General features: G+C 44.9%; 1 protein-coding gene across 1 annotated transcript; it reads left to right on the top strand.

The window, feature by feature from the left end:
- Positions 1-87414: 87414 nt before the first annotated feature.
- On the top strand, positions 87415-143786 carry LOC138664190 (urotensin-2 receptor-like). Its single transcript, XM_069750671.1, has 2 exons — positions 87415-88586; positions 140708-143786. The coding sequence occupies exon 1, from the start codon at positions 87448-87450 to the stop codon at positions 88531-88533; it is 1086 nt and encodes a 361-aa protein (XP_069606772.1). The 5' UTR covers positions 87415-87447; the 3' UTR covers positions 88534-88586; positions 140708-143786.
- The last annotated feature ends 393 nt before the right edge of the window (positions 143787-144179 follow it).

The raw sequence follows: 144179 nt of genomic DNA, 5'->3' as shown, positions 1-144179 counted from the left end.
TGGTAACCAGGGTAAACATCGGGTTACTAAGCGCGGCCCTGCGCTTAGTTACCCGATGTTTACCCTGGTTACCGGAGACCTCGGGATCGTTGGTCGCTGGAGAGCTGTCTGTGTGACAGCTCTCCAGCGACCAAACAGCGACGCTGCAGCGATCCGGATCGTTGTCGGTATCGCTGCAGCGTCGCTATGTGTGACGGTACCTTTAGAGTGAAGATGAGAAATTTTATAATACTTTGTTTACCCTGTGACTCACGTGTCCAAACAATCAGATGAGGACTGGAAATTCCTGTTGAGACACCTCAGAAGAACATTTTCTAACCACAAGATAGAAACTGCATTCCTTCATCTCCAAGTTCTGTTCCACAAATTAGCTCTAATGGCAAAAACATCCCATCTATGAAATCCGTCTTTGCCAGTAACCAGTGACTTCAAGACTTGGAGAGCTGGAAACAAAGGATACAACGCACTGGATAACATTTCAAAATCAACCAAAAATGTACCTGGAATGTCAACCATGGTGAAAGCCCAGGATCACATTTACTGCTTCATCCAGAATCAGATACTATGGATTGCAATGAGATGTGCCACTGCCAAACAAGAACTTCAATTCCAGTAACATAAAGCCTAATAAATCCAAACTAAAGACTAAGAGACAGTATACTAGCAATAATAATCCAGTATATAGGGAGCAGTATTATAGTATATTCTTGCACATAGGAGCAGTATTATAGTAGTTATATTCTTGTACATAGGGAGCAGTATTATAGCAGTTATATTCTTGTATATAGGAACAGTATTATAGTAGTTATATTCATGTACATAGGAGCATTATTATAGTAGTTATATTCTTGTACATAAGAGGCAGTATTATAGTAGTTATATTCTTGTACATAGGGGCAGTATTATAGTAGTTATATTCTTGTACATAGGGGCAGTATTATAGTAGTTATATTCTTGTATATAGGGGCAGTATTATAGTAGTTATATTCTTGTACATAGGGGCAGTATTATAGTTGTTATATTCTTGCACATAGGGGCAGTATTATAGTAGTTATATTCTTGTATATAGGGGCAGTATTATAGTAGTTATATTCTTGTACATAGGGGCAGTATTATAGTTGTTATATTCTTGCACATAGGGGCAGTATTATAGTAGTTATATTCTTGTACATAAGGAGCAGCATTATAATAGTTATATTCTTGTACACAGTGGTAGTATTATAGTAGTTATATTCTTGTACATAGGAGCAGTATTATAGTAGTTATATTCTTGTACATAGTGGTAGTATTATAGTAGTTATATTCTTGTACATAGGGGAAGTATTATAGTAGTTATATTCTTGTACATAGGAACAGTATTATAGTAGTTATATTCTTGTACATAGGGGCAGTATTATAGTAGTTATATTCTTGTACATAGGAGCAGTATTATAGTAGTTATATTCTTGTATATAAGAGGCAGTATTATAGTAGTTATATTCTTGTACATAGGGGCAGTATTATAGTAGTTATATTCTTATACATAGGAGCAGTATTATAGTAGTTATATTCTTGTACATAGGGGCAATTTTTATTATAAAACCAAACATAAATACAATTATAATAAAAACAAAAATCACCCAGCATTACAAAAACACAAATCACTTAGGTTACATATACACAAGTACTAAAAAAAAAAAATCAGATCATATTCATATATAAATTAAAGTGTCCACACCTGGAGAGAGAAGAAAATTAAACAAAACAAAACAAAATATATATATCATCATATTTCCTAACTGAAATTTATGCTCCTCCATAACTTAATGTTTCTCTGACTCCTTCCAACTTCTAGTGATTTTATCCACTGGAGTTCTGACATAACCTGAGCAGCCGCAGCGGTGTGATCGAACAGCTCATTGTGCAGTGCCAATGATAGTATTTGACAACGCTTATTATAATGTACATTGTCTCTCTGTCGATGTTACTAACAGTGGAGGGGACACCATAGATAATGTCAGAATACTTTAGAGTCCGCAGTCTGGGGATTTTTAGATTATCTAACACTTCCTCCCAGATCTTCCTCCCTCCCCAGCAATCACATATAAAGTGCTCCATAGTCTCCTCCTGCTGACAACCAAAGGGACAATTCCGATCAGAGACACTCAGATGTTTCAGGGTCCCCCTGACAAAGAGACGACTATGCAATGAAAGCCAAGTGACATCAAACAGTTTAGGAGGAAGTCGTTTCCCGTTTAGGAACCCAAGGCTTTCCTGCAGGGTGGTGGTGGCACAATCTCTCAGGGCCAGTGGAGAGTAAAAGAAAGTCCTACATACATGAGCATACAGGTCTCTTCTCGTACTGCTCTCAATGTAAGACTTCTCCAGTCCCCACCTCCTAACACACTTCAGACCGTAGTCCAGATACTGGGGAAGGTGGTCACCTGTCCATCTCCTCTTCTTGAGACTGCCGCCTCGCACCCAAGATTCTGCAAAAGGCAATATCCAGTACCTGATACTATTTACCCACAGGGAGCTACTGTTTGAGTCCATGTTCCCAAAATTTACTTTTAGAAACAAGGAGTCGAAGAAAACCCTTGGATTCAACATATCCAGCCCACCCTCTCTCCGCCGTAGGTACGTTATTCCCCTCTTTATTAGGTTCAACCTATTCCCCCACAAGAGCTGGAAGAACAGGCTAAAGAGCCTCGCTGAGAAAGATTCTGGCAAAGGGAAAATGACAGAGACAACCAAGAAAACAGGGACCAGATAAGTTTTCAACATTGCGACCCTTTTTTCTGTAGGTCAGCCTCCAGTTCTTCCATCGCTGAACCTTTGCATATCCGGCTTCCAATTTCTCCTCCCAATTTAGGGTGGCATTATCATCCCTACCAAATTTAACCCCGAGGATCTTAATATGGGTGGAGGCTTTGGCAAACTGCCGCAGATCATAGCTGGGATCAGTATCTAATGTCCACAGAGCTTGACTCTTCTCAAGGTTGACCAGAGACCCGGAGGCCTCTGAGTAACTTCAGATAGACGTAGATAACATCTGCACCTCTCGAGGATTAGAGATCACCAACGTCACATCATCCGCATAGGCAACAACATTCAGAGGCAGGCAATGGGGGGCCGGCACCCCCTGAAAATCGCACTCCTGCAGTGACCTCAGAAACCCGTAGAAGCGCTTGGATCAGCGCGAAACGGCCGTCGTCATTCACCTGCTCACCTCCCGTCCATCTGCACTCCCTCGGACCGCAAGGCTGTATTTTTTCATGTTTTGAATAAAGAATTGGACCACAGATGGGTGAGTGCTGCCGCATTTTCTGTTCTTATCTAAATGTTATTAAATTGCCGCAGTTTCACCACAGCTTTCCACCCCATTGTCCAGATACCATCCTCATCTCTGACCTTGGAGAATCCAGAGGAGAGGTCACAGTGTCTCCGGAGCCACACCTCGATGTCCTGTGGGGGAACGGCCTCATTCCAGAAGGTGATGTTTACTGTGACTGTGTCTGGCCTGGAGATAGGAACCAATATAAATTTATTCCAGCCTTCAGCATCTCTGAACCTGGGGTAATTGGACCAGAACCTGTCCAGGTCACACTGTAGCTTGAAGCTGACCTCGTAGCCCTGTCTGTCCTGAAGATTAGACATCGCCAGTATCTCATTTGCCACAAACCCCATCTGGCCGCATAGCAGCTCTCTCACCACATACCTGCGCTGTGGCAGATCCTCCTTGGCACCTATGTATTTAAACCGCACCACATTAATACGCTTAAATGTCTGGCCGGTATATCTGGCGCTGGAAGTGAAGGATGGGGCGCCGCGGCTCCAGGCATTCCTGGGGGGAACCTGCCGGGTCACACTGGGCCGACTGACAGGGAGAGGGCCTGCAGCAGGGGGGGCTGCCACACCTTGTGGACTGGATAGTAAGGGGGGATAGTCACACATATCATGCACATTATCATTAGCAGCATCATTATCTTTAGACAGTGCCACGTCCATGACAGAAAGTGAAACCCCTCCAACCCCCGACCCCATGGGCACAACATCACCAGCCCCAGTCTGTGCCTCAGCCTCAGCCTCGGCCTCATCAGCACAAACAGTCTTACATATAATGTCCTGCTCCTGCATGGAGCATTCTGGGACCTGTGGTACCTTTGTTGGAGTCTGAAGTGTACGCTCCTGTTCACACTCAGCTGCATCAGCAGCACAAACAGTCTCACAATTACTGTCCTGCTCCTGCATGGGGCATTCTGGGACCTGTGGTGCCTCTGTTGGAGTCTGAAGTGCAAGCTCCTGTTCACACTCAGCTGCTCGCTGCTGCAGTTTTTTTCCTTCCTGGAAGCAGAAGCGAGCAGCCTGTAACACTGGCCGTGCCCGCTGCTGGGGGGTCCCAGTCTCTACAGCACAGTCCTGCTTTTGGGAGGCGAACCGCTCCCGGTTCCTGTAGGCCCCATGCCCTCCAGCACAGATTCAATGTCCTGCACAACACTTGCCAGCTGCACCCCCAGTGTGTTCAGTCTCAGGTCATACACATCATTACTGGCTGGATTAGTGGTCTTTAAGCTATAGATGAAGTCTACCTCCATTTGCAGCGCTTTTTTTTGCTGCTGTAACTCACCCAGTTTTCTGACAAGTCCTGGTATCTCGTCCGCTAGCTGCAGCTCGGGTGCACGCGCCGGCTGCACAGGTTTTGTCTTCACCACGGGTACAGGGGTTTTGAATACAGTCTTGTGCGGTTCCACCACAGATGGCTTTGTAGCTCCTCGGCTGGATGCCGGCTCCGCAGCAGGTTTATCGCTGCCTGTTCTGTCTCCGCCATCTAATATTGTTACCCTGATTATCTCTTTGCATAATTGCAGGTTTTTCAGTATGGATATTCAATCTTGTTTTTATATTATCCATGTCTGATTCTCCTCCTCCTTTGCAATGCATTACGGTAGCTCAGCCTCCATTTCCCTCCATTTTTCCTTTCACTTTCTTCGGTTTGCCTTCAAGGAAAGACGCTTCACTTCATCCCCCTTGCGATTGCATTGCCGGTATGTCTTTATGCTTCCTATAGATATTTCTGCTCTATATTAGCTTAGTTTAACCAGTTGTACTCCTAGTTTAGTCACGAGCTTTCTAAATGTTATGCATAATGTATATCATGTGTATTATGTATCTGTTCTATGCCATGCACTGATTCTATGTATATCATTGTTCACAGTTTCACCGCATCAATATACCACTACGTTTAATAAAGCACATACTCAACCACAGTCTCCTTATTGGACCCCGGTATAGCGGTTTAGCTGACTGTATAGCTACGTATGAGCCTGCCTCAGCTAGTGAGGACAGAACAGTGAAACGGCAGCCATCCAACTAGTGGGATTCAAGTCACCGGCTACTCAGAGACTAAATACAGCTACAGCAATCTCTGCACAGCCAAGCACTTTCCCAAGACACCATGTCTCACAAATCGCATAGGACAAGATCTGTTACTTTCGTCTCCTCAAAGACAACATCCATCAGCAGCGCTGTCGCCATTGCCCGCGCAAATGCTGAAGCCGCCAAAATACGAGCGAGCTTTGCTGACCAAGAGATGCAACTTAAATTAGAAAAAGCACGCCTAGGTGACGAAGAGAGAAGGTCGCGCTTAGAGAGAGCCAATCAAGAGAGAAGGTTGCAGTTAGAAAAAGCACGCATAGATGATGAGAGAGCCGATCAAGAGAGAAGGTCGCAGTTAGAGAAGGCACGTGTGGATGCCGCCTTAGAAAGCCTAGCAGCAAAAAGGGAAGCTGCAGCAGCCCTCGCCGAAGCAGAATCGCTAGAAGCCGCGCAAAATCCCAAGCTGCATAGCCAAAGCAGTACGTCGAGTCTGGAGTTTCCACTGCAAGACTCACCACAACGCACATCTCAGTATGTTAATGAACTTCCTGATCTAAACTATAACCCTGAACCTGTACCAAAACCAGAATACGACACCTCCAGCGAAGTGAGCGAGAGTCGTCACGAGGCTCAGAACAGAAACAAACTTGAAAATGTGAGGCAAAACAACTCTGCTAATGACTACCTTGCCCCTCATCAGGTAACCAACATGGATCACCCTGCTGACACACCGTACATCAGGTCGAAGCAATACGACACCGGCTGGCGCCACCATGAGGACACTAACAGGTACGAACGCACCTCACATCACTATCAGGGCGACCCATCACCAGTATACTCTGCTGACAACCGGTTCACGACAGAATTTGCCAAGTTCTTCACACAACGTGAACTGGTTGCCAAGGGACTCATGAAATTCACTGACCGAGCTGAAGGTTACAGAGCTTGGAAAGCTTCCTTCCAAAATGTCATTAGAGACTTGGGGCTACAACACAGGGAAGAGATAGACCTGTTAGTCAAATACCTGGGAGAAGAGTCAGTCAAACACGCAATAAGGATCAGAGACATTAATATAAACCGCCCTGAGACTGGCCTCAAAGAGATCTGGAAAAGGCTGGATGAGTGTTTCGGCTCAGCAGAAGTAATAGAAAGAACCTTGTTCAAAAGAATCGATGACTTCCCTAAAATATCTAACAAAGGTCTCCAGAAACTTAGAGAGCTAAGCGACCTGCTAAAGGAAGTCCAAGTTGCCAAATACGAGGACGACCTACAGGGACTTGCATTTCTCGACACAGCCAGAGGTGTTAACCCTATAGTCCAGAAGTTGCCCTACAATCTACAGGAGAGGTGGCTCACACATGGTTCCACGTACAAATACAAACACAGCGTTCCATTCCCTCTCTTCTCCGTTTTTGTAGACTTCATACACCAACAAGCGAGAATTAGAAACGATCCCAGCTTTGACTTTGCAATACCATATGCCACACCATCACCACCTGCAAATCCACGCAGAACATCTGTGGCAGTACACAAGACTTATGTTTCTCCTCCAGATTCTAATTACAGGTCTGCTGGCTGCTCCCAATCAGAGACAAAGGTGCAGGACCCTGACAAGCAGTGCCCACTTCATCAGAAGCCTCATCCTCTCCTGAAATGCAGAGCCTTCAGAGGAAAATCTATGCCAGATCGCAGAAGCTTCCTGAAAGAAAACGGTATCTGCTACAAGTGCTGCTCGTCAACAACTCATCTCGCCAAGGATTGCAAGGTCAGTGTAAAATGCACAGAATGTGGCACCACAGACCATAACACCGCTCTACACCCTGGCCCAGCTCCATGGAGTACACAAAACACGCCAGCTGACAGTGAGCATGGCGGGGAGGAAAGGAACACTGATACAGCTACGCCAGAGATCACTTCACAATGCACCGAGGTCTGCAAAGGGAAAATAGACAGTAGGTCCTGTTCAAAAATATGCCTCGTCAAAGTATACCCGAAGGGCCATAGAGACCAAGCTGTAAGACTGTATGCTATCTTGGATGATCAAAGTAATCGATCCTTGGCTAGATCAACGTTCTTTGACCTATTCAACATCAAAGGGCCAAGCACTCCCTGCTCCTTAACCCCTTCCCGACCCATGACGCCACATAGGCGTCATGAAAGTCGGTGCCATTCCGACCCATGACGCCTATGTGGCGTCATGGAAAGATCGCGTCCCTGCAGGCCGGGTGAAAGGGTTAACTCCCATTTCACCCGATCTGCAGGGACAGGGGGAGTGGTAGTTTAGCCCAGGGGGGGTGGCTTCACCCCCTCGTGGCTACGATCGCTCTGATTGGCTGTTGAAAGTGAAACTGCCAATCAGAGCGATTTGTAATATTTCACCTATTATAACGGGTGAAATATTACAATCCAGCCATGGCCGATGCTGAAATATCATCGGCCATGGCTGGAATTACTAATGTGCCCCCACCCCACCGATCGCCCCCCCCAGCCCCCCGATCTGGCCGGTACACTGCTCCGGCTCCCCTCCGTCCAGTGCTCCGCTCCCCCCCCGTGCTCTTGTCCACTCCCCCCGTGCTCCAATCACCCCCCCGTGCTCCGATCACCCCCCCTGCACTCCGATCCACCCCCCCCCCGGTGCTCCGTTCCACCCCCCGGTGCTCCGTTCCAGCCCCCCCCCCGTGCTCCGTTCCACGCCCCCGTTCTCCGTTCCACCCCTCCCGCGCTCCGATTCCCCCCCCCGTGGTCCCCCCCACCCCATCATACTTACCGATCCAGCCGGGGTCCCGAAAGTCTTCTCCCTGGGCGCCGCCATCTTCCAAAATGGCGGGCGCATGCGCAGTGCGCCCGCCGAATCTGCCAGCCGGCAGATTCGTTCCAAAGTGCATTTTGATCACTGAGATAGATTATATCTCAGTGATCAAAATAAAAAAAATAATAAATGACCCCCCCCCCCCCTTTGTCACCCCCATAGGTAGGGACAATAAAAAAATAAAGAAATTTTTTTTTTCCACTAATGTTAGAATAGGGTTAGGGCTAGGGTTAGGGTTAGGGCTAGGGGTAGGGTTAGGGGTAGGGTTAGGGCTAGGGTTAGGGCTAGGGGTAGGGTTAGGGTTAGGGGTAGGGGTAGGGTTAGGGCTAGGGGTAGGGTTAAGGTTAGGGGTAGGGCTAGGGTTAGGGCTAGGGTTAGGGTTTCGGTATGTGCACACGTATTCTGTTCCTCTGCGGATTTTTCCGCTGCGGATTTGATAAATCCGCAGTGCTAAACCGCTGCGGATTTATGGCGGATTTACCGCGTTTTTTTCTGCGCATTTCACTGCGGTTTTACAACTGCGATTTTCTATTGGAGCAGTTGTAAAACCACTGCGGAATCCGCACAAAGAAGTGACATGCTGCGGAATGTAAACCGCTGCGTTTCCGTGCAGTTTTTCCGCAGCATGTGTACAGCGATTTTTGTTTCCCGTAGGTTTACATTGAACTGTAAACTCATGGGAAACTGCTGCGGATCCGCAGCGTTTTCCGCAGCGTGTGCACATACCTTTAGAATTAGGCCATGTGCACACGGTGCGGATTTGGCTGCGGATCCGCAGCAGTGTTCCATCAGGTTTACAGTACCATGTAAACATATGAAAAACCAAATCCGCTGTGCCCATGGTGCGGAAAATACCGCGCGGAAACGCTGCGTTGTATTTTCCGCAGCATGTCAATTCTTTGTGCGGATTCCGCAGCGTTTTACACCTGTTCCTCAATAGGAATCCGCAGGTGAAATCCGCACAAAAAACACTGGAAATCCGTGGAAAATCCGCAGGTAAAACGCAGTGCCTTTTACCCGTGGATTTTTCAAAAATGGTGCGGAAATATCTCACACGAATCCGCAACGTGGGCACATAGCCTTAGGGTTAGGGTTGGAATTAGGGTTGTGGTTAGGGTTAGGGGTGTGTTGGGGTTAGGGTTGTGGTTATGGGTGTGTTGCGGTTAGGGTTGTGATTAGGGTTATGGCTACAGTTGGGATTAGAGTTAGGGGTGTGTTGGGGTTAGTGTTGGAGGTAGAATTGAGGGGTTACCACTGTTTAGGCACATCAGGGGTCTCCAAACGCAACATGGCGCCCCCATTGATTCCAGCCAATCTCGTATTCAAAAAGTCAAATGGTGCTCCCTCACTTCCGAGCCCTGACGTGTGCCCAAACAGTGGTTTACCCCCACATATGGGGTACCAGCATACTCAGGACAAACTGCGCAACAATTACTGGGGTCCAATTTCTCCTGTTACCCTTGTGAATCTAAAAAAATGCTTGCTAAAACATAATTTTTGAGGAAAGAAAAATGATTTTTTATTTTCACGGCTCTGCGTTATAAACGTCTGTGAAGCACTTGGGGGTTCAAAGTGCTCACCACATATCTAGATAAGTTCCTTGGGGGGTCTAGTTTCTAAAATGGGGTCACTTGTGGGGGTTTCTACTGTTCAGGCACACCAGGGGCTCTGCAAACGCAACGTGACACCCGCAGACCATTCCATCAAAGTCTGCATTTCAAAAGTCACTACTTCCCTTCTGAGCCCCGACGTGTGCCCAAACAGTGGTTTACCCCCACACATGGGGTATCAGCGTACTCAGGAGAAACTGGACAACAACTTTTGGGGTCCAATTTCTCCTGTAACCCTTAGGAAAATAAAAAATTCTGGGCTAAATAATTATTTTTGAGGAAAGAAAACGTATTTATTATTTTCACGGCTCTGCATTATAAACTTCTATGAAGCACTTGGGGGTTCAAAGTGCTCACCACACATCTAGATAAGTTCCTTTCGGGGTCTAGTTTCCAAAATGGGGTCACTTGTGGGGGGTTTCTACTGTTTAGGCACATCAGGGGCTCTGCAAACGCAACGTGACGCCCGCAGAGCATTCCATCAAAGTCTGCATTTCAAAACGTCACTACTTCAATTCCAAGCCCCGGCATGTGCCCAAACAGTAGTTTACCCCCACATATGGGGTATCACCGTACTCAGGAGAAACTGGACAACAAATATTGGGGTCAAATTTCTCCTGTTACCCTTGGGAAAATAAAAAATTCTGGGCTAAATAATTATTTTTGAGGAAAGAAAACGTATTTATTATTTTCACGGCTCTGGATTATAAACTTCTATGAAGCGCTTGGGGGTTCAAAGTGCTCACCACACATCTAGATAAGTTCCTTTCGGGGTCTAGTTTCCAAAATGGGGTCACTTGTGGGGTTTTCTACTGTTAAGCCACATCAGGGGCTCTGCAAACGCAATGTGACGCCCACAGAGCATTCCATCAAAGTCTGCATTTCAAAACGTCACTACTTCACTTCCGAGCCCCGGCATGTGCCCAAACAGTGATTTACCCCCACATATGGGGTATCAGCGTACTCAGGAGAAACTGGACAACAACTTTTGGGGTCAAATTTCTCCTGTTACCCTTGGGAAAATAAAAAATTGCAGGCTAAAAGATCATTTTTGAGAAAATATTTTTTTTTTTATTTTCATGGCTCTGCGTTATAAACTTCTGTGAAACACTTGGGGGTTCAAAGTCCTCACCACACATCTAGATTAGTTCCTTTGGGGGTCTAGTTTCCAAAATGGTGTCATTTCTGGGGGATCTCCAATGTTTAAGCACACAGGGGCTCTCCAAACGTGACATGGTGTCCGCTAATGATTGGAGCTAATTTTCCATTTAAAAAGCCAAATGGCGTGCCATCCCTTCCGAGCCCTGCCGTGCGCCCAAACAGTGGTTTACACCCACATATGGGGTATCAGCGTACTCAAGACAAACTGGACAACAATATTTGGGGTCCAATTTCTCCCATTATCCTTGGCAAAATAGGAAATTCCAGGCTAAAAAATCATTTTTGAGGAAAGAAAAATTATTTTTTATTTTCATGGCTCTGCGTTATAAACTTCTGTGAAGCACCTGGGGGTTTAAAGTGCTCAATATGCATCTAGATAAGTTCCTTGGGGGGTCCAGTTTCCATAATGGGGTCACTTGTGGGGGAGCTCCAATGTTTAGGCACACAGGGGCTCTCCAAACGCGACATGGTGTCCGCTAACAATTGGAGCTAATTTTCCATTCAAAAAGTCAAATGGCGCGCCTTCCCTTCCGAGCCCTGCCGTGTGCCCAAACAGTGGTTTACCCCCACATATGAGGTATCGGCGTACTCGGGAGAAATTGCCCAACAAATTTTAGGATCCATTTTATCCTACTGCCCATGTGAAAATGAAAAAATTGAGGCGAAAAGAATTTTTTTGTGAAAAAAAAGTACTTTTTCATTTTTACAGATCAATTTGTGAAGCACCTGAGGGTTTAAAGTGCTCACTAGGCATCTAAATAAGTTCCTTGGGGGGTCTAGTTTCCAAAATGGGGTCACTTGTGGGGGAGCGCCAATGTTTAGGCACACAGGGGCTATCCAAACGCGACATGGTGTCCGCTAACGATGGAAATAATTTTTCATTCAAAAAGTCAAATGGCGCTCCTTCCCTTCCGAGCCTTACCATGTGCCCAAACAGTGGTTTACCCCCACATGTGAGGTATTGGTGTACTCAGGAGAAATTGCCCAACACATTTTAGGATCCATTTTATCCTGTTGCCCATGTGAAAATGAAAAAATTGAGGCTAAAAGAATTTTTTTGTGAAAAAAAAGTACTTTTTCATTTTTACGGATCAATTTGTGAAGCACCTGGGGGTTCAAAGTGCTCACTATGCATCTAGATAAGTTCCTTGGGGCGTCTAGTTTCCAAAATGGGGTCACTTGTGGGGGAGCTCCAATTTTTAGGCACACGGGGGCTCTCCAAACGTGACATGGTGTCCGCTAAAGAGTGGAGCCAATTTTTGATTCAAAAAGTCAAATGGCGCTCCTTCCCTTCCAAGCCCTGCCGTGCGCCCAAACAGTGGTTTACCCCCACATATGAGGTATCAGCGTACTCAGGACAAATTGGACAACAACTTTCGTGGTTCAGTTTCTCCTTTTACCATTGGGAAAATAAAAAAATTGTTGCTAAAAGATAATTTTTGTGACTAAAAAGTTAAATGTTAATTTTTTCCTTCCATGTTGCTTCTGCTGCTGTGAAGCACCTGAAGGGTTAATAAACTTCTTGAATGTGGTTTTGAGTACCTTGAGGGGTGCAGTTTTTAGAATGGTGTCACTTTTGGGTATTTTCAGCCATATAGACCCCTCAAACTGACTTCAACTGTGAGGTGGTCCCTAAAAAAAATGGTTTTGTAAATTTCGTTGTAAAAATGACAAATCGCTGGTCAAATTTTAACCCTTATAACTTCCTAACAAAAAAAAATTTTGTTTCCAAAATTGTGCTGATGTAAAGTAAACATGTGGGAAATGTTATTTATTAACTATTTTGTGTCACATATCTCTCTGGTTTAACAGAATAAAAATTCAAAATGTGAAAATTGCGAAATTTTCAAAATTTTCGCCAAATTTCCGTTTTTATCACAAATAAACGCAGAATTTATTGACCTAAATTTACCACTAACATGAAGCCCAATATGTCACGAAAAAACAGTCTCAGAACCGCTAGGATACGTTGAAGCGTTCCTGAGTTATTACCTCATAAAGGGACACTGGTCAGAATTGCAAAAAACGGCAAGGTCTTTAAGGTCAAAATAGGCTGGGTCATGAAGGGGTTAAAGACGTGTTCAGGTACTGTGACAACAGCAGGCAGGAAAGCTACTGACTACCAGATCGAGTCTTTAGATGGACAATTCTGCCTACCGCTACCTACGATCATCGAATGTAACCAGATCCCAGACAACAGATCTGAAATCCCTACGCCAGATGTAGCAATCCATCACGCTCACTAGCCTTTGGGCATAGGGAGCATTGTGAAGTCCATTGATATGACGTCTCACTTTATGCCTATGCGGCATCAATAGTACAAAAAATAATGTTAAAAATAGTAAAAAAAAAAACAAAAAACCTGCTATACTCACCCTCCGTTGTCCGCTCGCGCCTACCGCCATCTTCCTTTCCCAGCGATGCTTTGCGAAATTACCCAGAAGACCTAGCGGTCTCGCGAGACCGCTGAGTCCTCTAGGTAATTTCGCAATGCATCCTGGGAACAGAAGATGGCGGCAGCCGCGCACCCATCGACACAGCGCCGTTGGATCCCAGGAGGCGGAGAGACGGGACGCTGAGGAGCAGCGACAAGAATGGTGAGTATGTTAAACTACAAGGGGCCCTCGGATCGTTAGGTGAGTATATGTTTATTTTTTATTTTTTAACCTGTGACATACGTGGCTGGGCAATATACTACATCACTGGGCAATATACTACGTGGCTCTGTGCTGTATACTACGTCACTGGGCAATATACTACGTGACTGGGCAATATACTACGTGGCTCTGTGATGTATACTATGTCGCTGTGCAATATACTACGTGACTGGGCAATATACTACGTGGCTGGACAATATACTACGTGGATCTGTGCTGTATACTACGTAACTGGGCAATATACTACGTCACTGGGCAATATACTACGTGGCTGGGCAATATACTACGTGGCTCTGTGCTGTATACTACATAACTGGGTAATATACTACGTCACTGGGCAATATACTACGTGGCTCTGTGCTGAATAGTGCATAACTGGGCAATATACTATGTGGCCGGGCAATATACTACGTGGCTCTGTGCTGAATAGTACATAACTGGGCAATATACTACGTAACTCGGCAATATACTACGTGGCTGGGCAATATACTACATGGCTCTGTGCTGTATACTACGTAACTAGGCAATATACTACGTAACTGGGCAATATACTATGTGGCTGGGCAATATACTACATGGCTCTGTGCTGTATACTACGTCACTGGGCAATATACTACGTGGCTGGGCAATATACTACGTGGCTGGCCAATACACTACGTCACTGGGCAATATACTATGTGGCTCTGTGCTGAATACTACATCGCTGTGCAATATACTACGTGGCTCTGCTGTATACTACGTTGCTGTGCAATATATTACGTGGCACTGTGCTGTATACTATGTGGGCTGTGCAATATACTACGTCACTGGGCAATATACTACTTGGCTGGGCAATATACTACGTGGCTGGGCTATATACTATGTCACTGGGCAATATACTACGTTTCTGGGCAATATACTACGTGGCTGGGCAATATAATACGTGGGCTGGGCAAAATACTACGTCGCTGGCCAATATACTACGTGGCTGGGCAATATATTACGTGGGCTGGGCAATATACTATGTCGCTGGGCAATATACTATGTCGCTGGGCAATATACTACGTCGCTGGGCAATATATTACGTGGACATGCATATTCTAGAATACCCGATGCGCTAGAATCGGGCCACTATCTAGTATATATATATACTTACCTTGTAATGTCTTCGCATCCTGTTCCGTCCAGATGTATCCGGATCCCAGAATTCCAAGTGGCGGAAGTTCACCTACCTCCATATTGGGACACCCAAGTGATGGGTATCTCAATATGGAAACTTCTGGTGGTACCAGCCTCTTGTGCGGTACCACCAGTGGAACACCGTCGCACCACACACACACGCACACACTGTATACGCCGTACACACCACACACACACTGTATACGCCATACGCAGCCCCTTGCACAGTACCACCAGCGGAACACAGTCGCAAACACGCCACCGCCGGGATCAGCCGAATGATTCACTGACCGCCGCCATCTTTGTACAGGAGGAGCGCATAGCACATAGGGCAGATAGGTCAAAGAAGAGAGCACAGATGGGAGAAGTCAGCACATGGGAAAAGAGAAAGTGGATAGGTGGGTGATCACATGGGGGGGGGGAGAGATTCTCAACGCTGCAATGCCTGCCCCCATAGTGACATTACCGCCCTCCAAATGCGATGGCATCGGGCCTCCATCTAGTCATAGTAGCATAGTTAGTAAGGCCGAAAAAAGACATTTGTCCATCCAGAGCCTATATTCCATCATAATAAATCCCCAGATGTACGTCCTTCTACAGAACCTAATAATTGTATGTTACAATATTGTTCTGCTCCAGGAAAACATCCAGGCCTCTCTTGAACCCCTCGATTGAGTTCGCCATCACCACCTCCTCAGGCAAGCAATTCCAGATTCTCACTGCCCTAACAGTAAAGAAACCTTCTCTCCTCCAGACGCAAAGAATGCCCCCTTGTGCCCGTCACCTTCCTTGGTATAAACAGATCCTCAGCGAGATATTTGTATTGTCCCCTTATATACTTATATACTTATACATGGTTATTAGATCGCCCCTCAGTCGTCTTTTTTCTAGACTAAATAATCCTAATTTCGCTAATCTATCTGGGTATTGTAGTTCTCCCATCCCCTTTATTAATTTTGTTGCCCTCCTTTGTACTCTCTCTAGTTCCATTATATCCTTCCTGAGCACCGGTGCCCAAAACTGGACACAGTACTCCATGTGCGGTCTAACTAGGGATTTGTACAGAGGCAGTATAATGCTCTCATCATGTGTATCCAGACCTCTTTTAATGCACCCCATGATCCTGTTTGCCTTGGCAGCTGCTGCTGTATATTCTTAATATATACTTACCTTGTAATGTCTTCACATCCTGTTCGATCCAGATGTGTCTGGATCCCAGAATTCCAAGCGGCGGAAGTTCACCGACCTCCATATTGGCACACCCAAGTGGTGGGTGTCTCAATATGGAAACTGCTGGTGGTATCAGCCTCTTGCCGCGGTACCACCAGGGAAACACTGTCCCACCACACACACACACATTGTATACACCGTACGCACCACACACACTGTATACGCATACGCACCACACAAACACATACGCACACTGTATACGCCGTACACAGCCTCTTGCGCGGTACCACCAGTGGAACACCATCATGAACACGCCACCGCCGGGATCAGCCGAATTATTCACTGACCGCCGCCATCTTTGTACAGGAGGAGCGCATGCGCAGCTTTAATGTGACCGCCACTTTCTGTCTGCACAATGATGGCGGCGGTCTGATTTACTGTGCCTGCGCGAATTCCACGCAGGCGCAGTGAATCATTCGGCTGATCCCGACAGATGCGGCAGATGCGCGACGTGTCTATAGGCAGAGGTCACATTAAAGGGGTTTCCCCAAGAACGAAAGTTCATTTAAAAAATTGTCTGTGTCTGACCTTGTACGGAGCATACCACATCTCCTGGTCAGGGGAGGAAACAAAAGACAGTACTGACATTACAGCAGGGGATCACAGAGGATTTCTTTTGTCAGATAAAATATTTCACTGACTGTTTTTAAACAATATTTTACCTCACAAAATGTATCCTCTGTGATCAAAGTGCATAGGGGTGAGAGAGACAAAGCACAGGGGGAAGACAGCTCAAACGGGACAGCACATGAGGGGAGAACACAGCACAGGAAAGAGAGAGACAGCAGACAAGGAGGATAGCACATGGGGTAGACAGGTCAAAGAAGAGAGCACAGACGGGAGAAGTCAGCACATGGGGAAAGAGAGAGTGGATAGGTGGGTGAGCACATGGGGGAGAGATTCTCAACGCTGCAAAGCCAGCCTCCATCGTGACATTGCCGCCCTCCCGATGTAATTATTATTATTTATTTATTTATTTATATAGCACCATTGGTTCCATGGTGCTGTACATGAGGACGGGCTACATACAAATTACAGATATCACTTACAGTAAGCAAACTAACAATTACAGACTGATACAGAGGGGCGAGGACCCTGCCCTTGCGGGCTTGCATTCTACAATAGCATCGGGCCTCCATCTAGTAGTAGTTGCATTCTTGTACATGGTGAACAGTATTATAGTAGTTATATTCTTATACATAGGGGCAGTATTATAGTAGTTATATTCTTGTACATAGGTGCAGTATTATAGTAGTTATATTTCTGTACATATGGGGCAGTATTATAGTAGTTATATTATTGTACATAGGAGCAGTATTATAGTAGTTATATTCTTGTACATATGGGGCAGTATTATAGTAGTTATATTCCTGTACATATGGGGCAGTATTATCGTAGCTATACAGTTGTGGCCAAAAGTATTGACACCCCTGCAATTCTGTCAGATAATACTCAGTTTCTTCCTGAAAATGATTGCAAACACAAATTCTTTGTTATTATTATCTTCATTTAATTTGTCTTAAAAAAACACAAAAAGAATTGTCCTAAAGCCAAATTGGATACAATTCCACGCCAAACATAAAAATGGGGTGGACAAAAGTAATGGCACTGTTCGAAAAATCATGTGATGCTTCTCTAATTTGTGTAATTAACAGCACCTGTAACTTACCTGTGGCACCTAACAGGTGTTGGCAATAACTAAATCACACTTGCAGCCAGTTGACATGGATTAAAGTGGACTCAACCTCTGTCCTGTGTCCTTGTGTGTACCACATTGAGCATGGAGAAAAGAAAGAAGACCAAAGAACTGTCTGAGGACTTGAGAAACCAAATTGTGAGGAAGCATGAGCAATCTCAAGGCTACAAGTCCATCTCCAAAGACCTGAATGTTCCTGTGTCTACCGTGCGCAGTGTCATCAAGAAGTTTAAAGCCCATGGCACTGTGGCTAACCTCCCTAGATGTGGACGGAAAAGAAAGATTGACAAGTAATTTCAACGCAAGATTGTGCGGATGTTGGATAAAGAACCTCGACTAACATCCAAACAAGTTCAAGCTAAACTGCAGTCCGAGGGTACAACAGTGTCAACCCGTACTATCCGTCGGCGTCTGAATGAAAAGGGAGTGTATGGTAGGTGTTATGAATAGGTAATTCAGAACCACAATGGACCTTGAAGTTCAGAGCACACAAAGTGACCTGACAATAACCATAAAACATAGGACGAGCTCTGAGACGTGGGAACTCTGCTGACCGCAATCCCTAATCCTATCACACCACACTAGAGGTAGCCGTGGATTGCGCCTAACGCTCCCTATGCAACTCGGCACAGCCTGAGAAACTAGCTAGGCCTGAAGATAGAAAAATAAGCCTACCTTGCCTCAGAGAAATTCCCCAAAGGAAAAGGCAGCCCCCCACATATAATGACTGTGAGTTAAGATGAAAATACAAACACAGAGATGAAATAGATTTAGCAAAGCGAGGCCCGACTTACTGAATAGACTGAGGATAGGAAAGATAGCTATGCGGTCAACACAAAAACCTACAAACAACCACGCAGAGGGGCAAAAAGACCCTCCGCACCGACTAACGGTACGGAGGTGCTCCCTCTGCGTCTCAGAGCTTCCAGCAAGCAAGAAAGCTTATGCTGAGCTGACAGGCCACAGGAACGATCCAGGAGGAAGCAAGACCAATACTAGAACATTGACTGGAGGCCAGGATCAAAGCACTAGTTGGAGTTAAATAGAGCAGCACCTAACGACTTAACCTCATCACCTGAGGAAGGAAACTCAGAAGCCGCAGTACCACTCACATCCACCAACGGAAGCCCATAGACAGAATCAGCCAAAGTACCACTTGTGACCACAGGAGGGAGCTCGACCACAGAATTCACAACAGTACCCCCCCTTGAGGAGGGGTCACCGAACCCTCACCAGAGCCCCCAGGCCGACCAGGATGAGCCATATGAAAGGCACGAACAAGATCGGCAGCATGGACATCAGAGGCAAAGACTTAACCAGATACTGGAGTTTCCGTCTCGAAACACGAGAATCCAAAATCTTCTCCACTATATACTCCAACTCCCCCTCCACCAAAACCGGGGCAGGAGGATCAACAGATGGAACCATAGGTGCCACGTATCTCCGCAACAATGACCTATGGAATACATTATGGATGGAAAAAGAATCTGGAAGGGTCAAACGAAAAGACACAGGATTAAGAACCTCAGAAATCCTATACGGACCAATGAAACGAGGCTTAAACTTAGGAGAGGAAACCTTCATAGGAATATAACGAGATGACAACCAAACCAAATCCCCGACACGAAGTCGAGGACCCACACAGCATCTGCGATTAGCAAAACGTTGAGCCTTCTCCTGGGACAAGGTCAAATTGTCCACTACATGAGTCCAAATCCGCTGCAACCTGTCCACCACAGTATCCACACCAGGACAGTCCGAAGACTCAACCTGCCCTGAAGAGAAACGAGGATGGAACCCAGAATTGCAGAAAAACGGCGAAACCAAGGTAGCCGAGCTGGCCCGATTATTAAGGGCGAACTCAGCCAACGGCAAAAAGGACACCCAATCATCCTGATCAGCAGAAACAAAACATCTCAGATATGTTTCCAAGGTCTGATTGGTTCGTTCAGTTTGGCCATTTGTCTGAGGATGGAAAGCCGAGGAAAAAGACAAATCAATGCCCATCCTAGCACAAAAGGCTCGCCAAAACCTCGAAACAAACTGGGAACCTCTGTCAGAAACGATGTTCTCTGGAATGCCATGTAAACGAACCACATGCTGGAAGAACAAAGGCACCAAATCAGAGGAGGAAGGCAATTTAGACAAGGGTACCAAATGGACCATCTTAGAGAAGCTAAACAAACTACCCAAATGACCGACATTTTTTGAGAGACGGGGAGATCCGAAATAAAATCCATAGAGATATGTGTCCAAGGCCTCTTCGGGACCGGCAAGGGCAAAAGCAACCCACTGGCACAAGAACAGCAGGGCTTAGCCCGAGCACAAATCCCACAGGACTGCACAAAAGAACGCACATCCCGCGACAGAGACGGCCATCAAAAGGATCTAGCCACTAAATCTCTGGTACCAAAGATTCCAGGATGACCAGCCAACACCGAACAATGAACCTCAGAGATAACTTTATTCGTCCACCTATCAGGGACAAACAGTTTCTCCGCTGGGCAACGATCAGGTTTATTAGCCTGAAATTTTTGCAGCACCCGCCGCAAATCAGGGGAGATGGCAGACACAATTACTCCCTCTTTGAGAATACCCGCCGGCTCAGGCAAACCCGGAGAGTCGGGCACAAAACTCCTAGACAGGGCATCCGCCTTCACATTTTTAGAGCCCGGAAGGTACGAAACCACAAAGTCAAAACGGGAGAAAAACAGCGACCAACGAGCCTGTCTAGGATTCAACCGTTTGGCAGACTCGAGATAAGTCAAGTTCTTGTGATCAGTCAAGACCACCACGCGATGCTTAGCTCCTTCAAGCCAATGACGCCACTCCTCGAATGCCCACTTTATGGCCAGCAACTCTCGATTGCCAACATCATAATTTCGCTCAGCAGGCGAAAACTTCCTGGAAAAGAAGGCGCATGGCTTCATCACTGAGCAATCAGAACCTCTTTGCGACAAAACAGCCCCTGCTCCAATTTCAGAAGCATCAACCTCGACCTGGAACGGAAGCGAAACATCTGGTTGACACAACACAGGAGCAGAAGAAAAACGACGCTTTAACTCTTGAAAAGCTTCCACAGCAGCAGAAGACCAATTGACCACATCAGCACCCTTCTTGGTCAAATCGGTCAATGGTTTAGCAATACTAGAGAAATTACAGATGAAGCGACGATAAAAATTAGCAAAGCCAAGGAACTTTTGCAGACTCTTCAGAGATGTCGGCTGAGTCCAATCATAAATGGCCTGGACCTTAACAGGGTCCATCTCGATAGTAGAAGGGGAAAAAATGAACCCCAAAAATGAAACCTTCTGAACACCAAAGAGACACTTTGATCCCTTCACAAACAAAGAATTAGCACGCAGGACCTGGAACACCATTCTAACCTGCTTCACATGAGACTCCCAATCATCCGAGAAGACCAAAATATCCAAGTATACAATCAGGAATTTATCCAGGTACTCTCGGAAGATGTCATGCATAAAGGACTGAAACACCGATGGAGCATTGGCAAGTCCGAAAGGCATAACTAGGTACTCAAAATGGCCTTTGGGCGTATTAAATGAAGTTTTCCATTCATCGCCCCGCTTAATACGCACAAGATTATATGCACCACGAAGATCTATCTTGGTGAACCAACTAGCCCCCTTAATCCGAGCAAACAAATCAGATAGCAGCGGCAAGGGGTACTGAAATTTGACTGTGATTTTATTTAGAAGGCGGTAATCTATACAAGGTCTCAGCAAACCATCCTTCTTGGCCACAAAAAAGAACCCTGCTCCCAATGGCGATGACGACGGGCGAATATGACCCTTCTCCAAAGATTATTTTACGTAACTCCGCATAGCGGCGTGCTCAGGTACAGATAAATTAAACAGTCGACCCTTAGGAAACTTACTACCAGGAATCAACTCGATAGCACAATCACAATCCCTATGCGGAGGTAGGGCATTGGACTTGGGCTCATCGAATGCATCCCGGTAATCAGACAAGAACTCTGGGACCTCAGAAGGAGTGGATGATGAGATAGACAGAAATGGAACATCACCATGCACCCCCTGACAACCCCAGCTGGACACAGACATTGATTTCCAATCTAATACTGGGTTATGGACTTGTAGCCATGGCAACCCCAACACGACCACATCATGCAGATTATGCAACACCAGAAAGCGAATAGCCTCCTGGTGCGCAGGAGCCATGCACATGGTCAGCTGGGTCCAATACTGAGGCTTATTCTTGACCAAAGGCGTAGCATCAATTCCTCTCAATGGAATAAGACACTGCAAGGGCTCCAGGACAAACCCACAGCGCCTAGCAAACTCCAAGTCCATCAAATTCAGGGCAGCGCCTGAATCCACAAATGCCATGACAGAATAGGAAGACAAAGAGCAGATCAAAGTAACGGACAAAAGAAATTTCGACTGTACCGTACCAATGGTGGCAGACTTAGCGAACCGCTTAGTGCGCTTAGGACAATCGGAGATAGCATGAGTGGAATCACCACAGTAGAAACACAGCCCATTCTGACGTCTGTGTTCTTGCCTTTCAGCTCTGGTCAAAGTCCTATCGCACTGCATAGGCTCAGGTTTATGCTCAGATAATACCGCCAAATGGTGCACAGATTTACGCTCACGTAAGCGTCGACCGATCTGAATGGCCAAAGACATAGACTCATTCAGACCAGCAGGCATAGGAAATCCCACCATGACATCCTTAAGGACTTCAGAGAGACCCTTTCTGAAAATAGCTGCCAGCGCACATTCATTCCATTGAGTGAGCACGGACCACTTTCTAAACTTCTGACAATAAATCTCTATCTCATCCTGACCCTGACACAGAGCCAGCAAATTTTTCTCTGCCTGATCCACTGAATTAGGTTCATCGTACAGTAATCCGAGTGCCAGAAAAAACGCATCAATATTACATAATGCAGGATCTCCTGGCGCAAGGGAAAATGCCCAGTCTTGAGGGTCGCCACGTAATAAAGAAATAATGATCTTAACTTGTTGAACTGGGTCACCAGAGGAGCGAGGTTTCAACGCCAGAAACAGTTTGCAATTATTTTTGAAACTCAGAAATTTAGCTCTATCTCCAGAAAACAAATCAGGAATAGGAATTTTAGGTTCTAACATAGGATTCTGAACCACTAAATCTTTAATGTTCTGTGCACTTATAGTGAGATTATCCATCAAAGAGGACAGACCCTGAATGTCCATGTCCACACCTGTGTCCTGAACCACCCAAATGTCTAGGGGGAAAAAAAGGCAAAACACAGTGCAAAGAAAAAAAAATGGTCTCAGAACTTCTTTTTTCCCTCTATTGAGAAGCATTAGTACTTTAGGCCTCCAGTACTGTTATGAATAGGTAATTCAGAACCACAATGGACCTTGAAGTTCAGAGCACACAAAGTGACCTGACAATAACCATAAAACATAGGACGAGCTCTGAGACGTGGGAACTCTGCTGACCGCAATCCCTAATCCTATCACACCACACTAGAGGTAGCCGTGGATTGCGCCTAACGCTCCCTATGCAACTCGGCACAGCCTGAGAAACTAGCTAGGCCTGAAGATAGAAAAATAAGCCTACCTTGCCTCAGAGAAATTCCCCAAAGGAAAAGGCAGCCCCCCACATATAATGACTGTGAGTTAAGATGAAAATACAAACACAGAGATGAAATAGATTTAGCAAAGCGAGGCCCGACTTACTGAATAGACCGAGGATAGGAAAGATAGCTATGCAGTCAACACAAAAACCTACAAACAACCACGCAGAGGGGCAAAAAGACCCTCCGCACCGACTAACGGTACGGAGGTGCTCCCTCTGCGTCTCAGAGCTTCCAGCAAGCAAGAAAAACCAATATAGCAAGCTGGACAGAAAATAAAGCAAACAAAAGTAACACAAGCAGAACTTAGCTTATGCTGAGCTGACAGGCCACAGGAACGATCCAGGAGGAAGCAAGAACAATACTAGAACATTGACTGGAGGCCAGGATCAAAGCACTAGGTGGAGTTAAATAGAGCAGCACCTAACGACTTAACCTCATCACCTGAGGATGGAAACTCAGAAGCCGCAGTACCACTCACATCCACCAACGGAAGCCCATAGACAGAATCAGCCGAAGTACCACTTGTGACCACAGGAGGGAGCTCGACCACAGAATTCACAACAGGTAGGAGACCCAGGAAGACCCCACTTCTTACCCCAAGACATAAAAAAGCCAGGCTGGAGTTTGCCAAAACTTACTTGAAAAGACCTAAAACGTTTTGGAAGAATGTTCTCTGGTCAGATGAGTCAAAAGTAGAGCTTTTTGGGCATCAACATAGAGTTTACAGGAGAAAAAAAGGCATTCAAAGAAAAGAACACGGTCCCTACAGTCAAACATGGCGGAGGTTCCCTGATGTTTTGGGGTTGCTTTGCTGCCTCTGGCACTGGACTGCTTGACCATGTGCATGGCATTATGAAGTCTGAAGACTACCAACAAATTTTGCAGCATAATGTAGGGCCCAGTGTGAGAAAGCTGGGTCTCCCTCAGAGGTCATGGGTCTTCCAGCAGGACAATGACCCAAAACACACTTCAAAAAGCACTAGAAAATGGTTTGAGAGAAAGCACTAGAGACTTCTAAGTTGGCCAGCAATGAGTCCAGACCTGAATCCCATAGAACACCTGTGGAGAGATCTAAAAATGGCAGTTTGGAGAAGGCACCCTTCAAATATCAGGGACCTGGAGCAGTTTGCCAAAGAAGAATGGTCTAAAATTCCAGCAGAGCATTGTAAGAAACTCATTGATGGTTACCGGAAGCGGTTGGTCGCAGTTATTTTGGCTAAAGGTTGTGCAACCAAGTATTAGGCTGAGGGTGCCAATACTTTTGTCTGGCCTATTTTTGAAGTTTTGTGTGAAATGATCAATATTTTGCTTTTTGCTTCATTCTCTTTTGTGTTTTTTCATTTAAGACAAATTAAATGAAGATAATAATACCAAAGAATTTGTGATTGCAATCATTTTTAGGAAGAAACTGAGTATTATCTGACAGAATTGCAGGGGTGTCAATACTTTTGGCCACAACTGTATTCTTCTACGTAGTAAGCAGTATTATAGTAGTTATATTCTTGTGCATAGGGTTAGTATTATAATAGTTATATTCTTGTATATTTCACTATCTTGTCACTGTTAGTAGCTTTTTCCACGTGGTATTGCTGTAGTGAAATCACTCGCAGTTATTATTGTGTATTAGTACTGAGGTCATGGATTCATGGCTAATAGATTGGTTATGCTTTACTATTGAATCTAGTTCAGAAAGTAACAAATGGACATCTTTGGTTGTCACATGGACAGGGATCCTGGAAGATGCCGAAAATCTCCCTGGGATGAGTTTAATGTAATGCTATGATTTACATACTTTAGGCTGGCATTAGTACTTGAACCTCTGGTCCATCCATGCTCTTAGTCCACCACGCCTTTCATCTTCTGCTCCTTGGTCTATATTCACATTGTTTTATGTCTTTCAATCCATCAATCATCTTCTAATTATCTGTTCATCAAAGGGGGGGGGGGGCAAGAACATCAATGGCGGCCCCTGATTTGCAGAGTAGATATAGATATAGATATAGAATTTCTCATTTCAAAGGATTTCTTCTGTATTATTTCATGCCTGCCGAGGTGACATAAAATATGGTGAAGGTGACATATCCACCAATGAGAAGTCACCAGTTGAGGATGGGATGAGAGATGAAGAGGAAGCTAAAAACACACAGCATCACTTCACACGATTTCCGAAAAAGCTTTGATTTTCTTTGACGGTTGCAGGAAAGACAAATAATTTGGATCATTTATTCCTTCACTGATGATTAAGATCCGCTGCTGGCAGCTCTTGTGCAATTGCCGCTCAATGACATCCCAGATGTGCTCAATGGAATACAAGTCCGGAAATTCTGCAGTCATAGGAGGCCATGTTTAGGCCTTGCAGGCTGCTCACAGTAGCTTGAGCAACACTGCCTGGTGATGTTGAGTTTAAAAACTGCTCCTGGGACAGTTTGGAGAAATGGCGATACCACTGGTTCCACAACCAAATCAATGTAATGCCGAGCTTTAAGTGCACCAGGAAGAAAGACTAGAAAGGTTTCGCTACCATACATTATACCACCCCACAACATCAGCCCTGGAGTAGGACTGGTGTGACATTCCCTCACAAAGGCCTCTTCATAGTGTTGCCAGCTTTTCCTCCAGATAAAGACTGTGGGCTATAACGAAGCAATGGAGGATGGAATGGAGGTCTACCCTCTTCAGTCCTTATTTTTTCTTGGATGCAATGATAGCCAGAAATTGAACTGTAGATAAAATAATAGAATCCCGGCACTCACATGCATTGAAGTTCATTTAATGCACATATGAAAAGCCAAATCACAGAGGTTTCAGCCCATCCCAGGCTTTCATCAAAAATGGTGCAGGGTTATACTGATACATTTACATCTGATAATGCACAGGAAATGACATCAATATGTTAACCCCTTAGCGACCGCCGATACGCTTTTTAACGGCGGCCGCTAAGGGTACTTAAACCACAGCGCCGTTAATTAACGGCGCTGTGGAAAAAGTGAATAGCGCCCCCCAGAGTCGGATTTTCTCTGGGGTCTCGGCTGCCGGGGGTAGCCAAGACCCCAGAGAACATGATTTGGGGGGTTTTTAACCCACCCCGCATTTGCGATCGCCGGTAATTAACCGTTTACTGGCGATCGCAAAAAAAAAAAACGCGATCTCTTTTTAATTTCTCTGTCCTCTGATGTGATCGCACATCAGAGGACAGAGAAATAGGGGGATTCGGGGACCCTACAATACTCACCTGTGCTCCTGGATCCTCTTGCTGCTCCTCCTGGCCGCCGGCAGAAGAAAATGGCGGGCGCATGCGCAGTGCGCCCGCCATCTGTCTCCATCTGCCGGCCGGCAGGAGAACAGCAGTTGGGGCTAAAATTAGGGTTAGGGTTAGGGGTAGGGTTAGGGGTAGGGTTAGGGGTAGGGTTAGGGGTAGGGTTAGGGGTAGGGTTAGGGGTAGGGCTAGGGTTAGGGTTAGGGCTAGGGCTAGGGTTAGGGCTAGGGTTAGGGTTAGGGCTGGGGCTAAATTTAGGGTTGGGGCTAAATTTAGGGTTAGGGTTGGGGCTAAATTTAGGGTTAGGCTTCTTTCACACTTACGTCAGTACGGGGCCGTCGCAATGCGTCGGCCCGACATACCGACGCACGTTGTGAAAATTGTGCACAACGTGGGCAGCAGCTGTAGTTTTTCAACGCATCCGCTGCCCAATCTATGTCCTGGGGAGGAGGGGGCGGAGTTACGGCCACGCATGCGCGGTCAGAAATGGCGGATGCGACGTACAAAAAAAGTTTCATTCAACTTTTTTTGTGCCGATGGACCGCCAAAACACAACTGATCCAGTGCACGACGGACGCGACGTGTGGCCATCCGTCACGATCCATCGGCAATACAAGTCTATGGGCAAAAAACGCATCCTGCGGGCACATTTGCAGGATCCGTTTCTTGTCCAAAATGACGGATTGCGACGGAATGCCAAACAACGCAAGTGTGAAAGTAGCCTTAGGGCTAGGGTTAGGGTTGGGGCTAAAGTTAGGGCTAGGGTTGGGACTAAAGTTAGGGTTAGAGCTGGGATTAGGGTTAGGGTTTGGATTAGGGTTGGTATTAGGGTTAGGGTTGGCATTAGGGTTACGCTTGGGATTAGGGTTAGTTTTGGGATTAGGGTTAAGGTTAGGGTTGTGATTAGGGGTGTATTGGGATTAGGGTTAGGTTTGAGGTTAGTGTTGAGATTAGGATTAGGGGTGTGTTGGATTTAGGGTTTTGATTAAGGTTATGGTTAGGGTTGACATTAGGGTTGTTTTGGGGTAAGGGTTGTGATTATGGTTAGGCTTAGTGATTAGGATTATGGATCAGGTTGGGATTAGGGTTAGGGGTGTGTTGGGGTTAGGGTTGGAGCTAGAATTAGGGGGTTTCCACTGTTTAGTTACATCAGGGGGTCTCCAAACACGACAGCCAATTTTGCGCTCAAAAAGTCAAATGGTGCTCCCTCCCTTCTGAGCTCTGCCGTGCGCCCAAACAGTGGGTTACCCCCACATATGGTGCATCAGCGTACTCGGGATAAATTGGACAACAACTTCTGGGGTCCAATTTCTCTTGTTACCCTTGTGAAAATAAAAACTTGGGGGCTACAATATCTTTTTTGTGAAAAAAAAATATTTTTTATTTTCACGACTCTGCATTCTAAACTTCTGTGAAGCACTTGGGCATTCAAAGTTCTCACCACACATCTAGATAAGTTCCTTGGGGGGTCTAGTTTCCAAAATGGGGTCACTTGTGGGGGGTTACTACAGTTTAGGTACATCAGGGGCTCTGCAATCGCAACATAATGCCCACAGACCATTCTATCAAAGTCTGCATTCCAAAGCGGCGCTCCTTCCTTCCAAGCTCTGCCGTGCGCCCAAACAGTGGTTTACCCCCACATATGGGGTACCAGCATACTCAGGACAAATTGGACAACAACTTTTGGGGTCCAATTTCTCTTGTTACCCTTGTGAAAATAAAAACTTGGGGGCTAAAAAATCTTTTTTGTGGAAAAAAAAATATTTTTTATTTTCACGGCTCTGCATTATAAACTTCTGTGAAGCACTTGGGCATTCAAGGTTCTCACCACACATCTAGATAAGTTCCATGGGGGGTCTAGTTTCCAAAATGGTGTCACTTGTGGGGAGTTTCCACTGTTTAGGCACATCAGGGGCTCTCCAAATGCGACATGGCGTCCAATCTCAACTCCAGCCAATTCTACATTGAAAAAGTAAAACGGCACTCCTTCTCTTCCAAGCTCTGCGGTGCGCCCCAACAGTGGTTTACCCCCACATATTGGGTATCAGCATACTCAGGAGAAATTGCACAACAACTTTAGTGGTCTAATTTCTCCTGTTACCCTTGTGAAAATAAAAATTTGTGGGCAAAAAGATCATTTTTGTAGAAAAAATGCGATTTTTTTTTTCACGGCTCTACATTATAAACTTCTGTGAAGCACATGGGGGTTCAAAGTGCTCACCACACATCTAGATATGTTCCTAAAGGGGTCTAGTTTCCAAAATGGGGTCACTTGTGGGGGGTTTCCACTGTTTAGGCACATCAGAGGCTCTCCAAACGCGACATGGTGTCCAATCTCAATTCCAGCCAATTCTACATTGAAAAAGTAAAACGGCGCTCCTTCACTTCCAAGCTCTGCGGTGCGCCCAAACAGTGGTTTACCCTCACATATGGGGTATCGACGTATTCAGGAGAAATCGCACAACAACTTTTGTGGTCTAATTTCTCCTGTTACCCTTGTGAAAATAAGAATTTGTCGGCGAAAAGATCATTTTTGTGTAAACAAAAGCGATTTTTTATTTTCACGGCTCTACGTTATAAACTTCTGTGAAGCACTTCGGGGTTCAAAGTGCTCACCACACATCTAGATAAGTTCCTTAAGGGGTCTAGTTTCCAAATTGGTGTCACTTGTGGGGAGTTTCCACTGTTTAGGTACATCAGGGGCTCTCTAAACGTGACATGGTGTCCGATCTCAATTCCAGCCAATTCTGCATTGAAAAAGTCAAACGGCGCTCCTTCACTTCTAAGTTCTGCGGTGCGCCCAAAAAGTGGTTTACCCCCACATATGGGGTATTGGCGTATTCAGGAGAAATTGCATAACAAAATTTATGGTTACATTTCTGTTTTTACACTTGTGAAACTAAAAAAAATGGTTCTGAATTAAGATGTTTGCAAAAAAAAGTTAAATGTTCATTTTTTCCTTCCACATTGTTTCAGTTCCTGTGAAGCACGTAAAGGGTTAATAAACTTCTTGAATGTGGTTTTGAGAACCTTGAGGGGTGTAGTTTTTAGAATGGTGTCACACTTGGGTATTTTCTATCATATAGACCCCTCAAAATGACTTCAAATGTGATGTGGTCCCTAAAAAAAAAATGGTGTTGTAAAAATGAGAAATTGCTGGTCAACTTTTAACCCTTATAACTCCCTAACAAAAAAAAATTTTTTGTTTCCAAAATTGTGCTGATGTAAAGTAGACATGTGGGAAATGTTATTTATTAACTATTTTTCGTGACATATCTCTCTGATTTAAGGGCATAAAAATACAAAGTTTGAAAATTGCAAAATTTTAAAAATTTTCACCATATTTCCGTTTTTTTTCATAAATAATCGCAAGTAATATCGAAGAAATGTTACCACTAACATGAAGTACAATATGTCATGAAAAAACAATCTCAGAATCAGCGGGATCCGCTGAAGCGTTCCAGAGTTATAACCTCATAAAGTGACAGTGGTCAGAATTGCAAAAATTGGCCTGGTCATTAAGTACCAAATTGGCTCTGTCACTAAGGGGTTAAACAAGCACATGGAAAAATATACAGAAAAATATATAGATTATACATTTGAACAGGTATTACGTAATAATCCAATACACTATATAAAAAAAATAATAAAAAAAATGTAAAAAAAAACCTTTTAAAATACTTTAAAAAAAACCCGGAAGCAATGTATCCATAAAATCAATGCACGCAACATATATATATATATATATATATATATATATATATATATATATATATATATATATATATATATATATATATATATATATATATATATGTATATATGTATATATATACATATATATATATATATATATACATATATATATATATGTATATATATATATATATACATATGTATATATATACATATATATATATATATATATATATATATATATATATATATATATATACAGTAAAGACCAAAATTTTGGACACAACTTCTCGTTTAAAGATTTTTCTGTGTTTTCATGACTATGAAAGTTGTACATTCACACAGAAGGCATCAAAACTGTGAATTAACACGTGTGGGATTATATGCTTAACAAAAAAGTGTGAAACAACTGAAATTATGTCTTATATTCTAGGTTCTTAAAAGTAGCCACCTTTTGCTTTGATGACTGCTTTGCACACTCTTGGCATTCTCTTGATGATCTTCAAGAGGTAGTCACCGGGAATGGTCTTACAACAATCTTGAAGGAGTTCCCAGAGATGCTTAGCACTTGTTGGCCCTTTTGCCTTCACTCTGCGGTCCAGCTCACCCCAAACCATCTCGATTGGGTTCAGGTCTGGTGACTGTGGAGGCCAGGTCATCTGGTGTAGCACCCCATCACTCTCCTTCTTGGTCAAATAGCCATTACACAGCCTGGAGGTGTGTTTGGGGTCATTGTCCTGTTGAAAAATAAATGATAGTCCAACTAAATGCAAACCGGATGGAATAGCATGCTGCTGCAAGATGCTGTAGTAGCCATGCTGGTTCAGTATGCCTTCAATATTGAATAAATCCCCAACAGTGTCACCAGCAAAGCACCCCCACACCATCACACCTCCTCCTCCATGCTTCACGGTGGGAACCTGGCATGTAGAGTCCATCCGTTCACCTTTTCTGCGTCGCACAAGGACACGGTGGTTGGAACCACTGGTCTAATGTCCATTCCTTGTGTTCTTTAGTCCAAAAAAGTCTCTTCTGCTTGTTGCCTGTCCTTAGCAGTGGTTTCCTAGCAGCTATTTTACCATGAAGGCCTGCTGCACAAAGTCTCCTCTTAACAGTTGTTGTAGAGATGTGTCTGCTGCTAGAACTCTGTGTGGCATTGACCTGGTCTCTAATCTGAGCTGCTGTTAACCTGCGATTTCTGATGCTGGTGACTCGGATAAACTTATCCTCAGAAGCAGAGGTGACTCTTGGTCTTCCTTTCCTGGGGCTGTCCTCATGTGAGCCAGTTTCTTTGTAGCGCTTGATGGTTTTTGCCACTGCACTTGGGGACACTTTCAATGTTTGCCCAATTTTTTGGACTGACTGACATTCATTTCTTAAAGTAATGATGGCCACTCGTTTTTCTTTACTTAGCTGCTTTTTTCTTGCCATAATACAAATTCTAACAGTCTATCAGCTGTGTATCCACCAGACTTCTGCACACCACAACTGATGGTCCCAACCCCATTTATAAGGCAAGAAATCCCACTTATTAAACCTGACAGGGCACACCTGTGAATTGAAAACCATTCCCGGTGACTACCTCTTGAAGCTCATCAAGAGAATGTGCAAAGCAGTCATCAAAGCAAAAGGTGGCTACTTTGAAGAACCTAGAATATAAGACATATCTTCAGTTGTTTCAAACTTTTTTGTTAAGTATATAATTACACATGTGTTAATTCAAAGTTGTGATGCCCTCAGTGTGAATGTACAATTCTCACAGTCATGAAAATACAGAAAAATATTTAAATGAGAAGGTGTGTCCAAATTTTTGGTCTGTAGTGTGTGTGTGTGTGTGTGTGTGTGTGTGTGTGTGTGTGTGTGTGTGTTTTGCATGTACTAATAGTATTCTAACTTTGGGGGGTTAAGGTTTCTATTAAGTTTTTTGAAAAGTTTATTTTGAAAACTTTTTTTTTTAAGTTTGATTGGTCTTTCATATGTGCATCAAATGAACTTCAATGCATGTGAGTGCCGGAATTCTATTTTATCTACTGCTATTTCTCCATGAGTAACACTACGGAAAATGTAGTGCTGACCCACTTTTTTCTTTGTATTGGAAATTTAACTGGAGACCATGTGAGCAACACTTTGAAGATGCCTTCATGAGGGAATGTCACACCACTCCAACATACATCCATTTTTCCAAAGTGTCCCTAGAGTTGTTTGCCAACAACACCACCAGGCAGCATATTTCTAGTGCTATTGTGAGCAGCATGCATGGCTTAAAAATGCCACCATCGGCTGCAGCGTCTCCAGACTTGTTTGCCATTCGGCACATCTAGGACGTCATTGGTCAGCAATTGCCCAGGGAGCTGCCAGCAGCAGATCTTGATGATTTGACCAAGTGCATTCAATGGCAGAACATTCCTCAGATGACCATTAATAACCTCACTGATAACAGCAGAGGCTGTAAGTGCGGGGATTTCTGCACATAATTTTGTTTTCATTTTTTAATTATTTTCAGATCACTTCCATATCTATCCACCCTGTGATTTCTAGAATTCCATGAATTTTCCTAAATGATGTTGCAATTTCAATGTTGAGTAGCGTATATGGTAAATATGTGCAGAGGTAGTTGAACGTTTGTGAAACCTTCAGAATTTTCCTTGTTTCTGCATAAATTTGATTTAAACCAATCAGATTTTCAGACAAATTCTATAAGTAAAGTGAATCAAGTCAAACAATTGAGTCAAATATATTAGACTTTGTCATATTTAAATGAGAACAATGATCCAATATCATATGTTTGTTTGTGATAAAAGTATGTGAACATTGGGGCGGCATGGTGGCGCAGTGGTTAGCACTGCAGCCTTGCAGCGCTGGAGTCCTGGGTTCAAACCCCACCAAGGACAACATCTGCAAGGAGTTTTGCGTGGGTTTTCTTGGGGCACTCTGGTTTCCTCCCACATTCCAAAGACATACTGATAGGGAATTTAGATTGTGAGCCCCATCAGGGACAGTGATGATAATGCGTGCAAATGTAAATGTAAAGCGCTGTGGAATATGTTAGCGCTATATAAAAATAAAGATTATTATTATGGATTAGCAGATAATTTAAAGGTGAAATTAAAGTCTGGTGTTTTCAGTCAATCAGATGTGAGTGGGCAATCTATTACACCGTGTACCAAAATATTATGGAAATTGGATTTAAGTGTCATAAAGATTTAATTGTTTTGTTTTTCAAATGAACTCATGGATGGTATTGTGTATCAGGGCTCAATGGATCACTGAAATCAATCATAAACACATGTGATAATTAGTTTTCCAGGTGATTCTAATTAAAGGAAAACTACTTAAAAATGATGTTCCACATAATTAAGCAGGCCACAGGTTTCATGCAATATGGGAAATAAAAAGGATCTCTCTGCTGCTGAAAAGCGTTAAATAGTGCAATGCCTTGGGCAAGGTATGAAAACATTAGATATTTCACGAAAACTTAAGAGTGATCATCATACTGTGAAGAGATTTGTGACTGAAACAGAGCATAGACAGAGTTCATGCAGATAAAGACATAATGAGGAAGGTTTCTGCCAGACAAATTCATTGGATTATGAGAGCAGCTGCCAAAATATCATTACAAAGCAGCAAACAGTTATTTGAAGCTGCTGGTGCCTCTGGACTCCCTCGAACCTCAAAGTGTAGGACCCTTCAAAGGCATGTTGTGGTGCATAAACCTACTATTCGGCCACCCCTATACAGTGTTCATAAGCAGAAACGGTTGCAGTGAGCCCAGACATACATAAAGACTGATTTTCAAACAGTCTTGTTTACTGGCGAGTGTCGAGTAACCCTGGATGGTCAAGATGGATGGAGTAGTGGATGTTTGGTGGATGGCCACCATGTCCCAACAAGGCTGCGATGTCAGCAAGGAGGTGGAGGAGTCATGTCTTATAGTGTGAGAAAACAGATAGACCGCACCACCGCCTGTTAATCTCAGTGGAAACTGCTCACCTGCAGTGAAAGTCAGATCTTCAGATCTCGGGTGCTGTGCCAGACATCCATGTAGACTTGTTCATTTGCAAAGAAGAAAAAGGCAGCACTCACCGATCATCCGAGACAGGTAAATTTATTCACACACGGTAAAAATCTTCACGGCCGGGGGTGCTGTACAATGAGAGCGGCAAGCCTGACGACGGTCGTTTCGCGCCTAGTGGTTGCTTCTACGGGTCAGTGTCTTAGGCCGGAATCGTGGGGAAACAGCTGGTATGGCCCTTTAAGGTTCCTGAAGGTGTGAAAATGACCTCTGCAAAGTATATGGAGTTTCTGACTGAAAACTTTCTTTCATGGTATAAAAAGCAGAAACGTGCCTTCAGGAGCAAAATCATCTTCATGCATGACAATGCACCATCTCATCTTGCAAAGAATACCTCTGAGTCATTGGCTGCTATGGGCATAAAAGGAGATAAACTCATGATGTGGGCACCATCTTCCCCTGACCTCAACCCTATAGAGAATCTTTGGGGTATCCTCAAGCAAAAGATATATGAGGGTGGGAGGCAGTTCACATCAAAACAGCAGTTCTGGGATTTAACCACGCTCAAGAGTTCATATGAGTTCATGCAGCCAGGGGGCGCAGCTTTGGTTATGGCATCGATAGTCACTGAACCTCCGTTCATTCATTCCTTATTAGCAGTGCTCCCGGTTGTAAAATGTAAATGCCCCCAGATATGGATTACTGCGTGGGACTTGACTGTATGGCGGACATGTATGGGATATTGTTTTTTATTTTGGATTTTTTTACAGGAGAACGAGGGCTTCACTTGGATTGAGAATACAATAAATATGTTAAAACCTGTGTGTTTCATTATTTCATTATAAGACTTTATTCTTAATGTGTGTGTATTTTTAACCCTTTCAGACTATTGGATTAATAATGGATAGGTGTCTTATTGACACCTCTTCATTATTAACCAGGCTTAATGTCACCTTACAGTAGCAAGGTGACATTAACCCCTTATTACCCCATATGCCAATGCTACAGGGCAGTGGGAAGAGAGAGGCTAAGTGCCGGAATAGGTGCATCTTACAGATGTGCCTTTTCTGGGGTGGCTGGGGGCAGATGTTTTTAGCCAGGGGGGCAATAACTATGGTCCTTCTCTAGGCTATTAATATCTGGACTCAGTCACTGGCTTTCCCTCTCTGGAGGAGAAAATTGCGTGGGAGCTCACGCCAGTTTTTTCCGTGAATTAATCCTTTAAATTAACACCTACAGCTCCCAAATTTTACACACACACTACTAACATTATTAGGGAAGGATATATAGAAATATATAACGGATATGCAATGGTTTACGGTATGTAAACCATGTCTCATATCCTGTTGGGTTCGGTAATGATTTAGCAAAAGCCGACAATTGAATTGCCGGCTATTCTGCTATCTATCTCTGTATGAAATATATATATATATATATATACTAGCTTTACTACCCGGCTTCGCCCCAGTTAATAACTGCTTCATTGGCTCTTGAGGAAGCAGCTCTTGTTTTCATGTCTGCAAGCCTCGCTTCCCTCTCCTCGGAAAGTTCATTGGCCCTTGAGGAAGCAGCTCTTGTTCTCTTGTCTGCAAGCCTCGCTTCCCTCTGATCAGAAAGTTCATTGGCTCTTGAGGAAGCAGCTGCTGTTCTCATGTGTGTCAGCCTTGTTTCTCGGTCTTCACATTTTTCATTGGCCCGTAATGCAGCTTTTCTTTTCGCATGAGCTGACATTCATGCCATGGAATTCCTTTTCTTATGAAGCATTATTGTGGTAAAAATAGTCTGTAACTGGCAGTTTCTATATCCTGTCACATAGAGGTAATGTGACTGACATCAGCCTTTCCACCAACACACCCTAACTGACATGCTATTACCTCACACAAGCTTTGTTATATTGAGAATGTCCTTTGTTGCCTATATTAACCAATCAGAGCTCAGATTAATTAACTGTAGCAAAATAGAAGCTGAGCTGTGATTGGTTGCTATTTGCAGCCAGATAAATCCCCAGCCCCCCTTGGCAATATATATTAGCTCACACATCCACATAATAGACAGGTCATGTGACTGACAGCTGCCGTATTTCCTATATGGTACATTCGTTGCTCTTGTAGTTTGTCTGCTTATTAATCAGATTTTTATTTTTGAAAGATGATACCAGACTTGTGTGTGTTTTAGGGCGAGTTTTATGTGTCAAGTTGTGTGTGTTGAGTTGCGTGTGGCGACATGCATGTAGCGACTTTTGTGAGATGAGTTTTGTGTGGCGACATGTGTGTAGCAACTTTTTCTGTGTCGAGTTGCATGTGACAGGTTAGTGTAGCAAGTTGTGTGCAGCAACTTTTGCGCATGGCAAGTTTTGCGCGTGGCGAGTTTTATGTGTGGTGCGTTTTGAGTATGTGCAAGTTTTGTGTGAGGCAACTTTTACATGTGTTGCAACTTTTGTGCATGTGGCAATTTTTCCGTGTGTGCAAGTTTTGCGTGTGGCGAGTTTTCCATGAGGTGAGTTTTCCACGTGTGACGAGTTTTGTGTGAGCCTAGTTTTGCATGTGGCGAGTTTTGCATGTGGTGAATTTTGCGCGTGGCGAGTTTTGAGTGGCGACTTTTGTGTTTCAACTTTTATGTGGCGAGATTGGTGTATGTGTGGTGAAATGTGTGCTGAGGGTGGTATATGTGTTCAAGAACGTTGTAGTGTGTGACGCATTTTGTGTGTGTGTTCATATCCCCGTGTGTGGTGAATATCCCATGTTGGGGCCCCAACTTAGAAACTGTACGGTATATACTCTTTGGCGCCATCGCTCTCATTCTTTAAGTCCCCCTTGTTCACATCTGGCAGCTGTCAATTTGCTTCCAACACTTTTCCTTTCACTTTTTCCCCATTATGTAGATAGGGGCAAAAATCTTTGGTGAATTGGAACGCGCGAGGTTAAAATTTCGCCTCACAACATAGCCTATGACGCTCTCGGGGTCCAGACGTGTGACTGTGCAAAATTTTGTGGCTGTTGCTGTGATGGTGCAGATGCCAATCCTGGGCATACACACATACAAACACACACACACACATTCAGCTTTATATATTAGATATATATTTGTGTGTCTCATATATATATATATATATATATATATATATATATATATATATATATATATATATATATATATATATATGTTGTCACAAATATTTTGAGCCCATGAATCCATTATATGTCCATTTTGCAAGCCGGCGAGAAAATCTTGCCATATGGATGCCATACGGATGTCACACGGATACTTACATGCGAGAAAAACGCATCCTCACACTGCACATGGAGGACATACGGATCACTGTCTAGGGAACATTTCTGCGTTTCTCATCTGTGTTTTTTTTATAAGTTGTTTGTGACTCCAGCCTTATCCAGATAGTCATACCACACAAAAAACAATAATAAATAACATTTCCCTCATGTCTGCTTTACATCAGCACCATTTTTAAATGTTTTTTTTTCATTTTGTTAACATTTTAGAAGGCTTAAAAATGTAGCTGTAATTTTTTATTCTTTTCAAGGAAATTTACAAAAGTTACTTTTTTAGGGACCAATTCAGTTTTGAAGTGCCTATATATCGGAACCCTCCAAAAGTGATATCCTTTTAAAAACAGCACCTCCTCAATATATTCAAAATTGCTTTCAGGTAGTTTATTAACCCTTCAGGTGCTTTTCGGGAATGAATGCCAAGTGGCATGACAGGAATGAAAAATGCATTTTTACGACCTAATCGTTTCTAACTTCTGAACAGGCCGCTATAGCTGGAAGACTTTAAGGCCGTTATTTGGCCATGAATTGCCATCGCAAACATCAGGACCACACGATCAAGATCACACGGTGCCGATGGGGTTAAAGAAGGAGCCCCCACACTCTGTTAACCATCTAGATGCTGTAGTCACTATTTACAGCAGTATTTAAGGGGTTAAACGGCCATAGTGGGTCCCATCACTGATCATGGCTGATGCAGCAACCCATCCGAGGATGCTATTCTCTTATATCGCAGGTCAGTTTTAAGTCATATTGGTGGTCATGAAGGGGATAAGTAAAGAGCATGGATCTATCAAAGTGTGATCTTTCCAACACATTTGTGGAAGTTTATCATAGCAGAAAAGGACTTTTCTGAGGAAGTCAGAAGAAGAGCTGTTGATGCTCATGTGACTGGAAAAGGTTACACAACCATCTCTAAATAGTTTGGACTCCACCAATTCACAGTCAGTGGATTATGTACAAATGGGGGAAATTCAAGACCATTATTACCATCTCCAGGAGTGGTCAACCAACAAAGATAATTCTAAGAGTTAATTCCCCCCCTACACATTAGACTAATGTCAGCTGAACCTTCCAATATCGACAAGTTCGAACAACAGTTTAATGCGTATGGGAGTGCTGGCCGTCTGATGATGGTCACAGTCCTGATCTTAATCCTATAGAAATTTTGTGAAAGGACCTAATGTGAGCAGTTCAAGGGAAAAAACCCACCAAGGTCAAGGTTAAAGTTGTGTTGTAGGAAGGAATAGACTAAAATTCCTCCAAGTCGATGTGCAGGACTAATCTACGATTACTGGAATGGTTTGAATAAAGTTATTGCTGCACAAAGAGGGCACACCAGATATTCAAAAGATTCACATGCTTTTGCCACTCACAGACATGTGATATTGGATAATTGTCCTCATTTAAAAAAAAATGGGCAAAGTCTAATATTTTAGACTCATTAGCTGGATTTGGTTCTTTATCAACTTTTAGAACTTGCATAAAAAAAAATCTAAATTAGATTTAGGTCAAACTTCTGGAAAATTATGAGGAGTTCACAAACTGTCAAGTACAACAGTGTTTATGTCATATCCTGTAGTCATACTTAAGTCTGAATTTGCAGTTCAGCTGACTACAGGACTGATGGACTCTCTGCCTAAATCAAAGTTTGATTGGAGGTGAGGAGTTATTTCTTCTACACAGGGATAAGACTGGCATACCACCATCCTCATTGTATATACCTCCAGGTCTAGATCATAAGATGGGTCAGACTGGGGTGTCTGGGGCCCACCAGGGGAATGGACTTTAGGGGCCCACCCTACAGCTATATGAAAATATCTGTCATTATAGTGGAGCATCAGCTGTAAAACACCAGCGGCTGCTGCACATCTACTGTACGCCCCAATAACTGGGATGTATAATTAGGGTAGTTTACATTAATGGGGTTCTTGGTTAAAACAAGTTATCACCCATCCATACAGTATTATTGGCCCCATATAATGCTCCTCCATACAGTATTATTGGCCCCATATAATGCTCCTCCATACAGTATTATTGGCCCCATATAATGCTCCTCCATATAGTATTATTGGCCCCATATAATGCTCCTCCATACAGTATTATGGGCGGCTCATAGTCCTCCACAGTATTATGGCCAACCACACAGTCCACCATACAGTATTATTGCCCCATATAATGCGCCTCCATACAGTATTATTGGCCCCATATAATGCTCCTTCATACAGTATTACGGGCACCTCATAGTCCTCCATACAGTATTATGGCCAACCACATAGTCCTCCATACAGTATTATTGGCCCCATATAATGCTCCTCCATACAGTATTATGGGCACCTCATAGTCCTCCATACAGTTTTATGGCCAACCACATAGTCCGCCATACAGTATTATTGGCCCCATATAATGCTCCTCCATACAGTATTATTGCCCCCATATAATACTCCTCCATACAGTATTATTGGCCCCATATAATCCTCCTCCATACAGTATTATTGGCACCTCATAGTCCTCCATACAGTATTATGGCCAACCACATAGTCCGTCATATAGTATTATTGGCCCATATAACACTCCTCCATACAGTATTATTGGCCACATATAATGCTCCTCCATACAGTATTATGGGCACCTCACAGTCCTCCATACAGTATTATGGCCAACCACATAGTCCACTATACAGTATGGTTGGCCCCATATAATGCTCCTCCATACAGTATTATGGCCAACCTCATAGTCCTCCACATAGTATTATGCCCCCCGCTCCTCCATACAGTATTATGGGACCCCGCTCCCCTATACAGTATTATGACCCCCCATTCCTCCACGCAGTATTATACCCCCCGCTCTTCCACATAGTATTATGCCCCCCGCTCCTCCATACAGTATTATGCATCCCCGCTCCTCCATACAGTATTATGGGACCCCGTTCCTCCACACAGTATTATGCCCCCACCTCCTCCACACAGTATTATGGGACCCCTCTCTTCCATACAGTATTATGCCTCCCGCTCCTCCACATAGTATTATGCTCCTCCATACAGTATTATGCCCCGCCACTCCTCCATACAGTAGTATGGGCCCCCTGCTCCTTCACACAGTATTATGCCCCCCGCTCCTCCATACAGTATCATGGGAGCCCACCCCTCCACACAGTATCATGGGACCCTGCTCCCCCATACAGTATTATGCCCCCCACTCCTCCACACAGTATTATACTCCCCCGCTCCTCCACACAGTATTAAGGGACGCCGCTCCTCCACACAGTATTATGCCCCCCCACTCCTCCACACAGTGTTATGGGGCCCCCGCTCCTCCACACAGTTTTAATAAACACCGTTCCTCCACACAGTATTATGCCCCCCGCTCCTCCATACAGTATTATGCCCCCCGCTCCTCCATACACTATTATGGTTCCCCCGCTCCTCCACGCAGCATTATGGGCCCCCCGCTCCTCCACACAGTATTACACCCCCCCACACAGTATTATGCCCCCTAGCTCCTCCATACAGTACTATGGGCCCCCTGCTCCTTCACACAGTATTATGCCCCCCGCTCCTCCATACAGTATCATGGGAGCCCACTCCTCCACACAGTATCATGGGACCCTGCTCCCCCATACAGTATTATGCCCCCCCACTCCTCCACACAGTATTATGCTCTCCCGCTCCTCCACACAGTATTAAGGGACGCCGCTCCTCCACACAGTATTATGCCCCCCACTCCTCCACACAGTGTTATGGGGCCCCCGCTCCTCCACACAGTTTTAATAAACACCGTTCCTCCACACAGTATTATGCCCCCCGCTCCTCCATACAGTATTATGCTCCCCGCTCCTCCACACAGTATTATGGGCCCCTCGCTCCTCCATACAGTATTATGGGCCCCACACTCCTCAACACAGTATTATGCCCTCCCAGCTCCTCCACACAGTATTATGCCCCCCCAGCTCCTCCACACAGTATTATGCCCCCCGCACAGTATTATGCCCCCCCGCTCCTCCCTACAATATTATGGGTCCCCCGCTCCTCCACACAGTATTATGGGCCCCCTACTCCTCCACACAGTATTATGCCCCCCCAGCTCCACCACACAGTATTATGCCCCCCAGCTCCTCCATACAGTACTATGTGCCTCCCGCTCCTCCACACAGTATTATGCCCCCTGCACAATATTATGCCCCCGCACAGTATTATGCCCCCCGCACAGTTTTATGCCCCCCGCTCCTCCATACAGTATTCCCCCGCTCCTCCACACAGTATTATGGGCCCCCCGCTCCTTCACACAGTATTATTCCCCCCCGCACAGTATTATGCCCACCCCCCGCACAGTATTATGCCTCCCCCCTGCTCCTCCATAAATTATTATGGGCCCCAGACATAAAGAAAAAGAAAAAAGTAATATCCTCACCTCTCCAGTTCCCACCGCAGGTCCGGTACACTCAGCGTCTCTCCAGCTCTGCAATGCTCAGGACAGAGAGGCTGAGCGCGCAGTGATGATGTCATCGCACCCTCTGCCCTGAGACCTCACAGAGTCAGAGGGCGCTGAAGACACTGCAGCTGCCGCCGGAATGAGGAGAGGTATTAGAAGGGGGGCCCGATGCCAGCGCTGGCACCGGGGGGCCCCTGGTTGTGGCGGCGGTCGGCGCCGCCCGAAGATTTAAAGGGCCCTCGTCCCTTTTTTTTTCTTCCTCCTCCTTCTCCTTCTCCTCTCTGGGGCGGGGCCCATCGGGCATTTCACCGGTGTCCCGGTGGGCCAATCTGACCCTGAGATGAACACAAGGACATGTACCTGAGGATTCCCTCAAAATTGTGGACCCTGAGGATCTTCACCATTAACCCCCTAAAGAGCAAACAATTTTCCATTTTTGCTCTTTATATTTTTTTCTTCCCCTCTTTCCAAAAGCCATAACTTTTTTAATGTTTCCATCTACATAGCCGTATGAGGGCTTATTTTTTTGCCGGATGAGCTGTAGTATTTTCATACAATGTACTAAAAAATGGGTAAAAAAATTCAATTGTGGTGAAATGGTGAAAAAATTCATTCCATCCATTGTTTTTTAGATTTTGTTTTTAGATCGTTTATTGTGCAGTAAAAATTGTCTCCTGACCTTATTCTACAGATCACTACTATTATGGAGATACCAAATTTATAGATTTTTTTATACATCATTGCTTAAAAATTTCAAACCTTGTAAAAAAACAAAAAAACAATTTGGAGTCTGTCACCAGTTTCTGGGAACCAAAGTTTTTAAAACTTTATGTTGTTGAAGCCGCTTGAGTGCTTGTTTTTTCTGTAACGCACTGTCCATTTTACTGGTAATATTTTGGGGTATGTATGACATTTTATCATACTGTTTTGCATTTTTTGGTGCAATGCGGAGATCAGTCAAATAGCAATTCTGGAGCACCAATTTCTCTTTCATTCTTTCTGGGTTTAATATACATTTAAATAGCTTTATATTTTGACATATAAGACTTTTATGGACAAGACAGTACCAAATTTAAAAAAGATTTATTTTTTTTAACTGAGAAAAGGGGCATGATGAAAATTTCTATTTTTTTGTTATTTTTTAAAACATTTTTTTTCCTTTAGTCGCCCTAAGAAAGTTTCTGACCTCCTATCAAACACCCTGCCCCCGACATAGGACATACCAGTATGTTACACATCAGTAAGAGGTTAATAGTGTCCTGTGTGACTACATAGTTGACATAACCTATCCATTCTAAGGGGACCCTGTATTGTCTAGGTTCCCCAGTGGCTGATTAAATTATATTGCCCTTTACGATCCCTGTGTTTCAGCATATCAGGGATCCCTAATGGATGTCAGCAGGTTGATTTATCAGAGTGGGTCACAAGCATGCGTTGAAAACTCTTGTATGTTCATTTTTCATAGGCGTAAAGTTAGTTTGGTTACAGAAGTCAGAGGGAGGTGGGGGTCTTCACCAAATTTTTCCTTTGGGGTCTATTACCAACCTTATTCCACCTTCGTACACAGTCCATTAGTCAAACGTCCATTGTCTATAATGTCAACCCCCTTCAAGTAAAGAGTTTTTAAACACCTCACTATGATACTATCCTGTTGCCTTGTAACTATTTACAGTTATATGAAAAAGTTTGGGCACCCCTATTAATCTTAAGCTTAATGTTTTATAAAAATTGTTTTTTTTTGCAACAGCTATTTCAGTTTCATATATCTAATAACTGTTGGACACAGTAATGTTTTTGCAGAGGCGTAGCTAGAGCTTTTGCCGCCCGGGGCTGTTCCCGAGTTTGGCGCCCCCCCCCCCCCCCCCGGCTCAATACACACAAAGGTTACCAAAAACGGTTTTCCTGTTTTGTAGAACTTAAACTGGGCCTAATGGTGTCACCCCCACATGCCACACCTGTGACTTAATACCACCACACCATGACCAGGCCACATAGTGACCGAATAATACTACATACAAGGGACAAATACCACAACACCATTTCCAGACCACATATTACCACCACATAGTGACTGAATACTACAATACTGATCAGTAATAAAAAAAAAACCACAATACTATCACCATAAGTGCCAGTATTCACAGGAGATCTGTACTTAGTATGCAGTGTCTGTGTAGAGGTAATACAGAGATCACTGGTGACATTATACACAGGACCTCTATATAGTATACAGTGTATAGTGTCAGTGTATAGGTAACACACTGACTCACCAGTGACGTCTCTAGGTGAAGTCCTTCATCTTTCATCCAGCACAGACCGCCATCATTCCTTCCAGCCAGGACTCGTTTCTGCAGGAAATAACACAGTTATCTCGAGCTCCGCTTGCAGAACACATTACTTAATTTTTCACAACTTCTACATTACATCACATGAAGAAAAAAAGGTGATATAGTGTCTCTCTGCACAGTAACAGGACCGCCCCCCCATTTAAAACAGTATACTCAAAAAATAAAATAAATACATCACTGCAGTAATAATATCCCTTAATTAGTCCCTATGGTAATAATATTCCCCACCCTGGCCCCGTTTCTCATTCCTGGCTCCAGCCATATGTTCTCGCATTCTGCCCTCATGAGTATCCATTCTACCCCATATGATCTCCACATCCTGCCCCACCAGCCTCCATCATATCCGTCCTGCCCCATGATCCAATCCTGCCCCGTGTCTCCAATCATGCCCCGTATCTACATTCTGCCCATGCCTCAAGTCCTGCCCCCAGTGTGTCCAGCATATTACCCCCATGTTGTCCAGCAATCTGCCCCAGTGTGTCCAGCATATTACCCCCATGTTGTCCAGCAATCTGCCCCAGTGTGTCCAGCATATTACCCCCAGTGTGTCCAGCAATCTGCCCCAGTATGTCCAGCACTGCCCCCAGTGTGTCCAGCAATCTGCCCCAGTGTCCAGCCTTTCCCCAGTGTGTCCAGCAGTCTGCCCCAGTGTGTCCAGCATATTACCCCCAGTGTCCAGCATTGCCCCAGTGTGTCCAGCATATTACCCCCAGTGTGTCCAGCAATCTGCCCCAGTGTCCAGCATTGCCCCAGTGTGTCCAGAAGTCTGCCCCAGGGTCTCCAGCATTGCCTCAATGTGTCCTGAAATCTGCCCCATGGTCTCCAGTATTCAGTGTGTCCAGCAATCTGCCCCATAGTCTCCTGTATTGCCCCAGTGTGTCCAGCATTCTGCCCCATGGTCTCCAGTATTTCCCCAGTGTGTCCAGCATTCTGCCCCATGGTCTCCAGTATTGCCCCAGTGTGTCCAGCAATCTGCCCCATGGTCTCCTGTATTGCCCCAGTGTGTCCAGCATTCTGCCACATGGTCTCCTGTATTGCCCCAGTGTGTCCAGCATTCTGCCCCATGGTCTCCAGTATTGCCCCAGTGTGTCCAGCAATCTGCCCCATGGTCTCCTGTATTGCCCCAGTGTGTCCAGCAATCTGCCCCATGGTCTCCTGTATTGCCCCAGTGTGTCCAGCATTCTGCCACATGGTCTCCTGTATTGCCCCAGTGTGTCCAGCAATCTGCCCCATGGTCTCCTGTATTGCCCCAGTGTGTCCAGCATTCTGCCACATGGTCTCCTGTATTGCCCCAGTGTGTCCAGCAATCTGCCCCATGGTCTCCTGTATTGCCCCAGTGTGTCCAGCATTCTGCCACATGGTCTCCTGTATTGCCCCAGTGTGTCCAGCATTCTGCCCCATGGTCTCCAGTATTGCCCCAGTGTGTCCAGCAATCTGCCCCATGGTCTCCTGTATTGCCCCAGTGTGTCCAGCAATCTGCCCCATGGTCTCCTGTATTGCCCCAGTGTGTCCAGCATTCTGCCACATGGTCTCCTGTATTGCCCCAGTGTGTCCAGCAATCTGCCCCATGGTCTCCAGTATTGCCCCAGTGTGTCCAGCAATCTGCCCCATGGTCTCCTGTATTGCCCCAGTGTGTCCAGCATTCTGCCACATGGTCTCCTGTATTGCCCCAGTGTGTCCAGCATTCTGCCCCATGGTCTCCAGTATTGCCCCAGTGTGTCCAGCAATCTGCCCCATGGTCTCCTGTATTGCCCCAGTGTGTCCAGCAATCTGCCCCATGGTCTCCTGTATTGCCCCAGTGTGTCCAGCATTCTGCCACATGGTCTCCTGTATTGCCCCAGTGTGTCCAGCAATCTGCCCCATGGTCTCCTGTATTGCCCCAGTGTGTCCAGCATTCTGCCACATGGTCTCCTGTATTGCCCCAGTGTGTCCAGCATTCTGCCCCATGGTCTCCAGTATTGCCCCAGTGTGTCCAGCAATCTGCCCCATGGTCTCCTGTATTGCCCCAGTGTGTCCAGCAATCTGCCCCATGGTCTCCTGTATTGCCCCAGTGTGTCCAGCATTCTGCCACATGGTCTCCTGTATTGCCCCAGTGTGTCCAGCAATCTGCCCCATGGTCTCCAGTATTGCCCCAGTGTGTCCAGCAATCTGCCCCATAGTCTCCTGTATTGCCCCAGTGTGTCCAGCAATCTGCCCCATGGTCTCATGTATTGCCCCAGTGTGTCCAGCAATCTGCCCCATGGTCTCATGTATTGCCCCAGTGTGTCCAGCAATCTGCCCCATGGTCTCCAGTATTGCCCCAGTGTGTCCAGCATTGCCCCAGCCCCAGACAGTCAGACATAAAGAAAAAAAAAAAAAAGTAAAATCCTCACCTCTCCCGTTCCTAGCGCAGGTCCGGTGCAGTCAGCGTCTCTCCGGCTCTGCGACGCTCAGGACAGAGAGGCAGAGCGGCGCGCACAGTAGTGACGTCATCGCGCCCTCTGCTCTGAGACGTCGCAGAGTCAGAGGACGCTGCAGCTGCCGGCGCCGCAGGAACCAGGAGAGGTGAGTATAGAGCGGGGGGCGGGGTCCGGTGGTGGGGGGAGCTGGCCCTGGTCGTGGCGGCGGACGGCGCCGCCCGAAGATTTAAAGGGGCGTCTTTTTTTTTTTTTTTTTTTTTTTCTTCTCCTGCAGCGCCGGCCGCCCCCCGCATTGTGCCGCCCGGGGCGGACCGCCCCCCCCGCACTCCCCTTCCTACGCCACTGTGTTTTTGCCTTGAAATGAGGTTTATTGTACTAACAGAAAATGTGCAATCTGCATTCAAACAAAATTTGACAGGTGCATAAGTATGGGCACCCTTATCATTTTCTTGTTTTAAGTACTCCTACCTACTTGTTACTGACTTACTAAAGCATTTTTTTGGTTTTCTAACCTCATTGAGCTTTGAAATTCATAGCCAGGTGTATGCAATCATGAGAAAAGCTACTTAAAGTGGCCACTTGCAAGTTGATCTCCTGTTTGAATCTCCTCTGAAGAGTGGCATCATGGGCTCCTCAAAACAACTGTCTAATGATCTGAAAACAAAGATTATTCAACATAGTTGTTCAGGGGAAGGATACAAAAAGCTGTCTCAGAGATTTCACCTGTCAATTTCCTCTGTGAGGAACATAGTAAGGAAATGGAAGAGCACAGGTATAGTTCTTGTTAAGGCCAGAAGTGGCAGGCCAAGAAAAACATCAGAAAGGCAGAGAAGAAGAATGGTGAGATCAGTCAAGGACAATCCTCAGACCACCTCCAGAGAGCTGCAGCATCAACTTGCTGCAGATGGTGTCACTGTGCATCGGCCAACTATACAACGCACTTTGCACAAGGAGAAGCTGTATGGGAGAGTGATGCGAAAGAAGCCGTTTCTGCAAGCATGCCACAAACAGAGTCGGCTGAGGTATGTAAAAGCATATTTGAAGAAGCCAATTTCTTTTTGGAAGAAGGTCCTGTGGACTGATGAAACCAAGATTGAGTTGTTTGGTCATACAAAAAGGCGTTATGCATGGCGGCCAAAAAACACAGCATTCCAAGAAAAACACTTGCTACCCACGGAAAAATTTGGTGGAGGTTCCATCATGCTTTGGGGCTGTGTGGCCAATGCCAGCATCGGGAATCTTGTTAAAGTTGAGGGACACATGGATTCCTCTCAGTATCAGCAGATTCTTGACAATAATATTCATGAATCAGTGACAAAGTTGAAGTTACGCAGGGGATGGATCTTTCAGCAAGACAATGATCCAAAGCACCGCTCCAAATCTACTCAGGCATTCATGCAGAGGAACAATTACACTGTTCTGGAATGGCCATCCCAGTCCCCAGACCTGAATATCATTGAACATCTGTGGGATCATTTGAAGAGGGCTGTCCATGCTCGGCGACCATCAAACTTAACTGAACTGGAATTGTTTTGTAAAGAGAAATGGTCAAAAATACCTTCATCCAGGATCCAGGAACTCATTAAAAGCTACAGTAAGTGACTAGAGGCTGTTATTTTTGCAAAAGGAGAATCTACTAAATATTAATGTCACTTTTCTGGTGGGGTGCCCATACTTATGCACCTGTCAAATTTTGTTTGAATGCAGATTGCACATTTTCTGTTAGTATAATAAACCTCATTTCAAGGCAGAAACATTACTGTGTCCAACAGTTATTAGATATATGAAACTGAAATAGCTGTTGCAAAAAAACCTATTTTTATAAAACATTAAGCTTAAGATTAACAGGGGTGCCCAAACTTTTTCATATAACTGTATATACAGTTGTGCTCAAACGTTTACATACACTGGCAGAATTTTTGTTTTCTTGGCCTTTTTTCAGAGAATATGAATGATAACACCAAAACTTTTTCTCCACTCATGGGTAATGGTTGGGTGAAGCCATTTATTGTCAAACAACTGTGTTTTATCTTTTTAAATCATAATAACAACCCAAAACATCCAAATGACTCAAAAGTGATCACATACATTTCTTAATCCCTCTAACATCAATGAAAGCTTGAAGTCTTTTGTGGTAGTTGTGGATGAGGTTCTTTATTTTCTCAGATGGTAAAGCTGCCCAATTTTCCTGGCAAAAAGCCCCCAGTTCCTGTAAATTCCTGGGCTGTCTAGCACGAACTGCGTGCTTGAGATCTCCCCAGAGTGGCTCAATGATATTGAGGTCAGGAGACTGAGATGGCCACTTCAAAACCTTCACTTTGTTCTGCTGTAACCAATGACAGGTTGACTTGGCCTTGTTTTTTGGATTGTTGTCATATTGGAATGTCCAATTACGTCCCATGTGCAGCTTCCGGGCTGATGAGTGCAAATTTGCCTCCAGTATTTGTTGATAACATGCTGCATTCATCTTTCCTTCAACTTTAACCAAGTTTCCTGTGCCTTTGCAGCTCACACATCCCCAAAACATCAGCGATCCACCTTCGTGTTTTACAGTAGGAATGGTGTTCCTTTTATCATAGGCCTTGTTGACCTCTCTCCAAATGTAAAGTTTATGGTTGTGGCCAAAAAGTTCAATTTTGGTCTTATCACTTCAAATTACCTTGTTCCAGAAGTCTTGAGGCTTGTCTCTGTGCTGTTTTGCTTATTGTAGGTGAAATACTTTGTGGCATTTGTGCAGTAATGGCTTTCTTCTGGCGACTCGACCATGAAGCCCATTTTTCTTCAAGTGCCTCCTTATTGTGCATCTTGAAACAGCCACATGGCTAGTTTTCAGAGAGTCCTGTATTTCAGCTGATGTTATTTGTGGGTTTTTCTTTGCATCCCGAACAATGTTCCTGGCTGTTGTGGGCAACATTTTTGTTGGTCTACCTGACCGTGGTTTTGTATTTACAAAGCCCCTGATTTTCCATTTGTTAATCACAGTTTGGACGCTGCTGACTGGCATTCTCAATTCCTTAGATATCTTTTTGTACCCTTTCTTGTTTTATACAGTTCAATTACCTTTTCCCGAAGATCCGTTGACAATTCTTTTGCTTTCCTCATGACTCACAATCAAGAAACATCAGTGACTGGATGAAAGATGCAAGAGTCTGTCTGGATCCCAGAAACTCACTCAGCTTTTATGCACACCCTGATTACAAGCAAACAGGTCACAGGTGAGGATGTTACCTTCAGTAGACATTCAAACCCATTTCTGTCAACTTCTGTGCATGTTTTCAGGCCAAAATCACCAGGGTATGTGAACTTTTGATCAGGGTCATTTGGATGTTTTGGGTAGTCGTTATGATTTAAAAAGAGAAAACACAGTAGTTTGACAATAAATGGCTTCACCCAACCACTAACCATGAGTGGAGAAAAAGTTTTGGTGTTATCATTCATATTCTCTGAAAAAAGGCCAAGAAAGCAAAAATTCTGCCGGGGTATGTAAACTTTTGTGCACAATTGTATGATGGTATTGATGAAGAACCTGTTATTTTTTAGTCAATCTTGATGGTGATACCATTCATAGTCCAGGGTGGATTAACCGGAGAATAAACATACTGAGGTCTTTAAAGTCAATCTCAGCTTTCAAAAATTCCCATAATCCCATGGAATGTTTTGTTTTAATTGGAAGTTCACATGGTAATCAATGAATAGAGTCCAAAGACAAGGTTCATTACATGTCACTGCTTAGATGGGAGAAGCTATGGTACATAGACCAAAGTATACGGCAACTAAAAGAGTCTTGACTTGAGATTCTAATTATATACTATAAGTGTTATTATCATGCTCACACACTCACATGGGTAACAGAGGAGGGAAAGAACTACCAAAGAGAGAAGCCTCATCTGTACCCAACTGGTCCCTGTAGAGATTAGAAAATGCACTATCCACACGACTAAATACACCTCCTTGGACATGGCTCCCTAAATGGCCAACAAGGGGTTTCTCTTACCCCCTGAGGAACCAGAAGGAAGGCCACAACATGAAACCAACACATGAAGAGGAATGCATTCAGGAAGACATGAGAAACTAAAACACTTTCACAAAGGAGAAACAGGGAGACATAGGGGGAACCAAAAAGCAAACTGAAACCTCCCAGACCCCCAAACGTGAAGAAGGGAAAGGTGCTGGGGAGGAACAGTCACAGATTTTAAGCAGGAAAAACAAATGGGGCTTACCAGACAAGGTCAAACCATAGCTGAGGAGCTGAAAGTCCAAACATCAATTTATATGGAATTATAGCCAGCAAGTGAGGTAAGTGAAAATCACATAGAGACCTTCCCAAAAAGTGATAGAACAGAGCAAAAAAGGGAAAATGGACAACACCTGTAGAGAAGACAAATAAGAAAAGAAAACCAAGACAAAAGAAACCATCAGCATTTGGACACAGACAAAAAGGACTTTATAGCGGTAGAGAGGGAAACCGACCACGCAGCCAAAGGTCTCTGCATTGAAACCCAAAAACCAAGCAATGGGACCAAATCTTGAACTGTCTTATCAAACCTCATTCCGACATCCACTATACATGTATGGAGCACATCTGATGATGCAAGTTCAGGAGCCTGGTAACACCTGCATTGAATAGTAGTGATGGGAGCCCGCAATTATGGCTGCTCTTTAACTATTTAAATGCCTCTGTCAATCACTGTCAACAACATTTAAATAATGTAATCTAGGTGGTGTGCTAATGCAGGCATCTATCACCTACCCAGGTACACAATCAAGGGGTGTCGGTGAATTGTCCTGCCGACCATGTGCCCCCAATGCCACTGTCTATGTGATCCCATGAAGCCCGGCCTGTGGCGATTATCATTTTGTCTATATATTGCAATACTGTAGTAAATCACAGTTTCAAGTTCCCTTGGGGAACTTGAGCAAAAAGGAAAAAGAAAAACATAAAAGACAAAAATACAAAATGTAAAAAACTTTTTATAAAATAAACATATATTGATATCATCACAACCATAAAAGTCCTAGCTATCTAAATGTTTAATATTTTTAACCCTTCCCAACATATGACATACTAGTTTTTCACTGTTTTTCAGTACATTAAATGGTACTACGAAAAATAAAAAGTTGTGGTACTTGGAAGAAGAAGAGGAAAAACAAAAATTGACCATGGGATCTGATATTTTTTTCTAGAAACAGCACCTCGATTATTCACACGCCATGTCTGGTATTGTAGCTCAGTCCCATCACACTGCTTTCACAAGGTTGCCTTCTCATAGTGCACCCTGGTGCCATCTCCTCACCCAGGTAAGTGATGCACACACACCCGGTCATCCACATGATAGAAAACTTGATTCATAAGACCCGGCCAGTTTCTTCCATTAATCTGGACATCACAATTTGGCGCTTGTCAGATTTGCTTAGATCTTTTTACTTTTTTTTTTTTTCTGCTAACACATCGACTCTAAGAACTGACTGATCACTTTCTGACTGTTCACCCCTGAGAGACCCCAATGTCACCAGATAATCAATGTTACACACTTCTCCCGTCAGTGCTTTTAATGCTATGCTTCATGGTTGTATATGCTGTCACTATGCATGAAGATAACAATTATTCTAGCGAGCAATGATCCAGTTTGTACAGACAAAAGAGCGATCATATTGATCGGTGACAGCCTGATAGTGGTGGCCAGATCCATAAAGGACTTACTGCTATAAGTATGCAAAAGCTAAATGCTGTCACCCTCTGACCTACCACAAGTAAGATACAGAGACAAATAAAATATCTCTCTAAGGCTAAGTGCCCACGTTGCAGAATAGAAGCAGAATTTTCTGCTTCCATTCTGCATAGCCTTGGCAGGAAAAACGCTTGCAGATTTAGACGTGGCTTATATGCATTTTTACCACGTATTTACCGCGTCTTCCATGCATTTTAATTTTCAAGCATTTTATAAGCGGATTTCTAATGCATGTCTATGGGTGCCGAATTGCCACGATTCCACAAAAATAATGAACATGCTGCGTTTTCTTCCGTGATGCGTTTCCACCGCAGAAAAAAAAAACGCATCTTGGGTACAACAATTGCGGAATGCATTAGAAAGGAATGGGATGCTGTTTGTAAGTGTTTTTTAAGCGTTTGCGCCATGGAAAATTGTGGCAAAAACACTTAAAAAATGCAACGTGGGCACATAGCCTTAAACAGATCCTTATCAAATCAACTAAGTAATAAGTTATATTCTTGTACATAAGAGGCAGTATTATAGTAGTCATATTCTTGCACATAGCAGCAGTATTAGAGTAGTTATATTCTTGTACATAGGGGCAGTATTATAGTAGTTATATTCTTGTACATAGGTGGCAGTATTATAGTAGTTATATTCTTGCACATAGCAGCAGTATTAGAGTAGTTATATTCTTGTACATAGGGGCAGTATTATAGTAGTTATATTCTTGTACATAGGGGCAGTATTATAGTAGTTATATTCTTATACATAGGGACAGTATTATAGTAGTCATATTCTTGCACATAGCAGCAGTATTAGAGTAGTTATATTCTTGTACATAGGGGCAGTATTATAGTAGTTATATTCTTATACATAGGGACAGTATTATAGTAGTCATATTCTTGCACATAGGGGCAGTATTATAATAGTTATATTCTTGTACATAGGTGGCAGTATTATAGTAGTTATATTCTTGTATATAGGAGGCAGTATTATAGTAGTTATATTCTTGTACATAGGGGCAGTATTATAATAGTTATATTCTTGTACATAGGTGGCAGTATTATAGCAGTTATATTCTTGTATATAGGAGTTAGTATTATAGTAGTTATATTCTTGTACATAGGGGACAGTATTATAGTAGTCATATTCTTGCACATAGGAGCAGTATTAGAGTAGTTATATTCTGGTACATAGGGGTAGTATTATAGTAGTTGAAGAAAGGAAAAGGGAATATCCAGCACGTCCATCCAGTGTAAGTAAAATATCCAAAATTTATTGAAGCATTTTAAAAAACAATATTAAAAAAGAGAGAGGGAGACTCTCTCTGCCTGACGCGTTTCTGGCGCACCACGGCGCCCTTAGTCATAGGAACGAATATTATAGTAGTTATATTCTGGTACGTAGGGGTAGTATTATAGTAGTTATATTCTTGTACATAGGGGCAGTATTATAATAGTTATATTCTTGTACATAGCAGTATTATAGTAGTTATATTCTTGTATATAGGAGGCAGTATTATAGTAGTTTTATTCTAGTACATAGGGGACAGTATTATAGTAGTTATATTATTGTACATAGAAGCAGTATTATAGTAGTTATATTCTTGTACACAGGAGCAGTATTAGAGTAGTTATATTCTTGTACAAAGGGTAGTATTATAGTAGTTATATTTTTGTATGCAGGGCGGAGTGCATGCACGCATCCCATAAGCAAAGCATCACATCAAGAAAAAGCAAGTATTCCATGGCAAGGAATTAACATCCATCTTCTCTCTTCACACAGGTATCCATCTCATTCAACTCCTGCATTGATCCTGCATGTGTTCACTCTATTCTATGTCAGCAAGCAGCTTCTAATGGTTTAGATCTCTGCTTGCTGTCTGCTGTCCGCTTTACCATCTAGCAACATATTTTAATGTGCCTGCTAAATCATTGGTATAATTCATTTGTTGCATTGTACTTAATCCTCACTGTTGTATATCCATGACTGGGGTCACTTTAGCTGTTATCTGGTGGAAGGGGCTATAGCATATAGATGTAGCCAGGCCCAATGTCTTTGATCATCTAATCACCCCTTGGTGTGCTGGCCCAAGCTGCCAAATTATCCCAAATCAGCTCCCACAATCCATGTCTCCTGACACTGTATTGTGACTTATAGATTTAGAAACATCCTAAAGAGTGCACGCAGTGTGGGGTGCATGCACGAATCCCATAAGCAAAGCATCACAGAAGCTAAGCATCAAGAAAAAGCCCTTATTCCATGGCAGTTAGTCAGGGCAGGAGTCAGGTAACCCACACTGTGCTCTCCCTTCTATCCTTGTGCTTTATTTCTATCCTCCTATGCTCCCTTGCCATCCAAGTTCACCGCACCATCCCCTCTCCATCACGACTCATATACATCAGCCCTTCTATACTTCCCTCTCCCTTATACAGCTCCCATGCACTTCTCACCTTCCTGAAAAACCTCTCAGCCCATCTTGCCCAAACACACTGCACAAAAAAATTCTTACAATTCCAAAAACTACTTGCTCTTTATCTTCCTACTCCTACTGATTTCAGTGGACATCTCCCCCAACCCTGGTCCACCATCCCCCATCCTCAAACCCTACCATTCCTCGCATTGAAACCTTACTAACCTTATTAATATTAGCTGGACTCATTCATCTCCTTCTTTTAGTTGTGCCTTTTGGAATCCATGGTCTGTATGTAACAAGCTTCCTTTCCTACACAATTACTTTCTGAACAACTCTCTTAATCTGTTGGCACTCACAGAAACCTGGATTCAGGATTCTGACACTGTCTCCCCTGCTGCCATTTCCCATGGTGGCTTACAATTCTCCCATTCCCCAAGATCTACAAACAGACCTGGTGGTGGAGTCAGCATTCTCCTGTCCCCACAATGCACTTTCCAGGTCATCCCCCCAGTTCCATCACTCTCATTCCCTTCTTTTGAGGTCCACACCATCAGGCTCTTCCATCCCCTCTCCCTCAGAGTAGCAGTCATATACCGGCCCTCAGGCTCACCCACCCACTTCCTGGACCATTTCTCTGCCTGGCTGCTGCACTTCATGTCCTCAGAAATACCAACCCTTATCCAGGGAGACTTCAATATCCCCATTAATAGCCCCACTTCCACATCTGCATCACTAACCACTTCTCTAGGCCTCTCACAGCTCTCAATCTCTGAAACACACAAAGACAGTAACACCCTTGACCTGGTCTTTGTCCTGTTCTGTTCAATCCCCTACCTAGATAACTCACCGCTTCCCCTCTCTGACCACAACATTCTCTCCTTTACGCTCACAATTCCTCGCCTACCCCAGCACACTCCTACCTACCACACATTCAGAAATCTACATGCCATTAACCCTCATACACTTTAAGACTCCCTACACTCATCAATGTCCCCAATCTCCTTTATGTCCTGTCCTGATCGGGCTGTACATCACTACAACGACACTCTTAGAAGCACCCTTGACCAAGTATCTGAAGCTCAATCTTTCCAAAACCGAACTTCTTCTACTCCCGACATATACTAACTTCCCTAAATCTGACATTTCCCTATCCATGGGTGGCACCATAATAACAATCTGCCAGCAGGTGTGCTGTCTTGGTGTTATGTTTGACACTAATATCTGCTTCACCTCCCTTACACAATCTCTTGCCTGCTCTTGCAGCTTACACTTAAAGAACATCTCTAGAATCTGCCCTTTTCTCACCATGGAAAAAACAAAACCCACTCTGTCGCCCTGATCCACTCCCGCCTGGACTACACTAATGCTCTATCACTTGGCCTCCCCCTCACTCGACTTTCCCGTCTCCAGTCCATTCTTAATGCAGCAGCCAGGGACATCCACCTGGCTAATCGTTACTCGGACGCGTCCGCTCTTCGCCAGTTGTTACACTGGCTGCCCATTCATTATAGGATCCAATTCAAAGTACCGTATATACTCGAGTATAAGCAAACCCAAGTAAAAGCCGCCCCCCTAATTTTGCCACAAAAAAACTTGGAAAACTTAATGACTCGAGTATAAGCCTAGGGTGGAAAATGCAGCAGCTACTGGTAAATTTCAAAAATAAAAATAGATACCAATAGAAGTAAAATTAATTGAGACATCAGTAGGTAAGTGTTTTTGAATATCCATATTGAATCAGGAGCCCCATATAATGCTCCATACAGTTCATGATGGGCCCCATAAGATGCTCCATAGTAAAATATGCCCCATACAATGCTGCACAAAGGTTAACCCCTTTACCCCCAAGGGTGGTTTGCACGTTAATGACCAGGCCAATTTTTACAATTCTGACCATTGTCCCTTTATGAGGTTATAACTCCGAAACGCTTCAACGGATCTTAGCGATTCTGAGATTGTTTTCTTGTAACATATTGTACTTCATGATAGTGCTAAAATTTCTTCGATATAACTTGCGTTTATTTGTGAAAAAAACGGAAATTTGGCGAAAATTTTGAAAATTTCACAATTTTCCAACTTTGAATTTTTATTCTGTTAAACCAGAGAGTTATGTGACACAATATAGTTAATAAATAACATTTCCCACATGTCTACTTTACATCAGCACAATTTTTGAAACAAACTTTTTTTTTTCAAGGAAGTTATAAGGGTTAAAATTTGACCAGCAATTTCTCATTTTTACAACCAAATTTACAAAACCATTTTTTTTAGGGACCACCTCACATTTGAAGTCATTTTGAAGGGTCTATATGGCAGAAAATACCCAAAAGCGACACCATTCTAAAAACTGCACCCCTCAAGGTGCTCAAAACCACATTCAAGAAGTTTATTAACCCTTCAGGTGATTCACAGCAGCAGAAGCAACATGGAAGGAAAAAATTAACATTTTACTTTTTAGCCACAAAAATGATCTTTCAGCAATAATCTTTTTAATTTCCCAAGGGTAAAAAGAGAAAATGGACCTCAAAAGTTGTTGTCCAATTTATCCTGAGTACGCTGATACCCCACATGTGAGGGGGAACCACTTTTTGGGCGCATGGCAGGGCTCAGAAGGAAAGGAGCGCCGTTTGACTTTTTCAAGCTAAATTTGGCTGGAATTGAGATCGGACGCCATGTCGCGTTTGGCGACCCCCTGATGTGCCTAAACAGTGGAAACCCCCCACAAGTGACCCTATTTTGGAAACTAGACCCCCTAAGGAACTTATCTAGATGTGTCATGAGCACTTTTATCCCCCAAGTGCTTCACGAAAGTTTATAACGCCCGGGCGTGAAAAAAAAAAATCCTATTTTTTCCACAAACATGATCGTTTAGTCCCCAATTTTTTATTTTCTCAAGGGTAAAAGGAGAAATTGGACCCCAAAAGTTGTTGTCCAATTTGTCCTGAGTACGCTGATACCCCATATGTGGGGGGGACCACTGTTTGGGCGCATGGCAGGGCTCAGAAGGAAAGGAGCGCCGTTTGACTTTTTCAAGCTAAATTTGGCTGGAATTGAGATCGGACGCCATGTCGCGTTTGGCGACCCCCTGATGTGCCTAAACAGTGGAAACCTCCCACAAATGACCCCATTTTGGAAACTAGACCCCCTAAGGAACTTATCTAGATGTGTCATGAGCACTTTTATCCCCCAAGTGCTTCACGAAAGTTTATAACGCCCGGGCGTGAAAAAAAAAATTCCTATTTTTTCCACAAACATGATCGTTTAGTCCCCAATTTTTTATTTTCTCAAGGGTAAAAGGAGAAATTGGACCCCAAAAGTTGTTGTCCAATTTGTCCTGAGTACGCTGATACCCCATATGTGGGGGGGACCACTGTTTGGGCGCATGGCAGGGCTCAGAAGGAAAGGAGCGCCGTTTGACTTTTTCAAGCTAACTTTGGCTGGAATTGAGATCGGACGCCATGTCGCGTTTGGAGAGCCCATGATGTGCCTAAACAGTGGAAACCCCCCACAAGTGACCCCATTTTGGAAACTAGACCCTCTAAGGAACTTATCTAGTTGTGTGGTGAGAATTTTGAACCCCCACGTGCTTCACTAAAGTATATAATGCCCAGGCGTGAAAATAAAAAATCCTATTTTTTCCTACAAAAATGATATTTTAGTCCCCAATTTTTAATTTTCCCAAGGGTACCAGGAGAAATTGGACCCCAAAAGTTGTTGTCCAATTTGTCCTGAGTACGCTGATACCCCATATGTGGGGAGGAACTACTGTTTGGGCACACGTTGGGGCTCGAAAGGGAAGTAGTGACGTTTTGGAATGCAGACTTTGATGGAATGTTCTGCTGGCATCATGTTCCATTTGCAGAGCCCCTGATGTGACTAAACAGTAGAAACCCCCCACAAGTGACCCCATTTTGGAAACTGTACCCCCTAAGGAACTTATCTAGTTGTGTGGTGAGAATTTTGAACCCCCACGTGCTTCACTAAAGTTTATAATGCCCAGGCGTGAAAATAAAAAATCCTATTTTTTCCCACAAAAATGATATTTTAGTCCCCAATTTTTAATTTTCCCAAGGGTACCAGGAGAAATTGGACCCCAAAAGTTGTTGTCCAATTTGTCCTGAGTACGCTGATACCCCATATGTGGGGAGGAACTACTGTTTGGGCACACGTTGGGGCTCGAAAGGGAAGTAGTGACGTTTTGGAATGCAGACTTTGATGGAATGTTCTGCTGGCATCATGTTCCATTTGCAGAGCCCCTGATGTGACTAAACAGTAGAAACCCCCCACAAGTGACCCCATTTTGGAAACTGTACCCCCTAAGGAACTTATCTAGGTGTTTGGTGAGAAATTTGAACCCCCACGTGCTTCACTAAAGTTTATAATGCCCAGGCGTGAAAATAAAAAATCCTATTTTTTCCCACAAAAATGATATTTTAGTCCCCAATTTTTAATTTTCCCAAAGGTAACAGGAGAAATTGGACATCAAAAGTTGTTGTCCAAATTGTCCTGATTACGCTGGTACGCCATATGTGGGAAAAAACTGTTTAGGCACACGTTGGGGCTCGAAAGGGAAGTTGTGACGTTTTGGAATGCAGAAATTGTCTGCGGTCGTCATGTTCCGTTTGCAGAGCCCCTGATGTGCCTAAACAGTAAAAAAAAACCACAAGTGACATCATTTTGGAACCTAGACCCCCCCCAAGGAACTTATCTAGATGTGCCCCCTTTTTGGAACTAATGTACGCTTTCTTGTAAAGTAAATTAGTAGTGCATGGAGGTGTGGTACAATCTGAAGCAATCCTTCATACACAGGCCAGGTTTTTCGGGGCAGGTGTCGCATTGATAAATGGTGTCCTTGCGTATTCCCCTTTTGTAACACACTCGGCACCTTTTTTGCGGCTTACCTTTTCTGCCGGTTGGCGGGACCACCCCCGGAAAATGCTGGCCTGGTACGATACGAGCACCTTCAGTTCCGGAAGTACTGGGGCCCTCTCCTTCCGGAGTACCAAATATCAGGGCCTTAACCACTACCTCCTGGAACTGAAGGTACGACGTATCGGTGTGGCGTGCACATCGTAACAGCAGGAAAGCGTTGAGCATTGCCATTTGTACGATGTGGACGGCCAACTTTTTGTACCACACCTTGGCCTTTCTCAAAGCACTGTATGGTTGGAGGAGTTGATCAGAGAGATCAACCCCCCCCCATGCTTTTGTTGTAGCCCAGTACACAGTCCGGTTTGCAGACCTGTGTAGAGGTACCCCGTACAGTGCTGAGGGCTCTGCCATCACCATGTATGGTGGTCAAGAGAAGGACATCCCTCTTGTCCTTGTACTTGACCACCAGCAGGTGGTCGCTACATTGGGCCTTGCTCTCACCTTTTCTGAGCATCTGCCGAAGTAGCGTCTTTGGGAGGCCTCTCTGATTTTTGCGCACAGTACCGCAGGCTGCGGTACCTCGCGCAGAGAGGGATTTGTAGAGTGGGATGCTGGTATAAAAGTTATCAGTATAGAGGTGATAACCTTTATCCAGCAGTGGGTGCACCAAATCCCACACGATCTTCCCACTCACTCCCAGGACAGGAGGACACTCAGGGGGTTCAATCCTGCTGTCCTTCCCTTCATACACTCTAAACCTGTGGATGTACCCTGAGGCACTCTCACACAGCTTGTAGAGTTTGATTCCGTACCTGGCCCTTTTGTTGGGCAGGTATTGACGGAATCCGAGCCGCCCCTTAAAATGGACCAAGGACTCATCCACGCAGATGTCCCTTTTGGGCACGTACACTTCAGAAAACTTTTTGTTGAAGTGTTCGATGACCGGCCGAACTTTGAACAGACGGTCAAAGTTGGGGTCATCTCGTGCGGGACACTGTGCATTATCGGAATAATGCAGGAATTTATGGATGGCCTCAAAACGTCTCCGAACCATGGCCATTCGGAATACTGGAGTGTTATATAAAACATCTACACTCCAATATTGCCGCATTTCTGGCTTCTTCACGATCCCCATGTGGAGGACCAGGCCCCAAAACTGCATCATTTCAACTGCGTCTACAGGAGACCAGTTGGAAAATAATGTACCGGGGTTTTGCTCCAAAAATTGACGAGCATACAAATTAGTTTGCTCCACCATGAGGTTAATAAAATCCTCAGAGAAAAAGACTTTGAAAAAGTCTGTTTCTGTGAGGCCCGTGGTGTCAAACTTGATTCCTGATTCTGCCACAAAATCAGGAATCAGTGGCTCGTAATTTTCGGGGGGCGAGGTCCATGTGGGTTCCGCAGTGGGGAGCGCTGGTTCAGGAGTGGTGGGGGCTGCCTCATCTTCTGTCCTGGGGCGTCTGCGTGGTGGTTCCGCAGGACCCGAGGAGGAAGAGGAGGAGGAGGAGGAAGAGGATGAAGAATCAGAAAAGTGAAGAAAAGTGGGATCCTCTCCCTCGCTATCAGTGTCGGAGGCAAGGAAAGCATATGCCTCCTCCAATGAATAGCGCTGTTGGGACGAACGGGACGAGCGGGACATTTTTGTGTGAATATGGTGATTGGGTGCACTTTATTGATAACTGTATGTGTATGTGTGGGGGGATAGTGATTTGTGCAAACTTATCTGAAAAGAAAATGCTAAAAGGAAAAGAAAAACCTGTAAAAAAAAAAAAAAAAGGCAGGCACAAACTCTGATAAGAGAACTGCGTCACTTATCAAAGTTTGGCGGCTGCGGGATGTGTGTACGGAGGTTGCGCAAAAAGGCTGAAGGGAAAAAAGCGAGCGCGAGAGTTGATCGGTGAACTGCGTCACCAATCAACGCTCGGCGGCTGTTAAATGGGCGCACGGAAGGAGGTGCAAAGGGGGGTAAAAAGAGGGGGAAGGGAGATGGGGGTGGAAGTGGGGATTGGGCAGGGATCAGTGATCAAAACGTACGGTTGTAGTCAGGTGGCGCAAAAGGGGGGTGAAAAAAAAAAAAAGGAAAACGGCAGGCACAAACTCTGATAAGTGAACTGTGTCACTTATCAAACTTTGGCGGCTGCGGAATGTGTGTACGGAGTTGGCGCAACGGGGGTGAGGGAAAAAAAGCGAGCGCGAGCGTTGATCGGTGAACTGCGTCACCAATCAACGTTCGGCGGCTGTTAAATGGGCGCACGGAAGGAGGTGCAAAGGGGGGTAAAAAGAGGGGGAAGGGAGATGGGGGTGGAAGTGGGGATTGGGCAGGGATCAGTGATCAAAACGTACGGTTGTAGTCAGGTGGCGCAAAAGGGGGGTGAAAAAAAAAAAAGGAAAACGGCAGGCACAAACTCTGATAAGTGAACTGCGTCACTTATCAAACTTTGGCGGCTGCGGAATGTGTGTACGGAGTTGGCGCAACGGGGGTGAGGGAAAAAAAGCGAGCGCGAGCGTTGATCGGTGAACTGCGTCACCAATCAACGTTCGGCGGCTGTTAAATGGGCGCACGGAAGGAGGTGCAAAGGGGGGTAAAAAGAGGGGGAAGGGAGATGGGGGTGGAAGTGGGGATTGGGCAGGGATCAGTGATCAAAACGTACGGTTGTAGTCAGGTGGCGCAAAAGGGGGGTGAAAAAAAAAAAAAAGGAAAACGGCAGGCACAAACTCTGATAAGTGAACTGCGTCACTTATCAAACTTTGGCGGCTGCGGAATGTGTGTACGGAGTTGGCGCAACGGGGGTGAGGGAAAAAAAGCGAGCGCGAGCGTTGATCGGTGAACTACGTCACCAATCAACGTTCGGCGGCTGTTAAATGGGCGCACGGAAGGAGGTGCAAAGGGGGGTAAAAAGAGGGGGAAGGGAGATGGGGGTGGAAGTGGGGATTGGGCAGGGATCAGTGATCAAAACGTACGGTTGTAGTCAGGTGGCGCAAAAGGGGGGTGAAAAAAAAAAAAAGGAAAACGGCAGGCACAAACTCTGATAAGTGAACTGCGTCACTTATCAAACTTTGGCGGCTGCGGAATGTGTGTACGGAGTTGGCGCAACGGGGGCGAGGGAAAAAAAGCGAGCGCGAGCGTTGATCGGTGAACTGCGTCACCAATCAACGCTTGGCGGCTACTAAATGTGCGCACGGAGGCGGCACAAATGGGGGTGGAGGGGGTAAAAAGAGGGGGAAGGGGGGATTGGGGTGGATGAACGGGGATTGGGGTGGATGAACGGGGATTGGGGTGGATGAACGGGGATTGGGGTGGATGAACGGGGATTGGGCAGGGATCAGGGATAAAACTTACGTTTAGTTGTCTTCTTTCTTTAGCAGGGATTGTGGTGCTACAGGCTGCTGTGGCACCACAATACCCAGCACGGCAGGGAGATCCAGGCACAAAATCCAGCAGGGAGATCCAGCAGTATGACCGCTCTGTAGGAATCCTCAGCTAGAATGAGGACCCTGCAGAGCGGTCATACACAGGTCAGGCAGGTGACACAGACAGGTCACAGAGCGGTCATGCTGCTGCTGTGACCTGTCATTGGTGGGATCGACCATAACATCGATCCCACCAATCAGAGCTTTCCTGGTGACCTGGCTGTGACCTGCCTAGGATCGGATCCGTTCGCGCCATCCTAGGCAGGTCACAGCCAGGTCACCTGCAGGGCACAGAGCGGTCACAGCGTGATCGCCGCTGCGCCCTGTGATTGGCGCGATCGACGATGACATCGATCGCGCCAATCGGCTCCTGCAGGCACTGCTGGGCCTGCACTGTGTCCTATCCTAGGATCGGTGCTATTAGAGCACCGATCCACGCAGGTTCTGGCAGGACACAACGCGGTAATACCGCGCGGTGCCCTGCGATTGGCGCGATCGATGCGATCGGCGATCGCGCCAATCCGGGGTGTTCTTGCCGGTGCCTGGCGTTGCCAGGCACCGGACCTAGGATCGAGTACATCGGTACTCGATCCTAGCCTGTGACCTCATTGTTTCAGCCGCTCCGATTGGCTGAAACAATGAGAATGGCTGTGATTGGCTGTTCAGAATTGAACAGCCAATCACAGCGATCGAGAGGGCGGGTGGGCGGCGACAATGCCCTGGATGCCGAGGCCATCTCCCCCCAGGTGAGATGGCGTCGGAATTTTAATGCGATCACCGCGACTTAAGTCGCGGTATCGCATTAAAGGGCAGGACGTACTATCCCGTCAAGGGTCAGATAGGCCCAGGGCACCTCGACGGGATAGTACGTCCAAGGTCACAGAGGGGTTAATAATGGCCCCATAAGATGTTCCATAGAGATATTTGCCCCATATAATGCTGCACAAATGTTGATATGGCCCCATAAGCTGCTCCAGAGATATTTGCCCCCATATAATGCTGCACAAATGTTGATTATGGCCCCATAAGAGGCTCCATAGAAATATTTACCCCATATAGTGCTGCACAAACGTTGAATGTGGCCCCATAAGATGCTCCATAAAGATATTTGCCCCATATAGTGCTGCACAAACGGCCCCATAAGATGCTCCATAAGGATATTTGCCCCATATAATGCTGCACAAACGTTGATTATGCCCCATAAGATGCTCCATAGAGATATTTGCCCCATATGCTGTTGCTGCGGAAAAAAAAAAAATGACATACTCACCTCTCGTGGCTCAGGCCCCCGGCACTTGCAATACTCACCGGTCCTCATTCCGGCACTGCTGTGTCTTCCGCATCCTCTGCATTGATATTCAGGCAGAGGGCGCGCACTAACCACATCATCATTTTTTTTTTTTTTTTTGCAAAAAACGTATCAACCAAATACCCTGTTTTTTACATCTTTTACTAGCACTTGCGGATTACTGCAACATTTTTTCAAACTGAGTGTTTTTGGTTTTACTATTCTCTTTTGTGTCTTCAGGTTTCTTGGTGGTGTGTGAACATGATCATACAGACTTGTTCACTGTGCAAGTAGCCCATGTGTTCCTGTTTCCATAATTGTTCTCTTGTGTCTACAAGACTGGGGAGTTCCACCACTCCTCTTGGGCTATCTGCACAATAGCTGTTCTACCCTGTATGCACACATGGATTTTTCCTCTCTGAACCCTGTTCACACAGGTTATATACAGATGATCAGGTTTTTAAATACATCAGATAGGGATTGCATACATTAGTTAGGACTGCTCTGATAAGGGTATACCGTGAAGATTGGTAGAGCAGCTTAGTATACATTTTTTGCAAAAAAACGTATCAACCAAATACCCTGTTTTTTACATGTTTTACTAGCACTTGCGGATTACTGCAACATTTTTTCAAACTGAGTGTTTTTGGTTTTACTATTCTCTTTTGTGTCTTCAACTAACCACATCATCGCGCCCTCTGACCTGAGCGTCACTGCAGAGGATGCGAAAGAAGGAGCGGCGCCCGGAATGAGGACAGGTGAATATCGCGCAGCGCTCCCCCTCCCCATTATACACACCTGCTCCTGGCGCGGTCCCTGCATCTCCGGTCTCCGGGCGCTGACAGCTTCTTCCAGCGTTGAAAGGTCACTGTTACCGCTCATTACAGTAATTAATATGTGGCTCCACCCCTATGGGAGTGGAGTCAGGTCCATATTCATTACTGTAATGAGCAGTACCATGTGACCGCTCAACGCTGGAAGAAGCTGTCAGCGCCGGGAGACCGGAGATGCAGGGACCTCGCCAGGAGCAGGTGAGTATGCACAGCCGCCACTCCCCCTCCCCCACCGACCCCACTAGGACAATGACTCGAGTATAAGCCAAGAGGGGCACTTTCAGCGTAAAAAAATGGGCTGAAAATATCGGCTTATACTCGAGTATATACGGTACTTGTTCTCACCCACAAAGCTCTCCACAGTGCGGCACCCCCTTACATGTCCTCCCTCATTTCTGTCTATCAGCCTAGCCGATCGCTGCGCTCTGCAAACGACTTTCGACTAACCTTTGCATTAATCCGTACCTCCCACTCCCGACTCCAAGACTTCTCACGTGTTGCGCCAATCCTCTGGAATGCTCTATCCCAAGTAATGCACAGTTTTAGGCGCTCCCTAAAACACATTGTTCAGAAAGGCCTATCGCTTTACCTAATCAAAGTCATTTTATGTGTAAGTGTGCATGTGTGTAGCCCATTCACTACTTCCATCTATTCCCCACCCCCTGAAGATGGTTGGACATTCATTGTAAATACATCATTGTAACTACACACCTGTACTTTGTATCTCCTCCACCTCATTGTAGATTGTAAGCTCTCACAAGTAGGGTTGTTTTGTTTTGTTTTGCTTTAATCATTATATTATTGCTAACGCTGTTACTTATGACTGTTGTGTTTGAAACTGTTTAACTGTAAAGCGCTGCAGAATATGTTGGCGCTATATAAATAAAGATTATTATTATTATTCTTGTACATAGGAGTAGTATTATAATAGTTATAAACAACACGAAGAAAAAAGCTGACCGCACCACCAAACTTCTTCACGGCACGGGGGTGTATGTACGGAGGAATGTGATAGCTTGAACGACGGCCGTTTCGCGCCGGTCTGGCGCTTCAACGGGATGAAGCGATAGACCGGCGCGAAACAGCCGTCGTTCAAGCTATCACATTCCTCTATACATACACCCCCATGCCGTGAAGATTTATGTAATAAAGAAATACCTGCACTGAAGATTGGTGAGTGCTGCCGCTTTTCTTTCTTGGTCTGATTATAATAGTTATATTCTTGTACATAGAGAGCAGTATTATAGTAGATATATTCTAGTACATAGGAACAGTATTATGGTAATTATATTCTTGTATATAGGAACAGCATTATAGCAGTTATATTCTTGTACAAATGAGCAGTATTTTAGTAGTTATATTCTTGTACGTGGGGTAGTATTATAGGTTTTATATTCTTGTGCAAAGGGGCAGTATTATAGTAGTTATATTCTTGAACATGGAGGCAGTATTATAGAAAGCATAATTTTATACATAGAAGGCAGTTGTAGATTGTGAACCCTCGAGGGAAGGGTCCTCTCTCCTTATGTACCAGTCGTGACTTGTATTGATTAAAGGAAATCTGTCACCTACTTTTTCGTATTTAAGCTGCGGCCACCACCATCAGGGGCTTATCTATAGCATTCTGTAAAGTAGTGTAAAGTACTGCAGTGTGTAGGCGCCGGGCTTCCGCTATCCTGTATAAAGATGTTTCCATTCCCTGACAGCAAACATGTAGCAGTACAGAAAATGAAACCTAGGTTTTTATTGACTGATTTTAGAAGCAGGATCATTTTAGCTGAAAGCATGGTTAGAGGCAGGAGGTCAGGTATAATCGGTGACCCTTTGTGACATTGCAGACGGCAAGACTGTACAAATCAATAAAATCATACAAATTAATCAATATTCATTTTCTATGCAGGACGGACGCTCACACCTTCAAGATTGGTTTAATCAATATTAATCAGTGGAACAATGCCATATACAGAGGATTAACTCTAGGGGTTGCAGAGGTAACAGTTGCATCTGAGTCCTGACACACCAAAAAACCCTTTGCCACATAAGACTCCAGTATTACTAATGGCTCATGGTAGGTGGTGGACCTGTTGTAGCGCATGAGCTTCAAGTTGTTCTTCTGTTCATCTCCTAACCCACAATTATCTAGACTTGGTTTAATTTGTCTACTTTGATTTGTCTCTTTGCTTTTAGCCAGTCCTATCCTTTTTTTGCTTTACTTTCTATATATCAAATAAGGCCCCAATGAGCAATTGTGGCGCCCCTGAAGGTCCAGTCGCCACAGTGGTACTGCATCTTAGCCAGAGGTGTGGTACCCCAACTCTCTGGTAAGGAGGAAACACTGTTCAGAACCTTAACACTTACGCCCAAAACACCAGACCTCCCCAGGCCAGGGAGGGATTAGGTAGAAGGTGTGGGTGGAGAGTGAGGAGTTGTCATGGGAGACATGAGGGAGGAGTTGAGCAATCTATGGGAAGGAAGAGAAGAGAACAGACATGTTAGAGAGCTGAAGCTGGGGACTGGAGCTGGTAGGAGCTCATCCCAGCACGAACATTTCCCCTTATCCCCTACAAACTTTACTTCCATCATTCCCTCATCCCTTTTATTGCTCACCCAGGGCCACGGACTGGGTCACCGCTGATGTGACCTTCCCTTTTAAGAACTGTGCCAACCTGGTACCGAGTATCCCACGGCTCTATGGGGCGCTCCAAACTTGGCGTCACAAACAGGATAGACCGACTGGGTCCTGTGCGCCATGGACTTTATTAAATTGTTTAATTGCCGCCACTGTCACGCCACGTGGCGTGTGAGGAACGGAGAAGATGTGCTGTCATGGGCAGAGCCCAAGAAAGGGCGCAAAAGCTGGACCTGCCTACTGTAAGGACTTTAATGTAGAAGGAACTTGTCTGTCAGGAGGACGGATCCGCCTCCTGATATGGCTGTCGGAAAAGTAGAGAAAGTACCGCCCACGGAGGAGAGCGAAGAAGAAGCGCGCCGGAAAGCAAACCAGCATGACTGAACACTACCCGGTGGACGCGATGGCGGACGGTGGACGGAAGTTGCAGGAGGGTACTGAGAGGGGAGTGGAACCCTCTGCCCAGCAAGATCAAGCTCTGGACCGGCTGCTGTCAGTGGATCCAGAGCTCCTCGTTATAGAGATCAAGGAGCTGACGCGCTAACTTCTATGGTCACAGCTGGCAGCAGTGACTTTGTGGAAGGAGGCTCTGCTAAAAAGGGTGGCGGCGCCTAAGAGATCCCGGCAGCCAGCACCCTCGACCCCAATGGAGGTGGAGGAGGAGACCCGCACCAGAGGAGCAGGTACGAGCATTGCCCTGGTGGCGGAGGAGAACCTGGTCGGATCTTTAAGGCCCCCACCGACCCTAGCGCCCGGCCAGGTAGTAGTGGATGTGACCTGGGACTGGATGGCAGACCTGGGGGTGTGCCCTTGTCTCTGGGGGTATGCAGAAAAGGGGAGACGATCTACAGGAGACAGCGGGGACAGACTTAATGGGGTTTTCGAAGGAGGCCCAGGGAGGGGCAAACCATGTAAAAACTGTAGAAAGGGAGGATTTCTGCCGGCAGCAGATACTGAAACTAGAAGCGGAGGAGCGAGAGCGCAGGGCTCAGTGGGAGGCCATGGAACAGCGCAACATGCAGGCCAAGGCCCGAACCCGCAAAGCTCGTCCTGCTGAACGATGTCCGCTCAGGCATGGCACCATAGTCTCCTTTAACCTGGATAAAGGATAGGGATTCATCAGGGAACCTGGAGAATCTTCAGGACTTTTGGTGAACTGCCGAGATGTGGAGTCACGTACTATAACCTGTACTCGGGAGATCAAGTGACATGTACCAGGCACAAAATTGAAAGGGGATGGTATGCCCTTAATGTGAAAATATGCACTGGAGAGTATGCTAATACAGCGGGAGCAACCGGAACCGCAGTGCGATCGCAAGCAACACGGACCTCAGTTGCTGGACAATCGTGAAGCTGTGGGCACCAGGAATTGCTCTGAAGGAGAAGAAAGCAGATGATGACAGGTATTGTTTAATTGTTAAAGGTTAGTTAACCTGGTTATGTTGGTTCAGAAAAAGTTTTGTTTACTGAAAGACATTGTGATCGTAAACGGTGAATAAGCAGAACTCCATTGTAAATAGTTAGCACTTACAGTGCTCCCTATTGGTTTTACCATGCAATGGCAGCGTGGGTAGAACCCTGTTTCTTAAAAGTGACTAAAACAGTTTGGCTGGGCCCAAGAAAGGTCTGAGTAGTTATGCCTTGCAGCCACGCCTAAGACCTACGTTGGGGGTTTGGGACAGTCCCCCATATTACTACAGTTGGTGAGAAGGACACCCCAGTTCGGAATTTCACAACTTGCTGCATGGAAGTGTTAATGATGTTGTATTTTGTACTTACATAACGTTTTTGCACTTTTAATATGTTTGCACCTCTGGTATATATATATTTTTATATGAATTAACACATGTGGAATTATATACTTAACAAAAAAGTGTGAAACAACTGAAAATATGTCTTACATTCTAGGTTCTTCAAAGTAGCCACCTTTTGCTTTGATGACTGCTTTACACACTCTTGGCATTCTCTTGATGAGCTCCAAGAGGTAGTCACTGTATATGGTTTTCACTTCATAGGTGTGCCGTGTCAGGTTTAATAAGTGGGATTTCTTGCCTTATAAATAGGGTTGGGACCATCAGTTGTGTTGAGCAGAAGTCTGGTGGATACACAGCTAATAGTCATACTGAATAGACTGTTAGAATGTGTATTATGGCAAGAAAAAAGCAGCTAAAGTAAAGAAAAACGAGTGGCCATCATTACTTTAAGAAATGAAGGTCAGTCAGTCCAAAAAATTGAGAAAATTTTGAAAGTGTCCTTAAGTGCAGTTGCAAAAACCATCAAGCGCTACAAAGAAACTGGCTCACATGAGGACCGCCCCAGGAAAGGAAGATCAAGAGTCACCTCTGCTTCTGAGGATAAGTTTATCCGAGTCACCAGCCTCAGAAATTGCAGGTTAACAGCAGCTCAGATTAGAGACAAGGTCAATGCCACAAAGAGTTCTAGCAGCAGACACATATTTACAGCAATTGTTAAAGGGCCACTGTCACCCCCCTCCAGCAGTTATAAACTAAAAGAGCCACCTTGTGCAGCAGTAATGCTGCATTCTAACAAGGTGGCTCTTTTAGTTTTGTGTTCATGTATTACTAAAATAAAGCATTTTGAAACTTTTCAAAAATACCTGTCTTTGTCCATGGAGGCGGGTCTGAAGCCTCCTCTGTGAAGTGCCCAACTGCAGTCACTCATCTCTTCTGGGGCGATGGTCGCCGCCCCCTGCGCGCTGTTTTCTTCTGAAATCCGGCGCCTGCGCTGTGCGTGCCTGCCTGGGGCAGGCGCAGTGAGAATTGGCCGTCATAGATCTCAGATGCCGGGGTCCTGCCTGCGCCTGTGCGGGCAGTGCGGCCACCCTGTTACTGATTCCGCGCCCCGCACTGTGTTATGCATTATGCACAGTGCGGGGCTGGGATTCCTGGGCATGCGCACTGCGCTTGTCAGACGCTCAACCAGGTTCCCCGTCTTCCAGCGTCGGTCTGTGCAGGTATCTGCCCAGGAATCCCAGCCCCGCACTGTGCATAATGCATAACACAGTGTGGGGCGGGGATTCAGTAACAGGGTGGCCGCACTGCCCGCACAGGCGCAGGCAGGAACCCGGCATCTGAGATCTATGACGGCCAATTCTCACTGCGCCTGCCCCAGGCAGGCACGCACAACGCAGGCGCCGGATTTCAGAAGAAAACAGCGCGCAGGGGGCGGCGACCATCACCCCAGAAGAGATGAGTGACTGCAGTTGGGCGCTTCACAGAGGAGGCTTCAGACCCGCCTCCATGGACAAAGACAGGTATTTTTGAAAAGTTTCAAAACGCTTTATTTTAGCAATACATGAATACAAAACTAAAAGAGCCACCTTGTTAGAATGCAGCATTACTGCTGCACAAGGTGGCTCTTGTAGTTTATAACGGCTGGAGGGGGGTGACAGTGGCCCTTTAAGAGGAGACTTTGTGCAGCAGGCCTTCATGGTAAAATAGCTGCTAGGAAACCACTGCTAAGGACTGGCAACAAGCAGAAAATACTTGTTTGGGCTAAAGAACACAAGGAATGGACATTAGAGCAGTGCAAATCTGTGCTTTGGTCTGATGAATCCAAATTTGAGATCTTTGGATCCAACCACCGTGTCTTTGAGCGACGCAGAAAAGGTGAACGGATGGACTCTACATGCCTGGTTCCCACCGTGAAGCATGGAGGAGGAGGTGTGATGGTGTGGGGGTGCTTTGCTGGTGACACTGTTGGGGATTTATTCAAAATCGAAGGCATACTGAACCAGCATGGCTACCACAGCATCTTGCAGCGGCATGCCATTCCATCCGGTTTACGTTTAGTTGGACCATAATTTATTTTTCAACAGGACAATGACCCCAAACACACCTCCAGGCTGTGTAAGGGTTATTTGACCTAGATAGAGAGTGATTGGGTGCTATGCCAGATTACCTGGCCTCCACAGTCACCAGACCTGAGCCCAATCGAGATGGTTTGGGGTGAACTGGACCGCAGAGTGAAGGCAAAAGGGCCAACAAGTTCTAAGCATCTCTGGAAACTCCTTCAAGATTGTTGGAAGACCATTTCCGGTGACTACCTCTTGAATCTCATCAAGAGAATGCCAAGAGTGTGCAAAGCAGTCATCAAAAAAAAAGGTGGCTACTTTGAAGAACCTAGAATATAAGACATATTTTCAGTTGTTTCACACTTTTTTGTTAAGTATATAATTCCACATATGTTAATTCATAGTTTTGATGCCTTCAGTGTGAATTTACAATTTTCATAGTGATGAAAATACAGAAAAATCTTAAAATGAGAAGGTGTGTCCAAACTTTTGGTCTGTACTGTATATATATATATATATATATATATATATATATATATATATATATAAATATATATATATATATGTAACGTTTAAGAAAAACACCTCCCATAAAGGGAAGATGTGTTAAGTTACCTGTTACCTGTTGGAATGCTGTGGAGAATCGGGGTCAGTGGGTGCTCTCGTCCGCTGGTCCGGCTGTCTTTGGCAAGACTGCATGGACCAGGACTCATACCACAGAACGCCCGCTCTATCTCCCAGTGGGCAATACACTACACAGACAACACAGGGTTAAGGTAAAACAGTGTGCCAGTACTTTATTGAACCACAACACACAATAGCAAACAGAACAATCTCAGCAATTACCCCAACATAGTGCACATGACAGGGTCTTACTCTTCCGCTGTCTCGCCGGGATAATGGTAGATGTTATACCAGAGCTCCCAGGATCGCTATTCAACCTGTGATATACACACAGAGAAGATATATCGACAAGCGTAGGAAGATGACAGAGAACAGTCAATAGAGTCCGTACAAGGCCTAAAGCCAGTTGACATGACGTCAGAGCTCCCAGGGTCGCTATTCCACCTGTGATACACACACAGAGGAGAGGTAGCGACAAGCATAGGGAGATGACCAAGAACTGTCCATAGAGTCCGTACAAGGTCCAAAGCCAGTTGACACGAGAGTAACCACTTGGCTTATCTGACCATCTCCCTGGAACCAGGCGACCAGTGGGTCCCAAACCTGGTTTTCTCCAAACATATCCATAGTTCAGAGATGATCACTGGATCAGATCTGTGTCCTTCCAACCGGAGCTGAAAACCCGTAGGTTGTTTCCTATAGAATCATAGATCAGTGTCCCTCTTGATGGTGCCATGATGAATTGGATGCAGTCCTTTCTCCTGTCTGTTGGGTGGTTTGCAAAATGTCTGGCTGTTAGCTCTGTGTTACTTCAGTCTCCCAGGATGTGATCTCTGAGTCTTTTAATACCCAAAGCATGTAATCTATTTTTAGAATTAGGGTACCGTCACACAGTGTCACTTTTGTCGCTACGACGGTACGATTCGTGACGTTCCAGCGATATCCATACGATATCGCTGTGTCTGACACGCAGCAGCGATCAGGGATCCTGCTGAGAATCGTACGTCGTAGCAGATCGTTTGGAACATTATTTCGTCGCTGGATCTCCCTTACCCAGGGTCCTTCAGTCCAACATCAAGATAAGGTAAACACTGGTGATGGGATCAAGGTAGCACTATTAGCATATCAGCACACATCAATAAACAAAGCTTAACACACCCTATGTACAGTCACTATTACAGACTTAAGGTACCGTCACGCTCAGCAACTTTGCAACGAGAACGACAACAATCCGTGACGTTGCAGCGTCCTGGATAGCGATCTCGTTGTGTTTGACACGCAGCAGCGATCTGGATCCCGCTGTGCCATCACTGGTCAGAGCTAGAAGTCCAGAACTTCCTGCATCGTTCTGGAGTTGCTGTGTTTGACGTCTCTACAGCGACCTAAACAGCGACGCTCCAGCGATCGGCTCGTTGTCTATATCGCTGCAGCGTCGCTGAGTGTGACGGTACCTTTACACAGTATGTTAGATAGTCTATCAGTTGGCAAGTCTGTCTTCTTGACCCACCAGACATAAACACTTGAATTCACAAGCCAATATACAGATTAAAAGCCAGTTCTTTTGGTTTTGCAAAAAATATGGTTGTCTGGGAAATTAAGATGCAATCTGGTTTCTTCACAAATGCATTCCACAAAATTTTTGCATGTATTCACCTGTTTTGCTTTGTTCCAGCCCGGGACGTGCTGTGTTTAACAGGGGGGCATATGGAGCCCCTGAAGGTCCAGTTGCCACAGAGGTACTGCATCTTAGCCAGAGGTGTTGGTACCCCAACTCTCTGGTAAGGAAGGGACACTGTACAGAACCCTAAAACACCCAACACTAGACCTCCCCAGGCCAGGGCGGGATTAGGTAGAAGGTGTGGGTGGAGAGTGAGGAGTTGTCAGGGGAAACAGGAGGGAGGAGTTGAGCAGTCTGTGAGAAGGAAGAGAAGAGAGCAGATGTGTTAGAGAGCTGAGGCTGGGGACTGGAGCTGGTAGGAGCTCGTCCCAGCAGGAAAGAGAGAAAAGAAGGGAGAGAATCTCCCAGGAAGAAGAAAGGGTCCTAGGGGCATGGGAAATGCAGAAGCCACCCGTGGGGCCCGTATCCAGTCTGACCAGTGTCAGGTGGGGGGACCAGGTTGCAGTTAGGGGAAGCGGCCCCTCATCTAGTGGACTACAGGTCTCAATTAGGAACCCGGAGGCTGTCATGTCTGTAAGAGCGGCAGCCAATCTGACACCTACTTCGCTGAAAAGGTGGACACTGAGGATCAAGGGGACAGTGAAGACATCACCCAACAGGACCGGCGTTTGCCGGCTCGGGACACTGGGTGTGAAGCGCAGGGCAGGAGAGAAGGCAGCCAGCGCAGTGAGATGGGCAGGAAGGGCATATAAAAAGGGGGTTCTGGACAGGTGCCCCAAGTTGCTGGAGAGTTTCCTGGACCACTAACCAGGAGGATACAGCACCCCGGCTGGGGAATAACATCTGAACAGTAAGTAAAATGTGAAAACTGCACCTTGCTGTGTCCTCTCAATTCTTTCCTGCAACACCTGCCCTTCACCACTACCACCATCAGAACTTTACAAGACACTCTTGGCTGCCCTCAGGCCCCGCTCCACCTGAGGGGAACAGAACCATCCCAGCTGCATTATTATCAGACTCAGTAGACCCCTTAAGCAGCATCGGCCATCTATAGGCAAACACCACAGGTGGCGTCACAAACAATCCCCTTTTTCCCCATAAACTTTATTCCCATTTTCCCTTCTCATTATCTGCATTACATCCCTTTTAATTGGACACCCAGGGCCACAAGACTTCCCCTGACGAAGCCTCATTTGGGAGGCGATACGCGTGGGGCCAAGTGCTTGTTTTATCCTCGGACATCCCTCAGCCTGCTCGCTTCAAAACGCTGGTTTGTATCTGCTTATGGCGTTTTGTTTAGTCTTGTATGGTTCTGACTATCAGTGTCTACATGTATTTGGACTCCCCATGAGCCATTAGGCAGGACACTTCTAAATCATATATGGTATACAGATTATTAAGTTTGTATCTGTGCCCCAGGCTGTAATATGGATGTTTTGTAGCTATTTTGTACCATGTAGGATTGCAAGCACTATAGTGCTTTTAATTGTGTTTTAATTTTTGTGCCAATAAAATTTGTATTTTGTTATATTGTGTTGGGTGGTGTGCATTTTATAGTGGAGTCTTTTTTCTTTGTTTTTGTATTTAGGTTTTTTCCACTACTTTGCACCCCCTATATATATATACCAGCTTTATGGCGGTGCACCAGTTGCTTTTTGTATAATATGCAATGATTGATATACTAAAAATTTAGAAGTTCAAGTATCTGGGAAAGAGAGGGCAAATCCATTCAAGACCTGTGATGGCTATGCTTCCAAACAACTTTGGGTCTATGATGACTTAAATGGTCACTATGTTTTCAACAAACTTTGCCTAAATCTCTAGTGTATGTACGGTAAATAATTTTGTAATATATCTTATCAGAGAAATATGCTTCTTCCTCCACTTATCAGCCTCTTCTTCCCATGCCTCCTGTATTCATCATTCAACCAGAAAACTGTTAACTGCCATGTCACAGAAACCCAAACCCCATTGAAAATAATGGATTCTCTCGCTCCCTCTTTCTCTCTCCATAGCCCGAACACTGCGCTGGACTACAGCAGAAAGTGCATGTTCCGTGCCAGGCATGAACATTGACTGTCCGGTACGAATGCAGAACATTTCTGATTGGGTTATCCATGTTACTGCTTCGAATAAATGTTTTCTCTCAATCCAGTGTTAGATTCACAGTTACACAGCTCAGTACTGCTATATAATGCCCACTGTGCTGCTGCCTCTAGTAAATGTTTTATCTTACCTCAATGCTGAATTCACAACTATACTACTCATTACTGCTGCATAATGTCTTCCACAATGTGTCACATGTCTTATCTTACCCCAAGGCTGGATTTACACATACACAGCTCAGTACTGCTGTGTAATGCCCTCCAGGTTGCTGTTACTTCTACTGTTTTATCTCACCTCCAGTGCTGCTCAGTACTGCGATATATTGTCCCTCTGCTGCAACTACTTCTGAACATGTGTCACAAACAGACATAAAAGTAGCAATCCTTCAAGTCTGCATGTGCTGTGCTTCACAGACATCATAGTTTCCACCCACTAGCTCAGAGATAACTGAAAATTAGACATAGCGCCTGCAGAAAGGAAAACTAGTGGAAAATGCATGATACAAGTCATGTAATGACCAGAAATATAACTATTCGTCATATACAAACATGACAGCTTATTCTAAAAAGTCTGCTAAAGCTTTAGACACTACTGGTAAATTCTTTGTTGGGTGCCTGTGAATGGAGTGGATCAGGAACTGAGACCCCATCATACACGGCAGATCCCAGCTGTGTTTGACAGCCAGCTTCTCGATGTAACCACACAAATTAAGCTCCAATCGCTGATGTTAACCCCTTAAATGCCAAATTCAATTTCTGACAGCTGCATCTAAAATCTGTGGATCGGTGGGTGCGCCATTCCATGCCCCTTCCACTACGGCACAATTGCAGGGTATCAATAGGTTGCCTTGGAAATCAGCAACCTACTGTGGACCTATACGTCTGTCATTTTGATCCTCCTGGGAGACTGTGATTTTCACTATATACCACAATACCATGCTATTGAAGTATATAAAACAGGTAATCAGTGGATCATAGGTTCCAAGTCTCCTAAGGGGACTAAAAAATAAAGTAAAAAAAAAAGATATAGGTAATAATAAATAATATAGATAGATAGATCAAATAGAAAATTAATTAACCCCTAAAGCAGTAAAGAGAAAAAACAAACTTGCAAAGATGGAAACTCACCTCATCATGTAGGGGTTAAGGATTTCTAAAAAGTGTAGACCCTTTTAACACATCACAACCTTTCACACCCAATATATTTTAGAATGGGTGTAACCAGGTACGGACTGGGACTGAAATTCAACCCTGGCATTTGAAATCACACAAGCCCATGCGGTCCCCGTCCCCAAGCACCAGATGGAATATGTTACTAATATTTCCCTGGATGGAGGTGTTAGGGCTAGCGGAACGCACCAAATAATAAGACAGATAGAGTATGGTGCGTTCGCAGCCCGGGGTCCACCGTGCAGAGATGGAACCTGCTGCCAAGTAATGACGGACTATATGGCGGTACAAAGTGAATACACACATGGGCTAACCTCACCCTGTGTGAAGGAAGCGAACCCTGTTACGTCACAGGGCCGTGGTACCGCACCAAGAGCGCAAGCAACGAGTCTCAGAACTCAATCCCAAGACACAGGATTTGAGTACATAGACCTCATGCGCTCGACACCGCTACTGAGGTGTCAGAGTGACAGCAATAGAAGCACGAGAGTGCATGCAGTGCCGCACTGGTGAACGCCACTAACCACCCAGGCTTGGGTCAGGAAAGCGCTGTGAAAGCACAAGGCGCCGCACTGGCGGTCACAGCAATAAGACGCTGTATTGTGTGTTTACGTGCTGATGGCTAAGTTGGGCGCTAGATAGCAAACATACACCTTCCGCGAACAGTCATCCAATAGGGAGGGTTATTTAAAGAGCGACTTTCACTCACAACACACACACATTTACAAATGTATACTAGCGCATGGCCGTGCGGTCATGCGCAGCTTATATAGTTGCAGCACATTCAGGACCTTCCAATAAAGGACCAATGGGAAGCTGCCACCAAAGTTTTGCCCTTTCAGGACCTTCCTGGAGGACCAATGGGATGTGCTGCAGTACCTGAGCATGTGACCCTCGATCTCCAATGGGAGATCTTTCCCTGGGCATGCTCAGAAAGAAAAAAGCAGGACTTAGCCCCAAAAGCATCTGCTCGCCGCTGCCCAACACTGACTTCAATGGCAGAAGCAGGAAAAGCAGCAGTAACTCTTTGTACAGAGTGAGACTGAGCAAGACGCTGGGACCGACGTCTCTGCTGAGCAGACTCCACTGCGGCTGGATAAGAATGGGAGACCGCAGCGGAGATGGCTCGAGATTCCCCTTGTGCAGAAGAGGGAACTCGACACCTAACATTACCCCCCCTCCTAGGACCCCCCCTCCTTGGGCCTCGCTACGCTTGAAGGCAGCAATGAGCTGTGGGGCCCGAATGTTTTCAGCAGGCTCCCAGGACCTGTCCTCTGGGCCATAACCCTTCCAATCCACCAGATAGAACTTTTTGCCACGTACCACCTTGCACCCCAAAATAGCGTTCACCTCGTAATCGTCCGTAGACGAACCCGATGTCCCGGCAGATGACTCGGAAAACCGGGACATGTATACGGGTTTCAAGAGGGACACATGAAAGGTGTCGGTGATACCCAAGCGTGGAGGAAGGGCCAGACGGTAGACCACAGGGTTAACCTGTTCAAGGACCTTGAAGGGACCCAAGTAGCGAGGTGCAAACTTAGTGGACTCAACACGCAGCCTGATATTACGGGCGGAGAGCCACACTAAGTCGCCAGGAGCAAAGGTCGGAGCGGGACGCCGATGAGCATCGGCGGAGGACCTCATTCTCTCCTTGGAGGCCCGAATGGCATCCTGAGTGTGGTCCCAAATGTCCCGTGCCTCCACAGCCCAGTCTGCCACTCTGGAGTCAGCAGAAGACACAGGCATGGGCACAGGGACACGGGGATGCTGGCCGTAATTTAGGAGGAATGGAGTCTGACCGGTGGAGTCGGCTACGGCGTTGTTAAGCGCAAACTCTGCCCACGGTAGCAAGGATGCCCAGTCATCCTGCCTGGCAGAAACAAAATGTCGTAAATATGTGACCAAGGTCTGGTTGGCCCTCTCTACCAACCCATTCGTCTCGAGATGATATGCCGAAGAGAGATTCAACTCAATACTGAGTAGACGACAAAGCTCTCTCCAGAATCGAGACGCAAACTGGGGACCCCGGTCACTAACAATTTTGTCTGGCATACCGTGTAGGCGAAAGATATGTTTGATGAACAAGACAGCCAACGCCCGTGCAGAAGGTAGCCGTGGAAGAGGCACCAAGTGCACCATTTTGGAAAAATGGTCGGTGATCACCCAGATAATGGTGCAGTTACGAGACTTGGGTAAGCCCACCACAATGTCCATCCCGACCATCTCCCAGGGCCTGTCCGCCACCGGCAGAGGGTAAAGCAAACCAGCTGGCCGTTGCCGAGAGGACTTGTTCTTGGCGCAAGAGACACACGCCCGAACATATTCTGCGACATCACGAGCCATATGCGGCCACCAGTATGTCCTCGCCAGTAACTCAGATGTCCTTTTGGAACCAAAATGTCCACCCACCCTGGACGAGTGTGCCCAAGAGAGAACCTCCGGTCGCAAACTGGATGGTACAAAAGTCTTGCCCAGAGGCACAGACTCTAGCGAAACCGGGGCCACAGTTCTCAAGCTCTCGGTGGGGACAATAAGCCGAGGCTCCTCTTCCTCCTCCGCAGATGACACAACGGAGCGAGAGAGTCGGCCCGAATGTTCTTCTCCCCAGAAAGAAAATGGAGGGTGAAATGAAACCGGGAGAAGAATAAGGACCATCTGGCCTGGCGAGAATTCAACCGCTGGGCTGTCTGCAGGTACACCAAATTTTTATGGTCTGTGAAGACTTGGAAGGGAAAACGTGCTCCCTCCAAGAGATGTCTCCACTCCGAGAAAGCCAACTTCATGGCTAGCAACTCCCTGTCCCAGATGGAATAATTCCTCTCTGCTGGTGAGAAGGTCTTAGAAAAGAAGAAGCAAGGATGCTTCCGACCTTGAGCATCCTTTTGGAAGAGGACTGCTCCAGCACCAACAGAAGAGGCATCCACCTCCATGATAAATGGCTTATCAACATCGGGGCGATGTAGGATGGGAGCGCTAGCGAAGTGTGACTTTATGGAGTTAAAGGCCTTGGAGACCTCCTCAGACCACAATTTGGGATTTGCCCCCTTCTTGGTGAGGGCAACCAAGGGAGCTACCAAAGTTGAGAAGTGCGGAATGAACTGGCGATAATAATTAATGAACCCCATAAAGCGCTGCACCGCTTTAAGAGAATGGGGTTCCTGCCAGTCCACCACAGCCTGTAGTTTGGCAGGATCCATAGCCAATCCCTGGGCAGAGATGATGTAGCCTAGGAAAGGTAAGGACTCCTGCTCGAACATACACTTCTCCAACTTGGCATAGAAGGAGTTTGCCCGTAGGAGGTCGAAGACTTTGCAAACATCTCTCCGGTGGGAGTCAATATCTGGAGAGTAGATGAGAATATCATCCAGATAGACTACGACCGAGGTGGAAAGCATATCCCGGAAGATGTCGTTGACAAAGTCTTGGAAAACGGCTGGGGCATTACAGAGCCCGAAGGGCATCACCAGATATTCATAGTGCCCATCCCTGGTGTTAAAAGCCGTCTTCCATTCGTCCCCCTCACGGATGCGAATCAGGTTGTAAGCACCCCGCAGATCTAATTTAGTAAATACCCTTACTCCCCGAAGCCTATCGAAGAGCTCAGATATCAAGGGCAAAGGATACTTATTCTTAACGGTGATGGCGTTAAGACCCCTGTAGTCTATGCATGGACGCAATTCCCCATTCTTCTTCTGCACGAAGAAGAACCCTGCCCCAGCAGGTGACACTGACTTCCTAATGAATCATCTTGCCAGATTTTCCTGGATGTACTGTGACATTGCCTCCGTCTCCGGGAGAGATAACGGATAGACTCGACCCCGGGGAGGCTCAGCACCAGGCAAGAGATCAATAGGACAGTCATAGGAGCGATGGGGCGGAAGGATCTCCGCCGCCTTTTTGGAGAACACATCTGCATAAGACCAATACTGCTTGGGGAGAGATGATAGATCTGCGGGTACCTCTGTAGTAGCAACCTGAACGCACTCCCTCTGACACCTACCCCCACAAGATTCGCCCCATCCCAGAATTCTGCCTGAGGACCACTCGATATGAGGAGATTGGTACTGTAGCCAAGGTATTCCCAACAGGACCTCATCAATTCCCTCAGGAATGACAAGCAGAGATATAATCTCCTGATGAGATGGCGACATGGACAGAGTAAAAGGGATGGTCTGGTGTGTTATCTGTGAGGGCAGTGTCGACCCATTCACCACTCGTACCGTTACTGGTTGAGCTAGCATAACCAGGGGTATTGCGTGACGTTGGGCGAAGGCAGAAGACATAAAATTGCCCTCCGCCCCAGAATCCACGCAGAGCTCTACCGAGTGGGAGAATGAGCCTATAATAATTGTCCCCTTAAAGGACAATTTAGAGGCAAACGTCGCCGTGTCTAGTGTACCTCCACCTACTACCACTAGACGCTGACGTTTCCTCGACCGCTGAGGACATCTGGTGGCTAGATGTCCTGACTGCTGGCAAACATGACAGACCTTGAGTGCACAAGCGGTCCGGGACTTAGATCCCGCTTGTGACACTTCCATGGCCTCATGTGACTCAGGAACCAGGACCGGAGATTCCAGAGGTTTGGCGAAGGTAGGAGCCAGCCGAAACCTCTGCCTACACTTGGCTCGCTCTAACCTCCGCTCGTTAAAACGGAGGTCAATTCGAGTGGAGACAGTTATTAACTCCTCCAGTGTGGCAGGAATCTCCCTAGTGGCCAGAGCGTCCTTAACGTGATCAGCCAGGCCCCTCCAAAATATGGGGATAAGGGCTTTATCTGACCAGTCCAGCTCAGAAGCTAAAGTGCGGAATTGGACGGCAAAATGACTGACCAAGGACTCACCCTGAGTTAATGCCAGCAGTTGGAGCGCAGTATCATGGGTGACTTGAGGTCCTAAAAAGACCTGTTTCAGAGTGCTCAGGAACAGCGGAGCACTCTGCACCACATGATCGCCACGCTCCCACAGCGGCGTAGCCCATTCCAACGCCCTGTCCGACAAGAGAGACACTATAAATCCCACCTTAGCCCGCTCTGTGGGAAAACGTGCAGCCAGGAGCTCGAGGTGAATAGAGCACTGACTCACGAATCCCCTACAAAATTTGCTATCACCAGAAAATTTTTCTGGCAGCGGGAGGCGAAAAAAAATGTCGAAACAGGGGTGGCAATGGACAAGGTTGCTGCAGCCACGCTAGCAGCCTGTACAGCTACTGCGGTAACATCCACAGCTGAGGTTGAGCTCTCGAGAGCTGCCAACCTACCCTCCAGCTGCTGGATATACCGCAAGGATTGCTGTTTGTCCGTCATTACTAGCCAGACCCTGGCGCTAGTGTAATGTTAGGGCTAGCGGAACGCACCAAATAATAAGACAGATAGAGTATGGTGCGTTCGCAGCCCGGGGTCCACCGTGCAGAGATGGAACCTGCTGCCAAGTAATGACGGACTATATGGCGGTACAAAGTGAATACACACATGGGCTAACCTCACCCTGTGTGAAGGAAGCGAACCCTGTTACGTCACAGGGCCGTGGTACCGCACCAAGAGCGCAAGCAACGAGTCTCAGAACTCAATCCCAAGACACAGGATTTGAGTACATAGACCTCATGCGCTCGACACCGCTACTGAGGTGTCAGAGTGACAGCAATAGAAGCACGAGAGTGCATGCAGTGCCGCACTGGCGAACGCCACTAACCACCCAGGCTTGGGTCAGGAAAGCGCTGTGAAAGCACAAGGCGCCGCACTGGCGGTCACAGCAATAAGACGCTGTATTGTGTGTTTACGTGCTGATGGCTAAGTCGGGCGCTAGATAGGAAACATACACCTTCCGCGAATAGTCATCCAATAGGGAGGGTTATTTAAAGAGCGACTTTCACTCACAACACACACACATTTACAAATGTACACTAGCGCATGGCCGTGCGGTCATGCGCAGCTTATATAGTTGCAGCACGTTCAGGACCTTCCAATAAAGGACCAATGGGAAGCTGCCACCAAAGTTTTGCCCTTTCAGGACCTTCCTGGAGGACCAATGGGATGTGCTGCAGTACCTGAGCATGTGACCCTCGATCTCCTATGGGAGATCTTGCCCTGGGCATGCTCAGTAAGAGAAAAGCAGGACTTAGCCTCAAAAGCATCTGCTCGCCGCTGCCCAACACTGACTTCAATGGCAGAAGCAGGAAAAGCAGCAGTAACTCTTTGTACAGAGTGAGACTGAGCAAGACGCTGGGACCGACGTCTCTGCTGAGCAGACTCCACTGCGGCTGGATAAGAATGGGAGACCGCAGCGGAGATGGCTCGAGATTCCCCTTGTGCAGAAGCGGGAACTCAACACCTAACAGGAGGTAAGTAAGATTTACTACAAGACCAATATACTAACGTTATCCGTGGCTTACTAGGATAAGTGACGGAGTCAGCGACTTTGTGCTCCATTACAATTCTTAACCGTATGGCTGTCTTGAGAACACTGATTCTGTTAACAATGTTGCAGACAAGGCAGCCCACAACCAGACAGGCCCTTCTGGCATTTGCCAAAATTGCCAAATGGCCAGTCCGGCCCTGGGTGTAACATTATAGACAGGCAGGCTCCGGACATGGTCACCATGTAGTCCCAGCCATAGACATTCAAAGAAAAACATCTTACAAAAATTAAAAGATTAAGGCAAAGTCTTCAAGAAGGAGGAAGCCCCGAGGCTGGAAGTGGGAGATGTGAAAACAGGTAAGGAGTGTGAGGACATGGCCCAGTGTAAAGGGAATAATTTATAGCAGAGAGAGCTCATGATTCCATAAGAAGAGACTGACGCAAGAGTGCATGAGACCTGGAGGTGACGGGGTTATGGAAGACAGACTGGAGAAATAAGAGATTAGAAGTGGAGATGAGCGAATCTTTTGAAATTCGAATATGCCATCTTCTCTGAATTATTCCAAAAATTTTTTATTTGCGGTGAATTTAAATTGCTCCAAAGCCTACACCTACCCTAGAAACCTTGCGTAACATATGAAGGTCTCCTAGAACTGTGTAAGAGTATGTTAAGGACAATCATACTCTTCGTCCCTTCTTAATAAAACAGGTACGATTTTGCTTAGCTGTAAATAAGGCTACATAATGTTTTCACATTAATGTTGTGGATGACTTGCATACTTTGTCAACAATGATGTAAATTAATTTCTATAATGGCCTGTTAATATGTTAAGACTAGGGAAAGTATTAGGGCAAGAACTTAGGACTTGAGTATAGGATTAATAAAGAGTGATAAGTATAGTTAGGATTGGGAAGTACAATGGAGGGCACTATAGTTTAGGAAGTAATTAGGTACAGTAAGGTAATAGTTAACATAAGATAGGAACAGCCCCAGTCAGGGGCTGCGACAAATTTTGGTGGTCCATCCTGTGACATCTGATGCCAGCGGCCTGAAAAAGGTATGGAGGAGCCAGACTTGCCTTCGTCCCCAAAGGAGGAAACGGACGGGAATCCACAGACAGGAATCGGGTCGGGATTCTGGAAAGCTGCGGTGCCAGGCTGAACATCCCAGGAGCAAGGAGTTCCAGTAAAGGAAGGGATAGTGCAGGCTGAAGCAACTGTTACCAATCTAACATACTATGCTGTATCTTGGACTAAGACTGAACTGTTGAGTAAAGATGAACTGTTGAAAAATGGATAAAGAGCCTTTGATTGACTGTGTGGTTCTATCCGGATTCAGCATCACAGAACTGATGGAGCCCTCTGGATTAAAAGTGAGTGTTATACATTTCACACAGCAGACTGGACTTTATTTACTTGTGGAGTACCAGGGTGTGGGACAACAACAGGCCCTCGCCCATGATTACTGCCCTGCACACCTTACAACTCCATCCAAGCCATTTTAAGCTCTTTAAGACAAACAGTTTTAGTAATGTCAAAGTGACCTCAACATATATTACTGTGAGTACATGGCTGGTAACTGTTCGCCCTTGCTGTGCTGTCACACATTATCTGTTCATTTTACTTAGTGTTTTATAGCTTGCTCTCCCTTTCTCAATCACTGTGAGCTTTGTCACTATGACTTTTATACAATTTATTATAGTCCCCCCATGCTATACCATGTGATGTGATATATGCAAAGCATTATGGGAATGCTCTCCCTGCCACGCCACAGGTTGTGTGGTCCTTCTCTTGGTTACGCAATCTTCTGCAATGTGCAAAATGGAGGTGGCCATTCAACTTAACCAGATCATGTGAATTCCCAAAATTTCAATACAAATTTGATTGGCATTGATTTGATTCAATCATCTCTAACTAGAAGAATTGGATCATAGGTGAGAAGATTCTGCATTAATACTTATAATAGGCAAGACATTAAACAAGTGTGATGCCCCAGGGTCCTGGTCGTCGCAGTAGTATTGCTTTCCTCTCAAGGAGAGTGATGCTACGTTTGGAGGCAATGAAGGAGAACTCTTTGTCAGGTAACACAATGCATGCAACATGTTCACACTCCAGACCAGAAGGGGGAGCTCTAAGCCTGTTTAAGGTGAACTCCCCTATAAGAACATCCTGATCTGGAGGGAAAGGTGTGAGTTCCTGTCAGGAAGACAGAGGGAGAGGAAGCATAGGAGCCCTGTGGCCTGAAGTGCTGCAGCTCCTAGGAAACAGACTGATAGAAAGCAGAACATATTGCAGCAAGCGTGAAGGAAAGCAAAGCAAAGGAGAGGATATCAGAGGAGTTCTGCCCTACACAGGCTGCCTCCTTCTGAGGCGCAGAAATCCGGTGGCCGGCACACCGAGGGAGTAAGGATCTCTTCGCTTTACTTCAGAGACCAGCAGGACAGCTAATTGCAGGTTACCTGTCTGCACCTACACCCAGGAGGCACAATGGCAACTCTCATAGGCTGGGACATGCTAGAGTCCCAATAAACCGCCTCAAGCCACCAGTCATATGGGTTTGTCCTAACCAATCTGGGTTACAGAGAGAGAGAGACATAACATCTACAACATCTGTGAGGACCTTATGAGAAGCTTAGCAGTAAGGTACTACAACACCACGGCACTAGAGGAAGGCTACTGATTTCTACCTGGATAAGGGGACTCTAGATTTGCCTCCAAACCGACTGGACTCTGCCTGCCCTGTGGTCTGGTACCCTGGACTGTGGATGCTGAAGCCTTCAGCAAAAGGTAAAGAGACTGCAACCTTGTGTCCTCGTTCTTCACTGCGCCTCTCACCATCCACCATTTACACACTGGGAAGCCCTGGGGACATACTTCACCTGTGGGAAGGTATACCATCTAGCTGTCATAACATCACCCCAGCGAACCCCTAAGCAGCGTCGTTCACCCTGACCGAATACCACAGGTGGCGTCACGAACACATCCCTTTAAAGACCTTTCTTTTTTTTACAACGGACGTCCCAAGGGCCATGGACCGGGTCAGCCACCGTGACATCCCCCTGTGAACCGCAGGACCCTGTACCGAGTACCCCACGGCCCCATGGGGGAGATCCACAATCATAGTTAATATTGTGCAAAGATAAAAATATAGGATCCTTTTAGCAGCTGCCTGACATAACACATTTCACACTTCCCTGTCGGTTCTATATGCTCATTATAATGGACAAGTGAAAGACCTGGAAGGATTCTCCACTCTCCAGGGGCCCCTGATTCTGACTTTGAGCGCCATAAAGATTTCTGTGTTCAGAGAGTACAATGGGAGTTAATGGGATAGAACTAAACGGATCGGGTTATAGCATGAAATCAAAAAGAGGTAATCGACAAATGTAAACTCCTGGGACACAATGCAAAATCTGTACCATGTGCCATTCCATACTGGGTGCTGTTGCCTCCTACTTGAAGGATGGAGGAAGACGGGTGAAGAACAGGGATACGAAGTAACATTCCAAAAAGTTACAGGGATAAAGAGAAACAGAGCAGTGGAGGACAAAGAGCGGGAAGAATGAGACAAGTGCAGTAGGCGAAGTGGACAAACAAGCAGGCAGTGGGATGGAAAATGTGACACAAGGAACAAATGATGGATCAAGAGCTGAACAAGAGCTAAACACAAAGGAAGGGACAGAACAAGGGATCTGTAAAGTAAGAAGATAGAGAAGGATGGAGAAGATAGTGAGGGAAAGCTGTGCTGTCGTCACCGCCTCTCTCCTCCCCCTCCCTCCCGTTGTCTCCCTCTCTCCTTTGCAGTTTCTAGCTATTGAGAAACCTCAGTCTTCTCCATAAGACGGTCCCTTCCCCGGGCCGGCTGCTCAGACACTCTAATGGAGCCCAACTCCTCCGGCCCGGGGAACTTTTCCAACCTGGACCTTCGGGGGTACAGCATGGAGGAATTAATTATCACAGCAACATTTGGTACCATCCTATCTCTGATGTATGTAGCTGGAATGGCGGGCAATGTGTACACCTTGGTGGTCATGTGCCACTCCATGAGGTATGCTGCATCTATGTACATATCTATCATCAACCTGGCCCTGGCGGACCTCCTCTACCTGTCCAGCATCCCATTTATCGTCTGCACCTCTTTTGTCAAAGACTGGTACTTTGGGGACATCGGATGCCGGATATTGCTCAGTTTGGACCTCTTTACAATGCACGCCAGCATATTCACCCTCACTGTCATGTGTACCGAGAGGTACATGGCGGTCACCAAACCTCTGGACACGGTCAGAAGGTCCAAGGGCTATCGAAAGTCCATGGCCATTGCCGTGTGGGTGCTATCTTTTCTTCTCACCTTGCCAATGATGATCATGATGACCCTAAGAGAAGTAGAGGGGAAAGGGGTGAAAAGGATGTGTGCCCCAACGTGGAGTGAGGATGCCTACAGGACTTACTTGACGGTACTCTTCAGCACCAGCATCATGGCACCAGGTATGATCATTGGCTACCTGTACACCAGGTTAGCCAGGACTTATCTGGAATCTCAGAGGAATCCCATCAATAAGAAGGAGAACAAGAGGTCCCCGAAGCAGAAGGTGCTAATTATGATCTTCAGCATTGTCCTGGTCTTCTGGGCTTGCTTCTTGCCTTTCTGGATCTGGCAGCTAATCCGACTGTATGACATGTCCCCTCCACTCTCGTCCCAAACCCAAAAGTGCATTAACTACCTGGTAACCTGCTTGACCTACAGCAACAGCTGCATTAACCCTTTCTTGTACACCCTACTCACCAAGAACTACAGGGAATATTTGAAAAACCGTCACAAGAAGTTTTACAGGTTCACCTCCTCCTTTAAGAAAAGAGGCTCCCACCTGCATTGTTCTTCCTGGGGTCGATCAATGTCCTCCAGCAATCATTATGACTATGTGTCTGAGTCTATGGGCATGACATGTGTCAGGGACATCAAGTGAGGAGACGCTCAGCTCCAGGTTCAGCACTGGCTGCAGGGGGACCTCAGACTCTGGTAAGTGACAGCAGGCCAGCATTGGCCTTTGTCAAGATATTGTAAACCCTCCATTGCTGCCTGCTCATAGCTACTGATCCTTTTATGATTGCACAATAGATAGCAAGGGGAACCTACCAGAATGTGTGATTTGTGTGTACAGCTTACATTACCATAGACAAAGAAAGAGACATAAACTCAAATTTGTGCAGATTATTTATTGGCTACTATCCCTTTAAGATAATTGGTATTTCATAGTAATAGCTTTGATTTATAGTAAGTCTCCCCTTTCCTTATACAGTGGGGAAAATAAGTATTTGATACACTGCAGATTTTTGAAAGTTTTCCAACCTACAAGGAATGGAGAGATGTAATTTTATCGTAGGTACACTTCACCTGTGAGAGACAGAATCTTAAAGAAAAAATCCATAAAATCACAATGTATGATTTTTTCATAATTAATTTGCATTTTATTGCACAAAATAAGCATTTGATATAATAGAAAAACAGGACTTAATATTTGGTACAGAAACCTTTGTTTGCAATTAGAGAGGTCAGATGTTTCCTGTAATTCTTGACCAAGTTTCCACACACTGCAGAGGGATTTTGGCCAACTCCTCCATACAGATCTTCTCCAGATCTTTCAGGTTTCGGGGCTGTCGCTGGGCAACATTGAGTTTAATCTCCCTCCAAATATTTTCTATTGGGTTCAGGTCTAGAGACTGGCTAGGCCACTCCAGGACCTTAAAATGCTTTTTACGGAGCCACTCTTTAGTTGACCTGGCTATGTGTTTCTGGTCATAGTCATGCTGGAAGACCCAGCCACAACCCATCTTCAATGCTCTTACTGAGGGAAGGAGGTTGTTGGCCAAAATCTCACAATACATGACCCCATCCATACTCTCTGCGATATGTTGCAGTCATCCTGTCCCCTTTGCAGAAATGCACCCCAAAATATGATGGTTCCCCCACCTTGATTCACCGTTGAGACTGTGTTCTTGGGGGTTGTACTCATCCTTCTTCTTGCTGCAAACACGGCGAGTGCAGTTGATACCAAAAAGTTCTATTTCGGTCTCAACTGACCACATGACCTTCTCCCATGCCTCCTCTTGATCTTTCAGTTTGTCATTGACGAACTTCAAATGGGCCTGGTCATGTGCTGGCATGAGGAGGGGGATCTTGCCCTGCAGGATTATAATCCATGACAGCGTAGTGTGTTACTAACGGTAATGTTTGAATCTGTAGTTCCAGCTCTCTTCGGGTCTTTGACCAAGTCCTCCTGTGTGATTCTGGGCTGATTCCTTACCTTTCTCAGAATCATCCTTACCCTATGAGGCAAGATCTTGCATGGAGCCCCAGACTGAGGAAGATTAACAGTCATCTTGTGTTTCTTCCATTTTCAAATAATTGTTGCCTTCTCTACAATTTGCTTGCTTATTGTCCTGTAGCCCATCCCAGCCCATCCCAGCTATGTGGAGGTCTACAATTTTGTCTCTGGTATGCTTAGACAGCTCTTTGGTCTTGGCCATGGTAGAGAGGTTGGAGTGTGATTGAGTGTGTAGACAGGTATCTTTTATACAGGTAACGAGTTCAAACAGGTGCAATTAAAACAAGTAATGAGTACAGAGTAGGAATGTTTCTTAAAGAAAAACTAACAGGTCTGTGAGAGCCAGAATTCTTGCTGGTTGGTAGGTGATCAGATACTTATTTTATTCAATAAAATGCAATTTAATTATTTAAAAATCATACAAGGTGATTTTCTTTTTTTTTTTTTTTTTTTAGATTCTGCCTCTCACAGTTGAAGTGTACCTACGACTAAAATTACACATCTCTCCATTCTTTGTAGATGGGAAAACTTTTTTTCCCCCACTGGATATTCCCCTAATCAGAGATCTGTGCATAGTAAACAATTGAACACTTATTGCATTACTTACCTCACCTTTAAGTGAGGCTCCATATTTTCAGTCTTCCATATATATAGCAATGGGTCCCCAGGATGGTAAGGTAATGACCTTCATAATAGAGGCTACAGGGTCAAATATGTATGAGGCTGTTTCTCCTAATGTATAACATGGCCATGCGGTCACTAAATAATGCTGCTATAAGGGGCAGAGGTAAGGCTAGGTTTGCATCCACATTTGTCCAATAGGAGCCTCCATTGCCAATTACGACAAAAATAGGTTCTTCGTGGTGGCTTTCATATTAACGGCTCTTTTAGCATTGCAGCCACCTTGACGTAAACCTGGCAGACCCCATTATAATATATGGGGTCCATTGGTCTCCATCATGTGTGGGATCTGGCACTGTTTTTTTCGTCTCTGTAAGGGGGCAGGAAAACAGAAATAATAGCATCTGTGTAAATGAAGTCTAATATTGCCAAAAAGTGTCTAAATGATATCACCATAAAGTGCTGAATAGTATAGTGCCGTACATGTAACAATAACAAAAATAATATCACTATCAATGTCATGAACTAGGATTTACCACACGGTGTCATTTGATCTTTGAAAAACAGTCATATCAGTGTCATGAAGGATTAGTAAAGCGGCAGTGAAATCAATGGTGGCCTTAAAGAGCATCTGTTACTTGCCATAAATATGTATTTTTTTACGCGGTGTAATTGCCGCTGTTCTCCTAAATCCGACGTTGTTTTTCATTTTGTTTCTTAGCCTCTCCATTCCTGAGATATGGCATTCTCTCTTCCCACTATATAAATCAAGCTTTGTTGGCCAAGTGGGGGTGATCCCTAAGAAGACGACCACAGAGAAGAGACGAGGACCAAGCTCACCTTACAAAAAAGGCTAGATTGACGTAAAGGGAAGAGAGGGCCATATCTTGGGAATAGAGGGGTGTAAGAACAAAAGAAAAACGTTGCCGGATTCAGGAGAAAAGCGGTATTTATACCAGGTTAAAAAAATTATATATTTATGGCAAGCGACGGGTATTCTTTAAAGATAATTCTGGACAAACTGAATCTACGCAGAGCCTTCAATTTACAAAAAACTAGAGGTTCTGACCTAAGATTCCATCACAGATTTTGATCCCACCAAATGGAAAAACATTCTCATTTTACCATAAAAACTTTTGTTCTTCTGCAAGGGCTTCTATTTCCATTGGGCCATAAGGATGGTGATGAGGTTTGGTGCTAATGTTGGCCCTGGGCTTTGTTTAGGTATTGGATAATCAGGACTTTGGTGATGACCAGTGAAGTTCTTCCACACTGTACTAATCCTTATGGGCTTCCTCTTGCCCATAATGAAACATAATGTTTAGTGATGATCGAGCACTAATATGTTCAAGTGCTTGGTACTCGAATCAAGCAGGCCGGACCCTGGGACGGGCTCAAGTCGAGTACTTAGTGTAATGAAACTTAATGGGAGGCTAGAGCATTTTTCCAGAAGACCCTAACAGGAGGGCTGGAGAGGCAGGAAAATCACTGAAATAGATGGAAACAGTGCTCAAATGGAATGGGAACAGCATGGGGAAGTGTTGTGAATTCTGCTTTTGGGCTCCCTCCGGTGGTTGTAGGTGGTAATGCAGTTGTCCCAGGGCTGCAGTCATGGTCAGGTGTATCTGCTGATTGCAATTCTGACTGGGGTATTTAGGTTTGCAGGATTAATTACTCCTTGCAAGTTGTCAATGGTTCTTGGGAGGTGTTGGACCTCTGTCTGGTTTCTCCTGCTTAGCTGCCAATTCAGCAAAGATAAGTGTCTGGGTTTTTTTTCTATGGCACACATGCTGTGTGCTGGATTTTTGATTGTATTTCTGCTCTGTGTGTTGGATTCTCTGGAGTTGCAGATATACGTTCCACGTCTTTAGGTAGATAGAGGAATTTTTTGTATAATCTGCTGTGGATATTTTTGGAAGGGTTTTATACTGACCGCACAGAATTCTGTCCTATCCTTTCCTATTTTAGCTAGAGTGGCCTCTTTTGCTAAATCCTGTTTTCTGCCTACGTGTGTCTTTCCTCTCCTACTCACAGTCAATATTCGTGGGGGGCTGCCTATCCTTTGGGGTTCTGCTCTGAGGCAAGATAGTATTCCTATTTCCATCTATAGGGGTATTTAATTCTCCGGCTGTGACGAGGTGTCTAGGGTTTGTTAGGCACACCCCACGGCTACTTCTAGTTGCGGTGTCAGATCAGGATTTGCGGTCAGTACAGTTACCACCTACTCCAGTGAAAGTTATTCATGCAGCTCCAAGGTCACCGGATCATAACAGGGAAGACCCCTGGAAGCATCTGTGACTCCCAGGTCGCTGCTGGGAGCAATGTTGTCAGAGCATTCCTCCATTTTTACGGACTGATGATAAAACATAAAAAAACAAAGGTAAAATGGATTTTACAGGAAAAACAGTTAGTAAACATTGTTTACTGTATAATGAATTGTAAATAAGCTATATAAGGTAAAATTAAAAAGAGAAAAAGAAAAATGCCTCCTCCACCCCATAATAGTCGGGCTATCTCTCACCGTATTTCCCCGTTGCCTATGACTATAGTAGATAGTAGAGGGGGAAATAAAACTATTCCCACCAGTAGTTACCGGTAAATGTAATTTGAACATTTTACTACTTTATCTGGGCAGTTGACATGGTCAGACACATCCTGTTTAATTTATGAAGGAGGAATTCTGAAACTCAGAAAGCCTTGGTGGACAATGCAAGAATTGCCAAAAATTAGAAGGGTGAGGGACTCCGATACACGCTGCATTAGACATAAAGAAGGGCCTGCCTTATACACTGTCTCATCATCATCTACCTGTTGAGACACTGATTGCCTTATCCCACTGCCATCTTCTTCTGACCATGGATGCCCAAAGATTTTGAGCATAACCACACACGATCTCCACATGTTCCTCTTGAAAAGTGCAGGGCGAGAGGCCAGAATCAATAAATGGAAATGTAAAGAGCTCCTTGGACTGTCCGAGTGTGTTATCATTTTTCTCCTGGGACTCACCTTGGTGGAAGGAAGGAGGATCAGGGTGAGGATTATGTGGTCCAGACTCTTGGCTAGTGAGACTGAACCATGTGGAAGACATGTTGGTGCTGGGAAACATACTGGAAGCATTATCTGCTACCCAACCGACCACCTGTTCGCACTGTTCTGGTTTCCAGCGTGGTGGGACAGGAAGCTAGGTCTCGTGGATGAGCATGTTTGTTGTGCTCCCACAGCAGGCACAGCTTCATCTGGCCCTCAGCCTCTGCGTGCAACATCAGCAGCACCTCCACTTAGCCATCCCTTATGGTACGCCTTGCACATTTTAAATGAGATATAATAATAGTAATAATAATAACCTTCATTTTTATATAATATATGCCTGCAAACTTTCCGGTACTAATAGAAAAAAAGAAAATATTTAGCCCTGAAAAAGACTTTTGTTTTTAGGTTGCAGCAGCAGTATACCTATAGAAGGGCTCTATGGCAATAAAAACTGCTTATATGCCTTTAATCCAAAACTATCCCTCCTCCACCAGCTATCCCTACACTGAATGTAGGTAACAGTGGTTTTACTTGAGAAAAAAACGTATGTAGCCCTGAAAAGGACTTTTGTTTTAATGGTGCAGCAGTAGTAGTATAAGTAGTGCAATAGCAATTATACACTGCCTAATCTAAGCTCTAATCTAAGCTCTCCCTCCTAGATCAACTCTCTCTAAACTGCTTCTAGAGGAGAGTGTGCCGAGAATCACGTCACTGAGTCTTGTATAAGAACCGGTGATGCAATGCGGCCGGCCAATCACAGTAATGGCAGTAGTCAACATGTCTACAGCATTCCCGTGCATGTTAGGCAGTCCTTGCATGCTTCTTGGCTGTGTAAAAGGTGTGAAACATGCGAGGTGGGGCCTCAAGCATGGTACTCAAGCACCTGTTATACTCGATCGAGTAACAAGCGTACCCAAGCACCCTGATGCTCAATCGAGTATCGAGCAGTGGCGGGCACGCTTGCTCATCACTAGTCATGATGGGACATTAGCCTTAGTTTGATGGAGACCTTCCACGGTAAAACAGACTGGAAAGAACAAGATATCTTGGTTAACTTTGTGACTTATCAGTAGCATGCTTGGTAAGAAATGGTGTCACTGACATGTTTAAGCTCTCAGTTGACATTGAGGCCTACATTGCAACCTCACTTTAGAAACCCCATAAAGGCTGGACTTCCATTAAGTGAAAACTCCTCAGTAGATGGCCTCTTTGACAAGTCTCCATATATATTAACCACTTTTTTGGGAAGACCCCACTTCCAGAACAGCATGTTTCAATAGGTGGTCGCCTCAAAGCAGTTTCACGGGTAGCTTTCTTCCAACATATTCCGTCACACTTCCTTCTATTGGTTTCTATAAATTTCCTCTACTTGATAAAACCCACCCACCATCTGGTTCTTACATCTTGACGTTCTTCACCAGAACATGTCTTAATATCTGCCAAGAGAAAATTCTCCACGTCTTCATGAATCCTGTTTGTTTCAAATCCCAAGCCAAGGAATATTCCCAGGAGGCGTTGTCTTCTTCTAATTTAACGTATAGTGCTATTGGAAGGTGAGGAGGAGCTTTAGGTAGAGATGAATGTCACAGATTAACTTGGCTATTGGCTGGGATGCAGCTTGCAGCAGTATAAAGTTCCTCCAATTGCTCTGTCCGTAATTTAGATAAAGCAAGGTCAAAATATCTCCTTTAGATAAGTTAATGTCACTTTATATACATCTATCTGTAAATATCTATATATCATCTACTATCTATCAATATCTATCTATAAATATCTATATATCACTATCTATATTTACTGTATATCTACATTACTGTGGCCCAATATTCCGATCAGCCATAATGTTAATATCTTCTACCTAATATTGTGTTGCTCCCTTTACTGCCAAAGCAGCTGTGACCTATTGAGGCCTAAGCTCCATAAGATCCTTGAAGGAGTCCTGCAGTCAGGGCCGGCTCCAGGTTTTTGTGGGCCCTGGGCGAAAGAGTCTCAGTGAGTAGGGTTGAGCGAAACGGGTCGTTCATTTTCAAAAGTCGCCGACTTTTGGCAAAGTCGGGTTTCATGAAACCCGATCCGACCCCTGTGCAGGGTCGGCCATGCGGTACGCGACTTTCGCGCCAAAGTCGCGTTTCAATGACGCGAAAAGCGCCATTTCTCAGCCAATGAAGGTAAACGCAGAGTGTGGGCAGCGTGATGACATAGGTCCTGGTCCCCACCATCTTAGAGAAGGGCATTGCAGTGATTGGCTTGCTGTCTGCGGCGTCACAGGGGCTATAAAGGGGCGTTCCCGCCGACCGCCATGTTACTGCTGCTGATCTGAGCTTAGGGAGAGGTTGCTGCCGCTTCGTCAGAAGCAGGGATAGCGTTAGGCAGGGTCCATTAACCACCAAACCGCTTGTGCTGTAGCGATTTCCACTGCCCAACACCACCTTCGGTGTGCAGGGACAGTGGAAGCTACATTTTTTTTTTTTCCCCCCTCAGCGCTGTAGCTCATTGGGCTGCCCTAGAAGGCTCCCTGATAGCTGCATTGCTGTGTGTACGCCGCTGTGCAAACCAACTGCTTTTTTCAAAGCACAAATCCTCTTGTTCCTTCCTTTCTGCACAGCTATCTTTTTGGTTTGTACACACTTTTTATTTAATTTGTGCATCAGTCCACTCCTTATTGCTGCCTGCCATACCTGGCTGAGATTACTGCAGGGAGATAGTAATTGAAGGACAATCCCTGTTTTTTTTTTTTTTTTGTGGGAGATTAAGATTGACATTTCTGCTAGAGTGCCATCCCTGTCTGTGTCATCTCTCACTCAGTGGGCCATAGAAAGCCTATTTATTTTTTTTGCTTGATTTGGGTTATAAAATCTACCTGAAAAAATCACTACATCAATCAGTGGGAGAAAAATATTGGCCTCAGGGCTTGTGTGCCACTCTTGACTCCTGTGTGCATCATCACTCACTCAGTGGGCCATAGAAAGCCTATTTATTTTTTTGCTTGATTTTGGTTCTAAAATCTACCTGAAAAAATCACTACATCAATCAGTGGGAGAAAAATATTGGCCTCAGGGCTTGTGTGCCACTCCTGACTCCTGTGTGCATCATCACTCACTCAGTGGGCCATAGAAAGCCCATTTTTTTTTTTTTTTTTGCTTTATTTGGGTTCTAAATTCTACCTGAAAAAATCAATAAATCAATCAGTGGGAGATTAATATTGGCCTTTGGGCTTGTGTGCCAGTCCTAAGCGTGCCATCTCTCTCTCTCAGATAGTGGGCCATAGAAAGCCTATTTATTTATTTATTTTTTTATTGGGTTTATAAATTTTCCCTGGAAAAAAAAAAAAAAAAGTGGGAGATTAACATTGGCCTCTGGGCTTGTGTGCCAGTCCTGAGCGTGCCATCTCTCTCACAAATAGTGGGCCATAGAAAGCCTATTTATTTTATTTTTTTTGGTTTTATAAATTCTCCCTTAAAAAAAAAAGGGAGATTAATATTGGCCTTTGGGCTTGTGTGCCAGTCCTAAGCGTGCCATCTCTCTCTGTCTCTCAGATAGTGGGCCATAGAAAGCCTATTTATTATTTTTTTATTGGGTTTATAAATTTTCACTGGAACAAAAAAAAAAAGTGGGAGATAAATATTGGCCTCTGGGCTTGTGTGCCACTCCTGACTCCTGTGTGCGTCATCTCTCACTCAGTGGGCCATAGAAAGCCTTTTTTTGTTTTTTTTGTTTTCTAAATTCTTCCTGAAAAAATCATTTTATTCTATTTTTTTTTCCTAAAGTCTCCCTGAAAAAAAAAAAAAAAAAAAAAAAAATCAGTGGGAGATTAATATTGCCCTTTCTGCTTGTGTGCCAGTCTTGACTCCTGGGTGTGCCATCTCTCTCTCTCTCTCCGATTGTGGGCCATAGAAAGCCTATTATTTTTTTTAGCTTGATTTGGGTTCCAAAATCTACCTGAAAAAATCACTACATCAATCAGTGGGAGATAAATATTGGCCTCTGGGCTTGTGTGCCACTCCTGACTCCTGTGTGCGTCATCTCTCACTCAGTGGGCCATAGAAAGCCTTTTTTTGTTTTATTTGTTTTCTAAATTCTCCCTGAAAAAAATCATTTTATTTTCTTTGGTTTCTAAATTCTTCCTGAAAAAATCATTTTATTCTATTTTTTTTTTTTCCTAAAGTCTCCCTGAAAAAAAAAAAAAAAAAATCAGTGGGAGATTAATATTGCCCTTTCTGCTTGTGTGCCAGTCTTGACTCCTGGGTGTGCCATCTCTCTCTCTCTCTCCAATTGTGGGCCATAGAAAGCCTATTATTTTTTTTAGCTTGATTTGGGTTCCAAAATCTACCTGAAAAAATCACTACATCAATCAGTGGGAGATAAATATTGGCCTCTGGGCTTGTGTGCCACTCCTGACTCCTGTGTGCGTCATCTCTCACTCAGTGGGCCATAGAAAGCCTTTTTTTGTTTTATTTGTTTTCTAAATTCTCCCTGAAAAAATCATTTTATTTTCTTTGGTTTCTAAATTCTTCCTGAAAAAATCATTTTATTCTATTTTTTTTTTTCCTAAAGTCTCCCTGAAAAAAAAAAAAAAATCAGTGGGAGATTAATATTGCCCTTTCTGCTTGTGTGCCAGTCATGACTCCTGGGTGTGCCATCTCTCTCTCTCTCTCCAATTGTGGGCCATAGAAAGCCTATTATTTTTTTTAGCTTGATTTGGGTTCCAAAATCTACCTGAAAAAATCACTACATCAATCAGTGGGAGATAAATATTGGCCTCTGGGCTTGTGTGCCACTCCTGACTCCTGTGTGCGTCATCTCTCACTCAGTGGGCCATAGAAAGCCTTTTTTTGTTTTATTTGTTTTCTAAATTCTCCCTGAAAAAATCATTTTATTTTCTTTGGTTTCTAAATTCTTCCTGAAAAAATCATTTTATTCTATTTTTTTTTTCCTAAAGTCTCCCTGAAAAAAAAAAAAAAAAAAAATCAGTGGGAGATTAATATTGCCCTTTCTGCTTGTGTGCCAGTCATGACTCCTGGGTGTGCCATCTCTCTCTCTCTCTCCAATTGTGGGCCATAGAAAGCCTATTATTTTTTTTAGCTTGATTTGGGTTCCAAAATCTACCTGAAAAAATCACTACATCAATCAGTGGGAGATAAATATTGGCCTCTGGGCTTGTGTGCCACTCCTGACTCCTGTGTGCGTCATCTCTCATTCAGTGGGCCATAGAAAGCCTTTTTTTGTTTTATTTGTTTTCTAAATTCTCCCTGAAAAAATCATTTTATTTTCTTTGGTTTCTAAATTCTTCCTGAAAAAATCATTTTATTCTATTTTTTTTTCCTAAAGTCTCCCTGAAAAAAAAAAAAATCAGTGGGAGATTAATATTGCCCTTTCTGCTTGTGTGCCAGTCTTGACTCCTGGGTGTGCCATCTCTCTCTCTCTCTCCAATTGTGGGCCATAGAAAGCCTATTATTTTTTTAGCTTGATTTGGGTTCCAAAATCTACCTGAAAAAATCACTACATTAATCAGTGGGAGATAAATATTGGCCTCTGGGCTTGTGTGCCACTCCTGACTCCTGTGTGCGTCATCTCTCACTCAGTGGGCCATAGAAAGCCTTTTTTTGTTTTATTTGTTTTCTAAATTCTCCCTGAAAAAATCATTTTATTTTATTTGGTTTCTAAATTCTTCCTCAAAAAATCATTTTATTCTATTTTTTTTTTTCCTAAAGTCTCCCTGAAAAAAAAAAAAAAAAACAAATCAGTGGGAGATTAATATTGCCCTTTCTGCTTGTGTGCCAATCTTGACTCCTGGGTGTGCCATCTCTCTCTCTCTCTCCAATTGTGGGCCATAGAAAGCCTATTATTTTTTTAGCTTGATTTGGGTTCCAAAATCTACCTGAAAAAATCACTACATCAATCAGTGGGAGATAAATATTGGCCTCTGGGCTTGTGTGCCACTCCTGACTCCTGTGTGCGTCATCTCTCACTCAGTGGGCCATAGAAAGCCTTTTTTTGTTTTATTTGTTTTCTAAATTCTCCCTGAAAAAATCATTTTATTTTCTTTGGTTTCTAAATTCTTCCTGAAAAAATCATTTTATTCTATTTTTTTTTTCCTAAAGTCTCCCTGAAAAAAAAAAAAAAAATCAAATCAGTGGGAGATTAATATTTACATTTGTGCTTCAGTGACAGTCCTGCGTGTGTGGCATCTCTCTCATTTGTTGCCACCAACAACAGAGTGTGTAACATTGTGCCTGATTTTCGTTGTGGTCTCACTCACCTGTAAAGGGGTAGCTAAATCATACTGAAGTTATAGCTCACCGTGTAATTTGTGTGACAGCAACAAATACCGTTAGTTTGTTTACGTTTTTAAAACAATGAGGAAGTATGGTGGAAGAGGTCGTGGCCGGGGGCGTTCATTGTCAGCTGGTAATGAGGGTAGTGGTAGTGGTGGAGCATCAGCTGGTCGTGGGAAAAAAAATATTGCACCTAAGTCTGGAGCTGTGGAGCCAGGTTCGTCGTCTGGCTACACAAGGCCTCGAACGCTCCCTTTTCTGGGAGTAGGAAAACCGCTTTTAAAGCCGGAGCAGCAAGAGCAAGTTTTGGCTTATCTTGCTGACTCAGCCTCTAGCTCTTTTGCCTCCTCTCGTGAAACTGGTAAATGTCAAAGCAGCGCGTCGTTAGTGGATGTTCACGGTCAGGGACAAGTCGCTTCCTTGTCCTCTTCAGCAAAAACAACAACAGAGAAGAATGCAGCAGGCGACACAACGGGTTACTCCATGGAGCTCTTTACACATACCGTCCCTGGCTTAGAAAGTGAAGCAGTTAACAGTCCATGCCCATTACAAGTTGAATCTGACATGGAGTGCACTGATGCACAGCCACAGCCAGACTACTATGCTGGTCCTTTGACTCAGACCACAACATTGCCCTCGCAGGGTGCTGATCAAGAATCAGACCCTGATGAGACTATGTTGCCCCATCATGAACGCTATACCACCGACCGACACGGTGACACAGACGAAGTTGCACACGAGCTACAAGAAGAGGTAATAGATGACCCAGTTCTTGACCCCGATTGGCAGCCATTGGGGGAACAGGGTGCAGGCGGCAGCAGTTCTGAAGCGGAGGAGGAGGGGCCGCAGCAGGCATCAACATCGCAACAGGTTCCATCTGCCGGGCCCGTATCTTGCCCAAAACGCGTGGCAAAGCCAAAACCTGTTGGAGGACAGCGTGGCCATCCGGTTAAAGCTCAGTCTGCAATGCCTGAAAAGGTATCCGATGCTAGAAAGAGTGCAGTCTGGCATTTTTTTAAACAACATCCAATTGATCAGCGCAAAGTCATCTGTCAAAAATGTTCAACTACCTTAAGCAGAGGACAGAATCTGAAAAGTCTCAATACAAGTTGCATGCATAGACATTTAACCACCATGCATTTGCAAGCCTGGACTAACTACCAAACGTCCCTTAAGGTTGTAGCACCCTCGGCCAATGAAGCTACTCAGCAACGCAACATCCCTTCCGGCAGTGTAGGGCCACCATTTTCCGCACCACCTGCAGTATCTGTGCAGGTTTCTTTGCCAGGCCAAAGCAGTCAGGGTCAGGGAATCACCAGTTTCGTAGTAGGAAACACTGCATCTAGGGCACCGGTGGCAACAATACCATCTCCCACCGTCTCTCAGTCTGCCATGTCCACCGGCACCCCCGCTAGTTCCACGATCTCCAGCTCTCCAGTCCAGCTCACCCTACATGAGACTATGGTTAGAAAAAGGAAGTACTTAGCCTCGCATCCGCGTACACAGGGTTTGAACGCACACATAGCTAGACTAATCTCGTTAGAGATGATGCCCTACCGGTTAGTTGAAAGCGAAGCTTTCAAAGCCCTGATGGACTACGCTGTACCACGCTACGAGCTACCCAGTCGACACTTTTTATCCAGAAAAGCCATCCCAGCCCTCCACCAGCATGTTAAAGAGCGCATCGTCCATGCACTCAGGCAATCTGTGAGCACAAAGGTGCACCTGACAACAGATGCATGGACCAGTAGGCATGGCCAGGGACGTTACGTGTCCATCACGGCACACTGGGTAAATGTGGTGGATGCAGGGTCCACAGGGGACAGCAAGTTTGGGACAGTTCTGCCTAGCCCACGGTCTAGGAAACAATTGGCTGTAGCCGTTCGCACCCTCTCCTCCTCCTCTTCGTCCTCATGCAGAAGCGAGAGCTCGTCCACAGACCGCAGTCGCACAACCACTCCATCCGCAGCTGCCACTGTTGCACACCAGGTCTCCCATTATGGGGCAGCTACTGGCAAACGTCAGCAGGCTGTATTGGCTATGAAGTGTTTGGGCGACAACAGACACACCGCGGAAGTTCTGTCCGAGTTCTTGCAGAAAGAAACGCAGTCGTGGCTGGGCACTGTAGATCTTGAGGCAGGCAAGGTAGTGAGTGATAACGGAAGGAATTTCATGGCTGCCATCTCCCTTTCCCAACTGAAACACATTCCTTGCCTGGCTCACACCTTAAACCTGGTGGTGCAGTGCTTCCTGAAAAGTTATCCGGGGTTATCCGACCTGCTCCTCAAAGTGCGTGGACTTTGCTCACATATCCGCCGTTCGCCCGTACACTCCAGCCGTATGCAGACCTATCAGCGTTCTTTGAACCTTCCCCAGCATCGCCTAATCATAGACGTTGCAACAAGGTGGAACTCAACACTGCACATGCTTCAGAGACTGTGTGAACAGAGGCGGGCTGTTATGTTTTTGTGGGAGGATACACATACACGGGTAGGCAGTAGGATGGCAGACATGGAGTTGTCAGGTGTGCAGTGGTCGAAGATTCAAGACATGTGTCAAGTCCTTCAGTGTTTTGAGGAATGCACACGGCTGGTTAGTGCAGACAACGCCATAATAAGCATGAGCATCCCCCTAATGCGTCTGCTGATGCAAAGTTTGACGCACATAAAGGATCAGGCGTCTGCAGCTGAGGAAGAGGAAAGCCTTGATGACAGTCAGCCATTGTCTGGCCAGGGCAGTGTACAGGACGAGTTAGCGGGCGAAGAGGAGGAGGAGGACGAGGAGGATGATGGGGATGATTATATTTTTAATGAGGAAGCTTTTCCGGGGCCACTGGAAATTGGTGGCGCGGCAAGGCCGGGTTCTGGTTTTTGGAGGGACACAAGTGACGTGGATTTGCCTGAAACTGCCCCTCAACCAAACACAACCGCTGATTTGACAACTGGAAGTTTGACCCACATGGCGGATTATGCCTTACGTATCCTCACAAGGGACACACGCATTACAAAAATGATGAACGATGACGATTACTGGTTGGCCTGCCTCCTTGATCCTCGCTATAAAGGCAAATTGCAAAATATTATGCCACATGAGAACTTGGAACTAATATTAGCAACCAAACAATCAACTCTTGTTGACCGTTTGCTTCTGGCATTCCCTGCACACAGCGCCAGTGATCGTTCTCACACGAGCTGCAGGGGCCAGCAGACCAGAGGAGTTAGAGGGGCAGAAATCAGAAGTGGCGTTGGCCAGAGGGGTTTTCTGACCAGGTTGTGGAGTGATTTTGCTATGACCGCAGACAGGACAGGTACTGCAGCATCAATTCAAAGTGACAGGAGACAACATTTGTCCAGTATGGTTACAAACTATTTTTCATCCCTTATCGATGTTCTCCCTCAACCGTCATTCCCATTTGATTACTGGGCATCAAAATTAGACACCTGGCCAGAATTGGCAGAATATGCATTGCAGGAGCTTGCTTGCCCGGCAGCTAGTGTCCTATCAGAAAGAGTATTCAGTGCTGCAGGTTCAATACTAACAGAAAAAAGGACTCGTCTGGCTACCCAAAATGTAGATGATCTAACTTTCATTAAAATGAACCACAACTGGATTTCGAAATCTTTTGCCCCACCTTGCCCGGCTGACACCTAGCTTTCCTATGAAAAGGTCTTGCCTGTGGACTATTCTGAATGCCTTTTCCAATCTCGTAATTTTCTGCACCTGATTGTCCAGCATACGACATGTTTACACCTCACTAAATGGCCAAACTCCCCACACGGGGCCGTGGTATCGACACTTGGCGACAGCACCCGTGAGAGTGCAGTTTGTCTGAAGAGGTGGGTGAGCCCGCTTTTGGTCGACGGCACTGCCACTGGGTCCCTCCTAGTACAATAAAGTGTCTCTGGCGGTGGTGGTGCGCACCCAACGTCAGACACACCGTTGTAATATGAGGGGCCCTGGGCCTGTACCGCCGGCCACAAGACAGTTTCCCCCCCACCCCAGCTCAAACAGTGCTCTACCACTTGCAAAATTATCTCACAGCTCCACCAATGTTTAGTCTATGCGCTGACATCCTTCAATGCCTGCCACTGACAATACCATTGTATTGACATTTTTGTTATGTTAGGCCTTCGATGCCTGTCTGTGGTCACTCCTTCCACTAGGCCTCCACTGACCACACCACTGCTGCCCGTGTACCCCTGTAACCAATTTAAAATTGCCTACCGCCATGTGTTATTATTTTAGGCCTTCGATGCCTGTCTGCGGTGACTCCTTCCACTAGGCCTCCACTGACCACACCACTGCTGCCCGTGTACCCCTGTAACCAATTTAAAATTGCCTACAGCCATGTGTTATTATTTTAGGCCTTCGATGCCTGTCTGCGGTGACTCCTTCCACTAGGCCTCCACTGACCACACCACTGCTGCCCGTGTACCCCTGGAACCAATTTAAAATTGCCTACAGCCATGTGTTATTATTTTAGGCCTTCGATGCCTGTCTGCGGTGACTCCTTCCACTAGGCCTCCACTGACCACACCACTGCTGCCCGTGTACCCCTGTAACCAATTTAAAATTGCCTACAGCCATGTGTTATTATTTTAGGCCTTCGATGCCTGTCTGCGGTGACTCCTTCCACTAGGCCTCCACTGACCACACCACTGCTGCCCGTGTACCCCTGGAACCAATTTAAAATTGCCTACAGCCATGTGTTATTATTTTAGGCCTTCGATGCCTGTCTGCGGTCACTCCTTCCACTAGGCCTCCACTGACCACACCACTGCTGCCCGTGTACCCCTGGAACCAATTTAAAATTGCCTACAGCCATGTGTTGTTATTTTAGGCCTTCGATGCCTGTCTGCGGTCACTCCTTCCACTAGGCCTCCACTGACCACACCACTGCTGCCCGTGTACCCCTGTAACCAATTTAAAATTGCCTACAGCCATGTGTTATTATTTTAGGCCTTCGATGCCTGTCTGCGGTGACTCCTTCCAGTAGGCCTCCACTGACCACACCACTGCTGCCCGTGTACCCCTGGAACCAATTTAAAATTGCCTACAGCCGTGTGTTATTATTTTAGGCCTTCGATGCCTGTCTGCGGTGACTCCTTCCACTAGGCCTCCACTGACCACACCACTGCTGCCCGTGTACCCCTGTAACCAATTTAAAATTGCCTACAGCCATGTGTTATTATTTTAGGCCTTCGATGCCTGTCTGCGGTCACTCCTTCCACTAGGCCTCCACTGACCACACCACTGCTGCCCGTGTACCCCTGGAACCAATTTAAAATTGCCTACAGCCATGTGTTATTATTTTAGGCCTTCGATGCCTGTCTGCGGTGACTCCTTCCAGTAGGCCTCCACTGACCACACCACTGCTGCCCGTGTACCCCTGGAACCAATTTAAAATTGCCTACAGCCATGTGTTATTATTTTAGGCCTTCGATGCCTGTCTGCGGTGACTCCTTCCACTAGGCCTCCACTGACCACACCACTGCTGCCCGTGTACCCCTGTAACCAATTTAAAATTGCCTACAGCCATGTGTTATTATTTTAGGCCTTCGATGCCTGTCTGCGGTGACTCCTTCCAGTAGGCCTCCACTGACCACACCACTGCTGCCCGTGTACCCCTGGAACCAATTTAAAATTGCCTACAGCCATGTGTTATTATTTTAGGCCTTCGATGCCTGTCTGCGGCCACTCCTTACAATATGCCTCCACTGACCACACCACTGCTGCCCGTGTACCCCTGGAACATATTTAAAATTGCCTACAGCCTGCCCAATTTTTTTATTTTAGGCCTTCGATGCCTGTCTGCGGTCCGTTCTTTCTACTACTATTACACTGACCAGGTCACTGCTGCCCGTGTACCCCTGGAACCAATTTAAAATTGCCAACAGCCATGTGTTATTATTTTAGGCCTTCGATGCCTGTCTGCGGTCACTCCTTCCACTAGGCCTCCACTGACCACACCACTGCTGCCCGTGTACCCCTGGAACCAATTTAAAATTGCCTACAGCCATGTGTTATTATTTTAGGCCTTCGATGCCTGTCTGCGGTCACTCCTTCCACTAGGCCTCCACTGACCACACCACTGCTGCCCGTGTACCCCTGGAACCAATTTAAAATTGCCTACAGCCATGTGTTATTATTTTAGGCCTTCGATGCCTGTCTGCGGTGACTCCTTCCACTAGGCCTCCACTGACCACACCACTGCTGCCCGTGTACCCCTGGAACCAATTTAAAATTGCCTACAGCCATGTGTTATTATTTTAGGCCTTCGATGCCTGTCTGCGGTGACTCCTTCCACTAGGCCTCCACTGACCACACCACTGCTGCCCGTGTACCCCTGTAACCAATTTAAAATTGCCTACAGCCATGTGTTATTATTTTAGGCCTTCGATGCCTGTCTGCGGTGACTCCTTCCACTAGGCCTCCACTGACCACACCACTGCTGCCCGTGTACCCCTGGAACCAATTTAAAATTGCCTACAGCCATGTGTTATTATTTTAGGCCTTCGATGCCTGTCTGCGGTCACTCCTTCCACTAGGCCTCCACTGACCACACCACTGCTGCCCGTGTACCCCTGGAACCAATTTAAAATTGCCTACAGCCATGTGTTGTTATTTTAGGCCTTCGATGCCTGTCTGCGGTCACTCCTTCCACTAGGCCTCCACTGACCACACCACTGCTGCCCGTGTACCCCTGTAACCAATTTAAAATTGCCTACAGCCATGTGTTATTATTTTAGGCCTTCGATGCCTGTCTGCGGTGACTCCTTCCAGTAGGCCTCCACTGACCACACCACTGCTGCCCGTGTACCCCTGGAACCAATTTAAAATTGCCTACAGCCGTGTGTTATTATTTTAGGCCTTCGATGCCTGTCTGCGGTGACTCCTTCCACTAGGCCTCCACTGACCACACCACTGCTGCCCGTGTACCCCTGTAACCAATTTAAAATTGCCTACAGCCATGTGTTATTATTTTAGGCCTTCGATGCCTGTCTGCGGTCACTCCTTCCACTAGGCCTCCACTGACCACACCACTGCTGCCCGTGTACCCCTGGAACCAATTTAAAATTGCCTACAGCCATGTGTTATTATTTTAGGCCTTCGATGCCTGTCTGCGGTGACTCCTTCCACTAGGCCTCCACTGACCACACCACTGCTGCCCGTGTACCCCTGGAACCAATTTAAAATTGCCTACAGCCATGTGTTATTATTTTAGGCCTTCGATGCCTGTCTGCGGTGACTCCTTCCAGTAGGCCTCCACTGACCACACCACTGCTGCCCGTGTACCCCTGGAACCAATTTAAAATTGCCTACAGCCATGTGTTATTATTTTAGGCCTTCGATGCCTGTCTGCGGCCACTCCTTACAATATGCCTCCACTGACCACACCACTGCTGCCCGTGTACCCCTGGAACATATTTAAAATTGCCTACAGCCTGCCCAATTTTTTTATTTTAGGCCTTCGATGCCTGTCTGCGGTCCGTTCTTTCTACTACTATTACACTGACCAGGTCACTGCTGCCCGTGTACCCCTGGAACCAATTTAAAATTGCCAACAGCCATGTGTTATTATTTTAGGCCTTCGATGCCTGTCTGCGGTCACTCCTTCCACTAGGCCTCCACTGACCACACCACTGCTGCCCGTGTACCCCTGGAACCAATTTAAAATTGCCTACAGCCATGTGTTATTATTTTAGGCCTTCGATGCCTGTCTGCGGTGACTCCTTCCACTAGGCCTCCACTGACCACACCACTGCTGCCCGTGTACCCCTGGAACCAATTTAAAATTGCCTACAGCCATGTGTTATTATTTTAGGCCTTCGATGCCTGTCTGCGGTCACTCCTTCCACTAGGCCTCCATTGACCACACCACTGCTGCCCGTGTACCCCTGGAACCAATTTAAAATTGCCTACAGCCATGTGTTATTATTTTAGGCCTTCGATGCCTGTCTGCGGTCACTCCTTCCACTAGGCCTCCACTGACCACACCACTGCTGCCCGTGTACCCCTGGAACCAATTTAAAATTGCCTACAGCCATGTGTTATTATTTTAGGCCTTCGATGCCTGTCTGCGGTCACTCCTTCCACTAGGCCTCCACTGACCACACCACTGCTGCCCGTGTACCCCTGGAACCAATTTAAAATTGCCTACAGCCATGTGTTATTATTTTAGGCCTTCGATGCCTGTCTGCGGTCACTCCTTCCACTAGGCCTCCACTGACCACACCACTGCTGCCCGTGTACCCCTGGAACCAACATCAGAAAATATAAAAATAAGTATTTTGCTTATAAAAAAGAAAATACTGGAGAGATATCAAATGCAGACATTTTAACATTAAAAACAAACACATACAACAAAAATCTGATACAGTACTAAAAATGGCCACCAGCTACAATAACTTTCTCCTGCAAGTAGTTAACTGAAAGGTTTTTTCAATTTTAAACACAGATATGGCATCCACCGAGTGTTGTCCTGTCGCGTCTTCTTTACATTATTGCCAAGAAGATGCAAAACAATGAAAATAATAAAATCATTATTTACCAAAAAAATAGAGTAAGTCAAAACCACATTGCAAATAAACATTCATTACAAATAAAGAAGCAGGGCGCGTCCGAGGGTGAGTATATACCTAATAAGAATATAATCACCCTCGGACGCGCCCTGCTTCTTTCCGACAGCCTTCCTTCCTAAGAATCAGCCCTTCCGTGGTGTAGAGAGAGGGTTTGTTACACTCCACAGGTGTTCCCCAGGTTGCCTTTCCTGAGCTTCGATCTTCCGGCTCTCGTTTAGTAGTTGTTGGAAACTACGCTGCATTGGGCCTACAAATTGGGAATGGGGTGTAGAGAGATGGTGTGTTCCAATCCAAGGTGTTCCCCAGGTTGCCTTTCCTGAGCTTCGATCTTCCGGCTCTCGTTTAGTAGTTGTTGGAAACTACGCTGCATTAGGCCTACAAATTGGGTATGGGGTGTACAGAGATGGTGTGTTCCACTGTAGAGAGATGGTGTGTTCCACTCCAAGGTGTTCCCCAGGTTTCCTCGCCAATGCTCCGATCATCATGCTCTCGTTTAGTAGTTGTTGGAAACTACGCTGCATTAGGCCTACAAATTGGGTATGGGGTGTAGAGAGATGGTGTGTTCCACTCCAAGGTGTTCCCCAGGTTTCCTCTCCATTGCTTCGATCTTCATGCTCTCGTTTAGTAGTTGTTGGAAACTACGCTGCATTAGGCCTACAAATTGGGTATGGGGTGTAGGGAGATGGTGTGTTACACTCCAAGGTGTTCCCCAGGTTTCCTCTCCATTGCTTCGATCTTCCGGCTCTCGTTTAGTAGTTGTTGGAAACTATGCTGCATTAGGCCTACAAATTGGGTATGGGGTGTAGAGAGATGGTGTGTTACACTCCAAGGTGTTCCCCAGGTTTCCTCTCCATTGCTTCGATCTTCCGGCTCTCGTTTAGTAGTTGTTGGAAACTACGCTGCATTAGGCCTACAAATTGGGTATGGGGTGTAGGGAGATGGTGTGTTACACTCCAAGGTGTTCCCCAGGTTTCCTCTCCATTGCTTCGATCTTCCGGCTCTCGTTTAGTAGTTGTTGGAAACTATGCTGCATTAGGCCTACAAATTGGGTATGGGGTGTAGAGAGATGGTGTGTTACACTCCAAGGTGTTCCCCAGGTTTCCTCTCCATTGCTTCGATCTTCCGGCTCTCGTTTAGTAGTTGTTGGAAACTACGCTGCATTAGGCCTACAAATTGGGTATGGGGTGTAGAGAGATGGTGTGTTACACTCCAAAGTGTTCCCCAGGTTTCCTCTCCATTGCTTCGATCTTCCGGCTCTCGTTTAGTAGTTGTTGGAAACTACGCTGCATTAGGCCTACAAATTGGGTATGGGGTGTAGAGAGATGGTGTGTTACACTCCAAGGTGTTCCCCAGGTTTCCTCTCCATTGCTTCGATCTTCCGGCTCTCGTTTAGTAGTTGTTGGAAACTACGCTGCATTGGGCCTACAAATTGGGTATGGGGTGTAGAGAGATGGTGTGTTCCACTCCAAGGTGTTCTCCAGGTTGCCTTTCCTGAGCTTCGATCTTCCGGCTCTCGTTTAGTAGTTCTTGGAAACTACGCTGCATTAGGCCTACAAATTGGGTATGGGGTGTAGAGAGATGGTGTGTTCCACTGTAGAGAGATGGTGTGTTCCACTCCAAGGTGTTCCCCAGGTTTCCTCGCCAATGCTTCGATCATCATGCTCTCGTTTAGTAGTTGTTGGAAACTACGCTGCATTAGGCCTACAAATTGGGTATGGGGTGTAGAGAGATGGTGTGTTCCACTCCAAGGTGTTCCCCAGGTTTCCTCGCCAATGCTTCGATCATCATGATCTCGTTTAGTAGTTGTTGGAAACTACGCTGCATTAGACCTACAAATTGGGTATGGGGTGTAGAGAGATGGTGTGTTCCACTCCAAGGTGTTCTCCAGGTTGCCTTTCCTAAACTTCTATCTTCAGGCTCTCATTAAATTGTGGTTAAACGGAACAACTGCATTTGGCGTACTAGTTGGTTTGGGCCCTACTATCGGTGTCTGCCGCTCCTTGCTGTTCTCCTGGTTTCCTGTCCGGAAATTCCGTTTTCAGGCGCTCGTTAAGTAGTTGTTAATGTTAGACTGCATTTGGCCTACTAGTTGGGTTGGGGCCTACTATCGGTGTCTGCCACTCCTTGCTGTTCTCCACTGAACAAAGCTGTGCCGCCTGTTTACTACTGTTGCCAATTTTGAACTGCATTTCGACTACTTACTGATTTGGGCCTACTCTCTGTGTCAGCCTCTCATTCCAGTTGTCCTCCACTGCAATGCCCCCTGATTAGTCCTGTGTTACCAATTTTGAACTGCATTTAGCCCACTTTATTCTTTGGGCCTATATCTGTGTTTCCTCCTCATCCTGCCCATTGCCCAGCCAGTGATAGATGAGTCTGCTGGTACATTGACCCATAACGCAACATTTCCCGTGCACGCTACACTGCAAGATTGTGACCCTGCTGAAAGTCAGGTCCAGATGAAAGTGCAGGTTCCTTCATCAGGTGGGGGGAGGAATACTAGTTGGCGACGTCACTGGCACAGGGCCTCTCATGGTACGCAAAAGTGTTGCTGCCGGTGGGAGGCGCCCCCGCCGTGCAAACACACCGCTGTACTTTGAGGGGCCCTGTGCCAGTGCCAATGCCAACGAGTGGGCCCCCCCTGCTTGCTCAGGTTCACAGCACTTGCAAAGTTGAAATACTTACCTCTCCCTGCTCCACTGCCGTGACGTGGTCCAGATTTCCTGGGCCCACTAATTACTTGAACCAGCCCTACCCACCACAACTTTAGCCAAATGACCCCCAATTTCAAATGCCTTCCAATTATTATAAGGTAAATTACGCTTGACAAGCTTCATTAAGAAGAATGGATGGTTTTGACATTAAAATGGGCACTCTAGGTGTTTTCCTGGCCCCCACTCACTGCCGACTATGCTGCCCCATTGACTTGCATTGGGTTTCGTGTTTCGGTCGATCCCGACTTTACGTCATTATCGGCCGATTTCACTCGACCCGACTTTTGAGATAGTCGGGTTTCGCGATACCCGGCTCGACTCTAAAAAGGTCAAGGTCGCTCAACTCTACTCATGAGCACTGTCACAGGTAAGGAAGACAGTGAATGACCTCTGCTGCAGAGGATAAGTTCATCGGGGTTACCAGCCTCAGAAACCACAAATTGACAGCACCTCAGATAACAGTCCTCATAAGTGATGCAAAGACATCAAAGAGCAGACACATCTCAACATCAACTGTTCAGAGGAGACTATGAGAAGCAGCCTTTATGGTCGAATTACTGCAATAAAACCACTACTGAGGAGCAGAAACAAGAAGAGCTTTGTTTGGGCCAATCAACACAAGGACTAGACATTGGATCAGTGGAAATCTGTCATCTGAGGAGTCAAAATATGCAATTCTTGGTAACTGCCGCCATGTCTGTGTGAGAGGCAGAGAAGGTGAGAGAATGGTTTCTACATTTCTGGTGCCCACCATGAAGTATGGAGGTGAGGTGTATGTGACGGAGTATGTGACGGAGCAGGCAGGGACAGCAGGCCGATGACAATCCAACAACTTTTATTGAAACTGGGAGAGTATAACATCAAATGTAGATATGGTTCCTTAGAGTCTGCAATCCGACACCAAGGAATGTGCAACAACAGTCTTTAGATTTGGTCCTCAAAATCCAGCAGGGTGGTGAGGTGAGACATCACAATCCCAAGTAGCAGATGATCTCCAATCTCCATACATGGTACCAGGACCTGGTCGCAGCTGCAGATCATCACCCTTCTCTACACACAGCATCAACTAACTAAAAAATGTGGCTTATTATCTGACCTCTCTTGGGATCAGCCCCACTTGTTGGGGAGAGATACTAACACCTACCCCCTTAAACATAGCTCAAAGGATGAAGAATGTTCCAGAAGCTCTGTCTGCAGTTTTGTGTACTGGACATGCCCCCTGCAGAGACGAACAAAGACAAACATGCCCCACCAAATGCAGGACAAGGAATGCTAATGTAGGCCTGATTACAGCATGGACCATGAAAACAGGCTGGGGGTGACACTCTGCTACAGTGTGATGATGTAAGGTGACATTGTGTTTCTTCCAAGAAGGCAGTGTCTCTCCTACAGCCCTCAGTCTTACTATTCTAGAAGTGTCCGTGTGCAGGTTGGATCAATTAAGTCAGCAATATACAGTATATATACCTGCTCTATAAATAACCTGCCTTCCTGCCAGTCATCTGTAGTTATGCAGCGCAGTGGGAGACATCGGGAATCCATGGATTTAACTACTTAAGATCATGCTCGGTTGCTAGATAATTACTAGATATATAGATAGAGTATAGATAGATAGATAGATAGATAGATAGATAGATAGATATGAGATAGATGAGAATGAGATAGATAGATAGATAGATAGATAGATAGATAGATAGATAGATAGATAGATAGATAGATAGATAGATAGATAGATAGATATGGGATAGATAGATAGATAGATAGATAGATAGATAGATAGATAGATAGATAGATAGATAGATAGATACGGTAGATAGATAGATAGATAGATAGATAGATAGATAGATAGATAGATAGATAGATAGATAGATATGGGATAGATGAGAATGAGATAGACAGATGCTCGCTATCTCTCAGATGAAAAGTATTTCGCTGAAGTGGTAAAGTACAACGATCTCGGCCATTTTCCTGCTGAGCTTCTGCTAATCAATAACAAATCTAAAAGGATTTTACGCCTCTTCAACTTTTTCGCCTTTGCTTAGTGAGAGGAAATGTAGACATCTCAGTGTCAAAGGCGATGAGCGACAAACGAGAGCTGCCATTCTGTACAATTTAAAGGGCCAGAAATCCCTAAAATGAAAAATGCAAATAGCCATCTGTACGATGTTACGTAAATGTAACTTAAAGGGAACCTGTCACCCCCAAAATCGACGATGAGCTAAGCCCACTGGCATCAGGGGCTTATCTACAGCATTCTGTAATGTTGTAGATAAGCCCCCGATGTATCCTGAAAGATGAGAAAAAGAGGTTAGATTATTCTCACCCAGGGGCGTTCCCGCTGTTGGTCCGGGTCCGCTGCCTCCCATCTTCATCAGGTGACGTCCTCTTCTTGTTTTCACGCTGCGGCTCTGGCGCAGGCGTACTTTGTCTGCCCTGTTGAGGGCAGAGCAAAGTACTGCAGTGCGCAGGCACTGGGCCTCTCTGACCTTTCCCGGCGCCTGCGCACTGCAGTACTTTGCTCTGCCCTCAACAGGGCAGACAAAGTACGCCTGCGCCAGAGCCGCAGCATGAAGACAAGAAGAGGACGTCATCGTAAGAAGATGGGAGGCCCCGGACCGTGACGCCCATTGGACCCTACCGCAGCGGGACCGCCCCTGGGTGAGTATAATCTAACCTCTTTTTCTCATCTTAAAGGATACATCGGGGGCTTATCTACAGCATTACAGAATTCTGTAGATAAGCCCCTGATGCTGGTGGGCTTAGCTCATCTTCGATTTTGGCAGTGACAGGTTCCTTTTAACTGTCCCTTCCCCTTCTGTACTAACAGGGCAGGCACAGAACATAGAATTGCAAGGATCGATAACCTGAAAGAGGAGACGGAAATAGGGCAGAAAAGATCCCACAGTGTACACAGTGTGTTTCAGTAGTGACTGGATGACCAGAAGCCTCAGATCTGGAAGTTCAAAATGGCTGACTGGTTGCATTTTCCTGCCGCTCTTGGAGGAGATACTGTTAATAGTATTGAAATTCTATACAAAATAGGAATATTCATGAGAACATGGAAGTTTCTGGATACAGAGGCTCCTAGTGATCTTCAAGGACAATTATAATGTGGAGGTAAGTAACATAGTAACATAGTAACATAGTTAGTAAGGCCGAAAAAAGACATTTGTCCATCCAGTTCAGCCTATATTCCATCATAATAAATCCCCAGATCTACGTCCTTCTACAGAACCTAATTGTATGATACAATATTGTTCTGCTCCAGGAAGACATCCAGGCCTCTCTTGAACCCCTCGACTGAGTTCGCCATCACCACCTCCTCAGGCAAGCAATTCCAGATTCTCACTGCCCTAACAGTAAAGAATCCTCTTCTATGTTGGTGGAAAAACCTTCTCTCCTCCAGACGCAAAGAATGCCCCCTTGTGCCCGTCACCTTCCTTGGTATAAACAGATCCTCAGCGAGATATTTGTATTGTCCCCTTATATACTTATACATGGTTATTAGATCGCCCCTCAGTCGTCTTTTTTCTAGACTAAATAATCCTAATTTCGCTAATCTATCTGGGTATTGTAGTTCTCCCATCCCCTTTATTAATTTTGTTGCCCTCCTTTGTACTCTCTCTAGTTCCATTATATCCTTCCTGAGCACCGGTGCCCAAAACTGGACACAGTACTCCATGTGCGGTCTAACTAGGGATTTGTACAGAGGCAGTATAATGCTCTCATCATGTGTATCCAGACCTCTTTTAATGCACCCCATGATCCTGTTTGCCTTGGCAGCTGCTGCCTGGCACTGGCTGCTCCAGGTAAGTTTATCATTAACTAGGATCCCCAAGTCCTTCTCCCTGTCAGATTTACGCAGTGGTTTCCCATTCAGTGTGTAATGGTGACATTGATTCCTTCTTCCCATGTGTATAACCTTACATTTATCATTGTTAAACCTCATCTGCCACCTTTCAGCCCAAGTTTCCAACTTATCCAGATCCATCTGTAGCAGAATACTATCTTCTCTTGTATTAACTGCTTTAAATAGTTTTGTATCATCTGCAAATATCGATATTTTACTGTGTAAACCTTCTACCAGATCATTAATGAATATGTTGAAGAGAACAGGTCCCAATACTGACCCCTGCGGTACCCCACTGGTCACAGCGACCCAGTTAGAGACTATACCATTTATAACCACCCTCTGCTTTCTATCACTAAGCCAGTTACTAACCCATTTACACACAATTTCCCCCAGACCAAGCATTCTCATTTTGTGTACCAACCTCTTGTGCGGCACGGTATCAAACGCTTTGGAAAAATCGAGATATACCACGTCCAATGACTCACCGTGGTCCAGCCTATAGCTTACCTCTTCATAAAAACTGATTAGATTGGTTTGACAGGAGCGATTTCTCATAAACCCATGCTGATATGGAGTTAAACAGTTATTCTCATTGAGATAATCCAGAATAACATCCCTCAGAAACCCTTCAAATATTTTACCAACAATAGAGGTTAGACTTACTGGCCTATAATTTCCAGGTTCACTTTTAGAGCCCTTTTTGAATATTGGCACCACATTTGCTATGCGCCAATCCTGCGGAACAGACCCTGTCGCTATAGAGTCCCTAAAAATAAGAAATAATGGTTTATCTATTACATTACTTAGTTCTCTTAGTACTCGTGGGTGTATGCCATCCGGAAGTAGAGTAAGAGTTCACAGGATTTTCACACTAGATAGGGTGTCTCATAATAGAGGGTTCATTATCACTTTCTAGCCACATAAATACAACAAACTTTATCGTTTAGAGAAATATCAGAGCAGGAACATGATGTGAAGATTTCTTCCAAGAAACTTACAGTTACTACGTCATATGAAGGTTTTTTGTTCACAGAAGAAGGAACAGATAACAGCAGATCCTCCCTCTCATACCCTGATCAATGTCTGAAGAATCTGGGGCATTGTGTCTCTTACAAGCTTCATTACTCCTAAACCAATGGGTAACCAGACGATGGACACCTGACTCGATCAGCATTGATGATCAATAAATGACTAGATCCTCAACCAAAAATACAAAACCGCATTTCATGGTCAGAAAATAAATCAAGCTGATCAATTTCATGGCAGAGACCAAATATTGGATCACCAGATGAGAGGCAAACCTCTTCATTATCATGGATGACCATTGGATTGCCAAGGATGACCAATACACTACCAGATATGGCTACTAGATCATCAAGAAAAGCCACTAAATCCATTGTATGCCTGAATTTGCGTACTGCTGACCAGTTTTTCAACAGAAACAAAGCACTTGATCACCAAACGAAGGAAAAATCAAACCATCAGCATGGAGGACTGAAGGGAATCGGCAGACAAAAGGAAGGACCAGTTTGACAACAGAGAGTGGACACTAGAGCAGTGGATCACCGGATAAATGACAAACCACACGATCACCATGGATGCCTGCTGGATTGCCAAGGATGACCAACAAACCTCATGATTGTCAGGAATGGACCAGTTTGTTAACAGAGAGCAAGCACTAGAGTAATGGATCACTCTTTGTTAACAAAGACAGAGACAGACAAGCCACAGGGTCAGCATGAATCACCAAAAAATGATCACTAAGCCATTGGATATTAACACCCCATTGTTTGGGAACAACCAGTTTATCTAAAGCAAACACTGGATCACCAGATAACAGACAAAGGACTTGATCATTGTAAATTACTTCTGGATCACCGAGGACAACCATTAAACCATCACATGATTACTGGGGAAGGACCAATCTGTCAACAGGACCTACTGGATCACCAGATGACAGGCAAACTCCTTTCTCCCCATGTATAGTATAACTTCTGAATCACCAAGAATAAGCTATCAGATATGGACATCAGATCCACAGAGAAGAATACTAGATTATTTTAATAAAGATTTGGACCCTGCTGTCCAATAGATCAACAGGAACTTATCACTAGATCACTAAATTAAGGACAAACCACTCCTTCACTGTGGATGACTACTATATAACCAAGGATGACAAATAAACCATTTAATAGTATGTGAACAACAGGGAAGGACCAATTTGTCAAGTGGAACTAAGAAATGGATGACCAAATGGAATACAAGTCACTTGTCCATCATGACTGACTGCTGGATCAGCAAAGATAGGGACACTGTATCATAGACAAAGGATCAGTTTGTCAAGAGGAGCTAACCACTGGATTGCTAAATGAAGAAGAAAACCACTCGATCTCTATGACTGACTGCAGGATCACCAAGAATGACCAATCAATTATCAGATATACAAAAATTATCATAGAGAAAGGATCAGTTTGTCAAGAGGAACTAAGCATTGGATGATCAGGTTGGAGATTAACCACATGATCACCATGAATGACTAAGAAATCATCAGATATAAATATATAATTGTGGATGAATGATCAATTTGTCAAGAGGAACTAAGCACTGGATCACCAGATGACAGATAAACCTCTTGATCACCATAATTGATGGCGGAATGGCCAAGCCTGTCAGATCCTCATGATCATGGAAGAAGGACCAATTTCTTAACAGGGACTACTGGGTGAGAGATAAACCACTCGATCACCATGAATTACCATAGGATGACCAATAAGCCATCAGATATGGATACTATTGGATCGCCCCCAGGGTAAAAGCAATGGGGTACTCGGTACCGGGCCCCCTTTCTGCAGTCGATGGGGATGTCACGGTGGCTGGACCCGGTCCATGGCCCTTTGAGAGGAGCGTCCAATAAAAGGTGAACAGTAGTTTATAGGATAGTGTTCGTGACGCCACCTGTGGTATTCGGTCAGGGTGACCGACGCTGCTTAGGGGTCCGCTGGGGTGATGTTATGGCAGCTAGATGGTATACCTTCCCACAGGTGAAGTATGTCCCCAGGGCTTCCCAGAGTGTAGATGGTGGATGGTGCAAGGCGCAGTGAATAACGAGGACACAGGGGTGCAGTCTCTTTACCTTTTACTGAAGGCTTCAGCATCCACAGTCAAGGGTAGGGACCACAGGGTAGGCAGAGTCCGGCCGGTCTGAAGGCAAATCCGGAGTCCCCTTATCCAGGAGGAATTCAATAGCCTTCCCCTAGCGCATAGTAACGTAGTAGGTCCCTACTTGCATAAGCTACCATAAGGTCCTCACTGTTGTTACTCCTCTCTGTCTATGTTACTATGAATTGCTTGCCTGAGGAGGTGGTGATGGCGAACTCAGTCGAGGGGTTCAAGAGAGGCCTGGATGTCTTCCTGGAGCAGAACAATATTGTATCATACAATTATTAGGTTCTGTAGAAGGACGTAGATCTGGGGATTTATTATGATGGAATATAGGCTGAACTGGATGGACAAATGTCTTTTTTCGGCCTTACTAACTATGTTACTATGTCCCCCAGATGGTACGGATAAGACAAAACCCGTATGACTGATGGCCTGAGGCTTGTTTATAGGGACACTAGAGACGCCCCGACCCCCACAAGTTGCCACTGTGTCTTCTTAGGTATAAAGGTTGGACAGCCAACTTGGAATTAACTGTCCTGCCAGTCTCTGAAGTAACGGCATAGAGCTCTTTACTCCCTCGGTATTCTGGCCACCGGATCTGCGCTTCAGAAGGAGGCAGCCTGCTTCTAGCTGGTCTCCCACTGATGTTTCACTTCTGTTGCTATGACTTCTTTTCTCACTCACTACAGCACAATTCCTCTCTTGTCCTTTCTTAGGATGCTGCCGCATGGGTTGCAGGCGCAGCTCCGTGTCCTTCTTCCTCCTCAGACTTCAATCTGGATCTGACCAGAGATCACCCTAGCCAGCTCGACTGGGAGACCTTTCCTCGTCGGTCCCCAGCCAGGAACTCTCCTCAGACTTCTCGTCCTGATACTGACAAACTTCCTCACCAACCCCCCAGTTTTACCCTAATGTGAGGAGTGGCCTAATAGATAGAACCCTTAGCTCCCCCTGGTGGACTGGCGTGTGAAGTGTGTGTGGCTGTGATACCTGGACAGCAGATCTCCTTCATTGCCTTCAGACGTAACATCACTCCCCCTGGTGGAAGAATAACATTACTGCAACAAACCAGGACTCTGGGGCGCTGCACGATATCCTCAGAAGAACATAAACCACTCTCATAATTAGATATGGACCATGCTGACCAATTTTTTAACAGAAACTAAGCAACGGATCACCAGATGATAGACAGGACACTCAATCAGTATGACTGACTACTGGATCACTAAGTATGAGCAAGAAATAATCATGATCATGGGAAAAGTACCAATTTATCAACAGGGACTACTGGATTTCAAGATAAGAGCCAAATCACTTGATCACCATGAATGACCACAGGTTCACCAAGGTCGTCCAATAAACCATCAGGTATAGATGCTAGACCCTTCCATGATCAGATATGGACCCTGCTGACTAATTTGTTAACATGAACTAAGAACTGGGAGACAAGTCACTCGATCAGCATGAATGATCACAGGTTCACCAGTAATCATGAGTTGAGACGCAGGCATCGTACCTAGGGTTGAGCGAAACGGGTCGTTCATTTTCAAAAGTCGCCAACTTTTGGCAAAGTCGGGTTTCATGAAACCCGATCCGACCCTGTGCGGGGTCGGCCATGCGGTACGCGACTTTCGCGCCAAAGTCGCGTTTCAATGACGCGAAAAGCGCCATTTCTCAGCCAATGAAGGTAAACGCAGAGTGTGGGCAGCGTGATGACATAGGTCCTGGTCCCCACCATCTTAGAGAAGGGCATTGCAGTGATTGGCTTGCTGTCTGCGGCGTCACAGGGGCTATAAAGGGGCGTTCCCGCCGACCGCCATGTTACTGCTGCTGATCTGAGCTTAGGGAGAGGTTGCTGCCGCTTCGTCAGAAGCAGGGATAGCGTTAGGCAGGGTCCATTAACCACCAAACCGCTTGTGCTGTAGCGATTTCCACTGCCCAACACCACCTTCGGTGTGCAGGGACAGTGGAAGCTACATTTTTTTTTTTTTTTTCCCTCAGCGCTGTAGCTCATTGGGCTGCCCTAGAAGGCTTCCTGATAGTTGCATTGCTGTGTGTACGCCGCTGTGCAAACCAACTGCTTTTTTCAAAGCACAAATCCTCTTGTTCCTTCCTTTCTGCACAGCTATCTTTTTTGTTTGTCCACACTTTTTGTTTAATTTGTGCATCAGTCCACTCCTTATTGCTGCCTGCCATACCTGGCTGAGATTACTGCAGGGAGATAGTAATTGTTGGACACTCCCTGTTTTTTTGTTTTGTTTTTTTTTTGTGGGAGATTAAGATTGACATTTCTGCTAGAGTGCCATCCCTGTGTGTGCCATCTCTCACTCAGTGGGCCATAGAAAGCCTATTTATTTTTTTGCTTGATTTGGGTTATAAAATCTACCTGAAAAAATCACTACATCAATCAGTGGGAGAAAAATATTGGCCTCAGGGCTTGTGTGCCACTCTTGACTCCTGTGTGTGCCATCTCTCAGTCAGTGGGCCATAGAAAGCCTATTTATTTTTTTGCTTGATTTGGGTTCTAAAATCTACCTGAAAAAATCACTACATCAATCAGTGGGAGAAAAATATTGGCCTTAGGGCTTGTGTGCCACTCCTGACTCCTGTGTGCATCATCACTCACTCAGTGGGCCATAGAAAGCCTATTTTTTTTTTTTTTGCTTTATTTGGGTTCTAAATTCTACCTGAAAAAATCAATAAATCAATCAGTGGGAGATTAATATTGGCCTTTGGGCTTGTGTGCCAGTCCTAAGCGTGCCATCTCTCTCTCTCAGGTAGTGGGCCATAGAAAGCCTATTTATTATTTTTTTTATTGGGTTTATACATTTTCCCTGGAACAAAAAAAAAAAAGTGGGAGATTAATATTGGCCTCTGGGCTTGTGTGCCAGTCCTGAGCATGCCATCTCTCTCACAAATAGTGGGCCATAGAAAGCCTATTTATTTTATTTTTTTTGGTTTTATAAATTCTCCCTGAAAAAAAAAAGGGAGATTAATATTGGCCTTTGGGCTTGTGTGCCAGTCCTAAGCGTGCCATCTCTCTCTCTCAGATAGTGGGCCATAGAAAGCCTATTTATTATTTTTTTTATTGGGTTTATAAATTTTCCCTGAAAAAAAATAAAAAGTGGGAGATTAATATTGGCCTCTGGGCTTGTGTGCCAGTCCTGAGCGTGCCATCTCTCTCACAAATAGTGGGCCATAGAAAGCCTATTTATTTATTTTTTTTTTGTTTTATAAATTCTCCCTGAAAAAAAAAAAGGAGATTAATATTGGCCTTTGGGCTTGTGTGCCAGTCCTAAGCGTGCCATCTCTCTCTCTCAGATAGTGGGCCATAGAAAGCCTATTTATTATTTTTTTTATTGGGCTTATAAATTTTCCCTGGAACAAAAAAAAAAAAGTGGGAGATTAATATTGGCCTCTGGGCTTGTGTGCCAGTCCTGAGCGTGCCATCTCTCTCACAAATAGTGGGCCATAGAAAGCCTATTTATTTATTTTTTTTTTGTTTTATAAATTCTCCCTGAAAAAAAAAGGGAGATTAATATTGGCCTTTGGGCTTGTGTGCCAGTCCTAAGCGTGCCATCTCTCTCTCTCAGATAGTGGGCCATAGAAAGCCTATTTATAATTTTTTTTATTGGGTTTATAAATTTTCCCTGAAAAAAAATAAAAAGTGGGAGATTAATATTGGCCTCTGGGCTTGTGTGCCAGTCCTGAGCGTGCCATCTCTCTCACAAATAGTGGGCCATAGAAAGCCTATTTATTTTTTTGGTTGATTTGGGTTCTAAATTCTACCTGAAAAAATCAATAAATCAATCAGTGGGAGATAAATATTGGCCTCTGGGCTTGTGTGCCACTCCTGACTCCTGTGTGCGTCATCTCTCACTCAGTGGGCCATAGAAAGCCTATTTTTTGTTTTATTTGTTTTATAAATTCTCCCTGAAAAAATCATTTTTATTTTATTTGGTTTCTAAATTCTTCCTGAAAAAATCATTTTTTTTTTATTATTTTTTTTTTCTAAAGTCTCCCTGGAAAAAAAAAAAAAATCAAATCAGTGGGAGATTAATATTGCCCTTTCTGCTTGTGTGCCAGTCTTGACTCCTGGGTGTGCCATCTCTCTCTCTCTCTCCAATTGTGGGCCATAGAAAGCCTATTATTTTTTTAGCTTGATTTGGGTTCCAAAATCTACCTGAAAAAATCACTACATCAATCATTGGGAGAACAATATTGGCCTCTGGGCTTGTGTGCCACTCCTGACTCCTGTGTGCGTCATCTCTCACTCCGTGGGCCATAGAAAGCCTATTTTTTCTTTTATTTGTTTTCTAAATTCTCCCTGAAAAAATCATTTTATATTATTTGGTTTCTAAATTCTTCCTGAAAAAATCATTTTATTCTATTATTTTTTTTTTCTAAAGTCTCCCTGGAAAAAAAAAAAAAAATCAAATCAGTGGGAGATTAATATTTACATTTGTGCTTCAGTGACAGTCCTGCGTGTGTGGCATCTCTCTCATTTGTTGCCACCAACAACAGAGTGTGTAACATTGTGCCTGATTTTCGTTGTGGTCTCACTCACCTGTAAAGGGGTAGCTAAATCATACTGAAGTTATAGCTCACCGTGTAAGTTGTGTGACAGCAACAAATACCGTTAGTTTGGTTACGTTTTTAAAACAATGAGGAAGTCTGGTGGAAGAGGTCGTGGCCAGGGGCGTTCATTGTCAGCTGGTAATGAGGGTAGTGGTAGTGGTGGAGCATCAGCTGGTCGTGGGAAAAAAAATATTGCACCTAAGTCTGGAGCTGTGGAGCCAGGTTCGTCGTCTGGCTACACAAGGCCTCGAACGCTCCCTTTTCTGGGAGTAGGAAAACCGCTTTTAAAGCCGGAGCAGCAAGAGCAAGTTTTGGCTTATCTTGCTGACTCAGCCTCTAGCTCTTTTGCCTCCTCTCGTGAAACTGGTAAATGTCAAAGCAGCGCGTCGTTAGTGGATGTTCACGGTCAGGGACAAGTCGCTTCCTTGTCCTCTTCAGCAAAAACAACAACAGAGAAGAATGCAGCAGGCGACACAACGGGTTACTCCATGGAGCTCTTTACACATACCGTCCCTGGCTTAGAAAGTGAAGCAGTTAACAGTCCATGCCCATTACAAGTTGAATCTGACATGGAGTGCACTGATGCACAGCCACAGCCAGACTACTATGCTGGTCCTTTGACTCAGACCACAACATTGCCCTCGCAGGGTAATGATCAAGAATCAGACCCTGATGAGACTATGTTGCCCCATCATGAACGCTATACCACCGACCGACACGGTGACACAGACGAAGTTGCACACGAGCTACAAGAAGAGGTAATAGATGACCCAGTTCTTGACCCCGATTGGCAGCCATTGGGGGAACAGGGTGCAGGCGGCAGCAGTTCTGAAGCGGAGGAGGAGGGGCCGCAGCAGGCATCAACATCGCAACAGGTTCCATCTGCCGGGCCCGTATCTTGCCCAAAACGCGTGGCAAAGCCAAAACCTGTTGGAGGACAGCGTGGCCATCCGGTTAAAGCTCAGTCTGCAATGCCTGAAAAGGTATCCGATGCTAGAAAGAGTGCAGTCTGGCATTTTTTTAAACAACATCCAATTGATCAGCGCAAAGTCATCTGTCAAAAATGTTCAACTACCTTAAGCAGAGGACAGAATCTGAAAAGTCTCAATACAAGTTGCATGCATAGACATTTAACCACCATGCATTTGCAAGCCTGGACTAACTACCAAACGTCCCTTAAGGTTGTAGCACCCTCGGCCAATGAAGCTAGTCAGCAACGCAACATCCCTTCCGGCAGTGTAGGGCCACCATTTTGCGCACCACCTGCAGTATCTGTGCAGGTTTCTTTGCCAGGCCAAAGCAGTCAGGGTCAGGGAATCACCAGTTTCGTAGTAGGAAACACTGCATCTAGGGCACCGGCGGCAACAATACCATCTCCCACCGTCTCTCAGTCTGCCATGTCCACCGGCACCCCCGCTAGTTCCACGATCTCCAGCTCTCCAGTCCAGCTCACCCTACATGAGACTATGGTTAGAAAAAGGAAGTACTTAGCCTCGCATCCGCGTACACAGGGTTTGAACGCCCACATAGCTAGACTAATCTCGTTAGAGATGATGCCCTACCGGTTAGTTGAAAGCGAAGCTTTCAAAGCCCTGATGGACTACGCTGTACCACGCTACGAGCTACCCAGTCGACACTTTTTTTTCCAGAAAAGCCATCCCAGCCCTCCACCAGCATGTTAAAGAGCGCATCATCCATGCACTCAGGCAATCTGTGAGCACAAAGGTGCACCTGACAACAGATGCATGGACCAGTAGGCATGGCCAGGGACGTTACGTGTCCATCACGGCACACTGGGTGAATGTTGTGGATGCAGGGTCCACAGGGGACAGCAAGTTTGGGACAGTTCTGCCTAGCCCACGGTCTAGGAAACAGTTGGCTGTAGCCGTTCGCACCCCCTCCTCCTCCTCTTCGTCCTCCTGCAGAAGCGAGAGCTCGTCCACAGACCGCAGTCGCACAACCACTCCATCCGCAGCTGCCACTGTTGCACACCAGGTCTCCCATTATGGGGCAGCTACTGGCAAACGTCAGCAGGCTGTATTGGCTATGAAGTGTTTGGGCGACAACAGACACACCGCGGAAGTTCTGTCCGAGTTCTTGCAGAAAGAAACGCAGTCGTGGCTGGCCACTGTAGATCTTGAGGCAGGCAAGGTAGTGAGTGATAACGGAAGGAATTTCATGGCTGCCATCTCCCTTTCCCAACTGAAACACATTCCTTGCCTGGCTCACACCTTAAACCTGGTGGTGCAGTGCTTCCTGAAAAGTTATCCGGGGTTATCCGACCTGCTCCTCAAAGTGCGTGGACTTTGCTCACATATCCGCCGTTCGCCCGTACACTCCAGCCGTATGCAGACCTATCAGCGTTCTTTGAACCTTCCCCAGCATCGCCTAATCATAGACGTTGCAACAAGGTGGAACTCAACACTGCACATGCTTCAGAGACTGTGCGAACAGAGGCGGGCTGTTATGTTTTTGTGGGAGGATACACATACACGGGCAGGCAGTAGGATGGCAGACATGGAGTTGTCAGGTGTGCAGTGGTCGAAGATTCAAGACATGTGTCAAGTCCTTCAGTGTTTTGAGCAATGCACACGGCTGGTTAGTGCAGACAACGCCATAATAAGCATGAGCATCCCCCTAATGCGTCTGCTGATGCAAAGTTTGACGCACATAAAGGATCAGGCGTCTGCAGCTGAGGAAGAGGAAAGCCTTGATGACAGTCAGCCATTGTCTGGCCAGGGCAGTGTACAGGACGAGTTAGCGGGCGAAGAGGAGGAGGAGGACGAGGAGGATGATGGGGATGATTATATTTTTAATGAGGAAGCTTTTCCGGGGCCACTGGAAATTGGTGGCGCGGCAAGGCCGGGTTCTGGTTTTTGGAGGGACACAAGTGACGTGGATTTGCCTGAAACTGCCCGTCAACCAAGCACAACCGCAGATTTGAGAACTGGAACTTTGGCCCACATGGCGGATTATGCCTTACGTATCCTCAAAAGGGACACACGCATAACTAAAATGATGAACGATGACGATTACTGGTTGGCCTGCCTCCTTGATCCTCGCTATAAAGGCAAATTGCAAAATATAATGCCACATGAGAACTTGGAACTAATATTAGCAACCAAACAATCAACTCTTGTTGACCGTTTGCTTCTGGCATTCCCTGCACACAGCGCCCGTGATCGTTCTCACACGAGCTGCAGGGGCCAGCAGACCAGAGGAGTTAGAGGGGCAGAAATCAGAAGTGGCGTTGGCCAGAGGGGTTTTCTGACCAGGTTGTGGAGTGATTTTGCTATGACCGCAGACAGGACAGGTACTGCAGCATCAATTCAAAGTGACAGGAGACAACATTTGTCCAGTATGGTTACAAACTATTTTTCATCCCTTATCGATGTTCTCCCTCAACCGTCATTCCCATTTGATTACTGGGCATCAAAATTAGACACCTGGCCAGAATTGGCAGAATATGCATTGCAGGAGCTTGCTTGCCCGGCAGCTAGTGTCCTATCAGAAAGAGTATTCAGTGCTGCAGGTTCAATACTAACAGAAAAAAGGACTCATCTGGCTACCCAAAATGTAGTTGATCTAACCTTCATTAAAATGAACCACAACTGGATTTCGAAATCTTTTGCCCCACCTTGCCCGGCTGACACCTAGCTTTCCTATGAAAAGGTCTTGCCTGTGGACTATTCTGAATGCCTTTTCCAATCTCGTAATTTTCTGCACCTGATTGTCCAGCATACGACATGTTTACACCTCACTAAATGGCCAAACTCCCCACACGGGGCCGTGGTATCGACACTTGGCGACAGCACCCGTGAGAGTGCTGTTTGTCTGAAGAGGTGGGTGTGCCCGCTTTTGGTCGACGGCACTGCCACTGGGTCCCTCCTAGTACAATAAAGTGTCTCTGGCGGTGGTGGTGCGCACCCAACGTCAAACACACCGTTGTAATATGAGGGGCCCTGGGCCTGTACCGCCGGCCACAAGACAGTTCCCCCCCCCAGCTCAAACAGTGCTCTACCACTTGCAAAATTATCTCACAGCTCCACCAATGTTTAGTCTATGCGCTGACATCCTTCAATGCCTGCCACTGACAATACCATTGTATTGACATTTTTGTTATGTTAGGCCTTCGAAGCCTGTCTGCGGTCACTCCTTCCACTATGCCTCCACTGACCACACCACTGCTGCCCGTGTACCCCTGGAACCAATTTAAAATTGCCTACAGCCATGTGTTATTATTTTAGGCCTTCGATGCCTGTCTGCGGTCACTCCTTCCACTAGGCCTCCACTGACCACACCACTGCTGCCCGTGTACCCCTGGAACCAATTTAAAATTGCCTACAGCCAGCCCAATTTTTTTATTTTAGGCCTTCGATGCCTGTCTGCGGTCACTCCTTCCACTAGGCCTCCACTGACCACACCACTGCTGCCCGTGTACCCCTGGAACCAATTTAAAATTGCCTACAGCCATGTGTTATTATTTTAGGCCTTCGATGCCTGTCTGCGGTCACTCCTTACAATATGCCTCCACTGACCACACCACTGCTGCCCGTGTACCCCTGGAACCAATTTAAAATTGCCTACAGCCAGCCCAATTTTTTTATTTTAGGCCTTCGATGCCTGTCTGCGGTCACTCCTTCCACTAGGCCTCCACTGACCACACCACTGCTGCCCGTGTACCCCTGGAACCAATTTAAAATTGCCTACAGCCATGTGTTATTATTTTAGGCCTTCGATGCCTGTCTGCGGTCACTCCTTACAATATGCCTCCACTGACCACACCACTGCTGCCCGTGTACTCCTGGAACCAATTTAAAATTGCCTACAGCCAGCCCAATTTTTTTATTTTAGGCCTTTGATGCCTGTCTGCGGTCCGTTCTTTCTACTACTACTACACTGACCAGGCCACTGCTGCTGTGTACCCCTGGAACCAATTTAAAATTGCCTACAGCCATGTGTTATTATTTTAGGCCTTCGATGCCTGTCTGCGGTCACTCCTTCCACTAGGCCTCCACTGACCACACCACTGCTGCCCGTGTACCCCTGGAACCAATTTAAAATTGCCTACAGCCATGTGTTATTATTTTAGGCCTTCGATGCCTGTCTGCGGTCACTCCTTACAATATGCCTCCACTGACCACACCACTGCTGCCCGTGTACCCCTGGAACCAATTTAAAATTGCCTACAGCCAGCCCAATTTTTTTATTTTAGGCCTTCGATGCCTGTCTGCGGTCCGTTCTTTCTACTACTACTACACTGACCAGGCCACTGCTGCTGTGTACCCCTGGAACCAATTTAAAATTGCCTACAGCCATGTGTTATTATTTTAGGCCTTCGATGCCTGTCTGCGGTCACTCCTTCCACTAGGCCTCCACTGACCACACCACTGCTGCCCGTGTACCCCTGGAACCAATTTAAAATTGCCTACAGCCAGCCCAATTTTTTTATTTTAGGCCTTCGATGCCTGTCTGCGGTCACTCCTTCCACTAGGCCTCCACTGACCACACCACTGCTTCCCGTGTACCCCTAGAACCTATTTATAATTGCATAGAGCATCCTTTTTTTAATAGTAGGCGTACAAAGTCTGTCTGCGGTTCACTATTGAAATTGTCCTCCACTGCCCAGAGCACTGCAGCTTGTGTACCCCTGTAACTTTTTTCTGCTGCAGTGAGCCACATTTTTGGTTTGAGTCCTACTACCTGTGTCTGTCTGCGCCACTCAATTCAGCTGTGTTCCTTTGAAAAAAGCTGAGCGTCAATAGTCTTGTTTTCAGCCTCTAGGAATTTTAAAACTGCATTGGGTGTACAACTTTGGTAGGGCCTACTAACAGTGTCTGCCTCCCCAAGGTGTTCCCCAGGTTTCCTCTCCATTGCTTCAATCTTCATGCTCTCGTTTAGTAGTTGTTGGAAACTACGCTGCATTAGGCCTACAAATTGGGTATGGGGTGTAGAGAGATGGTGTGTTCCACTCCAAGGTGTTCTCCAGGTTGCCTTTCCTGAGCTTCAATCTTCATGCTCTCGTTTAGTAGTTGTTGGAAACTACGCTGCATTAGGCCTACAAATTGGGTATGGGGTGTAGAGAGATGGTGTGTTCCACTCCAAGGTGTTCTCCGGGTTGCCTTTCCTGAGCTTCAATCTTCATGCTCTCGTTTAGTAGTTGTTGGAAACTACGCTGCATTAGGCCTACAAATTGGGTATGGGGTGTAGAGAGATGGTGTGTTCCACTCCAAGGTGTTCTCCAGGTTGCCTTTCCTGAGCTTCAATCTTCATGCTCTCGTTTAGTAGTTGTTGGAAACTAAGCTGCATTAGGCCTACAAATTGGGTATGGGGTGTAGAGAGATGGTGTGTTCCACTCCAAGGTGTTCCCCAGGTTTCATCGCCATTGGTTCGATCTTCATGCTCTCGTTTAGTAGTTGTTGGAAACTACGCTGCATTAGGCCTACAAATTGGGTATGGGGTGTAGAGAGATGGTGTGTTCCACTCCAAGGTGTTCCCCAGGTTTCCTCTCCATTGCTTCGATCTTCATGCTCTCGTTTAGTAGTTGTTGGAAACTACGCTGCATTAGGCCTACAAATTGGGTATGGGGTGTAGAGAGATGGTGTGTTCCACTCCAAGGTGTTCTCCAGGTTGCCTTTCCTGAGCTTCGATCTTCATGCTCTCGTTTAGTAGTTGTTGGAAACTACGCTGCATTAGGCCTACAAATTGGGTATGGGGTGTAGAGAGATGGTGTGTTCCACTCCAAGGTGTTCCCCAGGTTTCCTCTCCATTGCTTCGATCTTCATGCTCTCGTTTAGTAGTTGTAGAAAACTACACTGCATTAGGCCTACAAATTGGGTATGGGGTGTAGAGAGATGGTGTGTTCCACTCCAAGGTGTTCCCCAGGTTTCGTCCACATTGCTTCGGTCTTCCGACTCTCGTTTAGTAGTTGTAGAAAACTACACTGCATTAGGCCTACAAATTGGGTATGGGGTGTAGAGAGACGGTGTGTTACACTCCAAGGTGTTCCCCAGGTTTCGTCCACATTGCTTCGATCTTCCGACTCTCGTTTAGTAGTTGTTAAAAACTACACTGCATTAGGCCTACAAATTGGGTATGGGGTGTAGAGAGATGGTGTGTTCCACTCCAAGGTGTTCTCCAGGTTGCCTTTCCTGAACTTCTATCTTCAGGCTCTCATTAAATTGTAGTTAAATGGAACAACTGCATTTGGCGTACTAGTTGGTTTGTGGCCTACTATCGGTGTCTTCCAATCCTTGCTGTTCTCCTGGTTTCCTGTCCTGAAATTCCATTTTCAGGCTCTTGTTAAGTAGTTGTTAATGTTAGACTGCATTTGGCCTACTAGTTGGGTTGGGGCCTACTATCGGTGTCTGCCACTCCTTGCTGTTCTCCTCAACTGAACAAAGCTGGGCCGCCTGTTTACTACGGTTGCCAATTTTGAACTGCATGTCGACTACTTACTGATTTGGGCCTACTCTCTGTGTCAGCCTCTCATTCCAGTTGTCCTCCACTGCAATGCCCCCTGATTAGTCCTGTGTTACCAATTTTGAACTGCATTTAGCCCACTTTATTCTTTGGGCCTATATCTGTGTTTCCTCCTCATCCTGCCCATTGCCCAGCCAGTGATAGATGAGTCTGCTGGTACATTGACCCATAACGCAAAATTCCCCGTGCACGCTACACAGCAAGATTGTGACCCTGCTGAAAGTCAGGTTCCTCTTCCCGCATACCATACCACCTTACACGGGGACAAAGAGGAAGGTGCAGATGAAAGTGCAGGTTCCTTCATCAGGTGGGGGGAGGAATACTAGTTGGCGACGTCACTGGCACAGGGCCTCTCATAGTACGCAAAAGTGTTGCTGCCGGTGGGAGGCGCCCCCGCCGTGCAAACACACCGCTGTACTTTGAGGGGCCCTGTGATAGTGCCAATGCCAACGAGTGGGCCCCCCCTGCTTGCTCAGGATCACAGCACTTGCAAAGTTGAAATACTTACCTCTCCCTGCTCCACTGCCGTGACGTGGTCCAGATTTACTGGGCCCACTAATTACTTGAACCAGCCCTACCCCCCACAACTTTAGCCAAATGACCCCCAATTTCAAATGCCTTCCAATTATTATAAGGTAAATTACGATTGACAAGCTTCTTTAACAAGAATGGATGTTTTTGCCATTAAAATGGGCAGTGTAGGTGTTTTCCTGGCCTCCACTCACTGCCGACTATGCTCCCCCATTGACTTGCATTGGGTTTCGTGTTTCGGGCGATACCCGACTTTTCGCGATAATCGGCCGATTCCACTCGACTCGACTTCTAAGATAGTCGGGTTTCGCGAAACACGGCTCGACTCTAAAAAGGTCAAGGTCGCTCAACCCTAATCGTACCTATAAATTTATATGTTTCTTGAAACTTCTGTTACTTACATAAAGGAAAATTTGGTGTTGCGTGTTCCCTATTGCTTAAGCTGTTTTCTTTAAGGTGTACTTACTTTCCCGTGTTGGAGGTAGTGATTTTCTGAGTAGAGGTACGGCAGCTGTTACTGTATATAGAGGATCGTTATGATCACATTGTCACCGAGATAGATATTTCCAGCTGCAATTATAACTACGAACATCATCTCCGAATACTTTCTATGAATTGCCTCCCACAGCCTGTAAAGCGTTCTGTCACATATAATAATAGAACCGCTTGCCGAAATGACTTGCCCAAGTATCTTCTAGATTCTCTCCCGATAAGCTTGCTGTAAAATTTAATTAGTCCCGCTATCGTTAAATACAGTGGGTGCGGAAAGTATTCAGAGCCCTTTAAATTTTTCTCTCTTTGTTTCATTTCAGCCATTTGGTAAATTCAAAAAAGTTCATTTTTTTCTCATTAATGTACACTCTGCACCCCATCTTGACTGAAAAAAAACCAAAAATGTAGACATTTTTGCAAATTTATTAAAACAGAAAAACTGAAATATCACATGGTCATAAGTATTCAGACCCCTTACTCAGACACTAATATTTAAGTCACATGCTGCCCATTTCCTTGTGATCCTCCTTGAGATGGTTCTACTCCTTCATTAGAGTCCAGGTGTGTTTAATTAAACTGATACGACTGATTTGGAAAGGTACACACCTTGTGTGCATGTCAGACCAAATGAGAATCATGAGGTCAAAGGATCTGGCCAAGGAGCTCAGAGACAGAATTGTGGCAAGGCGCAGATCTGGCCAAGGTTACAACAGAATTTCTGCAGCCAAAAATAATAAAAAGTAAAATAAAAATTATAAAAACGAATTAGTGACCTAGGAGAAGGCTTGCGGGTGGCTGGCAATATATAATTTAATGACCCATTGTAGATGTCATGCTGAGGTTACCGCAAACTGTGCCTCTGTACCGCCACAATTACACAAGAGCTATAATTACCCCATAAAAATGCATTCATCAAGATAATTATTTTGTTAAGAAAGCTACAATTTGACGCCGCTGTTCGCGACTTTACAGCTCCCGATTCTAAAATAATTGTCAATTTGCTGAGATGTTATTTTGAATGTAGGATAAATTCCTAATACATGACAAACTCAGCTACAATATAGTTTTAAAGGTGAACATACAATAGATTTGGCATCTGGAAGGTTGATTGAGCCATAAGTGTGCTTGCATTTACCACTAGGGGGAGGTTAGGGAGGGAAAAACCTGTATACGAAGAGCTCCTTAACTCCCCCTAGTGGTGGCTGCAGGTAACAAGAATTGTAAAATGTAAAGGAACCTGGTTTTATGTTTCTAATCTGCCATAACTTCCTTGTTACTTTACCTCTTTTGCTTTTTAAAGGTAATATAATAAGTTCTTTAAAAAATCCTTTATATATAAATTACCTTCCTGCTCTGGAGAAAAGCCAAGGATGGCCATGATCAAAACCCATCCATTCTGGCTTGATTGACACCTCTGAGTGCAGGTTATGCCTCTTCTAGCTTGTCTGAAATCCCACTCATACACTGTTATCTGCTTATTCCAGAGCATGCTCAGTAAATATATATACTGTGTATATATATATATATATATATATATATATATATATTTTTTTTTTTTTTTTATGGACATCTTTAGAAGTTATGGCAATGAAGTACAGTACCAGGAAATGTTTAGGGATTTACTACGGGATCAGTTCCTTAACTGTATCTTATGCAAGTGGGGTTTTGGAGCTCTGCATCACAAAATGGAGCTCATTTGCATACCTGCTCAGGGGCGGAGCGTTTGGAAGGAAAAATCCAATGTGACTCATTCTTTACCCTCCGTATGGCTGAATATGGAGACCTGGCAGGTCTTAAGATAAGGGAGGCTGCCGGAATATTGGCAGATACTAAGTAATAGGGAAAACAAGAGACAATTAATATATTACTGGCAATGCATCCTTGAGTATATCTTGAAGAAGCAGCCGGGATAATACCTGTGTGAGTTTGCATTTCTACAAATATTAATTTACAACCACACGCTAATCTCCCCGGCTCTCCAGCTTCGACACTTTAAGACGTGCAGGATGTGAATTAGACACGTGAATAAGATTTATAATTTCATTGTAATCAAGGATTCTGCTCTATAAAACTAATGACTTTGTAATCAGTGAACATGGCTCAACCACTTAAAGGGAATGTCCATTTAAAGAGCACCTCCACTTGTATCAACATCCCTTGGAATGTTGAGAACGGTACTTTGCTACATTCAGGATTCTATTGGTCGCCCTTAGCGACTGACTTTGGTGTTCTACACGACCCAAGTAGTCATGTGACCTTAGCGCTCAACTCCATGTAACTGTTCTCTGAGCTCCCACATTATCCACTAAAGTGGGGAGAAGGTGAGACTTATAGTAGCCATGACTAGTTTTCTAAAAATTTGTGCCCTGTGCAACAAGCCAAGAAAAAGCTTTAAATATGAATGCCGCCATAAAGTGTATAAAATAATACCGCTACACCATGTTTAAATAGTCAATTTCTATGGTATCCAAATAATACTGCCAATAGAAACAAAAGAGAGTCAGTACTGAAGCATTGTATATTGTATATAGCCAATATAATGCTGCACTATATGACAGTATTATATGGTCTATATACAGTCTTGCTTGAATTATATAAGGCCATGTTCACACGTTCCTGATTTCCCTGCTGTTTTTTCTGCACTAAAAACCGCAGCTCTTGGCAGAAAACGCAGGTGCGTTTTTTGGTGCTTTTTGGTGCGTTTTTTGATGCGGTTTTTAGTGCAGTTTTTTATGCAGTTTTCTCTGCAGTGTCTGTGTGTTTTCTAGGAAGTTTTTTTAGGGTTAAAATGTCTGAAAACACCCTAACCCTACCCCTAGCCCTACCCCTAACCCTACCCCTAACCCTACCCCTACCCCTAACCCTAACCCTACCCCTAACCCTAGTTCTTAAGGTAGTGGGGAAAAAAAAAAAATTCTTTATTTTATTATTGTTACTACTTATGGGGGTGATAAAGGGGGGGGGGCATTTACCTTTTTTTATTTTGATCACTGTGAGGTTATCACAGTGATCAAAATGTGCCTGGAACGAATCTGCCGGCCGGCAGATTCGGCGGGCGCACTGCGCATGCGCCCGCCATTTTGGAAGATGGCGGCGCCCAGGGAGAAGACGGCCGGACGGACACCGGGAGGCCCGGTAAGTATAAGGGGGGAGATTAGGGCACGGGGGGGGCGTCGGAGCATGGGGGGGTGGCATCGGAGCATGGGGTGGTGGGATTGGGGCACGGGGGGGCAGCCACACTCCGCCCACGCACTTCCTGCTGCAGCGGTTCTGCACCACAAACCGCAGAAAACCCGCAGATATTTTTTTCGTCTGCGGGTTTTACTGCAGTTTTGACCTCACAATGGAGGTCAAGGGGTGCAGAACCGCTGCAGTTCCGCAAAAAGAAGTGACATGGTACTTCTTTTTTACCGCAGCTATTCAGCGCGGCTTTTTTTGGGATTTTCCGCAATGTGGGCACAGCAGTTCCTGTTTTCCATAGGGTACATTGTAATGTACCCTGCATGGAAAACAGCTGCGGACCCGCAGCGGCAAAATCGCGGCGGTTCCGCATTAAAAAAAGGATTGCGTGAACATGGCCTGAAAAAAGAAACTTTCCATGAAGAATCTACTGTGATGTTGTGCCTTTCTTCTCAAGTTAACATCCCATATAATACCTCCGTGTAATACTAAGATAATACTGCTATACATATGCCATATAACACCACCATATAATGCTAAGATAATACTACTATACATATTCCATATAACACCACCATATAATGATAAGATAATACTGCTATATATATTCCATATAACACCCTCATATAATGCTAAGATAATACTACTATACATATTCCATATAACAGCACCATATAATGCTAAGATAATACTACTATACATATTCCATATAACACCACCATATAATGATAAGATAATACTGCTATATATATTCCATATAACACCCTCATATAATGCTAAGACAATACTACTATACATATTCCATATAACAGCACCATATAATGCTAAGATAATACTACTATACATATTCCATATAACACCACCATATAATGATAAGATAATACTGCTATACATATTCCTTATAACAGCCTCATATAATGATAAGATAATACTGCTATACATATGCCATATAACACCACCACATAATGCTAATATAATACTGCTATACATATTCCATATAACACCACCATATAATGCTAAGATAATACTACTATACATATGCCATATAACATCACCACATAATGCTAAGATAATACTGCTATACATATTCCATATAACACCACCCTATAATGCTATGATAATACTACTATGCTTATTCCATATAACACCACCATATAATGCTAAGATAATACTACTATACATATTCCATATAACACTCTTATATAATGCTAAAAAATACTACTATACATATTCCATATAACACCACCATATAATGATAAGATAATACTACTATACATATTCCATGTAACACCACCATATAATGCTAAGATAATACTACTATACATATTCCATATAACACCCTCATATAATGATAAGATAATACTGCTATACGTATGCCATATAACACTCTAAGATCCACAATTTATGTAAATATTATTTAAATTAATACTACCATATGGTGGTACAAAATACATCAATTGAATTTCTGAATAAGACCACCATAATGCCCTAAATAATGTTAATATCTTTTGTGTAACCAATTAGGTCTCCCATCCTTAGGGGACCTGCAAGATGATTGCTCCGTTTTCTGTCTTTAATGCCAGCCCCTATATTATTATTATTATTATTTATTGTTATAGCGCCATTTATTCCATGGCGCTTTGCATGTCAGGAGGGGTATACATAATAAAAACAAGTACAATAATCTTAAACAATACAAGTCACAACTGGTACAGGAGGAGAGAGGACCCTGCCCGCGAAGGCTCACAATCTACAAGGGATGGGTGAGGATACAGTAGGCGAGGGTGGAGCTGGTCGTGCAGCGGTTTGGTCGATCGGTGGCTCCCAACTATTTTGGCCCTGAATAAAGGTCTCCTGATTATTGGGGTGATGAGATAAGATGGCGTTCCCCTTTAGATGAGCAGAGGAGTGTAATGATGAGGGGCTTCCTATGTGCAGACATCTTTTATTCCCATTGAGCGGAGCAGCGGTAGATACACGGAACGTTCTCTCTGCAGAGCAGCGATCAGATACATTGGCTGAGATGTATTCAGGTTAGTGGCGCCCAGAAAGCTCCGCAATAACAAGGTCTAGCAGAACACGTCCTTGTAATTCCGCAGCGTGATGCTATTCTGCAGAGCATTGCAAAACAAACATAACGCTCTGCAACAAGCGGCAAGTAATTGCTTCCTCTCCAGTACCGGGAGGAGGATTGGGATGACCCTATAGGCTGATTAATCGCGCAGATACAGGCTCATGAAATATTCACAGGGACGGGATGCTCACATGGATGATAGAAGCATCAGCCTGCACTGATACATTGTAACAAACCAGAGATCTGCTGCTGATCATGTATTTATCTCACAGAGGATTGTCTAAACTGGATACCATTGTAACAAATACTCAGCTGTGAGTGACGTAGCTTAGGGCAGGTATTCAGCCTCTAGATGTGATCATGGTTGTCCATTCAGTGACAGCAAGCAGAGATATTTGTAACTGGTCTCTCACCATATTATGGACTGAGGTTGTAAAAGATAACACAGGGTTCATGAACGGGGACCATAGAGGATCACAAAAAAAAAGCGCACTCCCCCTTTAAATATGCAAATTAGCCATACAAGCCGTGAAGGAGCTCCGCCGGTAATTCTCTGCCTCCTCCTGACCGCGGTCTTTGCCCTCTGTGTCCTTAAATATTATTAGCAGTCACAAACCCAATTACATTGAGTCCAATGGTCAGATTACCGAGAGATACCAATTGTGGGCTCAAAGATGGACGAGCGGGAGCACGGAAAATTTTGGAAATAGATGTAAGCGGAAAATCAGTGTTGTGATTCGAAAGAAAAGTGAATGGTTAGGAAAGGCTGCCGTGAAAGGAAAGGTTCTTTAAGGGTTAAAAAAAAAAGTAAACTCTGTCCATCTGCAGGATGGATGTCTTGTTGGATGTTAACCTGTGCAGTACCTTTTACTGAAAACACACCCTCCAGGGACGTACACAGAAATCATGGGCCCCATAACAAACGTTTCAATGTCCCCGCATCCCCCAAGGCAAAAATAAAAAAAATATTTGGAGGGGGCACAGAAGAGCGGATCTCACAACTTTGCGACCTTTACAAAGCAACTTTTCTCCTTCTGAAGTCCTAGATTCCCCTTTCATTGAGCCAATAAAGTATGATGCCAACAAATGTGTCTCACAAACACAGTACGATACCCCTCTCAGTGAGTTCCTCCACAGTACCCTCCACATATACAGTATGATGACCCTACGGTACCCCACCTCAACTTCCCAGGCAAAGTATGGTGAACCCAACACAGTATGCTCTGCCCCCACAAAGCCCTCCATGCAGTATAATAGGCCTACATATTGTATAATAGCCCCACACATCACCACACTGTATAATGGCCCATGCTAGCCCTCCGAATAGTATAATGGCCCCCATATAGCCCTCCATAAAGTATTAAGGCTCCCACATAGCCTTCCAAATATTATAATAGCCCTCACATAGCCCTCCAAATATTATAATAACCCCCACATAGCTTGACATAAACTATAATGGGACCCATAGTCCTTCATATTGTATACTGCACCCTCCAATTCTCCATAAAGTATACTGCATCTAATAGTCCTCCATATAATATAATGCACCCTAATAGTCCCCCATATAGAATAATGCACTCCACATTGTCCTCCATATAGTAAAATGCACTCTGTAATGCACCACCATAGTCTTATAGTATATTCTACTCTAACAGTCCTCCATATAGAATAATGTATTACCCATAGTCCTCCACATAGTAAAATGCACCCCATAGTCCTCCATATAGTGTAATGCACCCTCCATAGTCCTCCATACAGTATAATGCACTGCCCATAGTCCTCCATATAGTATAATTCACTCTATTAGTCCTCTGTAAAAAATAATGTACCACCCATAGTCCTCCATATAGTAAATGAACCCCATAGTCCTCCATATAGTGTAAATGCATCCTCCATGGTCCTCCATACAGTATAATGCACAACCCATAGTCTTCCATATAGTATAATGCACCCCATACTCCTCCATATAGTTCAATGCACTCCTCATAGTCCTCCATATAGTAAAATGCACCCTCCATAAAGTATTAAGGCTCACACATAGCCCACTTAATAGTACAATGGCCCCCCAAAAGCCCTCCAAATATTATAATCCCCTCCAAATATTATAATAGCCCCAACATAGCTTTTCATATAAAATACTGGGCCCCATAGTCCTCCATATAGTACAATGCACCCCCTTAGTTCTTCATATAGTATAATGCATCCTAATAGTCATCCATATAGAATAGTGAACTTCCCATAGTCCTCTATATAGCATAATGGACCCTCCATACAATATAATGCACTACCAATAGTCCTCCATAAAGTAAAATACATCCTATAGTCCTCCATATAGTATAGTGCACCCCCATAGTCCTCCATATAGTATAATGCACCCCATAGTTCTCCATACAGCATAATGAAGTCCCTATAGTCTTCCATATACTATAATGCACTCCCCATAGTCCTCCATAAAGTATAATGCACCCTAATAGTCCTATATAATATAATGCACTCCGCATAGTCCTCCATATAGTATAATGCATCTCCATAGTCCTCCGTATAGTATAATGAACTCCCCATAGTTCTCCATACAGTATTATGCACTCTCCATAGGTTTCCATATAGTATAATGAAGCCGATAGTCCTCCATTCATTATAATGCACTCCTCTTAGACCCCATACAGTAAAATGCACTCCGCATAGTCCTCCATACAATATAATGCACTCTGCATAGTTTTCTATACAGTATTATGGCCACCACAATGTACTCATTGATTTAGAAAAAAACTATACTCACCCCTCCTCCTCATTCCGACGATACTCCGGTCTCTGCAGGAGCATTCTGAAGCGCCAATACATCTCAGCGCATCAGGCACATTGTAATGAAATCATCATGAGATGTTAGATGCCAAGGACTGAGGAGGAAGCGTTGGAAGCGTCAGCTGACTCTCCCTCTCTCATCATTTCTTTCAACTGTATCGGCCAGTTAAACTTATGATGATGGGTGTAGGACCCAGTGCTGGCGCTGGCACCGGGCTCGCCCAGCTCACGTGCCCCATAGCAGCAATGTGCTCTGCCACCATTGGAGGTACACCACTGGCACTCTCCCGTGTTGTGTGTAAGTATAGTTATACCATACAGTGCCTCATTAATGACACCATACACTGTCCTTCCTAAGTTAAAGTCGTATTCATACATTGGCTAAATACAACTTTCATAACGTTGATTAAATAAGACACTATATAGTGCCACCATCTCCATAGAAAGCAAATTACATATTGTTTAGTTCCTAATAATAGTGCCACAGACATTTATGGAAATATCACCATAGAGTGCTCAAATACCAAAATGTATTGACTAGATAGCAGCTCAATACTTAAAGTTAATCTAATAACAAAAATATAGATCGCTACCATCTTCACCCTGCAAAAAATACTTTTTATAGTGCCTAAGCAGCAGTGCCACACAATGACTTAGTAAACACCGCCACACACTGATCAGATAGCAAAATAGATTGACCAGTTAACAACTAAATGTATACATAGTAGTATAATAACAATAGTATACATTTTTGCCAGCACTAATTACAGTAAAAGTTGTATTCTGTTTAGTGTCAAAGTAGCAGTGCCGCATGATTCATAGGTAAATACCGCCATTGAGTGCTCATATGCCAAAATACATTGATCAAATAACAGCTCTGTACATAGATAATCTAATAACATTGCTATAGATTGCTGACACCAATATAAACTGCAAAAATAATATTCTATATAATACCTATGTAGAAAAGCCACACAATACTATAATAAATACCGCCATAGAGGACTCAAATGCTAAAATACAATAACTAAATAACATTTCTACACACACATAGTAATCTAATAATAGTGTTATACATTTTTGACATTTTTATAAACTGGAAAAATTATATTCTTTCTATCACTTAAGTAACAGTGGCACACAAATATCACGCAAATACCGCTATACAGTGCTCAAATACAAAAATACATTAGCTAAAAACCATAGAAAACTAATAACATCGTTATAAATTACTGATAATGAGATAGTCTACAAAAATAATATTCTACAAAGTAGCACCACATCAGCAGTGCCATACAAGGCCAAAAATACCGCCATACAGTGTTTCAACACAAATGTACAGTGACCAAATAGCAGCGTTCTTAAAAAAAAATTCTGCCCTTTTTTAGGATATGTTCTTTCCTTTTGGTGCTAACCATTTTTTTTCTTTTCTTTCACAGGGAATCACCTATTTTTTTTACACAGACATCTCCTGCTTGAATGAAGAACCTTTCTCCCCTACAGGGAAAATTCACTCACTACCTCATTTCAAGACTATAAAATGAATGAAAAACGCGTTAAGTCTGAAATATGGATGACTATGGGGGAAGCTTTAAATTATGTAATATTGGAGTATCAGTGTCGGAATGTTATATTAGTAAAACAGACCAGAAACAGAATGTACAACAGCATTATATTATATAGTGACGCCAATGGATTTTATAAAAGGGACTCCATGTAAGGGGCCAATGCCATGAAGTATATCAAATAAAATCTGCCATAGTGTTAAGTAAATAATACCGAAATCAATAAGGACAGAATACATTTGAGATATTAAAATAAAGAGTAATTCCAGTCACAGCATATTGATAAAAAATAAATTCTTGTTTTAAAAGGAAAATCAATATCTGGGAAACATTGACCTTGAGCCAACTGTCAGCCAAAGCTTACTCACCCGATAAGTTCCTTTGTTTCTGGGCACACATCAGTGTAGAAATGTACAACATGATAACTTCTGATGGCGCTCAAACCCAAAATGAGAGGAACATCCATAACATGGTTAGTTAGGACTGATATATTATCGTCCCATAAGTTCTAGGATATAACTACTATAATACTGCCCCCTATGTACAAGAATATAACTACTGTAATACTGCCCCTATATACAACAATATAATGAATATAATACTTTTCATATATACAATAATATAACTACTATAATACCGCCCTCTGCATACAGTAATATGATTAATATAATACTGCTCCTATGTACAAGAATATAACTACTATAATACTGCTCCCTATGTACAAGAATATAACTACTATAATAATGTCCTCCTTATACAAGAATAAAACTACTATGATACTGCATCTATGCATAAGAATATAACTACTATAATACTGCCCCTATGAACCACTATAATGATGCCCCCTATGTACAATAAGATAATTAGTATAATACTGCCCCTATATACAACAATATAACGAATATAATACTTCTCATATATACAATAATATAACTACTATAATACCGCCCTCTGCATACAATAGTATGATTAATATAATACTGTTCCTATGTACAATATAACTACTATAATACTGCTCCCTATGTACAAGAATAAACTACTATAATACTGCCTCTATGTACAAGAATATAACTACTATAATACTGCATCCTATGTACAAGGATATAACTACTATAATACTGCCCCTATGTACAAGAATATAACTACTATAATACTACCCCCTATGTACAAGAATATAACTACTATAATACTGCCCCTATGTACAAGAATATAACTACTATAATACTGCCCCTATATACAAGAATAAAACTACTACAATACTGCCCCTATGTACAAGAATATAACTACTATAATACTGCCCCTATGTGCAAGAATAAAACTACTATAATACTGCCCCTATGTACAAGAATATAACTACTATAATACTGCCCCTATGTACAAGAATATAACTACTATAATACTGCCCCTATGTGCAAGAATATAACTACTATAATACTGCCCCTATGTACAAGAATATAACTACTATAATACTGCCCCTATGTGCAAGAATATAACTACTATAATACTGCCTCCTATGTACAAGAATATAACTACTATAATACTGCTCCCTATGTGCAAGATTATAACTACTATAATTCTGCCCCCTATGTACAAGAATATAACTACTATAATACTGCCCCTATATACAAGAATAAAACTACTAAAATACTGCCCCTATGTACAAGAATATAACTACTATCATACTGCTCCTATGTACAAGAATATAACTACTATAATACTGCTCCTATGTACAAGAATATAACTACTATAATACTGCCCACTATGTACAAGAATATAACTACTATTATAAGAATAAAATGCTATAATAGTATCTATGGATAATTTTATGACTTTAAACAAAAAGACAATGATTGTGTGACTGGATTTGTTCTTTATGATCTTTTTTGTTTGTGAAAAAATATTACAATGGACGCTGCTTCCAGACTGTTTTTATAAGGAAACATCACCGGACTGAAAACAAATCCATATCCACATGGAACCTTATAGAAGATGATGGATGTACATAAGAATCACACAATATTCAAAATATGGAAAATCCGGCTATAAACATGGACTGAGAAGAAGTTGCCTGGAGGACTCCGTGTCTTTGGGTCCAGAACTATTGACCACGACCATAAGTGGCACAATTAAAGTGACGATTAAAGCTCAATTACAAAATTAAGGCTCAACCTAGTTTGTCTTCTCAAAGCCTGGAACTTAAAAGAGAGGACTGTTTGTTTCCATTCATAAACTCAAATTGCCCATTATATTGTCCCAGGAGGGGTGGGGTTTGCAATAAAGGGGAGTGGCTTAGGGAAATGACAACTTCTACAACGTCATGTGAGTTTTTTTGTTTAATGAGGGATACCCTTAATTTTGAGTTAATTTAAGTCTTGACGTCAATCATCCAACTGACCCCTTCAGATACCCCTTTTTTTTTATACAACTGCTATCATAATCGGGCACCCTTAAAGGGGCATTGACCCTATATTCTATATCCTGTATTTTAACATTTAACTCCTTCTTCCCAAACTGTTGACCCAATCCATGATGTCCTAATTGTTACAAATTTTGGAAGTTTCGGAAAATGTGTAAAAGAATGGAAAAAAAATGGCTGATCTCCTCCTCCATGTAACCCTTTAAATAAATGTGCTCTAGTTAATGTGGGAAAATATGCTAAGCACCCCCTGTGGGTCACTTTACATTAAAAAAAAAGATTTTTGTGAGTAGGTGGAATCCCCCTTTAATGCCCCATAGTATATCCATATATTGGCCAGTGGTCAGGGAAGGTTTGTCTGCTGTGCGCTCTATGCAGAATAAAGTCTATGGAATGTATTTTGTAATATGATGTAAAATATACAATTTATTTAGTGACTTATTTAAAGATGAATATTTAATTCTGATAACAAGTGGCGGACCCCCAAATCTGCATCAATAATTTTTGGGGTTCAGCTACTCTGAATGATTACAAAATAAAGTTTCTTTTGAAAAGTGAAACCTTTGTGGGTCTGTACAATATAGCGCATGTGCAGCGCCCCAGAGACCTGGTCGTTGCAGTAGTATTGCTCTGCCGCTAAGGGGAGTGATGGTACGTCTGATGGAGTTCATTTGACCAGGTATCACCAGCACACATTACACTTCGCACTCCGGCCACTAGGGGAAGCAAAAGGTTTTATTTATTAGGCCACTCCTCACACTGGTAAAACTAGGGGTTGGATAGGAAGTTAGTCAGAGGCTGACTGGGTTTTGTCCAGGCAACATCCTGTGGCAGGGGGTGTTGCGGGGGGAAGATTCAGGGGGGTCCCTGTCAGGCGTGGGAACCTGGCAGGCACCTAGCGATAAGGATAGAACGTTACGGAGCCGCGCC

The sequence above is a fragment of the Ranitomeya imitator genome, chromosome 2, assembly GCF_032444005.1.
Source record: "Ranitomeya imitator isolate aRanImi1 chromosome 2, aRanImi1.pri, whole genome shotgun sequence".
In the NCBI taxonomy this organism is placed as follows: domain Eukaryota; kingdom Metazoa; phylum Chordata; class Amphibia; order Anura; family Dendrobatidae; genus Ranitomeya; species Ranitomeya imitator.
The sequence above is the reverse complement of the archived record's forward strand: the minus strand, read 5'-3'. Positions and strand labels throughout refer to the sequence as shown.

Bases quoted from the DNA above. Each gene is read 5' to 3' on its own strand.
- LOC138664190 (XM_069750671.1), top strand. From the start codon at position 87,448: ATGGAGCCCAACTCCTCCGGCCCGGGGAACTTTTCCAACCTGGACCTT.